We start from the raw sequence: 123,296 nt of genomic DNA on the forward strand, positions 1-123,296 counted from the left end.
CAGGCCTCCACAGAAGCCACTGGGCTTCCTTACGCCCAGCCTGTTGGTGATTACCTCCAGATAAGACCCTGACTTCCTCACCAAACAGGAGTGGCCAGAGTAACAGGACCGTCTGCCCAAGGTCTGGAACTTGTGTGCAGAGAACCGTTGTGACCTCTCTTCTCAGAAGGGAGCTACATGCATGGCCCTTGGACACCTCTGTCATCCATCTTTCCCCTACGCCAGAATCCTTAACTGAGAACACAGGATGAGGCTGGGCTCTTGGAGGGACAGATGGTGGAGTCTGGAGGCTGGTCTGGAGCCCCGGGGTAAGATTGCCATATCTAGCAAATAAAATACAGAGCACCAGTTAAATGTGAATTTCAGATAAACAACAAGCAAATTTTTAGTATAAGTATGTACTATGCAATATTTGAGACATACTTACGCTAAAAAAATTATTCACTGCTTATCTGAAAATCACATGTAACCGAGTGGTTTGCATTTTTGTCTGGCAACCCTACCTGGGAGAGCAGGGACGAGGTCTGTTTTGCCCAGTGTTGAAGATCCACGACCTAGTTCATGCCTGATATGTGGTAGACACTCAGTACATTCTTTTGAAATATTTAATTGCTGAAGAAGGCCTCTCAGAGGTCCCTCCCTCCCCACTAAAAGTAAATATATCCCCGAGGGGCCAGCTTTGAACACATAAATGGACTCATTCAATTTACTAGACTGGAGCACTTAGCTAGTGTGAAGATCTGCGCTAAATAAATTGGAATACAGAGATAAATAACCTATGAATCTTGTCCTCAAGATGGTAATTAACCAGTAGGAGCAATAGATCTGAACAGAGAATTACAATAGCGTATGATAAATGCTAGACAATGTCCCCGGAGGCCAACGCCAGGTAGATTGGGCTCACCGTCTTATCTTCAAAACTTGCAACCTGGCAGGCCCTTGATAAATAGCAGCAGAATGGAAAAATGAAAAGATGGAGATAGGAACAGTGTATTGCGGGGCCACAGAGGTGAGGTGACCGAGGGAGGCTCAAGGGTGAGCGGGTTGGGTTCACTCCAGGGAGGAGGTGACAGCGGATGTGGGTCGTGGGAAGGCAGCAGAGAGGAAGGAGGCTTCCCGAGCCAGGAACAGCATGAACACACAGAGTACTTCAGGGAGTCATTCACAGGGTGAGAGATGAGGCCAGAAAGGTAAGCCTGGAACACATGGCCGAGGGGGTTGGGCTTTATCCTAGGGGTAATCCTAAAATCCAAAAAGTCCTTAAAGACTTTTTTGAGGCGAACCATGGCCTGCATGTCAGAAGATCCCCCCAGCATTAGCATGGAGGGTGGACAGCAGTGGAGACAGACTGGAGGCCAGAGTCCAGTGAGAAACTACCGAAGTAACCTAGTATGCAAACGACAGAGGCCCAAACTTGTGGGTTACTGGGGGTATTGGGAAATACGCCTGCAGGGCTAAACCACGTCCTCAAGGACTCGCTGTGAATGCCCCATCTGTCCCCGCCCTGTTCCTAAGTGCCCTGGGCGGTGGGAGGGGAGGCTGCCGCTGAGAGGGGGAATTGGGGAGGAAGGGGAGGTGGGAGGCGGCCCAAGAGAAACTTCCTTCACTTCACGGGCTTGCCTAAGGAGAGAGAGGGGTGAGAGCGCTTGGAGGATGACCGCCAGCCCCTAGGCTCTTCCCTGCGGCGGCTGCCCGAGGGAGAAGGCCTCCCCTTGGTGACAGAGTGCTGTCTCACTGTGGGCTACAGGGTGGGGTCTTACCCTCACTGGGGCTCCGTGCCCAGCAAGCTGTGCTCCCTGTTGAGGACAGGAGGTTCAGTCTCGGGGTGCAGCAGCCCCCTCCTTCCTGGAGAGGATCCCAAAACATGTCCCGGAGAGATCACCAAAAATTCCAACCTGATATTTACCCAAAGAATACAAAAATACTAATTCAAAGGGACACATGCACCCCGATGTTTACAGCAACATTATCAACAATAGCCAAGTTATGGAAACAGCCCAAGCGTCCCTCCACTGAAGAATGGATAAAGAAGATGTGATGTTTATCTACAATGGAATATTAGCCACCGAAAAGAATGAAATCTTGCCATTTGCAACAACATGGATGGAGCTAGAGGGTATTATGCTACGCGAAATAAGTCAGTCAGAGAAAGACAAATACCATATGATTCTACTCATGTGTGGAATTTAAGAAACAAAACAAGCAAAGGGGGAAAAAAGAGAGAGAGAGGCAAACCAAGAAACAGACTCTTTTTTTTAAAGATGTATTTTATTTGAGAGAGCGAGCTTGCGTGTGAGCAGGGGGAGGGGCCGTGGGAGAGGGAGAAGCAGAGAAGCCAACTCCCTGCTGAGCGCAGAGCGTGACGGGGTGGGGGGCTGAGATCAGGACCTGAGCCGAAATCAAGATGCTTAACCAAATGAGCCACCCACACATTCCCCAAGAAACAAACTCTGTACTATACAGAACACCCTGCTGGTTACCAGAGGGGAGGGGAGTGGGGGGTTGGGGAAAATAGGTGATGGGGATTAAGGAGGGCACTTGTGATGAGCACCAGCTGATGTATGGAGGTGTTGAATCACACCTGACACTTATATTACACTGTATGGTAACTAACTGGAACTTAAATAAAAACTTAAAAGAAAAAAATTCCAACCTGATAGGGGCACAGGAGATCAACTAACTCAGCCCTAGGTCCAGGACCAGCCCCAAGTCCTAGGTGCATCCCCCACTGCCTCTCATGTGCCCCTTTGGGCAACTCACTCACTGCTCCATCTCACCCACTCCTGGAGCCACCAAACCCTGCTTGTGGCAGGCATAGAGTTTGGAGTTCGACTAACCTGGGTTCAAATCCACCCAGATTTGTGATCCTGTGCGAGTCACTTCACCTTTGTGAACATCACTTTCTCTGCTTGATAAATAACACATACCTCACAACCATGATGAATTAAATAAAATATCCCACATGAACAAACTGAGGACAGTGCCCGGCGTGTAGTCAGCCTTCCTGTAACTGCCTCGCTCTTTCATTCCCGAGCTGACAGGAAGTTTTATCTGTAGCCTAGCGGACGGCCTAACCTTTCCTTCGTTCATTCGCCCTACTACCTACTAGCGTATTCTATGCCCCAGCTCCTTTCTAGGTGCTGGGAAAATAATGGCAAGCAAAAACCTAATCCCACCATCATGGAAGTTCCATTCTCCTGGGGTAGGTAGGTATTAATTAAGTGATCACACAAATAAAAATAAAATTATACCAATAATGAGTACCATGAAGGAGAGAAACTCACACCCACTTAGTTATTGCAAGGACTTCCCGAGTTGGAGCCTGGGGCTGGCATACCTTTGGCATGGCCCAAGCCAGGGGAATGCTAGGGGCCTCACTTTCCTCTTAACTGGTTTCCCAGAAGACCCAGTTCCCAAAAACAAATGTATAGAATAGGGAACTTGGGAGGGGAAACCTGGAATGCCCCCAGATCCAATCCTGAACCAGGTTCCCCAGAGCCCTTCCCTACCCCCAAGATAAATAAAGGCCCTGCCAGGCTGCTCCCTCAGCAACGCTAAGCAGCCTCCCCAGGGCAGATAGATCCTGCTACAGCTCCACCATGAAATCCTTCGCCATCTTGCTGCTGGTCAGCTTAGCTTCCACCTCTCTCGCCATCCTTAATGGTGAGTCTGGCTTCTGTCACACTCTTTGTTGTCCTCAGAGGTCATCGAGCTGTCAGCTGGAGAGTCCTCAGCACTAGGATGAGCTCTCCTTAATCCTTGTAATGTGCTGTGTGGAGACGTTTGGAGATGCATAACCAAAAGTGCACGCCTGGGTGGCCCAGTCGGTGGGGCGTCTGCCTTCAGCTCAGGTCATGATCTTAGGGTCCTGGGATCAAGCCCCGATTTGGGCTTCCTTCTCAGTGGAGAATCTGCTTCTTCCTCTTCCTCTGCCCCTCCCCCCTGCATGCTCTCTCTCTTCTCTCTCTCTCAAATAAATAAATAAAATCTTTTAAAAAAAGCGCACACCTGGGAGGACTGAGGTAGGAGGCAGGGGACTAGGACGCATGACCCCAGGAATCCTGTACCCTAGAAAGCCTGGGGTTGGGGCCCAAGGAGCCCCCTGGACCCAAATCAAGGTGGACTATGGGTCAACAGAGATTCAGATTAGATTCCCACCTCTGAGGATGCTGGACGCCTGCCTTCTTTGGGCCTCCCTGCCTCCCTCTGTAACAAGGAGGGCAAGACATACACACGCATTCATTTAGCTGCTATTTATTGAGCACCTACCCTGTCGCAGACACACCGCTCTAGGCACTTGGGCTACACGAACAAAATACAGAGACCTCGGTCATCACTGAGATTTCCTTCCAGGAGAAGGAAACAGATAATTAGCATATTAAATAAACTGCATAGTGCGTTAGAAGTGCTAAGACCTAGAGCAGGATAAGGAAGGTGGACATGCTAGGGTGGGAGGGGTTACATAGAAGCATCTCCCAGGTTAAATGTCTTAAGACCCCTGGAGACTTTAACCTCTTATTTTTCAGAGCAGGAAGATGAAATCCACTTGGAGCCTCAGCCCATACATGCCTGTAAGTCTCATGTTGGCCACCTTCAGAGTAAGTTGGTGGTAGTAAAAGAGTGTCCAGCAAATGATGAATTCTCCAACTGAGGAAGAAGCAGAGCAAAGGCCATCCCTCCTGGTGCTGGACCTTAATCCTTTCCGCTGCACTAGTTGGCCAACACCTGGGGGCCAGGAACAATCTGAACAGCACTTCATGCTGGGTAGTCATTGAAGATGGGCATAGGAACTATATCTCAAACCCAAATGCTAGCAGGTGGGGAGTGTCAGCTCACCCTGAAATGAGGAGGCTGGTGAACTTGCTAGAAGTAGAATTCCTATTCCATGGCATTCAATATCAAGGATGTGCCTTTCAGGTGCTCATAGATTTGGATGCTGGCATGGGACCTCAATTCAGGTCTACACCGACTGGGCAGTGACTCAGCGGTGACCCGCTCTGCATGTTAAGGGATATGGCAGAGCGCCAGCTGGCTGTTTCTTACCGTGAGCTCTTTCCCTACCCCTCATTCCCTCTATGTCCTCAGTCCTAGCTACTCAGCTGATTCCTGAAAAGGACCATGTCTCCATTGAAAACTCTTCTGAGGAAACTCCCATCTCCAGCGAAGAGCTGGGTTTTGAAGAGGAAGATGTGATCAAATCTACCAGGAGACCGAAGAGTCAAAAGCTCGAGCTGCTTCACCCCATCCCCCAGGAGGCCAGTTTCAGAAACGCTACCCCTCAGTCAGAAGAAACTACGGAATTCACTCCGAGGACTGGTAGGAGCCAGGGCCGAGGGGAAGAAGCTGGGAGGGAGGGCAATTAACAGAAAAAGGCAAGGGCCCAACACCCCCATGGGGGGAAATGTTGGGGTTAGAAGGAATAAGGAAGCTGCAGGGGTACAAGAATTAAAGGTAAATGAGCCTCAAAGGACCCAATGACCGCCTGCAACAGCACTGTGGAAGGCCGCGGCTGGAGTGTGGGGGAGGCCTGGGGGGCACTGGCCTCACCTTGACATTTCTTTCCCAATATTTCCCAGCAACCACCCCAGAGGGAACACTGGCCAAGCTCGGCCATAAAATCGGGAAGAGTCTGGACAAAACCGTGAAAGAGACCATGAACTATCTGAAAAGCCTACTCCCTCATGCCTATGAAGTCACGAGGCCCTAGTGACAAGGAGGCCCAATCCCAGGCTGGGCCAAAGCCGGTGTCCACAGCACCCACATTCTGCTCGCCCCGACCGCCAGCTCTCAGCCCCTCACATTCCTTATTAAAGCGTTGCATCCCCAGCTTGGCTCTCTGGTGGCTTTGTTGGGCCAGGAAGCAAGGCTGGAGACCCCGACTCTACTAGGATGCTTCCTGAGTTACCCCGTCGCTCTAATTTTAAACCTCTCCTCAGCTTACAAACCCGTTCAAGTCTCCACATCCCAAAATATCCTCTGCGAGGTCTTGACTCCCCTCAAGCTGTCCCTCGTCCTCCTCATGCCTACTGCCTCCATGCTCCCTCACCCCCCCTGCACTCCTCGTCCCCCTGCCATCTGCCTTTTCACACCCGCCAGCCCCAAATCACCGACAGCAACAAGCCCAGTGGCTATTTCTGGTCCCTACTCTCCTGGCTATCTCTGCAGAACTGGACACAGTTACCCCTTCTAGAAACTTTCTCCTCACTGACCTTCCGATGTGCTATACTCGATTGGTTCTCCGAGCCCCCCATTCCTTTCCTGGCACATTTCCTGATTGTGCACTCTTCGTTCCCAGGGTCCCATCCTGTGCTCTCTTGTCTTCTCTCCGCCTTTCTTCCTCTACATCCCCATCTACCAAGACTGCTGCTTCACCTCAGGGTGGGTGGCTTCCATTGACCCACTCACCAAACATCCACCAAGGGCCTACACACACCATACTCATCTACCTCATGTGTGCCAAACTCCCCCCAACCCTGGCCAGTGTTCACTGTAAAGGCATATGGGACTCAGTGGAGAAAGAAGAGAATGGGAAAATAAGAATCTCTTTCTGTCTTTCAAATGGAAGGAAGACTGCCCATTCAAGAGGAGATAGGATAGCAGAAAGGAAACTGTGAGATAATAGGATATAGATATAATGGTCTCTGCTCCCCCCTTCCTGGCACAAAGCTTCAAAACCCTGTAATTTCCTAAGTGATAAGCACACTAGGAACACCCCTTGTTCTGACATTTGGTCTTTGACGCATCCCTGACACGAGGCTCCTAAGATGCCTTGTAGATTCCTAACTGATGAGAGCAAAAGGAGCATCTTTTGTTCTAATGAGGTGACTCCAGTGGGCTCTTGGATGGCTCCTGGATGGGGGCTGGTCACCAGAAAGACCAAGCCATGATTAGAAGCTTGGAATTTTCAGCCACACCCCTCAATTCACCAGAGAGGGGAGAGGGGCTGGAAACAGTTAATAATTGATCATGCCTACATAATAAAGGCTCCATAAAATCCCAATACTATGAGGTTTGGGGTTTTTTTTTTACTTTAATTCTATGAGGTTCTAAGAGCTTCCAGGTTGGTGAACACAACCAAACACCGAGAAGGTGACTTCCCCCAACTGCACTGGGACAGAAGCACCTGCCCTCAGGATCCTCCCAAACTTTGCCCTAAGTATCTCTTCATCTGGCTGTTCATCTATATCCTTTATCATATCCTTTAATACACTGCGAAACGTAAGCGTTGCCCTGAGTTCTGTAAGCCACTCTGGCAAATTAATTAAACCCAAAGGAAGGGTCTCAGGAAGCTCTGATTTAGAGCCAATCAGTCAGAAGCACAGGTGACAACCTAGACTTGCAATTGGCAACTGAAGGGGGACAGTCTTGTGGGACTGAGCCCTTCCCTGTGGGACCTGACAGGGTCAGAGGGAAGTTGAATCAGGACACCTAGCTGGTGTCACGGAATTGCCTGGTGGGAGAAAACTCACACACACTGGTAACCCGAATTGTCAGAAGTGAAGTGTTCTGAGTGTGAATAAAGAAAGACAGGTGGGTGACTGAGTTTTCCCAGTTCCGGAACCACCTCCAATATCTATTGTCCTACCCCCAGAACATATAAAAAGATGTACTCAGAAGACCAACAGAGTGACTGAGCTACTGCAATGCAGGCCTGGCGCTGCCCCAACCCAGGAAAATCTGGAAGTGTGTTCAGAGCTAGAGGCAAATAAAATAATCTCCTTCCTTCCTTTGCTTTCTCCTGATATAGAAAGTTTCCACCTGCCTATTTTCCCTAGTTTACCCACCCTCCCCTCCAATATACAAAGACACACTCACAGCTCCACCAAAAACATCTCCCAACCTAGATGGAAAGTTCTATGATGGGTCTTTCACAAGCTGTAGCTTGAGACATGTCATAAATTCTTGCAAAAATGACAGAGGAGGGTGTTGAGAGATTATGGAGTTTAGGAAAGAATTGGAGGAGAAGTTCCTTGAGAAGATTAGATTAGGAAAATGAAAGTGTCTTGGAGATTAAAAGCCCCAGACTCATCCTTCTGACCTTCAGTTCAGACAAATGCAAAAAATGACATGAAGGTCATTACATAATGGGGATCAAAGTAAGTATCCACCTTATAATGGCTGGACAGATGTTCTATAAACCCAAAATGCAGGGCTCTCTGTTAAAACTGGATAGGAGGCCCCAGGCCAAAGGGGCCTTCTACTCTGACCCCATCCTCCCACTCCCACCCCACCCCACCTCACCCCACTCCTGATTCACAAACTGAACAAGAGACAGGGCTGGAGAAGCTACTCTGGGGTTCTCACTCATAAGATCATCTACTCTTCCACCAAAGGAGAGTAAGAAACAAATGGGAAAATAGGCGGGGAAGTATGCCCTCCAACTTGCTCCTCTTGTGGGGAAGGGACATCTAAGAGGGAAAGCCCTCAACACAGAGTAGCCTTCTCCTCTCTCAATCCTTCGGGCTTAACAGGTGGGCCTATGATCTGCAACCAACCACATGTATGTCTGGAGGGGTGGGGGCAGGGGGTGGGGGATGGGGTCAGACAAGCTGTGCATCAGAGCAGTCTCCCAATCACAGATATTTGGCCATTTGGGACCTATAAAGTGGCCACATCATATGGCCTACTGATTCTTACAGCCCCTACTGTATGGCAGGAGGAAATAAGAAATAGATTTCCAAACAGGAAATAGAGAAATAAGTTTCTAAGAGCTTTATGCATATTTACTCAATCCTTGCAAAAAACAAAACAAAAAAATGTTATCCCCATTTTCAGATGAAGAAATAAAGTAACAAGTTCTCACCACTATTCTTTGTATATCCTCCTGGAATCGGTGGGGTGGCCAGATTACTTTTGCCCCCCCAAGGCCTCTCAGTGGGGTCCAGATAGGACAGAAATGGACTCCACGACCATTCTGTGCCCTAAAACTCGTTTCCTCTCCCCAGTCGCCTGAGTCCCGCTGCTTAGGACAGCTCGTCTGCAGGTGACTAAACAAGCATGAGCTGGTACCATAAAATACCAAATAATTCAATTCCAGCAACCAAAAACTGCTCTAAGTTTGAACCTACTCCCCTTCCTAATATCAAAAGTAACAAAGAGCAAAATTTAAATACACTTTCTTTTACATTAAAATGCAAGAAAATGAAAAATCCAAAATTCTTCCCTTTCCAATGTCCTATTCTACTCATTCTTAGCTAGGAGGTCTCACTCCAAAGGAACCTAGCTTTGTCCATTTCCCTGGACATCCTTGTTCCTAAGGAATATCCACTGGCCACAAGGTCAGTTCTCCATTCCCCCCAACCGGCTCCCAGGGCTCTGGCTGGGCCTCCCCACCTGAAAAAAACTCTGTGACCTCTTGGGATGGGCTGGAGAGAGTGTCCTCTGTCTTGCTTTGGTGGAATAAGGTCAGGGTGTGAAGGGAAGGGTCGGGACACACACTCTCCCTGTAACTTCAGCTTCCCAAAGTGTGGGCAGGGATGAGGAACCTGCCCCCGCCCCCTCTCCCTGGCCTGGGGGAGCCGCCTCTCCAGACCTCGAAGGGGTGACAGTAGGAGGGACTGTGGGGAGACCTCAGGCCTGGGGAGGATGAGGAGGGTAGAGAGCCCGAGCTTGGGGAGTGTTCCCCCAGAGCCAGGGGCAAGGCTGTTATGCCCGGAGGCAGGGGACTAGCGTGGTCCCCCCGACACGTAAGCAGTTCCTTCGGCACCTGCAAAGTTGACTTAATCCATCCCCAGGTAGTTCACTGGTCCCTCTTTCTCACCGTCAGAGTAACTAGGACACAGAATAATACTATGGCCCCAGCTCCACACCAACAAAACTTAGAAGCTCAAGCATATTCTCAGGCCCGGGGGCAATTATGTGCCCAGAACCTAGTGCACAAAAACCTTGGGGTTTTTCTGGGGGTGAGGGACTTTTAGTGAGGATTCAAGGTTCTAGAGAAAGACACTCTGGAAGGCGGGCCCTTGGCCCAGCAGCCTCTTGAGTCCCATGGAGAGGTTAATTCAGACAGTTTACCACTAGAGGGTGGGGAGCATGACTACTGCCTCTTCTCTCAAAGGGGGGTGTTTAAGACATTTCTGTCATCTTGTGGTATTTAAAAATTTTAAATAATGCTCCCAATCGTCCTAATTTAACTCGGATGTGACGAGATCTACTCCTTTCCTGCATGAACTCGCCTTAGTGTGTGTTTCATCTTTTCAGTCACTTCTTGTGGGGGAGGAGGGTCCTGACCACAGATTCCTGGGCATGTCCCCTCAGGGCATGGGCAATATCGCCCCCAGCCCTCACCCCTGAGTAACTGTGTCCCTTTGAAACTAACCTAGCAATAGTCGCGGGGATCCCCACTCAACTCCCTCCCGCTCAGCCAGCCACCGCCCACGCTGGTTTCCCGGCTCCGCGCTCCCTCTAGCGGCCTCACTCCGCTTTGCATCCTTATTAAATCCCGCCCGCACCCAGTCGTCCTCCCTGATCCAGAAATGAATAAATATTCTGCTCTGTTCTAGTTCCGTCCTTAAAAAGCATTCAGATGGGGAGACTTTTCCTTTTTCTTTTAATATACTTCAGGTATGGCCTCTATGAACTCAACCTCTCTCCCAAGAAAATCTTGTCTTTTTCTCCAGCTCAGTCAAAAGAACATCCTTCTCTTTTCTTTCCCTTTCCTGCTGATTTTTCTATCAGACCAAAACTTGTATCTCATATGCATCCCATGTCTCCTTGATTCCCTAAGTCTGATGTCTAGAGACACAGTGTTCCAGGTACAAGATTTGCTAATTTTTCTCCTATCCTTCCAGTTTGTAATAATTCCATTGATTTTTTCATCCACATTAGTGTTTTCTCCACATAAGGGGTTCTGGTCCTTTTTATCTGAATGTAGTCCACCATACCCATGTGCTTAATCCCACAGTGGGCCTCTGAGGTCAGAGGTCAGGGTCAATGTAACAAATGTACAACCCAGAGCCAACTTGAGACTGTGTAGTAGGAAATAATTCTAGGATCCTGTGGGCAGGCCATAAATAAAATCCCTCCGTGCTTCCCTCCATGGCCCTAAATGTAGTTTAAAACAAAGTAGACAATCAGGATGTGGGATAGCCAACCGAGCACCACTCACCAAAGATGAGCACAAATAATCTGAAGCCACAATTTAACTGTCTTGTGCTCTGTGCCCACATGAAATTGGGGCAATTTCATTCCCGCTTCAGCTGCACCTATAAAGCTGCAGGTCAAAGTTACCCTCAAAGCCTTTGCCTGTTAAAAATCCGCTGTGCTGGAGTTCCCCCAGGCCAGTCCTTGATTTTACTGCCAAGACTCCGGGGATACCCATCAGCATGTCAACCCTTTGCCCCTATGAATGAGGCCAATGGATAAGGGGCGCCAAGAACAGGGGGCAAAAAGGAGAGCAGAGTATCAGTGTTATTAATGGCCAGACAAGGGCCAGACAACCCACAGCACCCTGACCTCTCTGGCAAGCCAAACTAAAGAATGCAATCAGGACAAAAGTCCAAAAGGGGCCCCCTCTATTTCCTCCCTGCCTGAGCCACTAAACAGACAGGGAAAGAGCAGACATGCCCCAGGGGACAGGATCGAAGGGAAGTCTTGTCCAAACATGTGTGTTTGCATCATGGGAGGGCAGCAGAGACAGGCGACACTATTCAGGAACATTCCCGTTGACGTGTGAACTGCACTCCCTGGTGAAACATGTCCAATAAATGTTCTGTCTCCCCGGCTGCCATAGCACCCCACCCTGCAGGAGGGACCAGCTGCCTGGAACAGGAGATCCTTTCAACTTGTCATAATTTTCAAATTTTAATTTCTAAATACAAATTACCACAAATGTACTGGCTAAAAACAACACAGATTTATCATCTTGTAGTTCTAGAGGTCAGAAATCCAAGATGGGTCTCCTGAGGCAAAATCAAGGTGTCCGGAGGGCCATATTCTTTTCTGGAGGCTCAGGGGAGAACCCATTTCTGTGCTCCTTCCAGCTTCTAGAGGCCGCCCACATTCCTTGGCTCTCTGTCCCATTCTCCCATTTTCAGAGCCAGCCACATCCAGCCAACCTCTTCTCACTTTGCCATCCATCTGGTTTTCTCTCCTGAATCCCTCCTCCGCATTTAAGATTCCTTGTGATTACACTAGACCCACCCAGAGAATCCAGGATAAGCTCCCTATTTTAAAGCCAGCTGATTAGCAACCTTAATTCCATCCCAAACCTTATTTCCTCTTTGCCATGAAAGCTAACACATTTACAGATCTTGGGGACCAGGACATGGACATCTTTGGGGCCATTATTTTGCTAACATACATATCCTACTCCCATGGGATCAGCCACCACCCACACCCCCTTCAGCCTTGGTACCACGGGAATCGGTTGCCAGAGGCCCCAAACCATCCAGTTAGGTACTAAGGTCTATCCCCTGTCCCCACTGCTCTCAGGGGAAGGCGGGCAACCGAGTCCCTCCTGCCACACCTGGTCTATTTTCCTCAATCATCGCCAGGGCCAAGCCAAAGCCTCCGGAACCCCGTTATCCAGCCTCCCATCTCCCTAACCCAAACCAATTCTCTGCTCAGCCTCTCTCCCAGTACATTTTAGTGTGCCTTCTAGAATTCCTGGTATGTGATCAGCAAACTCCTTGATATTGCCAATGTCTTGATTTGAGTGTTCTCTCTACTGACTAGTCTTAAATGTTAAGATTTCCTGAGACTCCCACAACCTCTACAAGGCTCTCAAGTAGAAGCTGCTTTCCCTCTCACTGCCAGTTACCTCAGAGCCAGAGCGTGGGAGGGGAGGCTGCTTCTACACACCACTGCTCCTCCTTCCAACTTCAAAACCTCCCCCCCTTGGAAGCTCGGAACACAGGCTGCCCCTCCTCCCAACTCCCCCCGCCCTCCGCCGCAATTCACTGATAACCTCAGCTCCTGCTCTTCCTCCTCCCTGACAACATTCCTGATGATGTTCCCCATTCACACAGATGACCTCTCCAACACTCTGGCTTCTCAGTACTGGACCTTTGTACCTCTGCCTACACTTTACTACCATAACCTCCAAAATCTCCAATTCAAGAATCCCATCTTGTCTACAACCTCCTAACCTTCCATCTCCTTTACTCTAGAAGTCCAGTGGTAACAACTCTTTGACCTTACCCAGACCTCTAATCTGTGCCACCATTTTTCCCATGTAGTTGATGACTACATTTCCCAGGCTTCTTTGCAGCTAGATGTGGCCGTGTGACTAGACTGTGGCCAGTAGGATATGAGCCAATACAATAAGGGCAAATTATGGGTGGTGTCCTTGCCAGAAAAGGAGTACGTCCTCCCCTGCTCTTCTCCCCCTCTTCCCACCAACTAGAATGAGACGAAGAGGTGGGAGCTGGAGCAGCCTTCATAGGCCACTAAACGGAAGCCACATCTTGAAAAGAAAGAGTTACAAGATAGAAAGATCCTGAGTCTTGAATATTGTGAAGCCACCATATCACTGCTGTTTAACTTCCATTTAAGTCATTTAACTTCCATTTAAGACCTTATTACTGGCACCTGAACCACTATCTTAATATACTTGTCCATCTCATCTTCCTATTTCATTAAATATAACCTCATATACTCAATTATTCAGTTCAAAAACCTAAAAGTCAATCTTGATTTCTGCCTTTCCCTCAATCCCCACATCAACAAAGCCTTAGACTCTCTCTCCAAAATATATCATGACTTCATCCCCCTCTCTCCATCTCCACACCACCACCCTAGTTTCACCAGAATGATCTATCGCTTAGACTTCTGCAATGGCCTCCTGCCTAACCTCTCCACCTCCACCCTCACCCCTCCCAACCCATCCTCCATTCAGCATTTAGACAAGTGATCTTTGTAAAGTATATCAAATCATGGCGGTCTATTTGCTGCTGAAAAGGTCACAGGGGATTTTCAGTTGCACTTCAAATAAAATCTAAACTCTTTACCAAGGCCTACAGGCCCGGCTTGGTCTAGTTCCCCACTGTTCCTCCGAGCTCATCTCATTCCACTCCCCTGCTCAATACTTCATGGCCATGCTGGCATCCTCCACAGTCCTGGGACACACCAGCATTTCCCAGCTCAGGGCTTTCATCCTTGCTGTTCCCTCTGCTTAGAACCTGGTTCCTCTTGCTCTTTGCTTAGCTGACTCCCTTCCACCCTTCAGGACTCTACGGAAAAGGCACCTTCTCAGAGAGTGCTTCCCTGGCCACCTGACTCAGCGCCCACCCCCATCTACCCTCCCATCAGTCACTCCTGCCACCTCACCCTGTTTATTCCCTCACTGCACTTACCACGTCCTGAAAGTATCTTATTTATACATTTGTTTACCTGTTTATATACTTTCTGCATCACAAAAATGTGAACTCTATGAAACCTGGGAACGTGTCAATTAGTAGTATTCATCATTTCTCTCTAGTCTCCTGAACAGTAATTACTGGGCAAGCAGAGTTCAATGAATAAATCCAAATTGAAATTGTGAGTGAATTGAAGGAAGGAAGGAGGGAGGGAGGAGGGAGGGAGGAGGGAAGGAAGGAGGGAAGGAAGGAAGGAGGGAAAGAAGGAAGGAAGGAAGGAAGGAAGGAAGGAAGGAAGGAAGGAAGGAAGGAAGGAAGGAAGGGAGGGAGGAAGGAAATTAGCTACTCGTTTCCTAGAAGGAACAAGTTAGGAACAGAGAGATACTCGAAGCATTCACTGTGACATTCATCTCCTTGTGAAGAAGGGAGCAAAGTCCTCTCCTCCAATGGAAAGGGGCACAGGGAAATGATGGCAGTTAAGGGGCTCCAGCCCTCAGCGTGGTTGGGAACAAAAAATCCTGGGCAGCTCTTGCTCAAAGGCCCAGGGCTCCCTTCCCCAGCATCTGCAGGATTAATGCAGAGGCAAAGAGAAGACTACCTTCACAGAGAACACGGTACATATCAGAGGTCTAGACACTGCCGTGAGGAAGCATGAGATTATGTCTCAGGAATGCACAGGAGGGGGACCCCAGAATGGGGACTTTTTTATTGGATGTCAGGGAAGGGTCTTAAAAAAAAATATTCCTCCCACTCCCAAACTTCCAACACAGAAAATGGAGTTCCATCACACGGAGGCAGGATGAGGAACGGGACAACCTCCACAGAGCCTCCCACATGCGCTCCCCTCACCTGAGGAGACAGGATAGCTAAGGCCTTGGGTAATCTGGCCTTCGCCCAGGAGAAGCACTGATTCTCTCCACCGCCAGCCCCATCACCCCTGTCCCAGGGGCCCTTCTCCTTCAGAGTGAATCACAGAATCTTCCATTCGTAGACTCCAATGCACAGTTTCAGAACAACCCAGGATCCCAAAGAATCAAATCAGAAAGAGCCCATAAAGGTCATGCATTGGCCCCAATGGAAGGATACCCCAGACAGCCTCTTGGGTACCTCCAGCAACACACATCTCTTTACACACAGCCCCTCCCAGGCTTGGGTGGCTCATGGTGAGAGCATCCTGCCTCCCAGCCAGCCCAAGTCTGTCTCCCTCTCGCTTGCATGGCTAGTTCAGCCTGCTGGAGCGGCACAAATAAGTTGCTTGTTTCCATGTGACAACTGAAGGTAATTACCACTCCAGTAATAAATGCTACCAATTTAGCCAATGCTTACCGGGCACTGTGCTAAGCATTTCATGTATATTATATCAATCAATACTTGCAGTACCCAGAGCATGCTGGAGTCATTATTCCCATTCCACAGATTAGGATATAAGCTTGAGAAGTAAAGCAATCAGCCCAGGGTCCCTGGGGTATTGGAAGAACCAGGATTCATTCCAACACCCATCTGACTCCCTCCAAAGCCCATGCCCTCACCTCCCCTGTTATGCCAAAATCACCCCACCCCTGAGTCTTCTTTAATCCCAGCTAAACCACATGAATTCCTTCAAGCATTTTTTTTTCCCCTGAGAAGCTCAAGGAGCCCGTCCTCCCCATTTTCTCCAATCCTCCGTGTTCAATAAAATCCTGCCACTATCCAGCCTCAGGCCCGCTTGCTGGACACTGGGGAGTGGGGAAGGAAGGTCTGCTTCTGCCAAGAGCAGAAATGGAGTTTTCCCGAAGGTCCCCATTAGGCCCCAGACAACCCCACCACCTTCTGCTATCCTCCACCTCCCTTGTCACCTGTCAACTCCCTCGTCCCCCAGGATTTGTCAAGCTATCTCCCCCTATTTTCACCTCTTCTTCCCCAAAGTCCTATTCATCCTTAAAAACAACAACAACAACCCAACCCGAATTCCCCTCCTCCGAGAAGACTTCTCCAGGTCCTGCTCCTTCCTCAGTGCTCCCAAAGCCCTTATTTCTTTTCCTCCTGGCTTTATTGAGATAGAATCGGCATATAGCCTTGTGTACGTTCAAGGTGTGTGGTGTGATGATTTGATATAGGTACGTACTGGGAAGTGGTCACCACAGTTAGTGTAGTTAGGACATCCATCACCTCACAGAGTTATAAGAACTTTTGAGATCTACCCTCTTAGCTACTTCCAAATATACAATACAGTATTGTTAACTGTCATCACCATGCTGTACACTACATACCCAGAACTTACTCACCCTTCATAATGGAAAGCTTGTACCTTTGACCACCTTTCCCCACTCCCCCCGCCCTGTCCCTGGCAACCCCCGTGCTGCTCTCCGCGTCTGTGAGTTCAGTACAAAGCCCTCATTTCTGCCTCCACAACAGTTGTTATTTTGCAGCTCTCATGTCTGTTCACAGTTCTCCCTCCCGGCTGGGCTTCTCCCAGGCAGAGCATGGCTCAATCTTCAGGCCCATTACAATGCAGGTGCCTAGTGAATGGCCGTTCCTGCTCAGCCAGACTGACATTTTTGATACTTCAAGCGCAAGAAGAGTGGTTAGACGGCAGAAGGTCAGAAAGCAGGGCCACCTGTGGGGAACCGCTGAGATACCAGGAGAGCTGAGCCCCTCCCTGAACGTGGCTGACCACTGGGTGCTACCTGGCCTCGGGGAACTGAAGGAGAAACTAATTCCAACCAGCGCAATGAAGAGAATGAGTTTGAAGTAGGATCTGCTGCCCTCTGGTGGCCATTCAGCCTCTAGGCCATCTGGTCTGTGCCTTCCCCTTCCTTGACATAGAGAAGCTGCCCCTGTGGATTTAGAACTTGGTACCCCCCCTCTTGCAACAAGATGTTAGAATTTCAAGTAAGCACCAAGATACAATAGATGAAATTTATTTATTTATTTATTTATTTATTTATTTATTTATTTATTTATTTAAGAGAGAGAGCACACGAGCGAGTGGGGGAAGGGGCAGAGGGAGAGAATCTTCAAGCAGACTCAAGCGTGGAGCCTGACCTGGAAAGGGGGTAGGGGGAGGCCTCCATCCTACGACCCATGAGATCACAACCCATGAGATCATGACCTGAGCCGAAACCAAGAACCAGGCGCTTAACCAACTGAAATGCCAAATCATCATATGATGAATTTCAAAGGAAATTTTTTAAGAATTAGTTTCTGACCGCCTCAGCCAGATCAAGGATATTAAAAAAAAAATCATAGTATGGAGAGAAGGGAGGATTTTTGGAGGAGGCAATGTATGGATAAAGCTGTGCTGTGAGCCCCTTCTCCCCTCTCCCAAGGAAGGGGAAAGGGGCCTACCCACCTTAGAGCAAACCTAATGGATGCTAAATGGGTTACCACAAGAGCTGAGTATGTGGCCCCTAGAGTTAAGGGCAGAGTGTCCTGGAGACTGGGTGCCACGCAGAAGTTTAGAAGGAGAGTGAAGGCCCGAGGAACTGCCATGTGGGCAGGCTGACAGGGCTCTGGGATGCCCTGGTTCGTTTGCCTGGCAAAGAAAGAATCGGCTCTGGATCCTGGGAGAGAAACAAGCATATCCCCATGCATCTCTCTTGGGTGCTGTCCAATTGGGCTACCTCAAGGGACAAAAGGACCCCAACAGCTGAGGAAGGAGGCTCAAGTTCCTGGAATAAGGGAACACAGGTAAATGGGGCTGACAGCAAAGCTCTGAGGGGCCAGGAAAGGGCCCAGGAGAGAACAGTCACCAGAGAAGATCAGAGAGAAAGGGGCCAGGACAGCACCAGCTGATGGAAGAGCAGGCTGAGCATCACCAATGGGAAACTCACCTACCCCTTCTGGTCCGCTCCACACCCCTCACGTCCTCCCCAGGACACCTCACTCTCACTCCGAAATGGCATCTGGTGAGAGCAGGTGAAGGGCAGACCTGGGGGGCAGAGAAGGAGGGAGAACATGACAGAGAGACAGGCCGAAGCCAGCCCCTCGCCCCTTTCCCCGGCTCCAGCTAAAGCAGGGCCCAACAGGCTGCGCAGCACTGACAGTAAATAGTTTCGAGTTTTGATTCGTATACTGGCCCGGCTGTTCTAGTTTCTGATCAATGCTCAATGCCTGTCTCTTACTTGAAAGCAAGCAAAACCGTTAAGAGTCTTTCCTGGGTTTTTACCCAAGAACAAGGGAAAAAATTACCCCTGCCCAGCGGCCCGATAAAATATAAAGGATTGTGTCATGAATCAAACTCACCATGAAATCAAACTGCAACTTTATTTTTTTATCACATGACACGTGGTTGTCAAATAATATAGAATATAACATAGAATATACAATATATATAATATGTATAATAGATAACATGTAATATGTGCCATATATAATATAATGTGGGTTACACTCTCCCCTCTAATAGTACTAAATTATAGAGACCCAGGATTTTCCCTTCAAAGTCCCCCCAGTCTTCTTTTCTCCAATCTAGAACACCCCTGCTTCCATCCCTTCACCTCTTTCCACTAATAGCCCCCCTTTCTAGGCCTCTTGAGACAGCTCCCAGAGTTCCTGAGCACTTGCTCTACTTGGGGAGAGGGAGAGGCGGGTGCCGGCTCCAGCACAGGGCATGGGGGAAGCACTCTCACTATCTGCCGTGGGGCGAATCGCATCTCCTAAAAATTCACGTCCACCCACAACCTCAGATGTGACCTTATTTGGAAACAACATCTTTGCAGATGTAATTAATTAACGAGCTTGAGATGAAATTATCCTGGATTTAGGGTGGAGCCTCAATCCAAGGACTGAAGTCTTTGTAAGAAGAGGAAGGGACACAGAGAGGTGCTGCGGGAAGAAGGCCACGTGAAGACAGTGGCAGACATTGGGGTGACGCTGCCACAAACCAAGGAACACCAGGGGCCATCAGAAGCTGAGAAAGGCAAGGAAGGATTCTTCCTTAGAGCCCTCAGAGGGAGCCTGGCCCTGCCGACACCTTGATCTCACAGTCCTAGCCTCCAGAACTGTGACAGAATAAGTTCCTGCTGCTTGAAGCCACCGGGTTAGTGGCACTTTGTCACGGCAGCCCTGGGACACTAATCCACCATCTCGCGTCCGTCCTTGCTCTAGCTGCAATCTACCAACCCCTGGCAAGAGGAATGCCAAGGCTTGGGCTGGGTCCCAGTGCGCTCTGCCAAGCCTGGGAGGAATGGGGGAGGAGGGCTGGCTATAACTTTCAAACGACCCCCTCCATGCATACTCCCCTGCTGGGCAGCCCCGAGAAAAAATCCAGGCATCTGGCCCCACCCCCACCCCACCCCCAGCCACCAACCCTCAACAACACATCCAGAGCTCAGGGGGCCCTTCCTTCCTACTCCTGGTAACCTACCCTCATCCTGTCCTGTGGCTGGGGAATTTTCCATCACATCCCCAAGTCAAAGTCATTAGATTTAATCATTAACAGGGTTGGTGTTAATTAGCAGGGCAGGGTGATCACCCATGCTGATGAGGATACAGCTGGACATCAAGAACAGCTGATCAGACAAAGGCAGGGAGGAGCAGGATCTGGCTGAAAAGGGGCAAGGGATGTCCCACAGATACCCACCCCCTAATTCTGAAAGCTTTGAAATCCCCATTTCTTCTTCCCTGCTTTGTCCAGAGTCAATGGAGAAAACATTCGCGAAGATGAACTCCTAGCTACTCTTGTCCATTTCTCAAGTGCCTGGTGGGCGCCAGGCCCCGCGCTAGGCTCTCTATGGACATTACCTCATCCCAGCCCTCTCCGTAACGATAGGAATCCCTGTGATGTACAGGCGGGAAAACTGAGCCTCAGAGAGGTTATACAACTTGCCCAAAGTCACAGAGCTCTCAAGTGGCAGAACTTGAACCCAGGCAGGTTGCTCCAGAAGCTGGGAGTTTAACCACCATGCTGGAGGGAGCTCATATGCGCCTGTGAGGGTTCTGAGCAGTCAGAGGTTATGCTGACCTTGTTCCTTTCTTGATACAGCTCATTCTTGTACTTCCCCCTTTGTCATAGTCATCACTTCTAATTCCTGGGTCAGCCCACCACCGCCCTGACCCCTGCTAGGCTCTAAGATGCCCATGGACAGAGACTATCCATTTTGTTCTCCACTGTATCCCCGGCACTTAGCATAATACCTGGCACCCAATAAATATTGGTTGGAAGAATGAATCCAACTCAACTGTTAGAGTTGGGGTAGAAGGGGCTAGCTAAGGATTGGCTCTTCTGGACGGATGATGATCATAGGGTTAAAATGCATCTCAAGAGGTCATCTGGTCCATGCCCCTGTTTCAGGCTCAGCCACTGCCCTGCCAAAGCCACCAAATCTGGCTTCTCGGGAAAAGTGTTGGCATGGGTTCTAGTCCTCGGAAGAGCTGCTTCCTCTCCCTTGGCCTCAGTTTCTCCTCTCTAATTTGAGGGGGATGGATTGATCTTCAAGTTTCTTCCACCTCTACCAGTGTGTGCTTCCAGAAGACACAAAGCACTTTGGAAGTGAGCAGCCCCTGTGTTTGAATCACCAGCATTGGCTCCATTCCCGAGAGTGCCAGCTGCCGGGGGGGTGTGTCCCCAAGCCTGGCAGAGTTGCAATGATGGGCTTTTTCACGGGCAAACCAGGACATACACAGTGAAGGGAGGCGGGGTCTTTCAAGTCATCGCCTGAGAGGCCACATATCTGCTCCAATGGTGCTGCTCGGGCCCACAAGAAGCTCTGGAAACTTCTCTTGCGGAGAGGTCTTCTGGATGGGCGTCGGAGCCGCAGGGGGCACACGACCTCACTACAGGGTACCCGCACCTCAGTTCCAGGTCAAGTTCTGCTCCCCAGCTGGCTTCCCTCCTTCTTCACAAGGTGTGACCCCCTAAAGACTCCCAGTCGTTTCCAGAAGAGCAAAGCCAGTCCGAAGGGCAAAGATTTACTCCACAGTGAGGATTTTCAGAGCATATGCCACAAGCTCTGAGATGTTCCAAAAGAGTTTCCAGAAATGTTTGAGAAACCGCAGCAAATTGGTGTGAACATATGGCTTCCCAGGGGGACCACTTGGATGGGGTCGTTGCTCCTTTGGGTGTGTAAATCAGCCTCAAGCCTCACCTCGTCAGAGCGAAGTGTGTGAAAAAGTATGCATGCATCATGTATCCAACAAGCAGGAGCTGACCCCTGCCACAATGGCCAGGTGGGGAGAAATGCAAAGATAGAGGTACGGTCCCTGCCTCTGGGTCTGAGACTTCCCAGTATGTGGCTGGAGCACCCTTAACTCAGGATGACGACATTTCAGAATGGGAAGAAACCCACGCCGTCACCCAGTCCCCCTCATTTTACAGATGAGAAAACAGAGACCAGTGTGCATTCAGGGGCAGGGAGGTAGTGACGGCCCCACCACACTGGCCCAGAGAGTCGGCCGCAGAGGGAGGAACTGACCTCTAGCCTCCCAAATGCCAACCCAAGCAGCCCATCCCAGCATCAGCTCGCTCCATGACCCCACCGGTGAGAAGTAAAGTAAAGATCCTAATACGTGCCTCCCTCCTGGTGGGTTGCGAGGATTAGTGAATTAATGCATGAGAAGGTTAGTGGGGGTAAGGAGGACAGCTAAATAAAAGCAGAACGTGCTGAGAACGAAAAGAGCAGCCCCATTAACCCAGAGTCCAGCGGGGGGGGGGGGGGCGCACTAAGGCTAAGTGACTGCGTCACCGAGTCACATCCCTGTAGCCTTAAATATTTCATGGAGCCAGAAGTGCACTGCGCGGACCAGCTACTTCTCCAGCCCCGGCTGCGGCTGCGGCAGGGACGGCAACGCCTGCCTGCACACGCGAGCACACCTCCCGCAGACACCTGCAAGCGCTCCACCTCCAACCAGGGGCCCCCAAGAGCAGGTGGCGGGCCCTCCACGCCTCCCCAGCCCAGTGTGTGAGCAACCCCTGCCTTCTTCCCCCCACAAGCTCAACACACACTCACAGCCACTCAGCCAGCTCTGGGCATGAATAAAGGTCAAAACGCGACACACAGACAGCCCCGTTCTAGCCCACGCTGAGACCCCAGCCCCAGAGGCTGCAGCCGGCCACACTCCACCTCCGCGCTACCCGCAAACGCTTCGCCCACCTACACCCAGCCTCCTGCTCTTGAAGCAAGCCCGAACCCGTACCCAGAGCTCTCTCCTCCCTCTCCCTGCTCTCTCTTCCTCTGCCTCCACCCCAGCACTGGCTGCTCCGGGACCCTTCTTCCCACACAGCCCCCCATCAGCCATCTCTCCAAAGCCTGAGCAACCTGGGCCCCTCTCCTTACCTGTAGCTTTCAGGGCAAGGGGTTCGGAGAATCTGGAGCTTGAGGAAGCAACATGAAGGGTGGGTGTAGGACTTGGGAGGAATCTCCATGGCCAGACCAAAGTCTGAGGGGAAAGGGGGAATATGAAAGAGGCCCAGGCAAACTGGATGACCGGGGTGGGGTGAAGGTTCTCCTGATGAGAGCCTGGAGAGACGACTCCCCTCACTGCTGCCCTGCTAGGAGATGACAAGACAGTAACATCGGCAGCCACGGATTAATCGAGGGTGTTCTATGTGCCAGGCACTTACCTCATATGATACTCAACCCTATCAGGCAGGGACTCTTCTCCCATTTTACAAATGAGGAAACTGAGCCTCAGTAGGAGATTTTGAAGCCCTAGAGATCCAGGGGTATGATAATCCTGGCTTCAAGTTCCAGGGTCCTCGTGGAATGGGGTAAGGGATGTGCAAGTCACCTATTTAGAGGATACTTTGGACCCTGTTTTGTGTATGTGTGGTTAGGAGGTGGGCGAGTGGGAAGGAAACGTGGATGGACCTTGAAAGCATTATGCTAAGTGAAATAAATCAGACAAAGACAAATACTGTATGATCTCACTTCTATGTGGAATCTAAAACAAAAGTCAAACTCCTAGAAAAGGAGATCAGATTTGCAGTTATCAGAGGCAGAGGGGAGGGGGACCGGGAAATGGAGGAAGGTGGTCAAAAGGTACAAACTCCAGATTTAAGATGAATAAGTGCTGGGGGTGTAATGTACCACATGATGACCAGAGCTAACACCGCTCTATGAGACACCAGGAAAGTTGTTAACAGAGTAACTCCTGAGTTCTCATCACAAAGAGAATTTTTTCCTTTTTCTCTTCTTTCTTTCTTTTTCTTTTTTATTGTATCTTATGAGAAGATGAATGTTAGCTGAACCTACTGTGGTCATCATGTCACAATATATGTAAGTCAAACCATGGTGCTGTATGTATGCCTTAAATTTATACACTGATGTATGTCGCTTATTTTTCAATAAAACTGGAGGAAAAAAGTTTTTAAAAAGAATGCCAAGGGACCCTATGAGTGCAGACTGAGTGTAGGGGGTCATTCCTAGAGTCCAGGTGACAGCAAAATGGGGTCAGTTAACATGCAAATGGAGGTCTGGCTGGCCCACTGGGTCCCTATAACCCCAGGCTTGCCCTGGGAAAACCGAGCTGGGCCTGGCACATGTAAAGAGATATGGCAAGGGGGGAGGACAGGGGAGGTTATTTTGGGAGGTAAAAGGGGAAGGGGCCGTGAAATCCAGGTCAGGGAAGGGCTGCCCAAGAGAGGAGGCAACTAAGAGCTGAGGCTGAGCCCTTAGAGGAGAGGGTGATCATAGGGACCCCAGAGAACCAGGCATTAATCTGTATGGAACTTGCCAGGTGCCGGTCTTCAAGCTAAAGAAACAGATCTCTTGCCCTGGCCCTGGCCCAGCCCCTCCCCCAGAACTCCCTGTCCCTTCTCCTCCCTACCTCCAGTCCTTCTCCTCCCCCAGTGATGCATCCAGCCCTGACCCACCCCAGGGCCACAGCACCTCTTCTCCCTCCATCCAATGACCCCCAGGCCCTGGCAGGGTGCCACCAGCTCCTAAGAATATCCTATCTGCCTCACTCACTGGTATTGATTGACATCTGGTCCTACACCAACACGGTAAGTTCTTCACTGAGTCTAACCTCCATCCCTTCAGTTACAGCAGATCATTTTCATGATCCTGCCAGTAGTGGAACTGGAAACCAACCCCACCTGTAAACAAGCCACCCCACCAGGAGTTTCCCTCTCCATCCCCCAGCATTCTCCCCTCGAAGGCCTTTCACCTGCTTTCCCAGACCCATAGTTTAGCAAGCAGAAAGAGAAATCTATTTCACAAGCATTATCGGCTCCCCACCCCCAACACTCCGTCTGCTGATACCCAGATGGTCCTCTCTCCCGGAGCCCTCCACCCACTCCCATCCGCACTTCAAGAGAGAGGCTCTGGCCTCTGGAGACCCTTTAAGATCTTCAATTCGCCCTCCCTGTCGGCCAAGGGAACTGTCGGCGCCGGGACCGCACCCCTCTCCTCCAAGTTTTCACCTTTGCCCTAGTGTTTTCCTCTCCAGGACAAGTCCCTCTCCGTGTCTAGCCTTCACCCCTCCTGCTGCATGCCTAAATCCCCTTTCCTTCTTTGCTCTATGAGACAACCCGTTTTCAGATCATAAATGAAATCTTCCTCTCACGTTTGCCGCCTCCTCTTGGCAGCGCCCCTCCACCTTCCCACTCCTAAAACCCGTCCCAGCCTAGAGAAGTTCTCCGTCCCGCTCCCCACCCCCCACTCCCTGCCCGGAACTCTGAGGACGCCTGGATGCGGGCCGGGGCCGCCGACCACCGCCCGGACCCGGCCACACCCGGCTCGCCCGCCGGCGGGGTCTCCCGCAGCCCGCGGCGCAGCCACGACGGGGTTAAAGTTCCGGGCTGGGGGAGGGGGAGGGGGCCGGGAGGGGCGGGTGCGGAGCCAATCGGCGGCCGCAGAGTCCCCGGGGCCGGGAGCCGGGAGCGCGGGGCCGGGAGCCGGGAGCGGAGCGCGCCGGGCTGGGGCCGGGGCCCGAGCGGAGCGGAGAGGGAGCGCGCCCGCCCCAGCCCCGAGTCCCGCCGCCCGCCCTCCCGCCGCAGCGCCGGCCCAGCGGCCGCCGCCCCAGCCATGGAGCAAGACAACAGCCCGCGGAAGATCCAGTTCACGGTCCCGCTGCTGGAGCCGCACCTTGACCCCGAGGCGGCGGAGCAGGTGCGGAGCAGGGCGGGGTGGCAGGGGACTCGCCCAGCAACGGACGACGGACCCCTGGGCTGTGGGATCTGAGAAACCCGCTTCGTCCGCCCTTCGCAGGGCGCCCCTGTGAGGGCGACCGCGCTCGGTTTGGGGGTCTTCTCTCCCCTCCCCCACCTCTGGAGCCACATCCCCGTCTGTGCGAGGGCGAGCGCCTCCACTCGAAGCCTGTCCCCCGCGGAGGGTCGCTCTCTGCCTCCCAGGCCTGGGGGAGGGGGCCTGCCTGAGGACACGACCCCTACCCCCCTTCGCCAGGTTTGCATCCCCCACCCACTCAACCCCCCCCCCCGCAGAGTTTCTGAGCTCGATGGGGGCGCCGAAGGGTACGGCAGCCTTGCGGGAGGGGCTCGGGGCGGGGGTGGGGTTGGGGGCGAGAAGGTAGGTAATGGAGGGAGCCTGGTGCTGTCGAAAGGAGTTGAAAGAAGAGAAATCGCCTCCCTGGTCCTCCCCTAACTGAAGGCTACCTTGTCTGACCCCAGAGAGTGAGAAGAAGAAGGAGCTGGGGAAAACTGAAAGGGCTGGGGCTTTGGGGAGAGGGGTGGTCGGGTCCAGAGGCCGAGGTTCCCCTCTTCTGCAAGTCTGGACACGTGGGTCCCTAGTCCCAACTCCTGCCCTTTGGAGCAGGGAGTGGGGTGGCATGGAGAGAATGGTACCGGGAAGCCAGAGGCAGGGGCTTTCTGGGGGCTGGGTGCAAGGGACCCCCTGTGAAAGGGAGCAGCACTGTGCTGGCCTTGGCTCAGTGGGTGGGAGTCCAAGGCCCTGGCCCAGCCCAGGGCCTGATCTATTTTTAGCTCGGAGCCGCCTGGCAGAGGTGGCAGTGGATGACAGTGTGTGAGCAAGTGTGCGTCTCAGGGAGAGTGAGCATGTGTGTGGAGAGGGTGACCGCCCGTGGTCACTACTACCACCCATTTACCAAATATTTGCTCATTTGCTCATTGCTCCATCTCTTTCTGTGTTCTCTGTCCATTTCCCTGGACATCCCTGTTCCTAAGGAATATCCACTGGCCACAAGGTCAGTTCTCCATTCCCCCCAACCGGCTCCCAGGGCTCTGGCTGGGCCTCCCCACCTGAAAAAAACTCTGTGACCTCTTGGGATGGGCTGGAGAGAGTGTCCTCTGTCTTGCTTTGGTGGAATAAGGTCAGGGTGTGAAGGGAAGGGTCGGGACACACACTCTCCCTGTAACTTCAGCTTCCCAAAGTGTGGGCAGGGGTGAGGAACCTGCCCCCACCCCCTCTCCCTGGCCTGGGGGAGCCGCCTCTCCAGACCTCGAAGGGGTGACAGTAGGAGGGACTGTGGGGAGACCTCAGGCCTGGGGAGGATGAGGAGGGTAGAGAGCCCGAGCTTGGGGAGTATTCCCTCAGAGTCAGGGGCAAGGCTGTTATGCCCGGAGGCAGGGGACTGGCTAAGATAACCTCAGACTCAGAAAAAAGACCCCATGAGTAGGGGTTGGGGGGGTTAGGGGTGAAGTGACAAGAAGGACTGCCTCCCACCGGCATACACAGGTCTCACTGCCTGACACCTGCATCTGTTTGGTGTTCGAGAAGGCAGGTGTTGGTGTGTGTGTCCAGAGGAGGAGGGGGTAGGCCAGCTGGTTCAGGGGTCAGGAAACAGAGGAGGAGGAGAAGACAGTGGTAAGGAGCCAGAGTGAAAAAAGAGCTGGGACTTCTGCCTGCTTTTCTCTAATATTCCAAAATTGGTGTCCACTAGACCTGAAATTCTACCTGCAGTCTAACCTCGGCCCCTCTTGCTGTGTTGCCCAAGTGTGTTACCCAATCAAAAAGCTCCAGGTGTGGCAGGAGCTCCTAATATAGACGGACATGGAAGAGCAAAGGGGGTTAGAAATCATGAGTTATGGATCACAGAATGGCAGGGGAGGGAGGGGTGCCCACAACTACCAGGTCTTCGGCATGACTGGTTTGGCAGCAAATCAGAGGCAAAGGCACCAGGTGCCCTTGAGCAGTAGAATTTGAGATAGGTGCAAGAGAAAGAAGAGAGATGATCTATTCATTTCCCAGTAGTTCAGGTGCCTGGGAGGTGCTTTAGGAAGGCTGACCTGACTCCCTGCTGCTATAGGATATCAAAATTCTCAAAGACTCTGAGTGCCTAGAAATCTTGTCCAAGGCAAGGAAATGGGCTAAGGGACCTGTCCAACATCACAGAGCCCTGCTGCGCTCTCAAAGGCCCTTTCTGACGTGCTTGTGGTCCCTTCTCAGGATCCCAACTTCCACTAACACCCCCACCCTCTCCCTGTCTCTCTGACTCCTCCACAGCCAGCATGCCCCCTCCACCCACAGCAGGAAAGAAAGAAAAGGGAGTCCTCCCCTAGGGAAGGGATGGCCCTCACCCCGCAGATGGGAAGCCGACGTGCCCGCCTGCTGGTGCCCAGCACCTCCGCATCAGGAACGGCCAGACCGACTCACAACTAATGTCTGTGTAGTGCCGATGTGTATGCGCGCGTGTGCACACACACACACAGGACTGCTACTGCCAGGGACCTTGAAATGTCACCCCAAACAGATGTCGCTGGAATCTCCAGAGAAAACAATGACCTACCCCAACCTACGCCCCGTTGTACGCATCCCATTTCTTTAGGGAGAGTCCCCCTCTCAGACTAACACTGTGCCTCTTGCTAGGGCTGATACCCACTTTCTGGGCATAGAGAAGGGCAGGAGTCTTACCCCACCCCCAAGAGTAGTGATACTAAATAATGGGACACAGAAAAGAGAGGAATTTGATCCTTCAGGGTCCTCACCCTACTACTCTCAGCCCTGGATAATTTTAGCCCCTTTCCCAGCCCGTTTAGCCTTCCCTCCTCTCTTCTGCCCTGGAGGGAGCTGCAGGGACTCCAGCCCCACGGGTCCCCTCACTTCCAAGCCTCTAAACCCTCCAGAGAAAGGGGAAAAAAACCACATGTCCCAGGAGTCCTTGGACTGACTTCAACAGCAATCAACTTTATTGGCAGCGTGGACAAAAGAATAGCAACCGCCCCGCGGACGGTCTGCTTTTATATGTTAATTTCTTAGACTGGGACCCTGGAGCCCAGGGTAAGATTTTTCAGTGACTTTAGGCCCTGACTAGACTCCTGCTAGTATTTTATTTACCATGATGAGGATTTCCCCAGACCGCATTTCCTGACAAATTAGAAAGGCAGTGTGTCCCAGGATAGGGAGGACTTTGGGGAATGAGCCAGCTCGCGGGCCAGAGAAATGCACCTTCAGCACTACCTTCCCTGAGCCGTCCACCCAGGCTGGGTGAGGACTGAGGGGTGCTCTCCACCGATGCCGGCACACCAAAGGTTAATGTCTCTTTTGGGGGGGGGGGCTGGACCACTGAGGGAAAAGCCTTGGCCCTCTCGGATTATTTCTGACCATTGGTCAGGATGGACGGAAGGACAGCAAGCCAGAGATCCATGCATGAGAGCAGATAGAGCTGCTGAGACGGAGCGCTGGGGAGATGTAGAAACAGAAAGGGGGGTGGGGGGTCTTTTGGGTCCCCAAGGGGGAGGGGTGGGCCCGGGAATGTCCATCTTGGGATGGTAGGTTCCGTGTAATGGGGCATTTTTTGAGGGATAGTAAGCGGGGAGCCTGGATTATGTTGCTGAGTGGGATTGGGTGGGGCTTCGATGCTTCCACGTGCACTTGACCTCTTCCCTCAGATCCGGAGGCGCCGCCCCACGCCTGCCACCCTCGTGCTGACCAGCGACCAGTCCTCCCCAGGTAACCCCAGGGATGGGTCGCTGAAGGGCGTGGGGGCTGCTGAGGACAGCCGGGTCCAGTGAGAGAAGGCAGGCGCCGGCTGGAAGGGCCGATCAGAGGAGTCAGAGAGAGCTAGCTCTTCAGCCCCCGGGGTCGGGAAAGCGGTGGCTGCAGTCGCAGGAGGATTTCCTTTGCTTTGGCAAGATGGAGCAGTGCTGGGGCAGGGGAGGGAGAGCACCTGGCTCCTAAGCCCCCCAGGAATTGGGGTGGTCAACTGAGTGCCGTTGCTATGGCAACAGCCTTCCAGGTTTCTCCAGCAACTGAGATGCTGCGGCCCCCACCCCCAGAGGCAGTGACAGCTGTGAGGGGGAGGGACCGCCTCCATCAGCCCTCTTCCCAGCCCCCAGAGGGGAAGGCGAAGGTCAGATGCTGCTCAGGGAGCAGCTGGTATTCCTATCACCCGCGTGCCCAACGAGGCCTGGGGAGAGAACCAGGTCTCCGAGAGTGTGGGGGAGCTTGCCAGGACAGGGGCAGAGAGGTGGTCATGCTCATAAGCCAGCCTGGAGTTCAGGATGCCCGAGCCTCCAGCCTGCACCCAACTACCAAAAAGGATTGTACGTCCCTGCACGGGATAAACTTGCTGTTCTTTATCCGGGATTCCCTCCCATGCAGGGTTCAGTTCTGGACCTGGGGCGGGGGCAGTGGTTGGGAGGAGAGGGAGGAAAAGAGCCAAAGGACCACAGATCCTTCTTCAGGAACCTCCAGGTCTGAGGCAAAGATATAGACAGAGATTGACCACAGAGTCAAGGACAGGACTCCGTGCGGGGAAGAAAGCAGAGCAGGAGGGAGCCTGAAGGGAGCGGGCCTGGGGCAGCCATCAGGGCCATCTTCCTAGGGGCAGATCAGAAAAGAGGTGATCGCCGAGGCTCCTCCCCTTGGGAAGTCAGCTCTGTAGGGACCCCTGAGTTTTCAGTCCTCTTCACTTTCTCCTTTCCCTGTTCCCCTCAGAGATAGATGAAGACCGGATCCCCAACCCGCTTCTCAAGGTGAGCTGGTCCCTCTCACTCAGCAAAGCCCAGAGAACCCAGTGACTCCTCAGGGGATTCTTCCTCAGCCCCCCACCCAATCTGAAGGGCCTTTTGACTCCCGCTCCTCTGCATCCCCTCAAAGGAGCACAAGCGGACACACACACACACACACACACACACCGTATCCCCCAAGCCCAGTCTCCTTGCTCACCATTGTGTGGGGGAGGGGAGCGGCTGGGAAGCAGGAAATTTCGCCCCCCACTTTCTGAAGCCCACAACTGACCCCAGTCTCCAATCCAAAAGCATGGCAAGGCTCAGAAGGCGGGGGAGAAGGGCTGGCCCCCCACCTGTGCTCTGTGTCCTTCACAGTCCACGTTGGCCATGTCTCCACGGCAACGGAAGAAGGTGACGAGGACCACACCCACGATGAAAGGTTAGGAAGACCCCCCCTTCCCGTCCCTTCCTTCCCCTCTGTGCCTGAGGCGGAGCAGTGGAGCTAATGACCCCTTTGGAGGGAATCCTTGGGAAGTCCTTAAAGCTGCCTTTATTATAGTCGGATTGTTGCTAGACAGTCTGGGCTGCCTCTGACTAGCTGGGAGGCCTGGGGGAACCTGCCTCACCTACTGAGCCCTGAGTACCCCCTCACTATGGCAGCTAACTAGAATATGGAGTGCTCACCACACAGAAGGTACTCGAGTATTTCTTGAATCTAAATGGAGTCTTTCCTCTTGCCCCCATGGGAGATGGAGTATCCCAGCGAGTCAGGAAGATCTTTGGTTCCTGAAGGCCCTGCCCCTCCCCTCCCTTACTTTTGAAGGAAATAGGTTTTATTGTGTAGCTTTAGGACCTCCCTGTTGCCCAGCAGATACACACACACACACACACACACACACACACACACACCCCGCCCAGTTCAGATCTCAGAGGATGGAAAAGTCAGGCCGGCAACGTCCGACGGCCCTTCAGTGGGGCTGTGGAATTGGAGAGTCCACAGAGGAGACTCTGAACAGTCATGTCCCTCTCTTTCTCTGTGCCCCCAGAGCTCCAGATGATGGTTGAACATCACCTGGGGCAACAGCAGCAGGGAGAGGAACCTGAGGGAGCCGCTGAGAGCACAGGGGCCCAGGAGCCCTGCCCACCTGGGATCACAGACACAGAAGCGGAGTTAAGGCTGGGCACATCTGGGAAAGCACAAAGTACGTTCAGGCTGGGGAGGGACTGGCCCAGGAGGAGGCAGACCTTACCCATCATGGGGAGGGGTCTAATCGTAGCCAGAAACTGTCTTAAGAATATGGACGTATTTATATGTACTGCACGTATTTGCCTGTGTGCCCCTTTCCTTGCTGAATGACCACAGCCCCTCCCAGCTCGAGCCGCAGAGCTCCCTGCTGGAAGGTGCGAGCCCACTGTAATGGGAACAGCACTCACAGGCTAGAATCCTGGCTCTGTCACTTTAGCAGCCCACAGGCCTCCAGCAACTTCCTTAACCTCAGTCTGTAAAATGATAACAATGATGCCTCTGGCCTCGGGTTGTTTGTGAAAATAAAATGAGACCAGTTCTTAGCCCAGCAGCTGACACATACAAAGCAGGCAATAAATGGGAAGTGCTGTTAACACCTGCCCGCAGTCCCTGATCCCACGTGGATTCCAGAATCCAGAGTTCTTCCAACTATATGAAGGTGACATGGTACACGCACTGCATATTACATAACACCCCAGCAGAGCGCCCTGTAATCAAACACGTTAATATTTCTGCAGTGAACTGAATGGTCCCACTAAATGGGATAAATAAAGACTACAGATAGTCCCATACGAGGTCAGGTTTAGCCAAATTGTACCCAAACTTTTTTCACTCTCCTTTGAAGGTTTTTTTTTTTCTAATTTCTGATTGCCAATTAAAAAAATAATAATAATAATGACCCTGTAGTCATAGTTGTGATTAGAGAAGACACCACTGGGCTTGTCCGATTGCCCCCAGCCTGGTCTTGGGCTGTCTCTGGGGTCACTGGAGCATCAGATGGGGTAAGAAGAGCAGCAACCTCTGCCAGCCTTCATGAATACTGCCTTTCCCTCCCACCGCCCACTTTCCCTACTTAGAGCCTGCAGAACCTGTCCCTAAGGCTCAGGAGAGAGGCAGTGAGAAACCCAGCACAGAGGAGCCCACAACCCATATACCACCACTGGATTCCCAGGGAGCCAACTCGGTAAGAGCCCAGGGCTGGGTGGCCCGGTCTCCAGGAGAGCAGGCCGTGTGGATACGGGCAAGGACTAAGATCTGGAATCAGGGAAAGGGGGAACAAAGGACCAGCTTCAGTCACTGAAAAGCTGTCGTCTCAGGCAAGAAGATTTGGGGGGTATTACGTATCCACGGACAAAGAGAAATGGGATGAAGCCGCAGGACGAAGGACTGGGGTTGGGCTCAGTACTAGGGTTTCTGGCTCCTGGAATGGGTGATGGCAGTCCGCCATCGGCTTTCTGAGAAAAGGTGTTTGGAACCCAAAGGGAGATCCTCATGTCCTGCCTGGAGCGGAGGCATTGATGAGATAGCCTCGCGGGCTTTGGTCTTACAGTTCCCCCTCCCTGCGTGGGTGGGACACATGGGGGGACTGGTGTGGGACATCAGAGGTTAGACACTTGACGACGGGCAGAGCAGCAAGGGTGGGGACAGGGGGCCCTCTGGTCTCTCACTCGCCCTCTCTTTCTGCCCCTCCCCCACAACAGGTCTGAGAGTGAAGGAGGTATCCTGGAATGGAGACTGCAGTTGGGAATGCATGGACACTGGATCTGTTTCTTATTCTTCACTTTTAGGGAAAATCTCTTGTTTTTAAAAAGTGATAAATTTGGTGTTAGGTCCTTGGTATTTTCCTTCTTTCCCGGCTTGGAGAATCCTTTCTCCCTCCCTTCTTGTCCTGCCCTCTCAGCAGCCCCCTGTCCTTCTGCCCAGCCGGTCTGGAAAGGAGGAAATTGGGAAGCTGGGCTGGAGCTTTAAGAAGGGGGTTGGGGGTGGGGAGAGTTCTCTCCCCCAACCCTGCCCCTACCTGCTGTGGCAAGAAAGATAGGGGTCAGACAGGTGTAAGGACTAACTTCCAGGGCACCAAGAAGGAAGGAAAGGCCTGGGTTCTCTTCTCTTAATTGAGGAAAAGATACCAGCACACGGCAGGCCTGCCCTGCAGCCGGGTGAGACTTGGGAGTTCAAAGGCCGGTCCAGCTGTGCCTGTCCTGTGGCCGCCGCCTGCTGGACAAGGTGGGGGGGAACTGCACCCTGGCCCTTGGCCCAAGGGGAAGAGGGGGTGCTGTGTGGATGCCTCCTTGTCCTCCGAGCCTCAGTGAGTCCCAGGCTTCAGGATATGGTCCCTCCTCCAGCTATGAGACCACCGCCCCTATTCCAACCCAGTAGCAAAGATAGGTTGAGAACACGGTGGCTATTAACAAAGAGGCCCTGGCTGGGAGCCAGAAAGATCAGCTCTCTCCCTGGTCCGAGACTTGGAGGGGCCAGGGCAAAAGACAAAAACCCAGCACAGGTGAAGAAGCTTCCATGGCCAGCCAGGCCTCTCCTGCCCGCTGCTTTTGATTTTTCCAGGTGGTGGAGTGGGGAGGGGAGGAGGGAAGGCAAGACTCGCCCTTCCTTACTGAAGAAGCACTTTGGTAGAGAGAAAGAGCCTCAGGAGTCCCACTCCTGCCATCCCTACTGTGTGCCCTCAGTCAAGACCTCCCCTCTCTGGGCCCAGCCTCCCCACCCACATACATAGTAGGGAGAACACCACATCAGGATTTTTTCGAGCTTGAAAGAACGGTGTATATGAAGATGCTCGGTGGACTTCCATCCAGCGAACACGAAACACAGCCAGGCCTGGTCTCCCTTCTTTATTGATCTCTGGCTATAGCAGGGTTCTGGGAGACCAAGGGCAGGGGTGAGTCACATGCGTCTCCGCCCCACTTGGGGTGGGGTAGGAGGGACAAGTGTCAAGGTGGCAGGTCTAAGAGACCATGGATATGGACTTCACACGAACGGGGCCCACTGTATAAATGCATGGTTGGTATTTACAGGATAGGAGGAGGGCAGTCGCCTGGACTTGGGCCTTTGCTGGGACAAGGCTGCTCAAGGAGCCTGAGGAGAAGGGGCACAGGGCCTGGCGGGCTCTCTTCAGGAACACAACTGCTGCAGCCCTGAGTCCCTGCCATCTGCCTCCACCCGCCACTCCCCACTTGTCCCAGGGGAGGGGCCTCTTGGTGCCTGCAGGTGCGCAGGCGCTGGAAGGGGGAGGAGGGGAGGAACCCCTCTGATAGCAATGCAGGATTACTGGATTATACCTCACCCTCACGTGCACCCTTGGCCCCAACCCCGCTGGTCTCTCCTGCCTGTGCTCATAAGATGCATCCTGAAGGTGCTTTGCTGGGGAGACCTCAAAGCACTTTACAGACATTGGTCGGATGGGAGCCTCCCAGCCCCAGGGGAGAGGAAGGAGGCAAAGGGCTCAGGACAGCCAGGGTAGGTGACAAACCCCAGGGGCCTAGACCAATCCCAAGTTCTTGCGGACCCCAGGAAAGGCCCCCTCTCTTCCCCTAGTCGACATTTCAGAATAGGAGGGAAGGAAGATTGGGGTGGGGCGGGGAGGCTGGGGATGGCGCTGAAGCAGTGTAGGTCTGGGGTAAAGAGAACACCCCCGCATTCCCAGGCCCTAGAAAGGTCCCATGCCCTGAAGAAGCCCACTGGCCTCTCCACACACAGGGCTCTGAAAACCCCCAGCTTTCTATCCTATTCCAGCCCCTCCCAGGGGAAGAAAAGGGGGACCCAGACCTGCCAGCTAAGATCTGGGGGGGGCTGAGGGAACCCCCCAAAATGTATTGCTTAGAAACTTGGAGGCAAAAAGGATGGGGGAGGGCCCAGGGGCTGGCATCTCTGACCCTCCCCCCTGGGCCCTGGGAGGCCTCCAAGAAGCTCCCCACTCCCAGCCAGCCATCTGGCCTCAGGATGGGGGCGGGGGGGGGGGCAGTCCAGAGGCAGGGGGATGGGCACAGTGACCACTGGGAGCCTGAAGTTCCCCAGACTTCCTGCTGGGAGATTAAAGTGCGCCCCAATGGGTGTCGGGTGGGAAGGGGCCCTTCCCCCAACCCCACAATCTCTGGCATTTGGCCTTCAGGTGGGTTGTCTGTTCCTCAACCTCCATGCTCCCTTGGAGCAGATGGGGGAGCCGGTCCCGATGGATGGTGCTGATGACATCAAACACTTTGGACTCATTGAGGACCTGGGAAAGAGGGAGAGGTCTCAGTGCTCTGATCTTTGCCTTATCTCCAGCCTGACTTACCTTCTCCAAGTCCCGCCAGACCCCCCACTTGGTCCCACATACAGTTGTGCAAAAAATGCCTGCAGAGGGTGCGTAGCCAAGGGGGGCAGGGGGGCTGCTATCGAAGTCATGCGCAACTGACCTCACAGAGTCCTGCGTCCTGGCTGGGCCTGTTCCCCAGGCCTCACAAAGGTGCCTCAGAGGCTGGCTACAGCCTTGCTCAGGCCCTCCCTGTTCTGAGGAGCTACCTCCTTCCTTCCTGCTGGGACTGGATGGAAGGGGTGGAAAAATTTCCCTGCTTCTCACTCACGCCCTGGCTCAATTATATGTTCATTTCCTCCATTTTCCTCCCTTGGAAGAGGGAGGGAGAACCTCATATCCACTGAACCCCAGCGATGACCCTTCAAAGTTGCCACGTCGGACACCCAGCTCTTTCTACTCCCTACAGAATCTCAAGACCCTTCCCCCTCCACCACACAGGCTCACCTGGGCCAGCCCCAGGCTAGTCCAGATTCCCATTCTGGTTGTGTTCATCTTCGGCAGGGGAGGGCAGGGCCTCTTCCTCACAAGGGGACAGTTCGTCAATGGACATCTGGTTGGTGACGCCTGCAAAGGGGCATTTAGGAAGTTGGGACCAGACCAAGAAATATTTTTCCCCAGAACACCAGGAACATGCAGAGAAAGGTAAAGCATTCTCATGCATCCTCCTGCCTTCAAGATGAGCTACATTCAACCCATGCCAACTTAGGGAGAGCCTCTCCAGCCTTCCTCCCCAGCCTTGCTAAAATTCACAACCTTCAACTCACTCATAATGGAAGAGACTTCCCAGCCAAGGCCACCAAGTTACCCAAATCTACTGGGGCACCATTTACAGACCAATTTACAGACCAATATGCACAATACAGACCCTTGGGCTGTGGAATATGGCTGTTCCTATCTCCTCTCCTGTCCCTGTTCTAGAACAGTCCGGGCCAGCTAGACAGTCTTTCCTCTGATCTTACTTTAGTCTGATCAGTTCCATTCTCAACTCTTGATCAAGAGTCAAACAAAGGGTTGCTCCAGGGGTTTAAGGAAAATGGACCTGCTACTGCTCCATCAGCCACCCTCCCCACAAGGCCTCATCCCCCACCCCTACCCTCCTGGGTCCAACGGCACCCACCACTTGCTGCCCGTTCCTTCCATTTCTGCTTGTTCTCCTGAATGTATTTGGTCCAGGTAGAGCGGAAGCTGACCACATCAGGGTTGGGGTCTCCCACTTCCACATCCAGAGAAGGCTGGCGCCACTGGAAACTAAAGCAGGCCCCCCCAACTCCAGAGGTGAGACCCAGCCCACTCCAGAACTGCCTTCACAGCCCTCAGAGTGGCGTGGGGATGGAAGACCAGGAGGAGGCTTAGGGAGACTTATCCTTCCCCTTTCCCTCTGCTGGGTACCCCCAAGTCCATGCCCCTTTTCCCTCAATTTCACCCCTTCCATTCCACACCTTCCCTCCTACTAGAAGGAAAATAAAAACGAGATTAGCAGAAAGGCAATAAAGATAGAGCTAACGAAAAATGGGTGGAGGGGACCACAGGGGCAGGTCACACCCTTCTGGTCCCATCCTTCCACCCCTGTGTGTGACACGCAGCAGAGACTCCCGAGTTTTGGGTAGCCTGCTTCTCCACCACCCCGAGAGAGTGATCAGTGCTCTCTGTGAGTCCCTCTTCCCTCCCCCAAAACCAGGGGACCTGGCTATCCCAGCCACCCTCACCTGGGCTGGTTCTTAGACTTGGAGTCCTCATCCACCAGGGGCTGGACACTCTTCTCGGCCACATCAGTCAGCACAGAGAAGGTGGGCTCCACGATGAAGTCAATGAACCCTGCGGTGAAGGGGGAACACGATGGAGAGGTCCCACCCAGAGGGCTGGGCAGAGGGCCCTGCATGGCTGGAACCCCCAGCTGCAGGTAAGACAGGGTGACCCAGGCTGAAAAGTTCCCGGTGGGGACAGCCTTTGCAACGATGTCTTTGTGACCCCACCTTTGCAGCCCCCGGCCTTCCACCCAGGACCCCATGCCCCAGCACAGGCTCACTCCACAGGCAGACTGGTTTTGAGGGATGGAGACTCAGAGAGCCCTGGCCCCTTCCCAGGACTCTCCGCCCAACAGGAAAGGCCACTGACCGATCTGCGACTGTGCCACCAGAGTGGAAGTCCGATCACACAGGGGAGAAAAGGGCAGGCCCAGCTCTGCCTCCTTGTCGCCCTGGAGGGGAAGAGAGGGCGGGAAAGCTGGAGGGGGTGTCTCCAGACTACCGGGGGCCGGAGTGCAGCTGGGGGCGGTCCGGGGTTGTTGTGGGAGAAGAGGAATTTCGGTGCCCTTGACCTGGAAATGGTCATGGTATGCAAATGGAATGCAACCACAGTTAAGCTTTTAGGAAAATGACCTCTGATCCCAGGGCTTCAGGATCAGGGCAGAAGCCGCAGGGAGCTGAATGAAGATCTGGAAGCGGAGTGGGCACCTGGAGAACAAAGGGGAAGGAGGGCAGGGGTGGGTTACCTGGCGGAAGAACTCCTCCATGAGGGCCTTGGTCCAGCGGCTGTGAACCGACCAGTGCTTGGTTGGGTGGCTGATGTCGGCAGCATGGAGCAGTAGAGACAGGGCCTTGGACTTGTCAATCCTGGTCAGAGCGGGTGGAAAGGGAAGGGAGACTGATCCTTCAGGAGAAGGAAACCTGGACCATTCCTAACTTCCCATCACAAGCCCTCAGCGCCTTGCAGGGAACTTCCACCAGCCCCTGAGGCAACGCGCACGCGCACACGCACATGGGGGCGCACACACGCCTGTAAGTGTGGAAGCAGCCCAAGCTCTTAGAATCAGAGGCCACGGGTTCAAATCCCCTCTGGACCTATCACACACTAGCTGTGTGACACACAGCAAGTTACTTAAAATTTCCATATCCCACTTTCCTCAACCCTAACAGGAAATACTAACAGAATCTGCCACATGGGGTTGTTCTGAAAATTAAATGACACACAACATTCAAGTATTTAGTCGAGTGTCTGGCACACAGTAAGTGTGAGGAGATGTTATCTATAATCATCATCATCATCATCATCATTATTATAAGTATTATCGTTATTCCCCAACAAGGCCACATTGCACGCTGTCCCCCACAGAGACACCGTACATGAACACACACCTTCAGGACCCCCGCACACAGTCTCTTCTCTCTCACACACATTCATATCCTCCCACCTACTTTTAAGCAACAGTCAATGTAATCGTGGCATTTGTTCTGTGTTTTTTTTCTTTAACCTCACATGACTCTCTCACTAGCCCTGTTCGCGTAGGACCCGGTGGCAAGCTGTGGCAGGGAGGCCTGTCATTCTCACATGGCACAGACAAGGAAACGAGTCCAGAAAGGCTGCATGATTTTCCCAACATTCCAGGGTTGGGCTGTCCGGCGGCAGCAGTGAGAACACCCGTTTCAGACTCCCGGCCCGGTGTGCCCTCCAGCAGACCCGCAGCCCGGGCCGGATGCAAACCCAGGCCCGTGTGCACACGTCACACACACACACACACACACACACACACACACCCCTCCGTGGAGATGGACTCAGACACCCGGAGCCAGGAGAGTTTCTACATCCGGGCACACCAGCTACCCATGCATGTGCCCCCGATTCACACAGCCCTCACTCTGGCCTCGCCCTGGCCACACCCCACCAGGTGCCACCTCTCCAGCTGCTGCAAGGCTGTCTTCATGCACTTCACTTGCTGGAAATGGCAGGACATGTCCGTGGCCAACACCATCTCGATGACCAGGGCCCGTAGCTCTCTGGATGGACAGAACCAGAAAAGCGATCAGCCCTCACAGCACCCATGGGCCGCAGGTCCAGGGAGTGGGAAGAGAGGGTCAGGGTGAAGGGGGGTCTCTTCGGGATGCCCACTCCTGCCTTCAGCTCACACAAACTCATCCTTGGTGAGGTTGATGAAAATGTTCATCTCGTCATCCTGCATTATTCGGAAGACAGAGCTGATGTGGTGATTCTCCAGCACTGAGCGATCATTGTACAAGATGGCACATTCGGACCTGCAAAGCCGAGGGTCATTGCGTCCAGCCCCCTGTAAGTGGGGACTCTGGCAACCTCCCCTACTCCCGCTGGGCCCCTCCTGCCCCGGCCACATTGGCACCCCTCACTTGGTCTGGATGTGGAAGCTGTTCGTAGTGCCTGTGTGCTCATAGTCGTGGATGGCTGCAGCGAAGATGATGGCTAAGACCTCGATCTCCGACAGGCAATGCTGGGAGAGAGAGACAGGATGACAGGGGGCTCACCCTGCCCATCACTGCCCAAAGACCTCCACCCCAGGCTACACCCCTCAGCCCAGCCCTTCCGTTCTTCAAGGCCAGCTCCTGGGCTAAGATGGCCAGGTTTCTCAGCTCCCAGAATGGTGAAATACACCCCGTATCCCAACCTGAAACATTCCTGCTGTATCCCAGCACACATTCCCAGTGCTGCCCATGACGTTATGGTCCACCCAGGAATTCTCTGGAGTGAGTAAAATTTGACTCTGTAAAGACTTTGGGATACCAATGGAGAGGAACCAAAAGAGACAAACGGAAATGGGAGTATAATCTAGACTTCCCAGTTCTGCAGCCATAAGACCCTAAATCACAGAAGAATGATCTCCCAACACCTACCACCATCCCTGTGCGGAGCAAGAAGCAATGGACTGTCTGGGTAACATCAGCTGCGTGGATCTGGTTGTGGTAAGGGTTCTTGTACTTCCCATAGCCTGTCTCCAGTGCATCCAGGAAAGTCATCAAAAACACAGTGGGAATCTGCAGTGGGAGGGAGAAAATCGAGCTACAGGGAGGATCTGCATGAATGGCAGGCAGCCGAGGACAGATCAGCAACGCCATCTTTCTTTAGAAGGCAGCATGGCGCAGGGAGAAAAGCACCGGCTCTGCAGTCAGGTGGACCTGGACTCACATCCTGGCTCTGCCACCTGCTGGCTGTGTGACCCTGGGTAAGTCACGTGCCTCTGATACTTAATGGCAGAATGAAGATAATACCACCTCCTTGAATGTAATGAGATAAGTACAAGCCACTTAGTCAGTGCTCTCTACAGAGTGGCTATAATTATTATTATTTCCCTGGAGCTTTTTAAGAAAAGAAAACTTCCCTCCTATCTTCCAACCACCCCATCCCATCCCCAGTCCAATCTCAAGGGGTTCAGAAGCAGAGGAAAGAGTAAGATGACCTAGAGAGGACCCTTGCAGGCAGACATGGGTCACCCCCTCTAAGAAGGCTTTCTCCGTACCCACCACAACACACACACACACACACACACACACACACGTACACACACACAAGCACCACTACTGTCCGTTGTCTCTGTATGTGCCCTTGCAGTCTGTCTGCCTCCTTCAAAGGCTCAGGCTCCCAGAGGGCAGGGCTGGTGTCTGTGAGGAGAGCGAGGTTCAGGACCTGGGGAAGCTTCTGTAGAGATGAGCAATAGTGATGAGACACAGAAGATGTGCCACTAGTCAGTCAGACCCTAACATCTCCCACCCCCACCCCGGAGGGCTGTGCCCCAAATTCAGGGAATTTTAGAGGACCGTTTCCATGACAACTGCCCTTGCTTCTGCGTTGCCATGGTGTCCCTGGAGGGAAGGGAAGGGACGCAGGGGAGGAGCTGGGTGCTCAAGAAGGGAATGTGGAGCTTGAGAAGGGCGGCTCCAACTGGAATCTCTGCCGTAAGTAAAGACTAAAGCAATAAGTGCCCCCCTCTCTCTAACTGCCTTGGAGCAAGGCGAACTGGGGCTGGGCCAAGCCCAACCTGATGCAGTTATTCTTGGGGTCCTCCAAAACCAGTCCTTCCAGGTAAGGAAGCAGAGTTTAGGAGAAGCTGGTGTCTGGAGAATGTCTGAGAACCAGTTTGGAGAAACATGAGCTGGGAAAAGTCTTAGGAAAAGGAGGACCCTGCTGTTCTCTGTCCTGGAGAGCGCAGGACTGGAAGGAAGAAAATGAAGCTGCAGAAGGAGAGGCCTCAGGAAGGCACTGAGGAAAAATCTCAACTGAGCATCTCAGGAAAGTTCTGGAAACCTTCTCGGGAGTTGGTGTAAAATGAGGAGTTTTGTTGAGGAAAGGCTCACATGTACCAATAGCCTATTATGGTAAAGTAGGGGCTGAGGATGGCTGGGTGATCTTCCAAAGCCCTCTGAGAAAGGGCCAAGTGGACCCCTTTGACCTCTCCCATGGCCCACTCAGAACATACATGTTTTCCTCTGCTCTAACATCTATGTCCACCCCCACCTAAGTGCTGACCAAACAGTCCCATTGCGACTCTTCAACCCCTTCACCCTCCACTTCCAAGTGTGGTTTTTCCACATGGAAGTGGTTTTTTCCAGCCCCTATTCCCAAAAGACACTCCCTCCTGGCCCAGAATCTGGAGAGACTTTAATTCCATATTCTTCATGGCCAGCCAAGCTGAAGAGCAAACGGAGTTCACACACCCTCCCTCCCCTCATACAGCCCTACCCAGCCTTGCCAAAGAGTTGATCCTTTCCATAAAACTCCTCCGACAGAGACCCTGAGCTGAGAGGGAAGGGAAGGAGTGACCAATTTTATCCCTTCCTCCCTGCTCCTACACTCCCCCTCCAGGAAACAAATCGAGAGATTCTAGTCCCAAGGGCACAGGCTGACAGCATCTGGACTCTAGGCCTCGCGTGTCCACAGGCAAGAGGCAGGACAGCTGAAACAGGGAGGTGAACTTCGAGCCAGCCTGGAAAGGACAAGTTACGGGAAAGAAGCAAAGCAGGACAGAATAGAATCCTAGGCTGGATGGTTGCAGACCTAGAATCTTCTGGAAAGCAATAAATGAAGTCAGAAGCTCGGGATGGAGCAAGTGACAGAAAGGCTGGGCAGGTGGGCACAGGGAAACTTCCCTGACAGTGAGACTGAGTGAGGGAGTCTGTGCTTGTTGGCAATTGCTTGTTGGCAATCTTTTAGAACAGGAGTGATGGGAGTGGAGAGCCCTGCCCAGGAACAGGGGAAGGATAATGCCCAACCTTAAAGCGGCTGATGAGGTTATGCCGAGTCAGTAACTCAAAAACAATGGTCCTCAGGGCGTGGTCATCTGCTGCCCGGTTCAAGGAAAAGACATCAAAGCACCAGAGGTCCAGGTTCTGTGGAGAAACAACAGACTAGACAGGGAGACTCCCAAGGGGAGCTTCCCAGCGCAGCAAGTGTTGTAGTTAGACTTCAAGGAGGACTTCCCAATGTTTACAGAGACCTGGGAAGCAGGAAAACAAAGACATGGTGACGTGGGCCTTTTTCTTCCCAGGTATTTCTCAGTGCAGGGGAGACAAAAAGACAGGAGTTTGCCTCTGGAGTGGGCAAAATGTTGTTTTGAGGAACATGGGGATGACAGTTAAAAGGGAAGGCAAAAATCACCCCACACAGAGTCTGAAAGTCCCAAAGACCATTCCTTCCCCCAACCTTCTCCTCTCTGCCGAAAACCCAGGGCTCACCTTCAGACAGTTGAGGACCACAGTGGAATAGGTGGGGCCCACAGAGGTATACGTTCTCCGGAACATCCTAAGGGCAAACAATGAAAAGAAGCCCACCTATGAAGGTCTGGGAAGTGGGGTCTGATCAGGTGGGGCTGTGGGGATGAGCTCTGGGCGGGGGGGTGGGGGGGCACACCACTGGGGGTCTGGTGGGGTCCCGGAAGCCCAGGGTATCCGGGAAACAGGGACAAAACTAGAGGCAGAGGGAGGCTAAGCAGGGGCAAGCCTCACCGTTCCACAAAGATCCCAGCCTGCACCGCGTGCACGATGCTCCGGAACTTGGGCTTCTCCTCTGCGCGGCGGCCTTTGGCCCGGGCCTGCTGGGTGAAGGTGGAGGCCAGCCAGTCTCGTACCTCCGAAGGCACGGCATCTGACCGCAGCTCCTGCAGCTCGTCCTCCGTGTCCAAGATTTGCCTGAGGCCCCAGAAGGGGAGTCACAGAAGAAAGACAGCAGGTGCTTCCACAACCTAGGGACGCTGAGCCCAGCCACACCCCACAGCTCAGAAACACTCATGCCAGGTGTCTCCCTTCTCTGACCCTCCCCTTCCTTTCTCTCACTACGTTTTTGGTGGTGGTGGTTTTTTTTTTTTCTGTCTCTCTGAGGCCTCCACTAATGAAACAGGCCACTATGTGAGGTAGTGAGCGTCCCAAGTCTGGAAACGCTCAAGCAGAAAATGGAATAGATACCACATGTCAGGGAAGCTGAGACCAGCAGCACTGTCCAATGGAAATAAAATGCTAGCCACGTAGAAGTAATTTTAAATTGGTTAGTAGCCACATTAAAAAAGTAAAAAGAAACGGGTGAAATTCATTTTAATGAGAAGTTTTCTTTAACCAGATACACCTAAAATAGTATCATTTCAATGTGAAGTCAATACAAAATATAGAGAGATATTTTACATTCCTTTTTCTGTCTTTGAAACCAGCATGCATGTCGCATGTACATCCATGTCTCAGTTCATACTCGGGCTCAATGGCCACACGTGACCAGCGGCTCCCATGCTGAGCCGGACAGGTCTCAAGGGATTCCCCACTGGTGAGAGGGTTAGGACGACATGAGGTTTCTGGTCCCTTCCAGCTCTGAAACAGTTTTCTCTCCTTGATGCCTGTGTTTGTCTCTATCTCTGCAAACCCCTATCTGTTCCTCCGCCCCTTTATCTCTGTGATATTTCCACCTACAGCTCTTCCTCCCTGCTCTGGCCCTGTTGCAGGTCTCTATCTCCAGCCTTCCGTCTCACTCCCGCCCCTGATCACTGTGGCTGCCCGGTGTCTTCCTGCATGCACGGGTCTCTCACCGTGTCTCGTCTATGTAGACAGCCTCCAGCAGAGAAGCTGTGTACTCCAGGTTTTTCTTCAGCTCCTCAATGTTTACCTCCCCGTCCTCCAGCTGCTTCACCATGTAGCGCAACCTGTGGGGGGTGGGCACAGATGGCTTGCTTAGGGGCTGCCACCTCGTCAGGAGAGCAGGACCCCCTCTGATAAGGTGCCTCCGTCTTCCACAAATCGGTACTCTCTCCGACAGGGAGAAGAATCGCAGCTAGTGTGTTTCATCCCAGACTCTTGCCACCGCCTGTATTAAGTTTATCTGCCCCCAAAGTTTAATCCCAGGCTTTTTTCTGACCCCGCCATCCTCACCTACCTCTGACCTCCCCACACCTCTCTTCAGTCAGTGTTTCCTGAAAACTCTTGTTCAGACTGCCCAGGCCCAGCAGAATGAGGCAGGTACAAGCCCCCGGGTTGATGTTCTGGGAATGATCTGTTTCATAGCCTGAATAACCAAGAGCTGAGACTGCCAATTTCCCCCAGCAGAGAGAGCTGTGGCATCAAGAGCGATCAAAAGATGCTTCCATTACATCCGTTGGTCATGGCAGGGAAGGGGGGGGTACATGTCCACAGCCTCTCTGTCCCTGGCAGGGATGGCGAAAACACAGAACAAAGAGCAATGTGAATGCTCTCGCCTGGCCTCACTCCATTCAGGCAGAGCTAATGGATTATGATTCCAGAATCCATCAACCAGGACAGAGCAGGATTAACCCCTGCCTCCCCGACGCTGTGCCCGAGAGAACCTCTGGCAATGTGTGTCTGTACCCACCCCCTACCTCTGCCCCGCAGCAGCTTCCCCCAGAGACAAAGCAGTGGGGGGTGGGGCCAGGGGTCTCACTTACTCGATGCCCTGCCTGAGGGGACAGTCCCTCATCTTTTGCACTCATGAACGCTGGGGGTCAGTGATGAAGTGGGAGACTTCTTAGAAGTCTGGCGAGTCCAGCCCAGGCAGCCACAAAGCACACAAAACTCTCTTGACTTTGGTGATTCTAAAGAAAGCAATTAAACATTCCCCTCTCACTCTTTCCCCCAGCCCTGCCCTGCCCCACCTAACCCCCAGGTCGGGGTGAACTGCTGGACCGGACAATTCCCCACTGAGAGGGGCTTCAGTTAACCCAAGGTCACCCTATGAGTCAGGGAGGAAAAAAGAATGAGTCAGGGACCAGAGGCTGAAATTAGCATCAATTCCCAGGGATGCCGGGGAGGGAGAACATGGTACTCCTGAACAGAAGCAGCTCCAGAATCCTGGGGTCTCAGCAGCTTTGGAATGGGGTGCCGGAAAGAGTCAGCCCCCGGAAGCATCGCGGGCCAACTCTCCCCTCAGGGGCCAGCAGTCCTGCCGGAACAGTCTGAATGCAACGGGGCAGAAGGGCAAGGGGGGAAAGGGGAGGAAAGCAGTTGCGGGGGACACTGCAGCCTCCTCAATGGGTGATCTTCAAACCTCACTTCTGGCCTTCCTGCTGCACCGGCTGCATGTGCAAACGGTGGTTGTTCAACAAGAAAGAAGCCGGCTTCAGTAAAGCTCTGCCCCAGCTAGGGCTTCATTAGGGATGTGGGCTAGAGGCTAAACAACATAATAGGCTTTCCAGCCAATGAGCTGGAAAAGGGGACTGCACCAGCATCTCCCAGAGTGCTGACCCAGAGGTCTTAGAATAAAGAGGTTTGCTCCACCTTTGGGGCCCAGGCACAAACCAGGGCTTCCCTCTCCGGGTCAGTCCCCGTGGCCAGGGAGCCTCGGATCTAGGGGTCACACAACCCAAGAAGAAAGAAAAGCCTCTGGTCCCATCTCTCTCCCAGATTCCTACCCCAGCCCTCCTCATCTTCCACACTGGTCAGCCCTTAAGAAAACCCAAACCTAAACTCACCAAAGTTCTTCTGCACTCTCTCCCGACCCACATCTTGAAACACACATCCCAGCACAGGCTCCCAAAGTGAACAGCCAAACCCACGGATGCTCATTTGCATGTATTCGCATAATCATTAACAATGCTGCCAGCTCTACATTTTAAAAAGCGATTTATCTCAGATCATCCTCACAATGGGCCTAGAGGGAGGGAGGGAGTTGGGAAGAAATGGCCACCCCTATTTCCAATGCAGAAACCAAGGCTCCGGGCCACAGTTCTGGGAGGCAGGAATCCTGGATTCAAAGATACCACTTCCTGGCCCTGAGCCCTTGGGCAAGTCACTAATCCTCAATCAGTATCTCTCAAAAGGTGACCTGTAGACCACTGGCATCAGAATTACCTGGGATACTTGTGAAAAATTGAAGTTCTAGGCCTGGGTGCACACCTACTGAACCAGAATTTCTGAGGGTATGATCCAAGGATCTGCAAACACGTTTAACAAACACCCAGGATATTCTCATGCTCATGGAACTTTGAGAACCTTTCTTTTAGAGCCTCTGTTCCTTCCTCTGTAAAACAGTGAAGATGATGATAAACCACCTGTGAAGGGCTGTTAATAAGAATTATTATTTATTTTATAATTTCTTTTATAAATGAAATAATGTATGCAAAAGGCCTGACGTACAGAGTGGGGCTCTATAAACGTGATGTGAATTGGAATGAACTGACCAGCATCATGCTGGCCCCACCCAACTCACACCTCATGGCCTTCAAACCAACAAGCGCCTGCCTTCTCCATCCCAAGTCCAGGTGGAGAAGAGTGAGTCTAGTTTGCATGGAGGCTCATGACCGGGAAGCCCCCTAACAGAGAAAATGAGATAATGAAAATGGCCATGATCTCTCCTTCATAATGACAAACCTCATTTGGGCCACACAACCACCTGAGGGGGGAGGTTAAGTGACTGGCCCAGGGTCACACAACTTGTCCATCTCAGTCAGGTGGGCAAGCCTACAACTCACACTGCTGGGGCCTAACTGTGCCCCGCACACCAAAGGTATTGGGCAGATGGGGCTCAATCATGTAACTTGCTTGGAGGGAGGCTGGAGCTCATTGCATCACAGCTCCTCAGTCTGTTGTCTCCCCCAGGAAGTGCTGGTGTCTGTCAGCTCATAGTAGACTGTGAGCATCTTGATGGGACTGACAATGACTTGTTTATCCTGCTGCTGTACTCAGAGCACACAGTATGTGCTCAGCAAATGTCCATGAAATAAAAGGGAGGGGCACCTGGGTGGCTCAGTTGGTTAAGCATCTGACTTCAGCTCAGGTCATGATCCCAGGGTTCTGGGATCGAGTTGGGCTCCCTGGCTCAGCGGGGAACCTGCTTATCCCTCTGCCCCTCCCCCTGCTCGTGCTCTCTCTCTCTTTCTCTCTCTCTCACATGCTCTCTCAAATAAACAAAATCTAAATAAATAAATGGGAGTAGGGGCAGATTAATCAGGTGGGGGGCTATCTGCCAGAGCTCACAATGGAGATCTCTGAGGCAGGGTTTCTGGAACTCTAACGGAGAGCCTGCGGAGAAGAAGGAGGCTGTGGCTTGCCTTTCACACAACCTTCCCTCCAAATTCCTCCTGCCTCCACTTCTAGCCCCTGCTCTTTTATAGCTGCTTTTGAAATCTGAAGCGAACATGATCCAGACACCAGAAGGAGTGGGGAGGGAGGGAAAGATTAAAGAATAAATTTGACAAATGGGGAGTCCAAGAAGGGGACCTGGACTCAGGCAGCTGGAAGGTTCCAGGTGCTGAACGTCACCCTCCTGAAGTCCTCTAACTCCCCCACAGCCCCTCCAGCCTGGCGGTGGCCTCTCTGGTTCTAAAGTCCTTCAGAGTTAGGATCTCCCCAGACCCACCCACAGTCCTCCCCTCAGCATTCTTCTGCAAGAAGTCCTACTTCCCCTGCCCATGGACAGGTCCCCATCCAGGCCTAAGGAAAACTGGAAGCTTCTGCAACAATCCTTCCACCTCCACCCCTAGCCCTGTTTCACTACACCCACTTCTTTCTCCTTTACCCTTGGCCACTGCACCCTGGGAAAATCCTCAGACCTGACCCCTGGAAAGCACCAGTCTCTCCCAGCTCTAGGCAGCCCGCTGAAAGAGAAGGCTCAGGGTAGTAATAATCCCAACACCCCAGAAGAGTTCAGTTTCCCACCAGTTCATTTCTTTGGGCCATCATGGCTGATGATCTGGCAGTTTCCAAAGCCCCCTGTACTACTTCCAGCACCCACACTCCTAAAAGATCACTGTAAGTAAGGGGCTTAGGACAGAGCAGCCTCAAGCCAAAGGGCTCGGAGTTGGGAGAAGAATCCAATTTCCCTTTGGGGTTTTAAGATCAGATGAGGAGATTTCAGAGGAATGTGAGGTCCTAAGGATGCTGGGGTGAGGAAGGAGAGAAAGGGGGCTAATCAGGGCTAAGTCATCTGCCACAGGCAAAAGGGAGCAATACAAAGGAAAGGGAGATGGGAATGGGAGGAGAATAAGGGGAAGGGCAAGACAGACGCGGGGGGGAGGGCGGGGGAGGAGGTGGAGAAGTGGACACAACATACAGGGACTGTCCAGTCTTGATCCCTCCGCTCCACCAAACTACTAATGTGGACCCACAGCCACCTGTCCTCCTCCTCCCCCCTCCCCTCCTCGCCCTGGTGCCTACCTGAGGATGGGGCCCTGAAGGTGGCTCCTCTGCACAGGAACAGGGTTTGCCATGGGAATCAAAGTGTCCTACTTCAGAGAATCAAAATGCCGCCCCAGGGGTCCCCAGGGCCCCCTGGGGGAATGACTCCCTCTTGGGCCCAACTTCCTCCTCCAGGTCCCAGCAGAACTGAGCTACTGACCAAAGAGAACTCTGGGGAGGGGCACAGGAGGGGCCTGGCTGGAGGAAGAAGGGAGTGATGAGACAGAGAGGCAGCACACAGCAACTGGGTGAGAGGCCACGGGAAAAGTTTCACATCTGAATCAGACCGAAAACAAGAATCTGTTCTCAGAAGAATCCCAGAAAGGACAGAAATAGCACAGTCCAGCCCCTTGCTCTGAGGAGGTGGGGCTCCTCTTTGGGGAGAAGGGGTTAGCAGAAGACTTAAGGGTGCAGGGACAGGGGTGCACCCTGAATCTGATGTGGAGAGGCTGTCGGCCCTGGGAGGGGAAGGGGCCCTGCAAGAGGGGCTGGGCAGATTCAGCTTCCTCCCACAGTCATCTTCCGGGCCCATTTTTCAAAATGAGCTTTAGCGCACCTGAAAGGACAGAAGCCAGACAGAAAAAGAACCAGAAACCACAGGGGAGGGGCTCACTGAAGCTGGGGTTCAGGGGATCCTCACTCAGAGACTGGCTCAACGGAGAGGGAAAGCCCTGCCCAAGCAGTGAATGAAAGTCGGGAGGACTCGCTCAGAGAAACCAAGAGGTTGGACAAGTTACTTTCCCACTCCCAGCCCCCGTTTCTCATCTGGAAAACGAGCACTGGGGGATAACTGGGTATTAACTGGGGAGAGGCCAATCCAGCCCAGAGGAAGCGGAGAATTGATGGAACGGCCTAGGGCGGGCCTGGGGACTAGGACCCCCTCTTCCGCCTCCAGGCTTTGCCCTCGCTCAGGTTGGGGGACAGCTGCTGGCCTCTGCGGCGCGGGGTGGACGTGCGCGTACAGCCCCAGCCCGCCTCCGGATTGGCTGTGAAATGACGTCACCAATACAAGCGCATTGGGGCCGCGATTGGTCATCTGAGGGGCTGGGCGGGGCTGAGGAGGAGAGCCCCGGGTGAAGGCGAACGCATCCAGTGGAGGGTTCCGCGCCACTGCATTCTCCTTAATCTAGGGTCTAGGGCTGGGGATAATGTGGAAATGAGGAAAGGGGACTCGTGGGGATGAGTTTGACAGGAGAGAGGGAAAAGAGAAGAAACAGACCAAGCACCAGAATTTTATGACGGGAAGTCTTCCTCCCCACCTCTATCCCCCAAAAGCAGAGAGAAATTAAAAAAAGCTTGTCACTGTGCCAAAGCCTTGAAGGATTATAAACAAATGAAGTTTGGGAGCCTTCTGTTTCTCAACTTCACTGAGTGCTGGGACAAGTGGAAGTGGGCTTAACAGCAAGGAGAGGAATGAAGTTAAACATCTACAAGTTGTTTTCTAGTCCTCGTAGCCATGAAGCCGGGCTGCTGCAGATTTTGGAAGAAAGGAAACCCTCCCTCTCTGTGTCCATCTCATTCTCTCTGCGCTCCCAACACACACACACACACACACACACACACACACACACACACACACGCTGGTTGGTGTTTTTAGAGAAAAGGCATTACAGCCCGAATCTGAGACCCAGAACTGACACCCAGGGGATGAGGGACAAGTCATTGCCTGTTTTGTGGCCATGCCTGCTTGAAGGGACAAGGATAGGGTAGGAGTGGAGGAAGGTGGTAGCCGGCTGCATACAGTCTGAAACACCAACAAACACCAAGCCAGGGCAGCTCCCCTCCCTCCCCTGACTCCAGGCCCTCACTCCAGGGCCTGCCACCTCAAGCAGGCACTTACCTCAACCCTCCTACCAAAAGGTGGAGATTTCTTAGACTAGAAAAGCTTTGGAGAGGATATTTTGTCTATCCCTCTGCCCTCTTGCCCAATAGAACCAAAAGCTGGTTGGACAAATGACGGCTTACCACCTCACCACACATACATACCTGCTGCATTGTCCCAGCATGCATTCCATACATGCTCATCCCAGTCTATTATTATTATTAACTGTTCCTAATAAGAAAGGATATTGGCCAACCACCAGCCCTTCCTGGGGAAAACAATTTCACACATATCCCCTCACCCATGCATATACACACACACCACATCTCTATCCAAGCTAGGGAGACTTCCCTGGGTGGGAGGCAGGACATAGCTATGATGACCCCAGCAGAGTCCAGCATGGATTTTCCTTTAGTCTTTAAATTTAGTTTAAAAATAGCAACGAGCACAACCATAATCCTCCCTCCCAGGCCCATTCCCAGCATTCCCCACCTGCCCTGAAGAATAGGAGTTGGGATAGGGGATGAACAAAGGATAGAAAACCCTGCCTCTGGTCAGAGAAGAGAGGGGGTGGGGACGGTGGAGTAGGTGGGATGGGGGTTGGAGGTGTGGGGTGTTGGGGAAGGGATTAGCCAGCTGATCTCAAGGCTCCAAAATCTCAGAAATTGAAAGAACCAAAGAAGTCACCTAAATCCAATGGAAAGAGGACATGAATTAAAATCAGGAGACTTTTGCCTAGACTTTATCACTATATGTGACCTTGGGCAGGACACTCTGAGGTCATTTCCTTGTCTATAAAATGGGTAAGCAATATGTGCTTCACAGAATTCACACAAGGATCAAATGAGATCACATGGGAGCACCTTGGGGACTATAAAGTGATGCATGAATGCAACAGATTATTCCTTCGCCCAACCCTTTATTTAGTTTGTTCAGCAAATGTTTGTTAAGAGTCCTCCATGAACAAAGTCTCCTATGCCCACCCTTGGACCCAGGCCCTCTGGTGCGGAAAAGCCCTAGCCACCCTGCCGCCGCCACTCCAGATGTCCAGGGCTTCACCCCGGCTCCTTATTCCACAGGGGCCATGAGGCCATGGAAGAAGAAACTGGGGAATGTGCACAGCATGGAGCTCCAGAAACCAAGAACAACCAGCTCTCCACCTTACCCAAGCCCTGTGCTCCCCTCACTCCCCTGGCTTCCCATTGCTACACAAGCAGCCTCGGTTCTGGCAGCTGGCTGGGCTCGGTGGCGGGGGTGGCTCTGGAGATAAAAATAGCCCCCCTGGTGGCAGAGCTGGGGTGCCATCCTGGGAGGCGGCAGGCCTCGGGTTGACATGGCAGCAGTTGTAAGAGATCTCTAGGCACTGGACCGAGGAGCTGGGTGGAGGGAGGGTGGTGGAGGATGGGGGTAGTGTGGGAAGAACAGAAACCAAGAGAGCAGCGGGAGGGGAGGGGGCAGGAGGTATTCGGGGGTAGGGAGGGAGAGAAGAGAGATTTGAACGATGCTGAAGGCTGAAGAAGGTCTGGGAAGCACAGCAGCAGGGGGGGAGGACTTGGCTCCCACCCATGCTGTGTCTGAAAGCAGCTCCCCCTCTGCCTCCTGTCCAGAAGCTGTTTCTAACAGGTGTTCCTAGCAACCGCCCAGCACAGCTCACATCGGATGAGGCAGAGGGTAACCTAAACAGCTTGAGCCTTAGCCCAGACTAAAAAGACCCCAGATATCCCGGTTCCTAGCCCAGCATGCAACTGAGTCACCTCTCCCTCAGCCTCGGACTTCAGCCCTGAAGAGAAGGAGGAACTGGGAGGGGTGGGCAAGAAAGTCCAAGGAAGGCTAAGGAGAGAGGAGGCTCCCAGGACCCAAGCCAGAATTCTCTCTCTGGTTCGCTTGCCCACCCCTCTTCTCCCTCCACCCCCACACTGTTTAATTCTGCTCATTAACCACCTCCACATGGACCACCCCACCAGCCCTGCAAACCACATCCCAGCAGATGTTCCAGCAGATGCCCTGTGTCCAGGGGGCCTAGCAGATGTCGAAGGCGGCCTGGGATGAGAAAGGGAGTTGGAAGCTTGGCAAGGGACTGACTGCAGGTGTGATGAGTGTGGACCAGCGCGACTGGGGTCTGGTCCCAGCCCTGCCCCCAAACCTTACCAACTACCTCTGGGCATCACTCTCCTCCTCTGTTACATTTTATGGTTCTCAGATTCAGTGCCTGGGTTGGAGGCACTAGGGAAATAGGATGCCTGGGTCTCAATTCCCTGGTTCAAGTTCATCCTTTCTGACTAGCTCACTGCTTCCCCAACTCATCCCTAACCTGATGCTAAAAGGAGGAGGGTGGCTTTCTTCTTTATCACAGGAAGGTCACATTCTAACCTCCAGGAACTTTCCAGGAAGTTCTCCCACATACCTATCTTTATTCCACCTGCTGCAAACAAGACAACAGCAAATTTTCTTGGCATTTCAAAAAGAACAGAAAGGAGGAGAACAAGCAGGACAAAGAAGTCTTTCGGGTGAATCTGGTGCGATCTGATTTATGGTCTTTCGTTAAGACTGGAATTTCTAAAGCCACTGCCTAGTAGAGATACAGTCGGGGGTTTAGGGAGCTTGGCAACACTGTTGGCATGTGTGCTCATTCAGCCCAGGCCCCAAGAAGTTTCCAAACATGGTGGGCATCAAGAACAGTGCCACATTAGATATGCAAGAGCTGACAAACAGGGGAGCGGGGAAGCCAAGGAATAGCAAGGGAAGGAGAAGCTTCTCTAGCCCCCAGGTCTTGCCTGCCAAAAAAATCACAAAGCCCCCTGGAAGCCACGCTCCCTTCCCAAAACTAAATGGTGCCAACACCAGCTGGCAGCCTAATCATGCCACTGCAGCCACAGTAATTATTTGCAAATCTGACTTCTCTTTGCAGCTGCGGAATCCACTGACCCAGGAACCTGGTGGTATCCCACAGCACCGCCTGAAGCACCCCGCTTCTAGCTCTTCTCCCAGCCCCACACCCCCAGGCCTCTCCCTGGGTCTCCCCTGCCCTTTCCCCACCAAGCCTGCTTCTCTACCACAACCCCATCACAGCTCCCTCAGTGGACTCCTGCCAGGTCTGGAGGCTGAAGTAGAATCCTAACCTGATGTTTGCTTCCCCCGACCCACATGGATGCAGCAGGAGCTGAGGGGAGAGGAGCAGCTGCAGGATGGGGGGGAGGGAGGGGCAAGGGCATTAGGGACCTCCCCGCACTGAATGGGCAACTCGCTTTCCTCCTTTTCCCTTCTCAGGAGCCCTCCTTCCCCCTCAGTTCCCAACTTTGCCCCACTCAATAGCCCCAGGATGCTTTCCCAATTCCCGAGGACCATTAAGTCTTCCTCCCTTAGGGCACAATCTCATTATCTAACAACTTCCAGACTCTAGGGGCGGGGGGCCTCACCTGCACCCCACTTGCTGCCCTGGTTTTGTCCCTTTTTCTCTGCTGTTGTCCTGAAGAGAGTTGGAAAATAGCCACTCAATTTCCGTACCTGAGAAAATCAGCCCCCTGAGAGCCAAAGGCAATTACCTGGCTTCCTCCCCAGGGGAGCTGGGAGGATGAGGTCACTGAGAAGGCAAAAGAAAGGCCTTGCAGAATACAGCAGTTGAGGCTGGACTCCTCAGGCTGTCCGGAAGGGTGCCTGCAGCCGACTCACCCTGCACCACCAACCCCCCCCCCCAACACCAGGGGACGGAGGAGGGAGGCCCCAGGGATTTCCTGGCTCCCAGCCAAGGTGAGAAAGGGGTAGGGGCATTGAAGGCCAGAGAAGCCCAGCGGAAAGGAATAGGGAGAGGAAGTGGGACAAGAGAGAAGAGCAAAATGCAGCCCAGCAGAGAGAGATGGGAACAAAGGAGGAAAGGGACAGAAGGAAAGGATGTGAGAGGAATCAAAGAAGAGGAAAGCAGAGGGAGCAGAGAAGTTGGAAACAAACCCTCGATGACTTCTTTAAAGACTCCAAAGAGAGGGAAAGATGTATTTCAAGGTTCCCTGCTCCTCCACCCCAGTCAGATGAGGGTGGCCAAAAAAAGAGGGGAAGATAGGGAACAACCACTCATTTCTTTGCCTTCAAGAGCTCCCTAGACAGCGGGCAGGTGGAAAGGGATCCGGACAAGTCCAGGCCCCTCCCCTCCTGGGTCTCTCACCTGGCCTTCCAGGACCAGTGCGTCCCCAACCTACCTCACCCTCTTCCTGGCAAAAGTAACAAACACAACCTTCCACTGCAGAATTTCCTCTCTCGGTCTTTCTAACTGGCCTCCTGGGGCTTCTGGGCAAGCAAAGTGATATTTGGGTTCTAAGGGACGTTAGAGATTCTCTAAAATAAGATGTGGCATACCTGATCACATCATCCCCAAGGCCCAGAAATGTAGGATAAACGCCAGAGGAGAGTTTCTCCAATGCTCACAGAACTCACCAACGGCAGTCCCTGGGGCTCGCCACACCCACAGCGTCTTAGAACTACAATTGCTCTATCCACTGGGAAAAGAGATGATAGGAGTAAGTCCTTCTCTTTTCTTTTGACCTCAGTGGCCCACATCCTTTGTAAGACAGCCCCACTCAGCCTGCTAGTCTCTAAGCTCAGACACCTGTCTCACCCCCTCCAGGCAACCATTCATCAACAAGACTATTCTGAATCACGTCCCAGACGGTCCCAGACGCCAGGACTTAAACCTATTAAGTAATTCACATTCCTGCCTCTTAAATCTTTATTGTTCTCCCCATCCAAGCCAATGGTCCCCCATTCATTCCCATTCCCCCCACCTCTTCACACAGCAAGCTCTCCAATGCTGAAAGAACTCCAGACTGTATCATTTCAAAACCACTTTCAGATGCATGATATCCAATGAGGAACTGAGATTCAGGGAGACTACATGACTGTCAAGATCACGCAGCTGGTAATTGGCAGCATGGGAACGTGACCTCAAACTCGAGTCTCCCACCATCCCCTCTGCTCTTCCCCTCTCACCACCCTGCCACTCTCATCCCCTCCAGCCACCTCTTCTGACCAGAGGCCTGTGAAATTCTTCCTTTGGTCTAAATTGATGTCCCCTCTCTCTGCAGCTCCTTTTTTTACCCTCTATCATCCAGAGATGCCCCATTCAAGGCACAGCTGATGAAAGAAATGTAAAGACAGAAGGGAATGATGGGAGAGGGGGATATAAAACCCAGGGAGGAGACATTCCCTTTGCCACGGTTGGAAATGAAAGAGGAAGGGCTGCTCCGTGGAGGGAGGCACAAAAAGTCATCCTTGCCAAGCAAGGCCTGGGAGAAATGGTGCTCCTTTTTCTCCAGAGATCCAGGGAACCACAGTTTATCTTGCCATCTTCACAGCAGCTCCACAAACATATGCAGGAAAAGGGGGAACCGCTGCACAGCTTTCAAAACCAGTGAGAGCCACAGAAGATCACTCCGTGGGGCATATACAAAATGAGGACAAAAGGTGGGATAAATCAGCCAGTGAGGCACCCAGTCCAGGCCCTCAGCTTCTTCCTCCTGCCCATTTGATCTCCCCAGGATTATAAAAAAACGTTGGTGTGTCACAAACACATAGACAAGATCACATATTATCCCATTACCTAGACACACACACACACACTCACTCACATACATCATCTCATTCATTCACAGAGCAATCTCAGGTATTCGGGTAAGTGCAAACCTTCCCAACATATTTATTATCATACATGCCATTTATAAACCTGAAAACAAAGAGACATCATCACGGAGCTCTGACTCCACGAGCGGTCCCCCACCCGCACGCCAACCTTTACCCAGACACATATGTATACATGTCAGGCATTCACGATTTCATCCGGATACGTCTCATTCACACGTCCAAATAACGTTTCCATATCCTCTCTGTAACTCCTTCAGTTCTGGGCTCTGTCCTGAGGTCTTCAAATCCCGCACCTTTTAAACATCTCCCTCTCAAAAAACAACACCACCTCCTTTTCTTCCACCTCCATTTCCTGCTACCCACCCCCCCCCGCCCCCGCCCACGTACAGGAGCACACACACCACAGAATCAGAGACAGAACTGGGCTCCGTGACATATACGCGGATACTCATTAATTCATTTGTTCCTTCCTTTATTTAACAGCATTTCTTGAGTGCCTATTAACTTTCAGGTACCACACTAGACTCCGATGAAACAAAGATGAGCAAAAAGAACGCCCAGCAGGGTCCTTGCTCCAGCTCAGCTGTAATGACCTTGAACCGCAGCTTAGGACATAGAGCCTAGACCTTGGGAGTCCTGAGTCCCATGTGAAGAAAGGAGAAGAGAAAGGGATTGTGTTTATACCATCCCAAAGGAAAAGGGAGGTCCTGTCTGTAAAGTTCCAGGAGAAACTGGGGCAGAGGGAAGAAAGTGATGTTTGTACTATCCTGGGAGAAAGAGAAAGAATTCGTATCTATGCTTTTCTTGGGTGTGTAGGCCCCCCCACGAAAGGAAAAGATTAGGCAGAAACCAAAGTGGTACAGTTTTACCACTTGGATGGGTGTAGCGAAATGAGGAACAGGATGCCTCACCCACTCTCTACTCCACTTGATGGATTTCAACCAGATTATCAAATCCAGAGGAGCAGGGACTGTGTCTACTTTGTCCACCACCATACCCCAGCCTCCAGCACATCACCTGACCCTCAGGAGGCACTCAGTTAATAGTTGTTGAATGAACGAATGAGCTAAGGATGGCAAACCAATCTCCGTTCACAGATTTTCTTGACTCACAAAAGACACAGAACACCCCTTGCTCCTGAGCCTCCCCTACACTCCTCAAGGCCCTCTGGTCTCAGAGAAGGGTAGACAATCCAGTCAAATCTTTCATCTTAGGGTCAGAAATGCTCATCCTGCTCAACCCATCATCTCCAGATTCCCTATTCCAGCCTCTCTCATGCCTCCACTTCTGAGTCTGCTTAGTTAGGAAAATTTTCCTGCTAGGTAGAGGTGAAATCCCATAGCCAGAGACTCTTCAGCTTATATGCTCCAGATTCTGAATTAATCTTTGGCAGAGTCCTACTGTGGGAAACAGGATTCCTGGATGCCCTTCCCAAGAAGAAATTGCCCTGCAAAATTATATTAGTATGGGCTTTTTAACCGGAAGCAAAAACACCAGACCCCGGCTCCCTGAAGACAATCTAGATGTCCTAGATTAGTAATTAAAAGGATAGTTGGGGGGTGGGGGGGATAGAATATGTTGTGTGGGGGAATCAAGGCCTTTATATATATGTCTTCATTTTTATTCAGTACACAGCCATGAGATAATTGTGCCCATCCCCCTATTCCCATACTAGAGCCTCCCCAATATTCAAACAGGGCCAAATCCAGTAAGTCATCCACTGGGGATCTACCTTTATATCAACATCTTTCTCTGCTTTGAGAAAGTGAGGTTGAGAATCTATTCCTGGTGATTAATAATATGGAAATGGGCCTTTTCTGGTTAAGTTATTACATGCAGCTAGCACTCTTAAGGACCAGACTGCTGAAGTAAGTGAAGACTGGAATAATTTAATCAATAAGATTAGTGATCCTTGTCCACCCTGATCTCCTGTAAGGACATCTCAGCTAATGCACTATGTAGGGTCAGCTGCCTCTACTCCCTTCTTTCCCTGGGTTTCAGTGCCTCCTCTGGGGGTCCTCTTCTCTCACCACTGAGCACTTCTCATACTAAAGGAAGAAATAGCAATTTGCTTCCAGGAAAGACTTTTGGTTAGAAAGGTATGGGAGACAGTGAAACAGGTACCTGGAATGGAGGCAAGGAAGGTATATGATGGGGAGAAGCCATCCTGGGACACCTTGAATTCTCTTATTTATAAGCCCTGAGCCCCCTTCTTTGCCTTTCCACCACTTCCTTACCTGCCACCCGCCCTCAGCTTAGTTACCATTAACAGAGCATCGTTTTCTATCAAGAATCACTCAGTGCTCCTCCCAACAAAAATCAATTCAATCCGGTTTTCCATTTCTTCATCCCAGAACTCATTCCAAGGCTGCGCTTCAGAGAGCCCGGCAAATTGCAATGGCTAGAGGCAGCAAAGGACAGGAACTGAGAAGCACATTTGGATGCCAAGCCTGGTTGCCCACTGGGCCTCAGTTCTCCCTAAGGCCTCGCTAAGCAGCTAGAGTATAAATCAGACCCACCCACCCAATATCAAGGCATCATCTTACTACCACAGGTGAAGTATTTTAAAAACAAAACAATCATTAGCATCTATCCATCTCCTACCACCATCTCTCCCTCCACCAGAACCCAGAAATGGAAAGCTTCAGCGCTCACTATTGAAGATAATGGGGAGGAACTGGGTTTTGGGTTTATGGTTCCTGCATTGCCTCACTGAACATCTACAGTCTCTTTTCCTGGGACCACTGGGAGTCATAGCAGGGAGAGGGGCACCTTCCCTCATTCTCTGATTAAGAGTCAACAGACTGCAGAGGTTACCGGATGGCAGCTGACTGGGAGAAAAACGTGCTGCATGGTTTGTCTTTGACCCACTCCTCTCCTTCTCTGAGGAACAGAAAGAAAAGTTGCTTCCCTCCCCTGGGACTGGAGTATAGGACACCTGAGTCCCTCGTTTCCCTATTTATCCAGCACCGCCGCCCCCCCCCATGCCCTTCTCCTACAACAAGAAAAGATGCCTCAATGTACTTGGAGATCCTTGGGAGGCCCTAGAGCAACAAAAAGGTTTTGACAGTTGCCTTGCCCCTGTCAATCAATCTTTCTTCACCACCACCACCACCACCCCAGCTCCCAGGGAGGGGCTCCACCCCAACTCTTCCAGATCCCAGCCAGGACCCCCAACATTACTGTGCACAGTGGGTTTCCTGGCCCCAAGAGTGATGAGCAGCTCAGGTATGGGGCGCCCCCCATCCCTACCCCCTGAAAGATGCAGGAGGCAGAAACCACCAATCCCAACAGAGATACATATGACCCACAGGTTGGCACAAGTATCCGCATGCACTAGATCTGCAGCTGTGTGCAATCACTCTACATACATCTGTGTGTCCCACGGACACTCATGCACACACATGTGATGTGTGTCTCACATCTGCACAACCCTGCACACGGATACGTGTGAGTCAGCCTGGCACCTCCTAAATGCTGCCCGTCTGCAGCCCTGCCACACCGCACATAATGTGCCGCCTCTCCGCGCTGCGTGTGTCACCCGGGGGGTCCACAGGCACAGGCACATCGTTAGCTTTGCAACTCCTAAACCCGCTCCAAGCAGCCGGCTTGCTCCGCACATGCCTTGCACATGTGGCCTGGCCCTGCGTGTCAGGGCAGCTTATTTCCTCGCACCTGCCAACAGGAGTGCGGGAGAGAATCCACGAGCCCGGCTCCGACTACCCGCGCCCCCCCCCCCGAGACTCCCTGAGATCCCTTCCCCCCACTCCCGGCCGGGGACTCACAGAGACCGAAGCTTAATCCACATCTTCTTGCTGGGGGCTGACTTCAGCTCCAGCGGTGACGGGCAATCCGACTCCAGCATCTCGGGAGGGCTGCGGGGGGACAGCTCCATGCTCAGCCTCTGTCTGTGGAACGGAGGGAGGAGACGGCACCGCGGCTCAGCCTCAGCCCGGAGCCGGGAGCCCCTCCCCGCCCACCCCAGCCCCTTCCCACCTGCGGCTGGCGCGGACCAGCCAGGCCGGGGTCTCCGGGCTCGGCCCAAGCTGGCAGAGCTGCAGTTCCTGCGGCTCCTGCTCTCGCGCTGTCCAGCCGAGCTCTGGCTCCCAGTCCGAGCTCTCCGCGCCGCCGCCGCCGCCGCCGCCGCCGCGCTGCCGGGGCCGCCTCCTCTGCTCTCTCCTCCTCCCCCGGCCGGCCCCCCTCCCTGCGCTCCCTCCTTTCTCGGCCTGCCGGCGCGTCTCTCACTCCTCGCGGCCCCTCCTGCCCCTCCCAGCCGAGCGCCGGGGAGCCGGGCGCACACGCAGACAGCGGCGCCGAGGGCGAGCGCACGCACCCGGGCGCCCGGGCCGAGCTGCGGCGTGTGCCCCGCGCGGGGGCTGCGAGTGCGCGTTTCCAGACTGCCTGCCGCGCAGGCGGCCGGGTGCGTCCCCTGCTCTGTGTTTCGAGTTTCTGTGTATGTGCGTGTGGCTTCGTGTATCCCCGAGTGCCTGGCCGCCTGTGCGGGAGGGGTAGGGGATGAGTCCCCCTCTCCGCCTGGGGGACCTGGGCACTGGCTGAGGGAAGCCATCGGCCGTCGGAACCCCGCCCCAGACCGGACCCTCCCACCTTGCGCCCCTGCCTTTGGGGGGAAAAGTTCAAGGTCTGCTCTGAGTTGCCGTGGGATCCCATTCCTCTCCTCAGTTCCCTTAACTTGATGGTCCTGATATGTCTCCATCGCTGTGGCCTTCCCCCGGTGCCTCTATCCATCCCTCTGGCCAGTGGGAGTTTCTTCCAAGCTTAAAGCTTTCCAGACGGAATCCACTAGAGCCGGCGGGACCGCATCATCTCCGTACAGAACTCCGTAAGAACCAGGAAACCAGCCCCTCCTGTAGCGGGCCCTTTTTATTTCCTCTTATTCTGTCTTCAGTAAAAGAAATCGAATGGCTAAGGGCCCAGCACAATACAGCCTAGCTGCTTAAAACATTTGTAGAATGAGGGGCGCCTGGGTGGCTCAGTCGGTTGGGCACCTGCCTTCGGCTCAGGTCATGGTCCCACGGTCCTGGGATGGAGCCCGCAGTCCTGGGATCCAGCCCAGCCTTGGCAGGCTCCCTGCTGGGCAGGGAGTCTGCTTCTCCCTCTCCCCCTCCCCTTGCTTGTGTTTTCTCTCTCTCAAATAAATAAAATCTTTAAAAAAAAAAAATTTTTTTTTGTAGAATTAATGAACTGAAATTTGAATTCAAGACTTTGTAACAGGGCAAGTCTCTCCCATCTGGCTGAATCCTACCTAGGATTCTGGCAGGAACCACCTTAGGATCCCTTAGAATTGTTCTCCTCCTTAATAACCACCTACCTTAGAGTTGTGGGGAAATCCCATGTAAACAGAAAGTGGAGAGGTATTCACTAACTGCTGGATCCCAAAGAGGCCACTAATCCAGAATCCCAAAATGTGAGTTTTCATTTCAAGAACTCTGGAGGTTGGAAGGAGGGATGGTCAGGAGAAGGTATTTTACTCCATTCTAAATATCTGGGTGAGGCTACTCCCCTTCCCAGGCAATGGAGGAGAAAAGAGCAGAAGTGAAGCGGCAGGGCGAAGACTTCCAGCATAAAAGAATTGCCCTTTAGGTAATTAGGTTAGGTCAGGCCTTCAGACCTGGCAGGGCAGAGAGGTATCAGCAGAACCAGCTCCCAGCAAGTACCCGGGCAGAAGGAGATGGCAGAGTCAGAGATGGAGAAAAAGCGGAAAGAGTGTGGGACTTCCCTGTCCCTGTCCATCTAGCTTCTGCGTCCATCCCCCTTTCCCCTCCGTGCCTGAGGAAGAGCCCCAGCCAAGACAAAGCTGCAGCTGAGACCCCAGTCAGACTCCTACACAATCCACTTCTCAAACTTGAGAGCAATCACCTTCCCTAACAACTGAAAAAGAATGGGCTGGAAACGACAAAAGAATTGCAAATTAGGATCAGAGCTAAGGAGCTGCCCAAATTAGGCAGGTATTTAAACAAAAAGAGGTGGAAAAGAGGCGGGAGATGTACTTCCAGAGGGATCTCGACAGGTCTCACCAACACAGTGGCATATCCCACCCTGATCTCCCAGGCCCCCAACTCCTAACCCATTTTAAGAAAGGAAAATTCACCGAAACAAAAGAAAACAAAAAGTTATTCACCAAAGATACTTTCGAGTCCATCTAGTCTGACCCCCTCCATTTAACGAGTGGGAAAACTAAGCCCAGAAAAATGACGTGGTCCCCACAGAGAGTAAGCAACAAAGCCAGAGCCGAGCCTCCTAACCTTTTTCTTGTGCTTTTCCATCCTGTGGCTCTCTTTCTCCTTCTTTAGTCACCAGTCCTGGTGTTTAACCTCAACCTCATCCTTCTTGCGGCAATTTAATCCCATGTCTGCCTTACCCTACCTCTACACGGATAAAAACCAGATATGTCTGCTCCATCCATAGGCTCAAAAGACCACGATTTTTCTCTCCCTGTCCCCTTGCCCTAACCCCCCTCTTTTCCAGGCTGCTTCTGCCAGCCTCATTCCTCTCGTTTTTGCCTTCCAAACTGCCCCTGCCCCTTGGAGACCCTGCCTCCTCACTCCCCTAACCCCGCAATTCCTCCCAACAAGCTTTGAGTTTGATAGAGACCACAAATGATGCTTTGGCAGCAGTGACGGGTGGATGTGATGTGCCTCCTACGGGAATGCTATTTAAAGGGGCGGCCTCACAATCCTCGCCTTCCAAAGTGACAAGAGAAAAAGCCTGCTCCTCAATCTCTCCAGAGCTGCAAACCCAGCTCAAGTTAACTTCTGACTTCCTCAACCTGCAACCTGGCCTGCGCTCCTATTCAGGTGGGAGGGAGAGCACTTGACAACTCACTGAGGTGTGGGGGCTGAGGGGGGATTCATCTTTGTCTCTTTTGATGACAGGTACTTAGGAGGAGCAGGAGGTCCTGTGGGGGGGAGAGCTGGAAGAACACTCTTCCCCCAACCTCGTGAGTGCATTTCAGCCACGTGCCAGCTTCTTCTCAGAGTCAAACTTTCTTGGAGAAGAACTGAGAGAGGCACAAGGACCTACGGTAGGGAAATCTTAGCCCTAGCTGGTATCTCCTTCCCTCCTGGGCCTCGCGCTCAGATCGAAGCCGTTCTAGGCCTCCCAGGCAAAAGGGCCGCCAGGTAAGATCCCCTTGGCCAGGCCCCAGCCCCGCCTGCCCACCGAACTGAACACCACTGTAGGGAAGCAGTGTTCAGACAGCCGGAAGGAAAGGGAGCTCCTCTGCAAGCATCTCACCCCAGGCCTGGTGGGAGGGATAATTCCATGTCATTGCGCAAACAAGTTAACGGAGATTTTAATGAAAACACTGCACTAATGAAAAAGCTGAGGCTGGAACCTACTCTCTGCCTGCGAGACAAAACAGTTGGAGTCAGAATTTCTCCCTGATAGTCATTCCTCACTTCCTTTTAAGGCCTGAATAAAACAAGCTGGGGATCAGCGGTTGTGTCCCCAGCTGTCAGGGGTCAGAGATCCTCCTGGTCAAGGAAGCATACTGCTGAAAATGTTGATGGGTCCCGTCACCGCATCTGTCCTTTCTCCTCTAGACATTCTCCTTTTGTTTCAGGTGGTAATGAAGTGGGAGAACGAGGTTCTTGTCACACAGAGTTGAAGAATGAATCTTGCCCTGACCAAGGACAGTGAGTAAAGTGATAGAGTTTTATTGAGTGAGGATACAGAGAGAGCTCTCAGGAGTGAGAGGGGTCCCGACAGGGTTGCCACTGAGGGCTTTTAGGGTTGGTCTTTCATTGAAGGCTAACCAGGGGACTTAAATCCTTTGAACATTTCTACTGATAGCACCATTGAGTAAGGACTAGTGACAACACCTTCAATGGCTTGCTTCCTTCTTAGGGTCTGGTAATTCTTTGTTGGTCATAAGTAGCTGTTATAACAAGACCCCCACCTCTAACACCTAGGACGGGATGGTCTGGTTTTGTTCCTTTATCTCTGGTTTCCTTACACCTCCACATTTTTGGGATTTTTGTAAGCCTGATCCCATAGCCCCCTACCTATCTCTCCCTACCTAGCCCCACCTGTCCCTCACTCAGTAAGGCCACCATGTCCTCACCTTCTCCTATTTACTCATTCTAGAGTCTCTGGATTCTAACGAACAAGTCTTCCCAGATGAAGAGGCAGTCTGGTCAGGTAGAAAATGTCTAGGATTGATATCAGACTTGGGTCCCAGTTCTAGATGTACTGCTAAACATGTGACCTTCATTAAATCATTGAGCATCTCTGAATCTGTTTACTGGCCTAAAATACGGAAGTCTTCCCTGGCTACCTTGCAGAATTGTCATAAGGAATGCGAGAGCACTTTGAAAAAGTATACATAATAGAGAAATGTGTGATTACATGTTTGTAAAAAGATATTATGTCCAATGACAACATTTTAGAAAAGAACAGATTTCTATTGCCAAGGGCGAGGGAAGGGGAAGGGGATGTGGTTGTAAAAAAGCAACATGAGGGATCCTTGTGGATCTTGACCATGGTGGTGGCGGATGTACAAACCTACACGTGAAAAAGCTGTAGAGGGGCGCCGGTGTGGCTCAGTTGGTTAAGCGTCTGCCTTCGGCTCAGTTTATGATCTCAGGGTCCTGGGATGGAGTCCCATGATCAAGCCCCGCACTCAGCAGGGAGTCTCTTCTCCCTCTTCCTCTCCCCCTCTGCCCACTCGTGCTCTCTCTCTCACTCATTTTCTCTCAAATAAATAAAATCTTAAAAAAAAAGAAAAAAGAAAAAGCTGTATAGAACTAAATACATACACACAGAGGAATGAGTGTAAGTAAAACTGAGAAAATCTGGATTAGATCATGAATTGTATCAAAGTCAGTATCCTGGTTATGATAGTATACTATAGTTATGCAAGATGTTACCTATGGGAGAAACTGGTAAAAGTACTTAAGATCTCTCTGTGTGTTTGTTTGTTTGTTTTTAGTTGAAGTATGGTTGACACACAATGTCTCTATGTTATTTCTTACAAGTGCATGTGGGTTAACCATCTCAATAAAAAAAAAAAGATTTTAAGTAAGCTTTCTACCCAATGTGGGGCTTGAACTCACAACCTTGAGATCAAGAGTCACATGCTCTACTGACTGAGCAAGGCAGGCGCCCCTCTCTTGATAAAAATTTTAATTAAAAAAAAAAAAAGTATCATGTCTACCCCCTATTCCCCTGCAGCAACTTATCTTACCATCCTCTGGGGGGCTCCTCTCAAGTAGGTCTACATGTGCATGGAACAGAGGTCTCCATCTCCTCAAGAACAAGGTCCCAGCAGAGAGATGAGGGTCTAGGAGTAGTTGTTCAGATGCCTCTGAGCCTTCCCTTCCTCATCAACTTTGCCCTCAGTCTCAAAAGGCCTGACCCTGAATCACTCCTTTAGAACATAATCTTTTCCATAGCAAGGAAGGACAACCAGCTGATGCATGAAGCTTGATGCTCTGTTGCTTCTATCCTAAAGAGCAGACAATTGTTGCTAAGAAAAACTTGTGTAACGATTATGAGTACCAAGTTTAAAAAGTATTGACTGAGCCTGGGTCTTGAGAAATAAAGATCAAACATGCATACAAAGTCCCAAAACAGCTATCAAATAGCTTTAATGAACCCCGGATGGTTTTGTTGAAAACCAACAATTGCTTCCTTTTTATCATGGAAATATGGACATGACCCTAATTAATCAACTAGTTAATTATATTTGCCCACTTCCACCCTTCTCGACCTGTGACACAGGATCTGTTGCTCCAGTCCTCCCTGGCCATGGGTGTGGTGCACAGAAATGATGGATGGGGCCACTGTTTCCTGCCATGGAGTTATCTAAATCTAGTTCAGTGCTATCTTGAACGCCTCAGGCATTGTGACACTTGAAATTCTAATTAGTGCAGAAAAGGGCTAAGTTGAAACAGCTTGTACTCCCTCAAGTGTACCCACTCTCAGGGCCCTATAATCTAATGAGGTCTATGAAATTTAAGATCTAGGAGAGAAATCCCTGCCTGGAGCAACAGCTGTACCCAGGATGACAAGGGGATTTGGGTTAAATTAGTAGCTCCAGATAGGAGGGAGAGTACCCCCAAATGATCTGGGAGGGAGACCCACATGACTCTGATCCAATTAGTTGTCACATGACCTAGAATTAGCTAGACTGACCCTCTGCTCTGGGTTGTAGTGATGTCAAAGAAAAAGCAGGAGGGGTTACAGCTAAACAGATGGAAGAACTTATTGGTTCCCGACAAGGTGTGGTAGAGCAGGTGAGGGGGGCTGGGGCCAGTGAAAATCTCTCAAGAGCACTCCCTCATTGCCCATGCAGGCAGGAGAGCTGGGGGCAGAGGAAGAGACCCATGACTCTTGAGAGAGCCCCCACAAAGGAAAAAGGGAGTTCTTTTGCTACTACTTTGCAGTAGGAGCAAGCCGAATGTTTGCTGAACACATTTGGAAAAGGAAGAGAGGAGATAATCGTCCTAATGAATGTGCAGGAGACAATAGCAGCTCCAGTGGGAGGATTATAAGCTCATTATGGTTTAATATGATGATTGATCATCTCTGCCCGCCAGCATTATCCTAGAATAGTGATGAAGGTCGAGAGACCCATGCCAGTCAGAGCTCAAGCGCTAGTCACAAGAGAGAAAAAGTACTTGTATGTCACTCGTGTTTTTCATTGTAAAAATTCACACGCGTGGCCCCAATTCCCTCACTTTTCCCAAAAACTGTCCCCCACCCCCACCCCCAGCCAGCCTGCCCCATTTCTGTATGATTTCTCAGCCCCAGACTGTTCCTCCGTATGTCTGTTCATCAGCTCTGGCTCCTGAGCACATCCCTTGAGAAAACGGCTATAGCTTCATGGGCTTAGGTAGGTCCAAAGGGCCCTTCAGTGGGTACTGGCTGCCACTCGGTTCAGGTGGAAGGCCCGGGATACCTCCCGGTAGGCATTTCGAAGCAGGACATAAGGGAAACAGGACTCCAACATGTCCAGGGTCAGGAAGGAGGACTCCTCCACCACCTGGAAGAGAATAGGTCAAGAGATGAGAACCTCAGGCAGGGTGTAACTCTGTGATACCCTGCTCCTTCATTCAGTTCCCTGGGCCCTCTGAGGCCCTTAGGGTTATGAGTGAACAACGTTCCAGATCATAACCCCACTCCTTCCCACACTTGGTCTAGCTTTAGGAAAGCAAAGTGACCTCTTCGGCTTCATTATAATGGCCCCTGGGCTCCTTATCAGGGTTATATGAAGGACTCAGAAGCAGAAGGCAGGAAAGAATCACTTCTCTGGTGGCAGAAAGACTCCCATTCTCCCCCATTCTGGATGCCAAACCAAATGTGGGTGGGCAGCACAGAAGGAGGTAAGGTTGGATAAAAGTGCTAATGACAAAGCTTTATGGAGAAGGAAACAATCACCACAGCAGGCCAAGAAAGAAAGGCCTGGAATCCACATGGGTCCTCTTGTGCTGGGTCTCAGTATCCTCCCTCCCTCAGTACAGTGCTTGGGGAGCAGTAAGGATGTTGCATAAAGGAGCAGGCATGATTAATTAGTTTAATTAGAAGCCTGTGTGCTGTGGTAATCCCAGCAGCCCCCACAAGCCAAGTAGAAAGATAGCTCAAGATGCCTGGATAAGACTGAGGGTAGCGGTGGAGGGCAAGAGATGGAGCGGGGGGCATATTAGCGAAGAGCCCCATAACCTAGTGTTGGGCTGGAGGGTCCCCATCCCTAAGGAAGGAACAGGGTGTGTTTCCTTCAGTGCCCTCCTCATCCATGCAGTTGTGGGACTAAAAAACACACCCTGGAGAGAAGTGTCCCATATCCTCTGGCAATTCACACAGATGGGCCCTCCCCAATATGTCTGGTGTTTCAAATCCTGAAAATTCACTCAGGAAAGAGAATTCACCATATCAACTCTAACATGGTTCTCTCTCTGAAGTCCTTTCAAGTTTTAAAATGTGGAAGATCCTACTATTCTCAAATACGGGCACACACAACACACACACCAGCCTCAGAGGAACAGACACTGCAGGCTGAAGGAAAAGAAGTCTCCCAGTTACGGTAGCTCGGATCTTAGGCTGGATAACAGAAGGAATTTCTTGCCAGGCAAGACTTTCAAACCTTAAGCCAGGAGAGAGATAAGGTCCCTTTTCTAGGATATGACCCTCAGGTACAGGGAAATGAGTGATGGCTTCAAGAAGGATCCACTGGCCCAAGACTTCCTGTTGTTTGCTCCACGAAGCACGGAAGACCACAAGGCTCCTAACTGGAGGAAATTCATGGCCGCGGAAACAGCCCTACAGCGAAGGCCGAGAAACTTGGGTTCTCATCCCAAATCCGCCCATATATTTTGGGGGAGACCTTGAATGTCATCTTTCCTTCCCTCTTCTTAGTTCCTTCACCTATCAATTGTAAGGACCGGACTAACGGCCAGGATCTGGTCTGATCCGGACATCTAGGATTCCATGATTCTCTGAGAGTCATCTCCCCCCCCCGCCCGAAACCCATGCCAGGATGCAGCTGGCAGTCCTGGGCGTGGGCACTGCCCAGGCTTGACAGCCAAGACAGAAAGACCCCAGGGAGAGAAGTGCCTGGCCAGGAGCTGGGGCTACATATAGAATACAGTTCCTTCCCCTGTATTTCTGTGTGGAAACATTTGCATTTAAATTGCTTTGCAGCCGCTAGTCCCTAGGTCTCTCCCTCTAACAAAAAGCGCCTGCCTGGTCCTAGCTGTGTCCCAGCTACTCTGCAGCCTCACTGTGATGCCACCAGGGGCAGACACCCTCCCACACTTGAGGGGGGAGGAGAGCGGCAAAGCAGAAGGAGGCAGGCCTGAGGGGCAACACAGAATCTCCTCTACCAACCTTACAGGGGCGAAAACCGCCCAAGGAAATGAAGGAGCACGACTAAATCATCCAGAAACTAAGATGAGCAGCAGAGAGAAGGACTAACATTTGTTGAGCATCTATTAGGTACTAGGAACTTTCACATATATTTTCTTATGAATCCTAACCACTCTGTCACAAGGATTACTGCCCACTTTTATGGATAAAGAATCAGAGTCTCAGAAGGTTAATTAACTTGCCCAAGGTCATGCTGCTCCAAAGACTGTGCCGCATCTAGCATACTCCTGGCGTTTGCCCTCATCTGCCTCCTCTGCCCTCTCACCCCACACCACATACCCCCACCCACGCACACCCTCACATCCATTCTCCTCTTGTCGCCGTCATAATCCTTAATCAGCCCAATCGAGGCCTTTCTCTCGCTGTGTCTGGCTGAGACACAGATCCCACTCCGCGTCTGTGTATCTACGGGAGACCCAGAGGGAGTCCCAGGCATGCCTGCACCTAGCATCTGTGGGCCTGGCTGAGAGTGCAAATGGAAGCCTACATAGCATGTGACTAGATAAATCAAACAAACTGGCTGGTTCTGTCTTCTTGACCTTCACAATCTCCCTTTATAATCTCATGAAAGGCCAGGTTTGAATTCAGAATTCTTAGACTCCTCAGACTTCTGCATCAGAACAGGCTGGAGCGGACCAGCCCAGTTTGCGGGATTTTGCAGACACCCATGGAATTCCCATCTGCACATCTAAACTCCAGCCAGCGATCCCTTGGCACTAGAGCTATACGCACTAGCAGCACAGTCTGCCTCAGTAGGACGGACCTGGGGAAGCAGCTCAGCACAAGCTCTGCGTAAGCGCTACAGCGGAGAATTCTGAGGTCCCAGAAGTCCTTAGTGTGGACTCCCGGGTGGAGCACCGGCTCCAGATGGGCGTATCCTCTCCCCGCAGGCCAGAGGAAGGCCTCTATGCGACCATATCTCAGTGCGGCATTAACCCGGATAATCAGATTTTTAGAGCGAAAGAGTGAGTAAGCGTGTTGAAGAAGAAAACAGGGTCATGAGGAAAAGATCTTTTTAAGTTAACTGAGTCAGAGTTCCCAGAACTTTCTGCCAAAATAGCGAAAAGCCCACAGCTTGGGAAGAAAGAGATAGCAGGAGCTGCCTGATTCATGGCCCACCTGGCTCTCTGTCTTACAGCTCTTCATTGAAAATTCCTTCCCTCCTCTGAGCCCCCATCTCCCCTCCCCCAGTTCAGCTCTGTGTTATTCAGCACCCTCTCCACAGTACTTCTTAAGGACAAGACATGCAGCAGTAGGAAGTGGTCGAGTAAAATCAAACATGAACTGGACAGGCAGTCATGGATGAGGGACACAGCTGCCCCACCAGGTCAGACCTGAGAATATTACAGGTAAAAGGGCCCAGTCAGCCAGGGGCCAGAAAGGCCCTGTACTGCAGAGAAGGCATTGAAGACTCTACCTTGGGATTACAGGACAAGTCTGGAATGTTAACTAGAATGTGAGGCCTAGACCCAGAGGGTCAGGCAGAATTCAGTTTTGAGTTCATGCTTTTGAGTGATGAAAATGGCAGGGACGCAGAAGCCTTCAAGAAGGGTCCCTCTGGCCTTTGCTCTCTCTGTTCCCAGACCAACTTAAACCAGATACATACCAAGCGCATGAGCAGAGAAATGGATTCCCGATTTCTGGTTTTAAGCTTGTCAGTCTCCTGGCCCAGCTGCAAGAGGCTGACAGAGGCCACCTGTAGGGGAAGAGTTTGTAAGAAAGCAGATTTTTATGGAGGTCAGAGTAGGACAGCCTCAGGCTACAGGAAGTTAAGAAAAGATCAAGGAGGAGAGTTAAGAAGTGCTGGGGGGGCGCCTGGGTGGCTCAGTTGGTTAAGCGACTGCCTTCGGCTCGGGTCATGATCCTGGAGTCCCGGGATCGAGTCCCGCATCGGGCTCCCTGCTCGGCGGGGAGTCTGCTTCTCCCTCTGACCCTCCTCCCTCTCATGCTCCCTGTCTCTCATTCTCTCTCTCTCAAATAAATAAATAAAATTTAAAAAAAAAAAAAAAAGTGCTGGGATGTTCCTGGGGACTCCGGTGGAAAAGTAGCAAATCCCCTAGGCTTCAGAGCCGCACCCTGCCTGTAAAGCAGGCAGTGCAGGTAACGGTAGGTTGCCAGGGGTGCTGGGGGAGAGATTCCAGGGGCTGAGGACAGAACCTAGAACAAAGGCAGGAGATTAATCTCTTTTCCTAGGCAGCCTTCGGACAGCACTGTCACCAGGCTGTTTACAGCTGACTCCCTACCGGAATAGAGACAGGGCTGAGCCTCTGATTCAGATGCAGTGCTCTTCGTATTCTCCTCCTGTCAACTCCCAAGTGGCTGTCCTCTCTATTCACCTCCAGGCCCCCAACAGATCAAAGAGGGAGGAAGAGACATGATTAACTGTATCGCAGGCCCAGGTTACTCTCATTTTGCAAACAAACAGGGCAAATGGGAAAAGGGGGAGGGGGCCCCTTTTCACCCCATCTTAGAGATCTGCTGTGAATATTCTTTATATCTAAGATGCTCAGAACCCATTCAGATTGGCTGGCTGGGCCCGTTTAAACGGAGACCCTCTAACTAAGCTTCCAGGACAATGGTATGATTCCCGAGAGAATATGATCGACTGTGTTTGCTCCTAAAAGGAGACAAATGAGGCCCTAGTTCTTAAGTCAGGCCCATGCGTTGCAAAGGAATAAGCTCCCCATTGCTGAGAATGCTCCAGCCGGCAGTGGGTAATGGACCATGTATCAAAAGCGTATGGACGGAATTCCTCCACGGAGGACTAGAATGGAAAACTCCAGGGCGGGCGCCTGGGTGGCTCAGTCGTTAAGCATCTGCCTTCGGCTCAGGTCATGATCTCAGGGTCCTGGGATCGAGCCCCACATCGGGCTCCCTGCTCCGCGGGAAGCCTGCTTCTCCCTCTCCCCTCCCCCTGCTTGTGTCTCTCTCTGTCAAATAAATAAATAAAATCTTTAAATAAAAAAAAAGAAAGAAAGAAAACTCCAGGGCCTCTTTCAACAATGGAAAGAGATTACTTATTCTGCGTTTTTCCAGAAGCAAAACTAAGATCAATGGCGATAGCTACAGGGAGTCAAACTTTGGCTAAAAATGTTTTTTTTAAATAATTTTTTCTCAAATACATTGGATGTAACCTACTGTATTATCGGCTGCCTGGTTAAAAGCTCCAGTCCTAGAGGGGCTCCGGGGTGGCTCAGTTGGTTGGGCGGCTGCCTTCAGCTCAGGTCATGATCCTGGAGTCCCAGGATCGAGTTCCGCATCGGGCTCCCTGCTCAGCAGGGAGTCTGCTTCTCCTTCTGACCCTCACCCCTCTCATTCTCTCTGTCATTCTCTCTTTCTCAAAAATAAATAAAATTTAAAAAAAAAAAAAAAAAGCTCCAGTCCTAGAAATGGAGACAGTGGTTCTCAAAGTGAGATCCCAGGATGAACAGCATCAACATCATCTGGGAACTTGGAAATGCACATTTTCCAGCCCCACCTCAAATCTACTGAATCAGAAATTCTCCAGGTGATTCTGATTTATGCTAAAGTTTGAGAATGTGAAAAAAGTTTGATTTTTTTTGGTCAAGATGAGAGTTGGAAAGGGCCTTATAGGTTCTAAAACTTGGCGTCTCCAACTTGACTGCGCAGCAGATATCCTGGAGACCTTGTTAAAAACAGAGGCCTGGGGCACCTGGGCGGCTCAGTCGGTTAAGCGTCTGACTCTTGATCAGCTGCTCAGGTCTCGATGTCGGGGTCATGAGTTCGGGTCATGAGTTTATTAATAAAAATAAACACTAATTTATTTAAAAATTAATTAATTAATTTTTTAAAAAACAGAGGCCCGGACTCACCCTGGGCTATTCTAATTCAGTATGTCTGGCATAAGGATCAGGAATCTGTATTTCAACAAGCTCCCTCGGATATTCTAAGGCATCCCAATCAAGGTAGTGAATCATAGATTCAGTTTAACCTCCCTACTTAACAAATGGGCAAAATGAGGCCCCAAAAGTTTGGCTCTTCAGAGGTCACACAACTTCTTAGTGGCAGATCCAGAACTAGAACTCAGATTCTCTGACTCAGTCCAGTGCTCTTTGCAAGTAGTCCGGCAGAGGCTGAAACACCAGCTCTTATGGAATTTAGAAGAAACTCCCGCCTTTCACAGAGTGCCACTCACTCACTGAAGAATTAGGTGGGAGGTTAGACTCCAAGACCCGCTAAATAACAGCTGTCTATGGATTTAAGCCACACCAATTCCCACCAGACTTTGCAATCTTCCATTCCATCCCAAAAGACTTTGGAATCTTCCATTCCTTATGGCCTAGGGCCACTCACCACCAGAAATTCCTTAAGGTGAGTTTCAATGTTCTTGTTGTAGAGTGTGAAGAGGGCAGCAGACACCTGGATGATGGCTTTGGTCAAGCAATGAATATTGTTGTTGTAACCTAGGTTACGATTGACAGAAGGGGAGAGAAACAAAAGGGAATACAGTGAGCCACTCCAGGCTGACCCCAGCTGGTGGTCTCTCAGTTTTTCAGGCGAGACCACCCCTGTTTGACACCAAAAGGACTAGGAGGCATGTGGGGAATGATATTCCTAAAAAATATGAGGAGATATTTAGGATATTAAGAGAAGGCTATTCTTAAAAATTCCCACTGGAATTGCATTTTACGGATAGTTCATTCACAAGTGTTTTTTGAAACTGAACTTTACACCTGAGTCAGAAGTCTGGATTCTCCAGGTAAATGTCTCCGTCTCATCTCCCTACCCCAGGGGACTGACCCCTCAAACTACTCAAAGTAGTCCTTACTTACCATCCTTCTCAATACTATAGCAGGAAGAGGGGTCAGTGGCAAGGAGTGGGAGGGAAACCGCAAGAAAGATCAAGAGCAGGCAGGCCACCTTATATTCTTCCTCAGGGGATGAAGTATCTGGTAAGACAGAAAAAAGAAAAGAGGAGAAGTAAGTTCAGCAAACAGGAGTTATCTTCTACAGAGGCCCTACTTCACAGAATTACTGTCAGGATCACATAAGAAAACATCTATGAAAACACTTTTCTAAAGCACTATAGGCAAGTCATTACTGCTGAAGGGGACAGGACTAGCCCCCACTTATCATGAGGGGCCCGATCCTGGAGGCCTCCTCTGGTGACTGAAGCAAAGCTCTCAGCGAAGGGTTCTGCCGACATGCGGTCCGAGGACACTGTCAGCTGTCTGATGGGGCGGACAGGCAGGAAGGAGAGCAAAGAGTCTCACCAAACCAAGAGAGAAGAAGGGCCGGTCTGGCAGTTTTGAAAGGGCTTAATACCAGCTCCTTGTTTCATCCCATTCTGAGCGTGTGTAAGAAATGGGAAATGTCAGAGACAATGGGAGGCCAGGGGAAGAAGTGAATAGTGTCAAGGTGATTCTGTGGGAGGGGAGAGCACCAGATCACTCTGGGGAACTTAGATGCCATACCACATAACTCAGCATGAAATCTTATGTGACGGCGGATGGCTCTCTCATTGTTTCATTTGCATTAACCTGATTTCCCCTACTAGATTGTAAGTTCCTCTCAGTCCTTGCTGAGCATCAAAGAGACCCTCATTTAATATTTTTTAGCAGACTGACAGGTCAACTGGTTGAACCTGGCTAGGAGTCTAAATTGCCTCTCTAAGTATTTTCTGGGGGCTAGGGACTACACTTTAAGTCTTTCTTTCTTTTTTTTTTTTTAAAGACTTTATTTATTTATTTATTTGACAGAGAGAGACACAGTGAGAGAGGGAACACAAGCAGGGAGAGTGGGAGAGGGAGAAGCAGGTTTCCCGCCGAACAGGGAGCCTGATGTGGGGCTCGATCCCAGCACCCTGGGACCATGACCTGAGCTGAAGGCAGATGCTTAATGACTGAGCCACCCAGGCGCCCCAACACTTTAAGTCTTTCAAGTCTTTCTTTAGCTCCCAGCTTATATCCTCAGAATTCACAATTCCAAATAAAGGCTTCTTTGACATTGACATTTGCCCACCTAAAAATAGGGCCCGAGCCCTCCCTTGCCCACTTTCCCCAATTTTACCAGCTTTCAGATTGGCAATGGCAGCCACCAGGGCTGGGTCAATGTCACAGCCCACTCCTGCAGCAGAGGCCAGCTCAAAGACACTCAGGGTCACCTAGTAAAGAAGAAAACAACATCCTGGACAGGATTCCCAGGAGAGAAGTGTTGGACAGAAGCTACAGAGAGTTGGGATTCCTGGATCACAGATCTTAGATTTTCAGTATACTATCATCTTGTCTAGGCATTCCTTTCACGGCTCTCCCTAACCTACAGGGGAAAAGCACAAATGCTTTTGTTCGGCATGCAGATACTCCATTGTATGCGTTGACTTTCTCAATCTTCTTCCCAAGGTGCTTCCTACAGTCGAGGGGGCCAGGGTCATTGATGCACTATCTCCAAACTACACCTCGCTTCCTGACTTCCATACTTTGGTTCATGTGCTTCCCTCTTCTACAGTGTCCTTTCCTGCTCTCTACTTATAGCTAAGTGACACCCACCCCTTGAGGCTTAGCTCAAATCTCATAGTGTCTGTGAAGCCCTCCTTGAATACTTCAACCCAAACCCATCTCTCCCTCCTTAAAGTGGCACCACTGACTTAGCATGGATCACACACCTGCCTGGTATGAGCAGTTATCTTTTAAGACAGGAGGTGAGACCTATGGCTTGTCTCACCATCTAGAAAGCAATCCTTTAAAACCTCATGGCCTCTGAGGAGAGAAAAAGGCCTTAGAGTGAGAAGATCTGGGTTCAAATCCCAGGACCACCACTTTCTAAATGTGTGACCTCAGCTAAAAGTTACTACACCTCTTTGAGCCTCAGTTTTCTCATCTGTAAAACTGGGATAATAATACCTCACAGAGTTGTTGTGGAGATTAAATTAGACCACATGTATAAAACATCTACCCTACATACTCAGAGTCACTAATAGACCAATAAACCTTATTCCTTTCCTCCTCTTCCTTTATCTCAAAGCCAGGAAATTTACACTTCTTTTTCTCCTCTTTAGTTTTGGTTTTGGTTTTTTTTTTTTAAGATTTTATTTATGTATTTGAGAGAGAGATAACAGGAGAGAGCATGAGCCAGAGGGGCAGAGGGAGAGGGAGAAGTAGACTCCCTGCTGAGCCCAGGACCCTGGGATCATGACCTGAGCTGAAGGCAGACACTTAACCAACTGAGCCACCCAGGCACCCCACTCCTCTTTAGTTTAACACAATGCAAAGCAGATAGAAGGTATTCAATTAATATTTTATTGATTGATACTTGAATCCCTTGTTGTACTTAAAATTGGGTTCCCAGGAAATAGCCCCACACCCCCACTCCCATGCCAAGTATTTAGACCTTGTTTGAGATTTTTAAAATTACTCTAAAATGTTCTGAGAGACGGGGCACCTGGGTGGTGCAGTCAGTTGAGTGTCTGACTCTTTGTTTTGGCTCAGGTTGTGATCTCAGGGTCATGAGATTGAGCCCTGCGTGGGGCTAAGAGCTCAACGCAGAGTCTGCTTGGCCCCAAGTTTTCAGAACTAGTTTTCTCTCCCTCTGTCCCTCCCCCACTCTAAAATAAATAAATAAATCTTTTTTTAAAAAGTGTTCTTAGAGAACAAGAATAATTGTTTCAACGACGTGGATGGAACTGGAGGGTATTATGCTGAGCGAAATAAGTCAAACAGAGAAAGACATGTATCATATGACCTCATTGATATGAGGAATTCTTAATCTCAGGAAACAAACTGAGGGTTGCTGGAGTGGGGGGTGGGGTGGGAGGGATGGGGTGACTGGGTGATGGACACTGGGGAGGGTATGTGCTCTGGGAAGCGCTGTGAATTGTGCAAGACTGTTGAATCTCAGATCTGTACCTCTGAAACAAATAATGCACTATATATTAAGAAAGAAAAAAAGAAGAAGAAGAATGTAGCAGGAGGGGAAGAATGAAGGGGGGGAAATCGGAGGGGGAGAAGAACCATGAGAGACGATGGACTCTGAAAAACAAACTGAGGGTTCTGGAGGGGAGGGGGGTGGGAGGATGGGTTAGCCTGGTGATGGGTATTGAGGAGGGCACGTTCTGCATGGAGCACTGGGTGTTATGCACAAACAATGAATCATGGAACACTATATCTAAAACTAATGATGTAATGTATGGGGATTAACATAACAATAAAAAAATTTTAAAAAAAAAGAATAATTGTTTCAAGAGTAGACAACGGAGTGGGGTATCTTATGCAAAGAACCCTATAGACATACCAATCTACTTAGAGAAGGCAAACTTTTCCCACGTTCTGCTCTGCCCTTTATTTAAATTCCCTATAGCTAAATGACTGTGCTCATGGCAACCATGGCTGTGGAGATCAGGGACCTGGTCCACAACCTGTAGTGTTCTGGAGAAGGAAAGGGATGACTGAGGCATAACATAATCTCTGATGGACAGGCCACCATCCCCCCTTCTCTGCTCCAGCCTGCTTATTTTCACAAGCAGGCAGAGCCTAAAACTCAGTGCTGCCCGGGCGATACAGGTAGACAAGTTCTTGACAATCTAGAGCATTCATCCCCAACATCAGCAACTGCCAGAAACCCAGGGTCACCACAAAAGAATGGTCAGAAGCCGGCAGCCATCCCCATGCAACACCAAACCCACACAGCTCCCATGACTGCTTCACCCTTAAGTTCGGGCAGAGAGAGCAGGAGATTTCACCACTCTTTTGATCTCAAGGTAAGGAAGTTTTTCTCAATATCTAATTTTAATTCTTCCTGCTAACCAGTTCCCTCTTAATCACAGACCTCTCTCCGTGAAAGGAATCGGTTGTAAGAGAAGCGGCCTGCTCTGTGCATTTGAACGCCCTTGTTTCCAGCCTTTGGCTATATATCCTATGTAATAGACTTGTTTGTTTCAGCTTATTCAAAAGACAAAAGATGCTGCAGAGGTGTGGGAGGCACAGAGAAATGGTTGTTTTACTCGGGGTACCTGCAGTACCTTACATCTCTGTAGTAAATGGGGACCTGAGCCAGGTGACACAGACACAGAGGAACCAAAAGTTTTCAGAACTAGGAGAAAGGAAAGGCCAGAAAAAGGCAACTCTGAGGGCAGGCAGGGTGGGTGGGGATGGAAGCCATAAATCTTTTTACAAAGAAGTACCTAAGCTCCTGACTGAAGAGGGGACTTGTTTGCACGTGGGTCAGTATCTAATTTGCACACTTTAGGTGGATACTTTCCTAGATCTTAGCTTTTTTTTTTTTTTTTAGATTTTATTTATTTATTTGACAGAGAGAGAGACAGCGAGAGAGGGAACACAAGCAGGGAGAGTGTGAGAGGCAGAAGCAGGCTTCCCGCCGAGCAGGGGCTCAATCCCAGGGCCCTGGGATCATGACCCGAGCGGAAGGCAGAGACGCCCAACGGCTGAGCCACCCAGGCGCCCCGACCTTAGCTTTTTCCAGTAACGTTTCCCCAACTTTCATAGGTCGGCCAGGCTTCCATGTCTCTCCATCCCCTCGTGTCTCCCCAGCTCTGCCCTCTCTCTCCAAGAATACTGTCTGACCAGTGCTCCTCTCTCCACAAAATCTCCCCCAGTGCTTTCCTATTCAAATGCTGGCTCGTCTCCCTACAGTATTCCTCAGAGCACCCCCTCCCTTATAAGATCCTGGCTACATCCTTTTCAACAAGAAAAATCTCCCAAGTGGATCCTACTTCGCACTGTTCTATACCTTGATGTCTGTGTCTGGAGTGACAAACTCCTTCAGGCACTCAATGGGACCCATAAGAAATGGGCAGTGAGAGGAGAACACCTGGAAGAGAGAGAAGAGAAGTGAGTCCCCAGGACAGCGCCAGTACCTTCAGAGATAGATGGAAACAAACAAAAAAAGGCCTCAACTTAGATAAGGACCCAGCCAGCCTCCCACACTATCCCTCTCATCGTGCCCCTCGGTGTCCTCCACTCGTCTATCCCCAGAGATTTTCCAGGACCTCTCCCAAATTAAGTTCCTCCTTTCTCCTCAATGCTCACCACACGTTTCCACGACTTCTCATACAAACCCCACCTTCAGAGGAGTCTGTGATTCTGGGGCAGCCCCTTCCCCCCAACTCACCTCCCGAAGTCCCTCTTGGGCCATGGCCCTAAAAGTGAGGATAACTCCAATGATGGTCATGCGCTTCAGCACATTATCAGCCCCTGAGGAGAACGAAGACCGTTACGGAAGTAGAACTTAGGAGAATACTGATGGTTTTGCTTCCGCAGACCCAGCCTATCCCCCAGATCTCCCCCCAAACCCCTGTCATCCGCAAGGCCGTTCCCACAGTTCCTTCTCCCATTAGGGAGGTGCTCACCTATCAGCTGGGGCAGCAGAGAAGCCATCAAATCTGCCTTGCTAAAGTTGGATCTGATCTGAACAAGTACATCCATATTCTCCACCACCAGCTTCTGCAGCCAGGACACAGAGACATTAAGCAGGAAAAGACAAAACTGTGGTAGCTCTTCCCCCCCGGGGGGTCTCCTACTTCTACCCCTTCCCCAGGCCTGGCTTCCACCCCAGGCCTGGCTTCCACAGTACCTTCAGCTCCACAATCTGAGAGGTCACGTGCCACATCAGGTTCTCACTCAGGAACTTCATGCCATAAGGGCCCAAGAGTTCAGCCAAGGCCCGCATCTCTGCAAGAGAGTTACAGAGGTCCCAGGGGGCTTAGGGGCCACTGGGGCATTTCCACCACAGGTAGAGAGTACTTTGAACATTTACAATGTCTTTCATCCAGGAAAGGAAGTGGGAAGTTGGGGAGCAAAAGTGGCCTGAAGTCCTACATTCAGGTGACAGGTCTGGCCTGCCTATGAGACAAATCACCGTCTCCCCTCTGGTACGCACGCAAAGATTTCCCACAAATGATATTTACTTTACGTTCTTCTAGGAATCTATACTTTTCCAAGTCCCTTCATGTGGTACCTGGGTTGCTCTTGCTGGGCTAGCTGTACTAACTTTATCAGATGTAAGACCTTAAACAAGTCACTGATTCTTTCTGAGCCTCGATTTACTTCTCTGTAAAATGAAGAAATTAGTATCTGCACTGAATACTTCACAGAGTTGATATGAGAGTAAATAAGATACCATTATAAAAACCTTAGAAACTTATAAAGATATTTATGATTAAAGGATTACTGTTATGATAATTATTGACAGCCCTCTGAAGTATATGGCACATCATTCTGGTTTAACAGACATGGGAGAATTAAGTGCTTGTCCAAGGTCATTTAACCAAGTCAAGGGCTGGTACCTGAAACCTAGCACGATGTCCTACTGCCCCTTACTGTAGGTACCACAACTGGTTCCTTGTCTAAGGTTTGGGGTTTTCTATGCTCCCCCTTCCACTTCCCTCACTGTCCAAATTTTCCTCTCCTTGAGCTACGTTTTCTTTTTCATAATCAACACACAACCCCAGAATCCCAGCTGTTTTTTCCTCTGAATCCTTCTTCCTCTGGCCTGCCCAGATGCCTTATGGGTCCCTACCCATCCTGCTTCTGGCCCTTTGTGAAGTAAATGAAACCTGCCTGGGGAAATCCCCTGTTAGAAACACTAGAGACAAATCCAAAAAGGAAGGAGCTCCAGCGATGATCTTTGGCCATGGGCCATCCCAGCAGAGAAAACCATAAATGACCAAAAGTAACCACAAGAGACCAGTAGCAGAAAAGTGAGTTTAACATAGTCAATAAGAGGTCAGAGGGGAAAGAAATCGAGAAGCACCCTCTCGTCCTTGAAGGCAGGACCAGTTGATCTAGGGCTCCACCAAGGACAGAGGAAGTGGAACTGGTCAGAGCCCTGTTTGGATGAAATACGACACATTTTTGGTCTCTCCTATTTACAGTAGGAAGAACTGAGCTGAGAATTAGAAAAAAGACTTCCCACCTGGTCGACTCGCTAATGCTAAAATCGCTGACAGGAAGAAGAGCGGAACTGCCTGCCCTAGAGAGAAGACACACTGATCCACCAGTTTGGATCCGCCAATCCTCCTTACTCTAGTCTTCTCAACTCCAGGCTAGTAACCCTGGGGCATCCTCCTCTTTCCATCTATCTATTTTTACAGTAGCATTGCCCCATCACCATGGTAACTCAGGGAAATTGGGGTGGGGGTGGTAGAAGGGGGAACCAGCCTTACCTCCTGCTGCTCATCAGTTGTCAGCAAGACCTAAAGCTGATTTTAGATGCTGCCTACAGTTTGTGGGTGGAGTTGATGAGAGGCTGAAGCCTCCAACAGGCAAAGAGTAGGGTCAGCTTACTGATGGAGTCCGAATGAGGGTAAGAAGAAGATGGAGCTGGACAACAGAACTGTGTATTCTTTCATAACACCTCCCCCCACACCAAGGAAAGGGAAGAATGGAGAAGGCAGGGTCATGGAAACATCCCCCACCTGCCCCAGACACCATGCAGGATCCATGATTTATATGGAGGTGAGAGGAAGGAGGAAGCAATACGATAGTTCATCAATCAGTCAGTAACACAAATCCATTAAAAAGGATCTGTATGGCTGCCAGCCCTCTTTAAAAAAGAGAATGACTCCCAGCTCATTTACTCCACAATTCTTACCTGCTGGCCTTGAGACACCAAAGCACTTCTACAAAATGGGAAGCAGCACTACATATGATTAAGCACCCAGGTTCTAGAATTTGACTGCCTTGAGTTAAAATCCCAGTTCTAGCATTTATGAATGGGTAACCTTAGGCAAGCTCCTTAACCTCTCTGTGTCTCTGCGTCCTCATCTGTAAAATGGGGGTAATGAGAGTACCTATCTCAAAGCCATTGTGAGGATTAAAGGAATTAATACACGTGAACCATTCAGAACTTAGCCCACAATGAATGTCATCTATTATTTTATCATCATTGTTATATATTAGCAATCCAAGCTCTGGCTAAGTAAGGCCCTAAAATTTATCCCTAAGAAAGAAGATGCTATGACATCAGACCACTATTTAATAATTCCAAATATCAGAATGTCCTCCTTACATTTATCTTTTACCCTTCATTATATGTCCCACTCTTTATTCTGCATGGAAATGGAAAATATTCACCACCCTTCCAAGAATAAACCCTTTCAGTGACTTGAGTGCCCTTGCCTAGCTCCTACCTCCCTTCATTTTCCCTCTCCACCTGCCACCCCCAGGCCACTCCTCAATTCTGGGCCTCGCTTAGGATCCTTTTATTGTTCCTAACATGTAATCTCACAGAGATGCTGAGGAGCATACAGAATGAGCCTCTGGGAAGGTAGGAGAATTTAGATGAGTTCTATAGTACTGAGGGGAAAGGCTCAGCTCCTTGACAAGGAGACCAGGCCCTGGACTCACCAGAGATGTCAGAGAACTCCTCTGCACTGAAGTTCTGCTCCCCCTCTCTGGGAAGGCTGATGAAGGCCTGCATGGCTGGGGAGAGGATGATGGTCCCACTGCTCGCCTGTCTAAGCAGACTTTCTAGGTACCTACAGGATTGGCCAAGAAAACACACAAGATTAGCATTCAATACTTTCTCCATAGCTCCCTACCACTACCACTGGGCTAGGGAAGAGAAACTCTGCCAAAGGCTGGGGTGGGGAGAAGAGACTCAAAGAAGACAGTAAAACACTCTAATTAACACCCCAAGCTATTGGCTCAAAAACAACTGGCAGTAATGTAATTCCACTTCTCCTCCAATCTACAGGTTATTTCACTGGGCTGTCAAATGTAACAGTGTGCACTCCCCTCCCTCAGCCCCTGCTCTTTTTCCAACTATTCTCTCCCCCCCTCACCCTTGGCCTTTCTCTGTCAGGTAAGACAAGCCCAAACTGATGAGAAAAAAAATTCCTACTAATTGGGGTCCTTTGAAACATACTTAGCCTCAACCTCCCCAGTGAGAATGTTGGACTGAGAACCTAGGATTCTGGAAGCGGATCCTAAGTCAAACCTCCTGGACAGACAGAAGCCTTGTGAACACTGGTCATCTGGTCTCCAGATATTACCCCCTGACGTCCGGGGAAGCTTTGGTCTCTAACCACTGTCAGCAAAGGAGGGCTTGGCCAACCCGTGCCACTCACCCAGCCACTAGCTCTGGGCCTAGGTCCTACAGAAGTCACGAGCTAACCACAGGTGGGCCAAACCCAGCCATCAAAGGTAAGTTTATTTTTTTCTTTTAATTTGAATTTGTTGTCAAAATTTTGAAACTGGGAGATTTTACATTAAAAATAAGGTTCTAGTGGGGCAGTGATCAGGTGGAGGTCAGAGGTGGCTGCCCCCATCAGAGGAGCATGCCCTCTTTAACGGCTCAGTCTTCACCTAACCCACAACATCCATTTACCTTTTCTGACAGGCCCTGTTGGCATTTTTACTTGCAAACTTTGTCTCGGTCTTTCCCCAACTCGGGGTTCTTTGCAGCCTGGCGCCTGCTGAGCTGATATTGGAATAAGAGCGCCACCCAGTGGCTTGGGGAGGTAGGAATCCAGCTCCTTTCCATCCTCAAAATCTCTAAGGAAACATTGCTAATTCCTACTTCCTCTGGTTTTGGAGAGGAGGCCTCCTTCCTATTAAAAACAATCTGCTAGACTTGACATGGTCATGTCAGAGGTGAGGTGATAGTATTCTGGAGATATGGTGTTAGACAGAATAGTCTTCAGGGAGAGAAGCTGGACAAAAAAGAGACATAAAAGAACTTCAGAAAGAGGAAGAGAGAGCATTTGAAATTAAAACAGTGAGAATCCAGAAAAGGAAGATTAGGAACTGGAGATTAAGAGGAAAAAGGTCAGGGGCACCTGGGTGGCTCAGTTGGTTAAGCGTCCAACTCTTGATTTCGGCTCAGGTCATGATCTCAGGGTCATGATCTCAGGTCGCGGGATTAAACACTGTATTGGGCTCCGCGCTCAGTGGGGAGTCTGTTTGGGACTCCCCCTCTCCCTCTGCCCCTCCCCCCACTTGCACGAAAGCACACCCGCAGGCTCTCTCTCTCTTTCTCTCTCTCTGAAATAAATAAATAAATCTTAAAAAAAAAGGAGGAAAAAGGTTGCTAAAGAGTAGATGAATGGATGTTACATGGAAGGTCCCCCGTGGACAGAAGGGGATCTGGGTTTGCCCCCACTTACTGCTCTAGTCCTCAAGCAGAAACAAGCCTCTGGGGGCCTATGACCCTGGGAACTAAAATGCCTGGACCCGAGTTCTGACCAGGTAAAGGAAAAAGGGCTAACAAAGAGGTAAGGCGGTGGAAGAGGATAAGCAACACTGACCAATTTGTGTAGAGAGTGGTGATCGTCTGTTCTCCACACGAATCCAGTGGCTGTGTCTGCTGGAGGAGGGCATTGCGGATGACTCTAGAAACATCTGCACCCACAAACTGGGCCAGTGACTGTATGAAACTGATATACGCTTTGACTCCTGCCAACAGCTCAGAAGGCCTTGCAATCTCCTGGGTCGTGGCGTTGTAGCCAGCCAGCCACACAATGGCTCTGGGGGACAAAAATCATAATCACAGTCATAATATTAAACACGGTAACAGCACACTTATACTGTGTTCCAGGCGCTGTGCTATGATTTAACTACATGCAATATCTCCTTTAAATCTCATAGCAACCCAATAAGGTAGGTACATTTATCGTTCCTGCCCTGCTCAAACCCTGCCAAGGCCCCCCATCTCACTCAGAATAAAAGTCAAAGTGCTTACGATGACACAGAAACACCTACACGGTCTGCCACTCCCCCAAGCTCTCTAATCTCACATACGACCCATCTGCCCCTGGCTCCTGCTCCAGCCCTACTGGCCTCCCCTTTATCCCCTAAACATTCCAGGCAGGCTCCCACCTCAGAGCCTTTGCACTGGCTAGTTCCTCTACCTAGAATGCTTTCCCCAGATAGTCACACACTTGGCTTCCTCAATTCCTTCAGGAGTTTACTCAAATGTCACTTTCTCAAGCAGGCCTTCCCTGGCAACTTGAGTGAATATACTACATATTCCAAAACAAAACACAGAAGACTAGGGGATTATTCAAAATAATTCTTCCCCTCATTTCCCCTAATTGCTGACTGTAGTGGTCAATTCCAATATCAGGAATGTTCCTCCTACTTCAGGGGGCAATGGAAAGAGAGGCACAGTGGAAGGAAGGGAATCTATTTTATCGAAACCTATTTATGGCAGGAACTTAGAACTCACTGTTTATTACCTTTCCTTCTGTACCAATTCTCAATTACGAGTAATTCTCATTATAAGGTAAATATCATTATCCTTATTTACAGGGTCAGAAACTAAGGCTCAAACAAGTCAGAACCCCTGCTCCAGGGTCTTAGCCGAGGGCCAGGATGTCAACACAGGTCTGCTGACTGCAAAAGTCCCGCTCACTCTACTAAGCCAGTGGTGATCAATTCTGGTTGTTTCCCAAAACCACCTATAGAAGTGTCAGACCCTTCTTGTCAGTGGATTTTAATAAAGATACTTGAGACCTATGCCAGATCGACTGTATCAGAATGACCACCAAGATGAATCAGGTGAATCTAACAGAACCCAACTTTCAGAACGATCATACTAGCCCAACGCAGAAGACAATGAAAGAGTGGTACCTGTTGAGTCGGGCCTCCAGATGGCTGCTGAGATACTCAGAAGGGAAGATGGTGTGTTCAAACACAGAGAAGCTGTGTACGTGATTCATTGTCAGTGCCAATTCTGTCAAGTTTAAGTGTAGCTTGTCCATGCTGGGAAGTTGAGAAAGTAAAATGAGCCTTGATTACGGGTCTGGCACTACGTGCTAGTATCTGGGAAGGATTTGTCAGGCCCGTGACCCTTAGACCCTTTCATCTTCTAGGACTCCTAGACCGGTACCTACGGATGCTGCCTTCAAAGGCAAAGGAGGAAATTCACACGTAAGTGCTTCTCCCTCTCTGTCATTCCCCACCACCACCTCCACGTCCTCTTGCTGTATCACCTTCCCTCTTCCCTGTTCTCCCTTCTTTGAGGAGTGCCCACCTGGCCCTCAAGGGCCCAGGTCCTCACTTGGTGACAATGCTGCGGTTCTTCCGGTGACTCTCAGCTCCTGGCTTGTCCCTCTCGGGCTCTCCCTTTCTGGGGGTCTGCTTCTGCTTCATGGTTTTCTTATTCTTGGCCTTGCTGATGGTAGTGGCACAGTGCTTAGGTAGAAGCTGTAGGACAAACACAAGCAAGTAGAGAAATGAGATTCCTTCCTAGACAGAACTGACAAGAATCCCATCTAACAGGCCCTCCATTAATGTCTCTTCTTTCATTTGTCTACCTTTCTCTCTCTTTCCTTCCAGCATCTCTTTCTCTAATGGGGGCCCATTTGAACTGCACCCACTTCTTTCAGTTTTCACTAAATATCCCTCAAGGTTAGGGCTCAAAGTCTCAAAATGGCAGTGTCTTTTATGGATCAGATCATCAAGTCCCCACCCACATCCTGAGAGAGAGTCTGTCCTGATGGAAAAATTCAAGTAAAAGGATAGGATCTAAGAGCTCCACTCAACTGCACTTTCTTGGATCTTCCAACCTGAGGAGACAGTTGGTTTTTGCTTGTATGGAAAAACCATCTACAATTCATCATGTTCTGTCCCATGGAATCAGCTACCCATACTAGCACAGCCCGCCAGAGACTCAGAGCTCACAACATGACCAGCACTGTCTTTCCACTTTTTTTTTTTTTTTACAAGATAGTATATTTCTTGCTAGTTAGTTTAAACACCAATTCTGCATCCCTTCTCTTCACCGAGATACCCAGTCATCTGCACAGAAAATGTAAGATAGAATTATATATTCTGGTATCTCCTTCAAGGTAATCATCTTAGAATTCTCTCCATTTAACCCAATGCTGCTGAGCATGTGCAAAGCATGTGTGGAAACTCTCCATTCAGAATTACTCTCAGAACAGCGTAAGAGCCGTGAGAAAACTGGTTTTGTTACTTCACAGTCACACTAAAAGATGTGACACTAAAGATATGTCAGCCCTGAAATGGTGCCAAAATGTCTGTGGTTGATTCTGAAAGTAGTAAAAGACGTAACTCCATTAGTAATGGCAACATCACCAATTATTTTTTGGAAATGATAACTTTGGAGGGGGCGATACTCACTTGGTTGCAAAAGTTCTGGTGTGTGTGAAAACAATTACTCATATCATGTTTTCGTCATCCTTGATAGAGCACTGAGCAAATCTCTTTAACTGTGTCCCTTGCATGTAGTAGGAATTCAAATTGAGTGATGAGTATACTCATAATCGTACTTGTTTGCCTATATTCTTTGCATTCATTTTTTAAATTTCTTTCTAACATGTATTTGTATTCCTTTTTCCCTTAAATCAGGACATTCCCCAAGGGCAGGGATTGTGTAAATTCCTTCTGGGGCCCATCCCAAAACCCAGCACAGAGCTTCGTGCCCAGTAAGTACCAAATAATATAGCAACTAACATCTGTTGAGAGTCGTGTACTAAATATTTAACATACTCAACTTCATTTCATCTCTATGATACCTCTACAAAGGAACAATTTTTATCCACATTTTACATATGAGAAGATGGAAGGTTATGTAAGTAATAATATTAACTGTCCATATGTATACACAACACACACACACACATCCTGGCTCATCCTTCTCCCAAAGTTGCTACAAAGCCTGACTCAAACCCAGGAAGGGTGGGTAGTCTAGGAAACCTAAAAGACTCCAGGGCAACAGCAGAAGCAGCTCCTAATTTTCAAATTTTCTGAGATTTAGATTGAGCTCGTCGTGACCAGGTGCTGTGAGTCAGTCAAGGGAAGGGAGAGAGGGGAAAACAAGCAGATAAGGACAAGAAAGCAGCCCTGAGGATAAACACAGAGGAGAGGTCTGGAAATGGTTACGGAGCCCCAGATCAGGGTGCAGATGGACAGAAAGGTGAGACAAGACGGGTGATGTTGGGGGGCCACCGTCCTAACTATATGTACACAGGGCAGAGAGAGGAGGGGAAAGAAATCAGAAAGTTAACTCATCTCTCAGAACTCTTCAAATGACAGCACTGATTTTGCTGGTGTACAGCTGTTCAAATAAGAGTATTTTTAGATACATCCATCTAGTCCCGAGGGAGCAAAGACTGAAGGGTTACACCAAGAAAAGAAACCTGCCATAAACTCAAGTACACAAAAGCCCTAGCCCTACTTGGGAGAAAAGGTTAGAGAACTTGGCGTTTGAGAGAAAGACAAGGTAAACAGAGGGAAACTGAATCAGAGACAGAAGTCTGAGCCTACCTGCTCGCTCAGGTTTCGTTGTTCAGCACAGATCTCCAGGACACAATTGCTGGTCTGCTTGGCCAACTCTTCCAGGAAGGAGTTGCAGTGATGAAGGCTGTGGTTCTTCAGGTGGGGGTACTTTGGGAAAGAGGAAGCAAGGAAGAAATTGTCATCACCAAGACAGCCACTTCTTCCTCATAATCTGCTCTGATCCCCTGGCCTGAGCCACCACTCCTTCTACAGAAGAAGAAACTCAGACCCAGAGAGAGGACACATTCTACATCAAGCTGAGACATTTAGGGACACGTGTCACATACCTATGTACCCTTTTTACGACCAAAACCAGCGCTTGGAATTGTGTTTTGGGGAATAAGGATGAGATGTGATTAGAGGGATGGCAGGGCTTGGCATCCAGGGTACGCACCTCCTCTGGGCACATCTCATGAGTGCAGTGGACAAAATGAGCACAAATCAGGGGGAAAGCGATGGCATAGCGCAACATGGAAGGTTCCTCCAGGGTCATAGCAAACATCTTCTCGAAGGTGCGGAGATGGAAGCTGCAGAAAAAGGGGAAGGAGACTTAGAACCAAGGTTCTAAGATTGAGGTGCTGCTCCCTTTGAGGTGGAAAGAATATCCATTCTTTCAACAAATATTCATTGATTTTCACCCCTCCCTCCTTCATTTCCATACACTTGTTTGTTTGTTTGTTTTTTGAGTAAGCTCTACGCCCCACATGGGACTTGAACTCATAAACCCAAGATCAAGAGTCATATGCTCTATCAACTGAGCCAGCCAGGTGCACCACATTTCCCTACTCTTAAGGTAGACAGGAAACCAAGAAACTTAACCCTTTTAGACTTTTATACTGGACCCCATGGCAGTTTAGTGCTAATCTTCTTCCCTTCCCTTGTACAAAATCTGCTATTCTTCCCTCAGAACCTCTATGTGATTTGGGCCATTCTTCCTAATTTAGAAGTCCTTGAGTAATACTAATCCACATGCCTCCCAAATTTTCCCCACTCAGGCTCCAGAAAACTTTCTCAGGTTAATTCCATGTTGCTAATCTTTCCTCAACCCTATAGCCTCTCAACATCATGCACTCTTTATACACTTTCTTATGTTTGCAATTAATATGTTGATGTCCTTTTCACATGTGAGTGTTGTATCTCCCCACCAGTACTGAATGCAGAGAGCAGAGTCAACATCTTGTGTTGTTTGTTTGATCTACCAAAGGATAGAGTTATGTACAACAGTGGTCACTTGATAAATGCTGAATGATACCTAAGGAAGACAAACTAAGTTTCATTCTCCAAAGGCCCTAGTCTCCAGCTCTCTCAATTATTTTCAGCTCTCTCTACTAAAATTCCACATTTCTCATGTCTCTTTTAAATCACAATGTCCCAAGAATAAAAAGAAGCTAAAGAAGGTTCCAAAGAGAACAGTGTGGGAAAAGCCATAGTGGTGAATTATCCCAGATAATTATCCTAAAGAAAGCCAAAACAAAAGGAAACCATCCTCAAATTCCTATCAGTTGGTAGAAGCTGGAATGAGTGGGTTCGAGCACCTGCGTCTAAGGAGGTCTCAAAGAAAAAAGGTTTTCCCATCTGTAGGAAGGAATTGCTGTTCTCCACAGAGGCCAGGAAAGAGATCAGGTCAAATGATAAAGTGCTCTGAATGAGGACATACCAGAAAGTAGACAAGTCAGAAGTTTCCACCAGTATATTCTCTACTGAGTCCAGCATTCGGGAGTGAAAGACAATGAGATTCATCACCTTGGCTAAGTCAGCGTTCTCGTGCAGGTGCAAGGGAGCCTTAGCCACACTGGTATATGCCTATGGTTGGAGTCAGAAAAATGGTGGAGAAGAACAAGATAAATGAGAAGTACTGCCTGCTTTGGAGCTACAGTTCGGCTAGGGTTTGTCCTGCTAATCAGCAATTTTCTTTTCTTTTTTTTTAAGATTTTATTTATTTATTTGAGATAGAGAGAGGGAGAGAGAGGGAGTGAGAGCATAAGCAAGGGGAGCGGCAGGCAGAGGGAGAGGGAGAAGCAGGCTCCCCACTGAGCAGAGAGCCCGACCTGAGCCAAAGGCAGATGCTTAACCCACTGAGCCACCCAGGTGCCCCTCAATCAGCAGCTTTCAATGTTGAATCACTCTATACAGGAGAGATTAGGAAATAAAAGGAGAAGGAATTGTTGCAGAGGAAGAACCCTCAGAATGGGAAACCATTAACAGGAACAGACCTACCTGTAGACGGAACCAGTCCAGCCTCAAACCAGAGAATTCAAATTTCTCTCCACTCTCAACTGTAAGAAAAACAGAAGTTTAAAAGAAAAATAAGAAAACAGCACCCTATATCCAACTCCACAGAAGGGTAGATCCTTTTCAAAGTCATCTTGTCCTATTCCCTGGCTCGAGATCAGTATTTCTAGAACAAAAGATGTTCACCCTTATATAGACCTTTCCTCCTCCATGTCCCTCCAATTACCTTGTTTGAGATTCAAGGAGGAGAGAGTACTGACGAATGAGGACATTATAATGGACTCCTCCTCAGGACACACAGACAGGTTCTAAAAGAGAAGTTGGAGTTGCCATCAAGTGGGTAGAGGTTCCACCAGGATAGAAACAAGGACCACAAGGCTCACTCAGTACATGAAGGTACAAGAACTGCTAAGCGCCAAAAACAGAAGGAGCTAAGCAAGAGATGGAGGGAACTCCCTGGCTTCCCTGCCATGCTAACACCCAATTTCTCTTTATTTTTCTCTTCTATTTTTATGTAGCTTCATGTAGGAGGAAAAGAAAAAGACTACGGAGATTATTAGTCTTTTTTTTCCCCCTTTTAACAAATGTAGAGAGGAAAATCGGGCTTTTTGACATATAATCTACGGAGCATGAAATTCAGCCACGGTGGTCCCCAAGGGGAAATGACTGGGGATTGCCCTGACATTTCCAAAGTAGAGGCAATTGAACTTACTTGAATGATGTCACTGAGTACAAGAGCATCAAATCTAGCCAGGTATTGGAGGTGGTATTGCTGTATCACTTTGATGTGTCTTCGGACCAGAGCCCTAATCTCCTCCAACAAGAAAAGCAGTTCTGCAATGCTCCTGCAAAGTCGAGCATGAGAACAGGGAGATTGTGAGACTCGAAATATCAACTGAGACAAAGGCAGTGCAGACACTGAGACCTCCTGAGATCACTGGATGTCTCCCTGTCCCTTCCCCCAGTCCATCAAAGGTCAAGATTCTTAACCATGTCGAGTACTAACGAGTCAGCATAGTCCTCAGGGGTCTTTGTCTTGGTGACGTTTTCTGTGTGGCGAACCAGCCAGGTGACCTCATCACGAATGAAGGACAGGGCCATGAAAACATAAAGGGCCTAAGGAGAGGACAGGGACTATGAGAATTTTCAACCGGAAAAACAGATTTCAAAGCACAGAGAACTATCATGATAGTACGCATATGGATACAATTGTGTAGCCCCATCAGCAATAGTGTCCAAAAATAAACCCAGAGACCCACAAAAAACCATATGAAACAGAATCAGACATGTACATATGTTGACATTAGCTCATAGCCGATACTTTTTCAGCCCTATTGAATCTTAGAAATATTTACTAGGCATTTCTGTGGTTTGGGAAAAAAAAAAAAAAGCAAGCTCTGTCTTCAATTAGTTCACACTCAAATAGAGGATAAGACAAGTACACAAATAGCTATGATATACTAGCCCCTGATGGTGCTCAAAAAAGAGAACCAAAAAGTTTCAGGGTACTCCGAGAAGATTCAAGGGAATCAGCATATACATATACAAAGAGATCACGGAAGACTCAGAAATGCAAAAACCCATGAATGCCAAGTCACTCCCCCCCCCCCAATAGAGCCTTTTATCATTGGTCATCATGCCCCTGCCAACATTTCTTCTTTCCTCTTGCCTTGGGACCCAGTAGTCCTGGCTCGTCAGTTAACACGCTCTCCAGCTCCTTCACTGCCATCCGCAGAAATTGGCGCCGCTGACAGTGAAACTGGCCACTAAGGAAAGAAAGTGGAAACTAGAGAATAATGCCTCTCCCATCCTTAAAAGTCCTCCTAAGGCATTTAGGAAGGGGTGTCAGGTAGGAAGAACGTTCAATGCTACAGTTAGACTCGGTAAGAAAACATACGAAACTGTGGGGCAGCTGCAAGCTCTTGGGTTGAAGCAATAAAGCTGTACAGAGACCCGGGGTGGCTTAGGTGAGAACAAAGGAGGGATTCCTATTCCAACCCCCCTTTGGAGAGCCCATTCCCCACCTTTACCTGTTCGCAATTACATATTCCTTGCTTTCCTTTATGTCTGCCACTCTCTTGCCATACCTGGGGATTGACACGAGCACAGCAGCGTTGGCCACCCCGCCGATTAGAGGCCTTGTCCCACCTTCCCAGTCCTGAGAGACTCCAAACTACAGCCTATGTACGGGAAGCATGGGCAGCCCTCACTAGCAGGATCTTTGCAAACCCGACTTTCCCCCCTGGCCTATTAATCAGAGGCTCACAGAACTTAGAGATTATCCAGTTCTCATCACTGTTTTGCAGATGAAGAAAATAATCTCTAGGGAAGAGAAATGACTAGCCAGGGGTTACATAGGGTTTTAGTGGCAAAGCTGGGACTGGACTTCTCGTCCTGTCCCAAGGCTGTTGCCTTGACACCATGAGGCCGAAGTACTCTTCCAGGTTGGAGGGAAATAAAAGAGGCAGAGCATCACTCCAGCCTACCTTGGATCCCACCTATCTCCTCTTAGAATTTGCCTTTATCAGTTATCTCTTTGTCACTTTAATCTCTCCCTCTCGGCTGGTCTTCCAACACGTGAGTTCAAAGCCTCCCTTATCCCCGAAAGACCTTCACTTGGCCCTGACATTCTACTAAACTTTCCCATTCTCCCACACTACCAAACTCCTCCAAAGAGACACCTAAACGCTTTTTACTTCCTCACCTTTCACTGACCCCTGAATCCCACAAGGTCTTTGACACTAAAATACTACTCTTTCTAAAGTCAATGTGAACGGCTGAATCACCAGATGGCCTTTTCATTGCTCTGTTTGTCTATAATATTTGACTCTCCTGACCATATCTCTTTTTTTTCTACTAGTGATCCATGCTCAAAACTCCCACATTACCTTAGGCTCTGTGTGCTCCCTGTGTTCCTTATATCTGTCTCCTCTTGTCCAGCATCACTCTTGCCACTGCATTAGTCAAACTTCATAACCTGTCTTTTGCCTCCTCCAAACCACTCCCTTATTGAACTTGGCACAGAATCAAAGAAATTTAGGGTTGGAAAGTATCCTAATTAAATCAGGATTCAACTTCACGGCATTCCTGGGAGATAATTATTTCAACCTCTACATCATATGATGGAAAGTGACAGGATTAAGAGTCAAAAAATCTGGAATTATTTCCTAATTCCATATTAACTGAGTGACATTGAGATTGAGCTCCATCTTCTCATCTGTAACAAAATATATTAATACTTATACCTGAGTATAAGTAACATAAAGATCAAATTAGATCATTTATGCCAAACAACTCCCTACACTATAAATTTTACATGTTAGTTGTTGTTCTTAGTGATAGGGAACTGAACCTCTTCAAACATGCCTTCCATTCCTTAAAAGCAATAATCATTAGAAAGTTTTATAGGTATGTAGAAATGGATATAGATATAGACCCAAATCCACCCCTGTAACTTGTAATTATTAATCTTAGATTTACTCTCTCTTAACTCTGACAATGATTTTTTTTTATGATAATACCCAGTTGTTGAGAGTATGAGGAATAAGTATTCTCATAGACTGTAGATAGTAATACATCTGTTTGGAAGGCAATTTGGTAGGAGCTATTAGAATTTGAAATATGCGGGGGCGCCTGGGTGGCTAAGTCGGTTAAGCGTCTGCCTTCAGCTCAGGTCATGATCTCAGGGTCCTGGGATGGAGCCCTGTGTTGGGCTCCCTGCTCAGCGGGAAGTCTGCTTGTCCCTTTGTCCCTCCCCCCACTTGTGCCCTTGTTCTCTCTCTCTCAAATAAATAAATGGAATCTTTTAAAAAAATTAAAATGAAATAAAATAAAATTTGAAATATGCATACCCTTTACCCCAGCAATTCTAATTCTGAGAATCTACCTTATAGAAATGTTCACAAAGATATATGTCTAAGAATGTTCATTATAGCATTGTTTGTAATGATTTTTTTTAATGTTTTTATTGTTATGTTAATCCCCATACATTACATCATTAGTTTTAGATATAGTGTTCCACGATTCATTGTTTGTGCATAACACCCAGTGCTCCATGCAGAACGTGCCCTCCTCAATACCCATCACCAGGCTAACCCATCCTCCCACCCCCCTGTAATGATATTTTTTAAAAAGGAAACAGTCTCAACTATGCCTCAAATAAAAAACAAAGAAAGAAAAGTGGAAACAGTTCAAATGTCCATCATAGGGGATTAGGTAAATAAATTACGTTTCAACCACATAACAGAATACTATTCAACTGTTAAAAAGAATAAGTCTCTATAGACTGATATGCACAGATATCCAAAATAGAGTAAGTGAAAAAAAGCAAACTGCAGAACATAATGTAGAGTGTGGATCCACTGCTCTTTAAAAATTGCTTATATAAGGTTGAAAATACATGCACATCTTTACATGTTTATATATACACATAGGCATCTGGAGGATATACACCAAACTATTCTGGGAGATGAGACTGTAGTCAACTTCCACTTTGTATTTTGTACATGTTTGGATTTTAGTTTACAACTATAAAAAATAATGAAGGTATTTGACCCCTTCCTCAATCCAACACCTCCTTCTCTTTATAGTTCTCAATCCTTCCCGTCAAAAACGTCTTAAAAGAGTTACTTATTAAATTTGTTATCTCCCATTTGCTTCTAAACCCACCACAACCCAGCTTTCAACCTCAGCACTCAAATGAAGTTGTCCACAGGAAGGACCCTGAGACCATCTTTATAGCCAAATCCAATGAACATTTTTCAGTCCTCGCTTTCTTTGACCTGTCAATGTCATCTAACGTAGATAACTGATCCTTTCTCCTAAGAATACTTTCTTCCCTGGATTTCTGTCTTCCCTCTCCTCAAGACCCCTAAGAAACTCTCACGATAAGATCAGCTGGCTCTTGTGTCTCACCCTTTCCAGCTGCTCAGTAAGTCCTCGGTGACCTTGTGCACCTGGAGCACGTCCTCCCGGATGAGGGTGATGTACAGGGAGCCCTGCAGACACAGCTTCCACAGCTTCTGGCACTGGCTGTTGGAGTTGAGGCAGCCGTTACAAAGAAGAAACCCAACTGCAGGTGGGTGAAACAGTGCAGAGGAAGACTTTTAGAATTTTCTATCCATGTACACTGCTGCTTCATCGATTCCCACCTCATCCCACAAAACTTACTGATAATCCAGCGCTCCATCACTTCCACAGACAGGTACTCACAGGCCATCTGTGAGAAGGGAGGCAGAGATGGTCAAGCTGTTATTGAACTTGGTCTCCCCCTAAAGACTAAGGCCATCAAGACAAGGGCAGTCAAGCTAGAATTTAAGTGCCAAAACCAACTTTTATTTTGCCAGACTGGATCAGGGCACTGTGATAAGCCAGTAGCTGGGGAACCTGCCAATAATAGAGGTGAGGCAACCAGAAGTGGGCTGAGGAAAAACAAATGCAGTTGAGAAAAGGAAGAGGAAGTTGGGCTGGAAGTCAGGACAAATAAAAGGTTTAATATAACTTCTCTTCAACAGTTCAGAAAAGCTCAAAATACTCAAAACATTCTCATGATTTCTCCCTCCTTTGGATTCTTTTACCACTTAAAGTGGAAATCACTCATTTGGCATTTCTCATTCATCTTGTACCATCCCTTATATTTTTATGACTATATGGCATATATTCCCTTACAAGACTCTAAGTTCTTTAAGCATGGATGTTGGGCCCATAGTAATTGAACAAAAATATGTGTTAATTGACACCTATGTTCAAGTTCCTGCTAGGCTGAATAGTGTCTAATGCCTCACTTTCATCTACCCATTCATTCTATGATTAGTTATTACATTCTTTCTATGGGCAAGCACACACTAATCCTGGTCCAAACAAAAGCTCCAACCCAACCATGATTTTTAGCTACAAGAGGTGATCAACTTAGATGCACATCCTAGAAGAGGCTTAAAGCACTCTTAGAGATGCTATTTCCTGAAAGCACCCTCTACAGAGATGGCCTTGGCAAAGAGAATGCCATCACTGACAAGAGGAGAAGGGAACGTACTGTGTCTGAATTAGCAGGGTTGATCATGGCTGGGGGGCTGCTGATGAGACTCAGCAGCTGGGCACTGCGCCACTGCTCAGCCCCCTGGTTCCTCCTGACGAAAAGGAAATGCAAAGAGAGGAGGGCTTCACTCACAGCCTGTGGGGAGAAACAAATGAATCCTTAGTGTCAATGATGAGGATGATATACTTCCGCTGGAGGAATTCCCCACTCGCTCAAGGAACTTGCCTTTGTGTGAGGCCCAAACTCCTCTGTCAGCTTCTTCAGAGGGTGGTCATACTCTAAGACCATCTGCCCCAGACGGGCAAAACTGGGGTCACTGGAAGAAAGCATAGGCAAGAATAGTTACAGGTCTCCCTTAACCATGATGTAAACTCTTGTGTTTGCATGTAGGATAAAGACATGTGCATAGGCTGGCATTCCCCTCCACCTCCAAAGATATCTATACTGAACTGTGAATTACATATATGGATAACCCATTCCAGGCCCAAGTGCATTAAGCTATTAGATAGAACTACATAATTTGGGGCAGGTCCATGAAAGTTTCTTCCTTGTAAGCACCCAAAATGGTGTTGAACACATGATAGGTACTCTATGAATTCATGTTGATTAGTCATAATTCGAGTGATATGCCTAGACCCAAATTTGTATACAACCCAAAAAGATATATATACATTTAAAGCTAATGGGTAAGGCATGTGCCTAGGTATTCATGTAGACACATGGGAATACACATCATACATAGAACAATGTGTCACAGCCTCCTCTGATCCCTCTGGTCTTCATTTTTTCAGCCCTTAAATACTTTTATTATTTGCACTAATGGAGGGGCACAGAATTTCAGATAATCCAAAATCCATTTATATTTGGCTTCAAATGTATTATCGTACATTACTTACCTCTAATGGCTTTACCTTGCTAATATTATTCTTACCAATACTTAAAAAAAAAAAAAAAAAACTTTCATTTCCTTTTACAATAACCTGAAAAGCACCATGGAAGCCAGCCCAGGATTAAAAACTGATCAGACACAATGCAAATTGGATAATCCACTAGCAGATATTCAAGAGTTAACTATATGTAAAAGTGCAGTATACTTGTTGATGTGTATGCCATTATAAGTATTTAAAGTGTTTTTATTTTGCCTGGGTCATCATGTAGATTACAGGTTCTCAAGTGAGAAAACATGGCTTCTATTTCCTTTGCATCCACCTTGTACCTCATACCACCATGTATGAGATTCTTCATTTCCTATATCCCCTTCACTCACCCATGCCCATGCAGCATCTCATGGGCACAGTTGTACATGCCGATGAGGATTCGGCGGTCCTCAATCCGTGACAGAAGTAAAATAACTGAGGTGTAAGTCACAATCAAGTCCAGGTAACTCCGAGTGAAGTCAAAGTTGAGATTCTACAAGGAAAATACATAGGAACCCAAGAATAGTAAGGTCATTTAATCCCCATTTCACCAACCATTACAGATAGTGCCAAATAGACTTTGAAAGGGTCTCTTTAGAAGGAAGACTGGCAGGATGGAAAATTCAGAAGGAGAACATTGGAACAACAGTCAGGGGTTAAAAGTGAGCTCAAGATACAAAAAGGCCAGGAGATATGGTAGCATCTGGAGGTTAGAAGAGGTGCAATAAGAACATTTTTGTGTAATTTTTATATTAAATCATACTTCTGATTTACTTAACACATATATACTTTAACTTTAGCACTTGATATAAAAGAATTACAGTCCTAGAATGAATAATACAGTATATTATATTATATTATATTATATTATATTTTATATTATAATCCTGAAGGAATAGCCATTCTTCCAGTCCCTTCCCAACCCACACTGTCCCAACCAAGACCTTTTCTATGGCTCTGAGGATAGAAGAGAATTACAAAGAATCTTACAATATCAAAATGGCACTGGCAGGCATCAATGGTGTTGAGAAGTTCATATACATGATCCTGGGGGTAGAATTGGAAATGAGAATGAATAAAGGATAAAGAGAAGATGACATGTACTACCAGAATTTTAAGGGAAAGGTTCTCTCCCTTATAGGTCCTAGACAGCCACCAAATAACATAAGGGAAACATTGCTGAATAGAGGGAGTTCCTTCTCAGAAAGCCAGCAGTGGACCCCTATCAAGCTTACCCTACCATATGCTCATGTTTCCAAAGGCACAAGTCACTACTATATTATGCACACTCTCTGATTTTATCATCCCAGTTCCCCTTCCTCCACAAAAAAAGATTATAAAATGAAGATCATCTGATAGGCTCTTTCTTTTTTTTATTTTATTTAAATTCAATAATTAACATATAATGCATTATTAGTTTCAGAAGTAGAGTTCAGTGATTCATCAGTTGTATATAACATCCCATGCTCATTACATCACATGCCTTCCTTGAAGCTCATCACCCAGTTACCCCATCCCCCTACCCCCCTCCCCTCCAGCAACCCTCAGTTTGTTTCCTATGGTTAAGAGTCTCTTATGGTTTGTCTCCCTCTCTGATTTCATCTTGTTTTATTTTTCCCTCCCTTCCTCTATGCTCCTCTGTTTTGTTTCTTAAATTCCACATATGAGTGAAATCCTATGATAATTGTCTTTCTCTGATTGACTTATTTCGCTTAGCATAATACCTTCTAGTTCCATCTACAACATTGCAAATGGCAAGATTTCTTTTTTTTTTTTTTTGATTGCTGAGTAATAGTCCACTGTGTTTTATCCCACATCTTCTTTCTCCATTCATCTGTTGATGGACATCTGGGCTCTTTCCATAGTTTGGCTATTGTGGACATTGTTGCTATAAACATTGGGGTGTAGGTGCCCCTTCGGATCACTACATTTGTATCTTTGGGGTAAATACGCAATAGTACAATTGCTGGGTCACAGGGTAGCTCTATTTTTAACTTTTTGTGGAACCTCCATACTGTTTTCCAGAGTGGCTGTACCAGCTTGCATTCCCACCAGCAGTGTAAGAGGGTTCCCCTTTCTCCGCATCCTCTTATAGGCTCTTTCTAAGATACCAGAAATCAGGCCCATTTTTATTGATGAATCCCAAAGTTTGTTCTTGGATTCCATCTCCTGCTCTCAGAAATTAATCATTAACAAGTGGGAATACTACCCAATTTTCTATGTGTTTCTATTTACTGACCACCTACTATGTGCTAAATACTTACAGGTCATTTGTATATACTTCCTTTAACCCTCATTCCAGTGTGATAGGGATTTTTTTCTTTTCATACATAATTTTACCTAAATAAATATGCGGTTTTATTGTGGATACCTCCCTCCCCCTGACATTAGCACCCACCCTCCATCCTGTGCCAACCCCCAGGTAAACCAGTTTAACAACCCAGTATGGCCTTTCTTAATTTTCTCCCTATTTATACAATCCTATTCAGATAGAGAGGGGAAAAAAGAAAGAGCTAGAGAGACAGGTTTTTGATCATCACTTGTGTTAGAAAACTGAGATAATATTGTACTCTTCTTGCCATATTGCTTTTCTCATTCAACCTTACCTGCTGAAAGTCCTCCAAGTCATCTGGTAGAACACTAAAGCACTTCTTTTTAATGGCCACATAATAGCCCATGATATGGCCAATTCATTCAGCCTTTTTCTCACTAATGGACATTTGCTTTGTTCCCAATTCCTGGCCTATCCTTTGTTCCCTATTCCTGCCATATTGGTACTTTCATTTTTACAAAAGCAGAACTGCTAGATCAAAAAGTATATATATTTTTATTTTAAAAATACGTTGCCAAAGACTTGAGCAGATCTTTACAATAACAAATATACAAATGGCCAATAAGCAAATGAAAAGATGTTCAACAAGATTAGTCGTCAGGGAAATGCAAATTAAAACAACAAGATACCATCATATACCCATGAGAATGGCTAAAAGTTAAGTCTGATAATAGTAAGTGCTGATAAAAATGGGGAACAACTGGAATACTAATATATTGCTGACAAGAAGAGAAAATGGAACAATGACTTTGGGAAAAAGTTTGGCAGTTTCCTATAAAATTAAACACACACATACCATTTGATTTAGCAATTCAACTTCTAAATTATTTACCCAAGTGAAATGAAAAATACGTTCCCACAATGATTTGTACTCAAATGTATATAGCATCTTGTGCATAATGGCCAAAAATATGCATAATGGACACAACCCAAATGTCCATCAACAGGTAAATGGATAAATTGTATCCATACAATGGAATAGTACTCAACAAAAATAGCAAATGAGGGTGCCTGGGTGGCTCAGTTGGTTAAGCGACTGCCTTTGGCTCGGGTCACGATCCCTGAGTCCCAGGATCGAGTCCCCCATCAGGCTCCCTGCTCAGCAGGGAGTCTGCTTCTCCCTCTGACCCTACCCCTCTTGTGGTCTCTCTCTCTCTCTCTCTCTCAAAGAAATAAATAAAATCTTCTTAAAAACATAGGAATTGAATTGTAGTTACATGAAACAGCAAAGATAAATCTCAAAAACATTATACTGAGTGAAAGAAACCAGACATAAAGGAATGCATACTGTATAAATTCTAATTATATGAACCTCTAGAAAAGAGAAGAAAATTCTAATTTAGAAAGCACATTAATGGTTGCCTACAGGAAGCGGGAAGACTGCTTCTCCCTCTCCCACTCCCCCTGCTTGTGTTCCCTCTCTCACTGTGTCTCTCTCTGTCAAATAAATAAATAAAATCTTTAAAAAAAAAAAAAATGGTTGCCTAGGACCAGAGGTTGGGGAGGCAGGGATTGACTGAGGAAAAAAAGGCTCAGAGAACATTTGGAGGTGATGGAAATTTTCTTTCTTTTTTTTTTTTAAGATTTTATTTATTTATTCATGAGAGACAGAGAGAGAGAGGCAGAGGGAGAAGCAGGCTCCCTGCTCAGCAGGGAGCCCGATGTGGGGCTCCATACCAGGACCCCAGGATCATGACCTGAGCTGAAGGCAGACGCTTAACTGCCTGAGCCACCCAGGCACCCAAAGGTAATTTTCTATACTGTCACTGTGGTGGTTGTTACATAGGTGTATATATTTGTCAAATTTTTTAAAATAGGGAAAAAGTGTTTCCATATTATCTTCCCCAAAAGGCCTTATCTAAATTAACTCATGGAGAAACCAAAGCTAGGAGCAATTAAGATACTTGCACATGATCAAAAACTAGTAAGGGATAGTACCAGAATGAGAACATGGAGCCCATGATTTTCCCCTCTGTACTACATGACTTCTGAACCTGTCTAGCTCTATGTGACTTCAGTTACTGGGAGGGCCTTTCTACAACTCCTTCTTGCAACCCAGTTCCCACAGGTTTTAGCTCAGGTTTGCTTTCAGCCACTCACACAATGTCACTACATAAGTCTTATCCTCTTAAAGGTAAGAATCAGAAGAGAATGGAATTAACATTTGTTGGCCTCTAAGCTTACTATATGCTCAACATTAAGCTAGATGTTTTCCATGCATTACCTCATTTAATTCTCACAAATACCTCACATAGGAAATCTTATTTCCCCATTTTATGGATAAAGAAACTGGGATTCTTGTCTAAAGTCATACATCTGGTAAGTGTTAAAGCTGAGATTTGAAACCAGGTCTGTCTGATTCAGAGCCTATCTACCTTACAATGCACAACACCTCAGTGTCTCTATTATCCCTCTTGCCCTAAATGAGCCATACCATACACCCTGGGCTCCGAACTTTACCAATGCGGCAACCAGCAGTGTCTTAAAATCCCCTTTGGACTCCAACCTTTCCTAGTGAGAGGCTTCTTTATATGCATCCAGCATTCTTTTAACCACCCCCACCAGTGCCTACCTTCTTCCTAACCACTACTCTCAATTCCAAGATTAATAACTTCTGACCTGACCCTCTTTCAGATTTTACAGTTTTCCATGGCCCCACTTCTCTCTTCATTGTGTGTTGAGTGGCTTCGATTAGCCCCCTTGGGTAGACACAGGGTGCCCAAAGCAGGGTTTCATATTCTTGCATCACTGAAGAAATACTGATACCATCACAAACTCGGATTGCTCAAATGGCTAACATTTGTGTTATTTCTTAAATTCATAAATAATACATGCTAATTGCAGAAAAATTAGAAAATACAAACAGGCATAATTTTAATTAATTTTTAAAACCTCTCAAAATCCCACCCATCAGAAGTTCAAATTTTATTTATATGCATGTTTATCCAAGTAAATATATGCTATATTAGGGACATCTTATGTCTTACTGTATTATAATTTGCTTTTACATTAAAGAACATATGAAGACCATTTTTCCTTTTTTTTTTTTTTTTTAAAGATTTTATTTATTCATTTGACAGAGAGAGAGACAGCTAGAGAGGGAACACGAGCAGGGGGAGCGGGAGAGGGAGAAGCAGGTTCCAGGCCGAGCAGGGAGCCCGATGCGGGGCTCAATCCCAGGACCCTGGGATCATGACCTGAGCCAAAGGCAGAGGCTTAATGACTGAGCCACCCAGGCGCCCCTGAAGAACATTTTTCTATGCCGATTAACATAAATATATATTAACATCTTTCACAGCTATATATCCATTTATAGGCATATACTCTGAACTTTTAACCAAATCTTTATATATTGGATACATCAATTATCAACTTGTCGCTATTTTTTTTAAGATTTATTTATTTATTCAAGAGAGAGAGAATGTGTGTGGGCGCGCGTGCCTCTCTCTGCACGGGTGGGGGGAGGGGCAGAGGGAGCGAATCCCCAAGCCAACTCCCTGCTGAGGATGGAACCAAAGCCGGGCTCAATCCCAGGACCCATGAAATCATGACCTGAGCCAAAATCAAGAGTCGGACGCCCAACCGACGACGCCACTCAGGTACCCCTCAACTTGTCATTATCTTAATGCAACAGAATACATTCTTTTCTTTTAAGAGTACATTCTCTTTTTTTTTTTTTTTAAGATTTTATTCATTTATTTGACAGAGAGCTAGAGAGAGCACAAGTACGCAGAGAGGCAGGCAGAGGGAGAAGGAGAAGCAGGCTCCCCACTAAGCAGGGAGCCCGACAAGGGGCTCGATCCCAGGACCCCAGGATCATGAACTGAGCTGAAGGCAGACGCTTAACCCACTGAGTCACCCAGGCACCCCAAGGGTACATTCTTTTACATATCTTTGCACTTCTGATTATTTCCTTAAGAATAATTTCTACGGGGGTGCCTGGGTGGCTCAGTCGTTAAGCGTCTGCCTTCGGCTCAGGTCATGATCCCGGGGTCCTGGGATCGAGCCCCGCATCGGGCTCCCTGCTCCGTGGGAAGCCTGCTACTCCCTCTCCCACTCCCTCTGCTTGTGTTCCCTCTCTCGCTGTGTCTCTCTCTGTCAAATAAATAAATAAAATCTTTAAAAAAAAAAAAAGAATAATTTCTAGGGAAAAAAGAATAATTTCTAGAAGTAAAATTGATACATTAAAAAGCATATGTTTTTAAGACTTTTGAAACACATTATCAATTTGCCCTTCAAAAACATTAGACCAAATAATTCTTACAGTTGGTTTACAATTACAAAAATAGTTCCTGCTCATTATTTAAAACTCAAATAAAGGGGCGCCTGAGTGTCTCAGTCGTTAAGCGTCTGCCATCGGTTCAGTTCATGATCCTAGGGTCCTGGGATCGAGCCCCACGTCGGGCTCCCTGCTCTGCGGGAAGCCTGCTTCTCCCTCTCCCACTCCCTCTGCTTGTGTTCCCTCTTTCACTGTGTCTCTCTCTGTCAAATAGATAAATAAAATCTTTAAAAAAAAAAAAACTCAAATAAAAATACCATCTATATAGTATTGCTACCAAATATTACAACCAGACAATTAACAAATCAGACAAAACCAAATTGAAGAATATTCTGAAAAATAACTAGTTTGGACTCTTCAAAAAGGTCAGTGTCATGGAAGACCAAAAAAAAAAAAAAAAAAAGGCTGGGAACTATTCTAAAGACTACAGAGACATGACAATGTATTCAATGTATTATCCATGAGAATGTGAACATGGGCTATACATTAAAACTAATAATATTGTAACAATGTTACATTTTCTGAGTGAGATAATTGCTTTAGGGTTATGTAAGAAAATATTCTTGTTCTTAGATATATGCTAAAGTATTTAGGAAGGGAAATGTCATAATATCTGCAACTAACTCGAATGGTTCAGAAAAAAAATAAAGATAAGCAAACATGGCAAAATACTAATGATTAGGAACTCCAGGAGAAGAGTAGAAGAATATTCATTGTAATACTCCTGAAATTTTTCAGTAGATTTGTAATAAAATATTGGGGAATCATACTTAAAATACGTGAATACTTAATAATATTTAAAATGTATAGTTTAGGGGCGCCTGGCTGGCTCAGTCGTTGAGCGTCTGCCTTTGGCTCAGGTCGTGATCCCAGGGTCCTGGGATAGAGCCCCACATCAGGTTCCCTGCTCCGTGGGAAGCCTGCTCTTCCTCTCCCACTCCCCCTGCTTGTGTTCCCTCTCTTGTTGTCTCTCTCTCTCTCTGTCAAATAAATAAATAAAAATCTTTTAAAAAAAAATTATAGTTTAATAAATTAAAGCTGATCATAATTCACCCCAAAGGTAGTTATTTCTAACAGTTTCATGTATAATGTTCCAAATCTTTCCTATGTACATACTATGTGTATAAGCCTACGTATCCTTTTAAATGAAATATAATTATATCAGACACTATTGTGTAACTTGCAACATAAATGAACATCTACTAGGAGCATCTGGGTGGCTCAGTTGGTTAAGCATCCGACTCTTGATTTCAGCTCAAGTCATAATCTCAGGGTCGTGAGATGGAAGTCCCACATTGGGCTCCTGCTTGAGATTCTCTCTCTCCCTCTTCCTCTGCCCCTCCCCCCACTCGTGTGCTAAATACATAAATAGAATCTTTTTTAAAAAATGAACATCTACTAAAGAAGGAATAACCTCTGAAGGATAATGCCTACATTGGGGACCTGGGCTGGGAGAGCTCACCCGAAATTCCATGACATCCACAAATGACTGGTAGTAGTTGGTGAGAAATCTAATTATCTCAGATTTTTCCCGATGTACTGGTCCTAAATGTTGCTGAGAGAAACACAAAACAAAAATTTTAAAACACAAAATAAGAAGACAATTGATCAAAGTAACCCAAGAAGAATAGGAGTTACACCTAAAACATTCTCTTTTTTTTTTAAGATTTTATTTATTTATTTGACAGAGAGAGAGCACAAGCAGGGGAAATGGCAGAGGGAGAGGGAGAAGCAGGCTCCCCGCTGAGCAGGGAGCCTGATGCGGGGCTCAATCCCAGGACCTGGGATCAAGACCTGAGCTTTTTGAAAAGCAGACACTCAACCGACTGAGCCACCCAAGCACCCCAACCTAAAACGTCTTGAAGAGGCTTGAAATACACTGGCAAAGTTGGAAAATATCCAATACTTTGAAGGTCTTAAACAGAGGAGATTCTCTAGAAAGAATGATGCATGTGATCCTGACTAGATACAGAATGCTAAATGAGAGGAAATTTCAAGGTCCCTTTCAATCAAGGAAGCTTACCATTTATATTAAAGTCAAAAGAGGCAGAGTGAGAAGATGCTACAGGTACAATGGTAAGAAATCTAGGGCTAACATTTAATAGGGGAGAAGTAAGGGATAGTTCATGAGATGCATAACTAAGATAATTAGCAAGGAAACATTAAGTTGGAAATAGGAACAGCAGAAAATATATTCACCCTGCTGGGTTGATCAAACTTGTCTTCCTCTACAAGGACGAGGTGTTCTCATGAATCTTGCAATGGAGAAAGGGGCAATGCTTTATTCTAACCTACCCTGAGAGAATCCCATCTTATCTCAGAATTCTCAAGACTACAAGAACCTGAAGCTCTGTGATTGAGCCCAGGAAAACTAAAAGAAGGCTACTCCATCCCTTGCCAACTTCAAAGAAAGGCAGTCAAAAGAGGAGAGTTTAAGCCACCCAAGTGTAAAGTTATTTCAGAGAAAGGGGCAGAGGGGACCATGTTCTCACCGTGCTGTTTCGGACATCTATGTTGGGAAATTTCTTGTTGATGTACTTGAGAGAAGATTCCATGGACTTTTCCAGTAAGAAAGGTGGTTTGGATTTGGGGTCTGAACAAGTCTGCACCAATAAAACACACTATATTTTAACCCTTTCTCCCATCCCTCCAAACATACTTCTTCCTGCTGCATTCATTTACACACGGTCTCTCTTATGGAAAGAGAATCTGGGAATTAATTACAAAAGCATAACAGTAGATGAGAAACAAGCTTCAGGGCATGAAGCCAACTATCAGTAGAGCTGAACAACCTGGGTATCTTGTCTTACCAAGAGGAGTTCAGTGTCTGCTCAGCCCCAGTACAAAGAGGAAGCTCTCTCCCCACCCCTCAGCTGAAGCCGGAAGGAGTGAGAAAAGAAGCTGCTTGGGGGTTAGACTTCATGGGTGAGTGTGTCACAATGTCCATATGTAAGTATCTCATCCCAAAGGGTGTTTGTGGGGGACATGGGGTCAGAGAAACCATGTTTTAAATACATTTTGTTTTATTACAAAATGCGCAAAAGTTCCCTCTCCCTATTTTCTCTTTCAGAAACTCCCCACACTTGCTCATCTTTATCTCTTCACTTCCCTAGGCCCAGCCCCTCACCCCAGCCTGATCTTGTCCCCAGCATCTCTCAATTCCATAGTTCCTATCCTAAGCACACACACACAACTGCAGCATGAACTCTCAGACACTGAGTACCTCAGAAGGCATCTACCCATATTTTATTGAAATGTCATATCTACTTTTTCCTTGGAGGGAAGTACTTCCATGGAAAAGTTTTTGCCATAGACCCCACTTTGGATATATTCAGAGTATGGGGGAGCAGCAATAAACAATGAGACCCAGAATTCTAGACCCCAGACCTTTATTCAAGTGACTCAGAACAAAATTATTTTCTACCCTCATATACCCAGCAGAAAGCAGACACTGTCACTGGAGCAAGATTCATACCTAGAAAAAGCCTCCCCTTCTGCCTCCCGGCACTGGCTGGCCTATGTAATCCGAGTGACTGAAGGCCAGTTAAAACCAGCGGGGAAAGAAGAGGGAGTCTAACCCCTGGAACTGCCGGCCTCAGGGTCCCCTGTCCTACTCTTGCTGGAATAAGTGGTACAAGTCCAGTTGCTCATGCTTACCTTCTTGATGTTATACATGCGGATGAGAACCCCCTGACCTCGATCATTCAGGATAGTGAGCTTCTCGGCTAATTTATGCTGGTAGGCAGAGGTCAAAGACATGATGGCCACCGAGAGAGAGGAGTATCCGGACAGCAATGTCTAATCTCCCCAAACACTTTCAGCTTGGGTGGTGACACCCCCTGGGCGGAGGGACCCAGCCTGGTTGGTGCGCTGGTCTTCCTGTTGCCTCTACAATTGGCTCATGGGTGAAAGCAGTCATTACGGCTCACAGACCTTCAGAATTTTCTTGTGCTTCCTCTTGCACACTCAGCAGGAGACATTTCCTCTTTTTAGCGGTGCAGCACTTTTGGTAAGATTGCAAAGCGGGTGGAGGCAAGGGAGAGGGACAGGCTCTCAAGGCTCTTCCACAGTCTAAGATAACACTTCCATAACTAAGAAGTGTTAAGTGGGAATACAAGAAGGGGGAGTGGGAGAGGGAGAAGCAGGCTTCCCGCTGAGCAGGGAGCCCAATGTGGGGCTCAACCCCAGGACCCCGGGACCACGACTTGAGCCTAAGGCAGACACTTAACTGTATCCACAGTCTGGTACCAACCTTTTTGGCCTTAACCCTTCACTAGTGTCCTATAAAAAGCTCAACACTAGACAAAAAAGGATCGACCCTCCCCACTCCCATACACCTTTATACTACTTCCGCTTTTATATAACCCCATCAAGAATGCCTGTTATTCTCAGCTGAACCTTAGGTCTATCCATCTTTTAGGGCCCAGATTAAATCCCAACTCTTCCTCATTACCCCATCTAGTGTCAAATATTATACAGAACACCATATTCTTCACTATATTTTTAGGTATATACCTTATTTCCCCCTACTACATCATAAGCCCCTAATGACAGGAATTGTATCTAATATTTTTTTATATCTTTCATAATACTCTAGTACAGTGATTCTTAAAGTGTAGTCATATCAGCATCACCTTGAAACTTGTTAGACATGCAAATTCTCAGGACCCACCCCAGACCGACTAACTCCAAAACTCTGAGGTAGGGTCCAGTACTCTGTTTCAAAAAGCCTTCCAGGTAATTCCAGTGCATTCTCAAGTTTGAGAACCACAGCTCTAGTACAATAGTTCTTTTTTTTTTAAGATTTTTTTTTTTTTTTTTTGAGAGAGAGAGCATGAACAGGAGGGAGGGGGGCAGAGGGAGAGGGAGAAGCAGACTCCCCGCTGAGCAGGGAGCCGGATGTGGGGCTCAATCCCAGGACCCTGAGATCATGACCTGAGCCTGAGCTGAAGGCAGACACTTAACTGACTGAACCACCCAGGCACCCCTCTAGTCCACCTTCTTAAAGGTGCTTAAGAAATTGAGATCAATCCCATCCCCTGAGATTCAGGATTAGGAAGTCTGCAGTGGGGCCTAGAAATATGCATTTGTAAGTACCCTGGAAGGTTTTGAGACAAATGTTCCGTCAGATACATGTTGAGAAACACTAATCTCTTGGACCCAGTAACCACTCAGTAAATATGCTGATTTATTTGTTGAATTATTAAGACTAACTTGGGAAGGGGCACCTGGGTGGCTCAGCCATTAAGCGTCTGCCTTAGGCTCAGGTCATGATCCCAGGGTCCTGGGATCGAGCCCCGCATCAGGCTCCCTGCTCGGCAGGGGGCCTGCTTCTCCTTCTCCCACTCCCCCTGCTTGTCTTCCCTCTCCGCTATATCTCTCTCTGTCAAATAAATAAATAAAATCTTAAAAAAAAAAAAAAGACTAACTTGGGAAATAGGCCCCATGAAGAACCAAATTAACTGAGATTAACAAGAGGAAATTAATAGTAGACTTTATTCTTTTAAAGATTTTATTTATTTATTTGACAGAGAGAGAGACAGCGAAAGAGGGAATACAAGAAGGGGGAGTGGGAGAGGGAGAAGCAGGCTTCCCGCTGAGCAGGGAGCCCAATGTGGGGCTCAACCCCAGGACCCCGGGACCACGACTTGAGCCTAAGGCAGACACTTAACGACTGAGCCACCCAGGCACCCTAATAGTAGACTTTAAATCTTGGAAGACTGAATGAATTTGAGCACTAAAATATTCTTGCCATTCTAACCGGGCCTTAGCTCCCTAACTCAAGAAAACAGACTCACTTTCAAGTTTCTTTCAAGGCAAGAAGCAGAAGGTCCTCAGAAAAATTCTACATTGATTTGTCTTCATATCTACTTCCTATCCAATACCTTTTCTCCGCTTTTCAATCATTCTCATTTTCCATATCCAGGGCTCTTACATTATCCCAGTAAACCCTGGGGTGGAGGGATGAAGGGAGCTGATTAGCATTATTATATACAGAAACTTAATTAAGCTTAAATACATAAACTTAATATGTTTGTTCCCAAGAGAATATATTTTTTAAAGAAGCAAGAAGAGGGCGCCTGGGTGGCTCAGATGGTTAAGCGTCTGCCTTCGGCTCAGGTCATGATCCCAGGGTCCTGGGATCGAGTCCCGCATCGGGCTCCCTGCTAGGCGGGGAGCCTGCTTCTCCCTCTGCCTCTGCCTCTCTTTCTCTCTCTCTCTCTCTCTCTCTGACTCTCATGAATAAATAAATAAAACATTTAATAAAAAAAAAATAAAAAATAATAAATAAAGAAAGAAAGAAAGAAGCAAGAAGACAGCAGTGCTTAACACCTGAAATTTCAAACATCTCTAATGGAAACTTTACACTTTCGGAAAATAGAATCTGCCTTTCAGTTTATTTACTGGATAGAGTCCCTAGAAGGTTAGAGGTCTGGCATAAGGTACTATTGGCCCCAAAGATTTGAATCATCTGCTGTTATCAAAGAAACCCAGGTTCTACTACAGGCATTTGCGGGATTTCTACTGGTCTTTCACATTGATGGGGGAGATTAAGAGCAGGCAGTGAGGCACCAGCTCGTAGGAAGCTGAGCCCTAGTACAGCCACAGCCCTCTTAACAGGTTAGTATAGTTCTACTGGATATTTTTCACTCACATTTCTTATCCTCCTGAAAATTTTGTTGAAGACTCTCCCTACAACGCTGATCTAGTTTGTTCCTGTTCCCTAATATGTACTCCCCAACCTAGCAGGGACAAACCTAGTAGTCTACTGCGCATGTGCCATGTTCATTTCTGCCTTTCTCACTTAAGTATGTATGCTTTCCCTCTTGCTGACCCAAATCCTAGTCAATCTTCTGGATCTGGCTCAAAGAGTCCTAAGTCGAGCTCTTGCTGAACTCCAACAGTATTTGGTCTCTACCACGTATTTCACATCTAAATTAGGTCCCACCTTGATATGCCTATTTCACATTATCCTGCCACCTCAGCTGAACTGTGAGATTGCTGGAGCCTGGAAACACTCGTTTCCTTGTACTTGGTATATGAGAAAAGCCTACATTTTGGCATCAGACAGAATTTGGGGCTTGAATATTGTTGAGTCCAGTGGACTAAGCCTTATGACTTAGAGGCAAAGAGCCCAGGTCTGGAGCCAGAAAGCTTGAGTCCACATCCCAACTCTATCATTTAGCAGCTCTGATCCAGTTTCCCTGCCTGCAAAGTGGAGAGGATATTGAGAATCTTTCCTATCGCATGCAGATATTGCGTGTATTAACTAAGTTACGACATGTGACGTGATGACCTAGTTACTTACTATGTACCACGTACTTTAAGGGCTTTACATATATTACCTCAAATAATATTAATCATGTCACCCAAACATGTACTAGCTTTGTAACTTTAGGGTATCTATCACCACTGAATTGGTTTCCTAATCTATAAAACAGTGGTAATCTCTCATATACATGTAGAAGTGGTTAGATGATACAGTGTTTGTAAACATTTGGCTCAAGGCCCGGTATGCTGGATTAAGAATGCCAAAAAGAAAGTAAAATTTTGGGTTTTTTAGTATGTAGTGAGCTTATGTCACTTTTGTGAAATTCTACTTGGCACCCCATAAAGAAAAAGGCCAGGTTTAAAGATGGGACTAATCATTCCAACTAGTAGTCTTTAGAGAAACTCCACTGGAAAGATCATGCAGCAGTTCCTCCTGGAAAGGGAAAGAACCCTCCTGAGGATGGCTTAATTACCTCAGAGCAGGGTCTCGTAACCCTGGCTACAAATCAGAATCCCCTGGGGAACTCCTTTAAAGCCACAGTTAGCCAGACCCCATTTGTGAAGATTCTGATCCAATAGTTCTGGAAGATCTGTCACTTTAAAACTACTCAGTGATTCTCCTGCACAACCAAGATTGAAATCCACCTCTTTGAGACTTAACTATGACATCAAAAACTTCCAAACCTCTGAGAAACCATAGACCATATGGTGGGAGAAGAGGAATTGAGTAGCTTGAACAGAAAGTTGATTCACATCACTTGACAAAGGTACTTCGCTTTCCCTCTCCCCAAACTTCAGCTATTTGCCTTGTTTTGACCTACAGAAGGATTGTTTGCCTCTTCAGATTCAGACATTTCCCTTCAGATTCTTAAGAGACACTGCTTCAAGAATAAGGTAGGTTTCAAGAGCCTTTAGACTCGGTTTAACTGTCAAGGTAGCATCGAGGCTGGAATCCTCTTGCCAAGTCTAACATGTATTAAACCAAATGGCCTCCATTATAATATTGGCCTCCCAACATGGGATATTCAGCTAGCAATAATTAGGCATCAGTATTAAAGCTCTTCTTCTATTATCTTTAAGAATCTAAAGATAACCACACAATATTGGATTATACCGCAACCTTTATTTTCCAGAAAGCCAATTCACTTTATAATAAGTGTTTGTGGCTCTAATATTATCATTAATATGCAGTGTAAGCTTTAAAGAGCCACCCTGTCTTGTGTTCCTGAAAGGTACCTGAGTCTAAATCCCTGGACTTAATCATCTAAATGCCCTCAGGAAAATCTGACATTTAACAGTCTAGCTCTGTGCCCTTTGTCTATGCCCTAGGCATGATGCAAAGCAGAATTGAAATGGGCTATTCTAGGCACTTTTCTATCCTTACTGCTTATGCCAGTCTGCCTTGATCTTTTTCCCCCCTATCAGACTATGCTGTCCCTGCTTTGCAGAAATCTCAATTGTAGCTGTTGCCTGGAAACTTGGGAATCCTTGAAGTGAATATCTGCTAGGATAGCTAAAGACAGCTAGCCATAAGGGAAAGTAGGCCTCCTATTGGCAGTAAAATGTGGCAGATTTGAGATGGTATATTCTTAGTTCACTTCTAGGAGTCTTCATATGTTAATACCTACAACTTTAGAGATTTCAGACTGGCATTCTCACATAATTATAAAGTAGCCTGAACTTGAACATGGTACTGTTCATTCTTCTGATCCCCTCTCCCCAAAAGTGGCTGTGCTGATCTGACAAGTAGCATCCTTCTCTAACAAAGAGCTTAATTTAGATAGATTTGGCAAAGAGATGGGAGGGAGCAATGCTGAACAGTAAAGGAACCAGCTGCCCTAGCCTTGCTTTCTCAACACTCAAGCTGATGGTGTTAAACTTCATCATACCCCAGTACTGTGAGCTTTCCAAGGAGCCCTGCCTGTTTAATACTCTATTTGAGGGCAAAGAATTCTATTCAAAACAACCTATACGACTAAAATATATGTACAAATGTTAATTTTTGGTTTTCCAAGGCATATAAGCAGTGAAGTTCTATTACCTAACTGACTAGGCTATTGCTTTAGTCATCACAAACTTTCATAGGAAGATACCCATATCTCTCACTATTCTTTTGAGAACAGAAAGTAGGCCTATGTCAAAACTACCTGATCTTAAATGTCAATATTTTCTTTGCCAACCCATGGTTCCTACTATTTAGGCCTCATGGAGCCAGAAGCCTTAGAAATATGTCCTTATGACCCAAACCACAGGATGCCAGCCAGCAGGTTACAGTACCATCTGGCATCATGTAGAAAGGTAAGTTTTCCTGATTAAAAAAAAAAGTTAAGTCACTGGAGGGAGAAAAATAAACTCAGAATATAAAAAGTTAAAGGTTTTTGTTGTTGTTGTTGTTTTGTTTTGTTTTTTTAAGAACAAGCTTCTGACCATACATAGCACTTAGCAGTTCTTAATGTTGGAAATGGTTTGTCTTAAGCATTTCCAGAAAGGAATGGAGGGTGGAATACAGGCATTGTATAATGGCCATTTAACGAGAGCTTTTTCTCTTTTAGAAAAATCCGAAGATAGCTAAAAAGATGGCTAACTGCAAATATAATGCTTGCCATGTGGTCCCAGTCAAAAGGCTCAAGGAACACGAGGCTAACTGTGTCAATAGAACTGCTACCGATGATGGTAAGTTTTGTTTAATTTGGGGGGGCAGGTAAGTGACATCAAGGGCTATTGCCCCCTACCCTCCATATTTCATAACTATGGAAGTCTTAGCCAAATGAGAGGAATGAAAAACAAAAGGAAGTTTCTACTCTGCTTCTATAACTTCTGGTCTGCTTTATTTCAGAGCCATTTAACCTTCCAAAGTTTCTCTCTCCAAGTTTGGAACCAAATGAAAAACTTTCTAATACTGCCAATCAGATCCTTGACCCTGATGTCTGGAACACAGGTGAGCAAGGGTGAATCAGTGAACAGTCATAAATGAAGGCTTGGACCCCAAGTCCTTCGTAGCTAATTAAGTACTGTAGTCCTGGGTAAATTAAGTCTTAATACTCCTCCCACAAAATCCTTCAAAACAGTCAAACAAATCTGAGAATTTCATCTGTCTCTGAAGAGGCAACCCAGCAAAAAGGAGTCTAATTAAAACCTAAAATCACTTATAACAGTTTAAAGAATCTTATCTTACCAATATCTGGTCACTTTCCACGGAACAAAAGTATTTGGTATAAACTGAAACTTGTATTCTGAAAGGTTTGGGTTTATCCTATCTTAAGTGATATCCTTTCTCTAAAATGTAGCACGTTAGGGCACCTGGGTGGCTCAGTTGGTTAAGTGACTGCCTTTGGCTCAGGTCATGACCCCGGGGTCCTGGGATCGAGCCCCACATCAGACTCCCTGCTCAGTAGGGAGCCTGCTTCTCCCTCTCCCTCTGCCCCTCCCCCTGCTTGTGTTCTCTCTCTCTCTCTCTCTCTCTCTCTCTGTCTCTGTCAAATACATAAAAATCTTAAAAAAAATAATGTTTGTTTTAAAAAAATAAAATAAAATGTAGCACGTTATAAAAGAGAATATAATAGAGTAATGCAAGTTCCTTTAACAGATAAAGTTCAAATTGTATTGATATCATGGTTTAATACAACAGATGTTTCCTTGTATAAAAGCCCAGTGCAAGTATTCAGTGGGAATCGTGCCTTGAGAACACAGGCTCTTTTCATCTTGTGACTGTCACCTTCCACACTTGGCTTCCCAAACTGCCACAAAAAGAGAATGGAGGTACAGGTGCCCCTTAAGCATCTTGGCCCCGAAGAAAATACTTCCAGTCACATTCCATTGGCAAAAACTAGTCATATGACCATACCTAACATCAAGTTGGTAAGAATGCAGTCCCTGGCAAAGCAGCCAATTCCCAGCAACAACTATGGAAGGGAGATTCAAATCTCTGCCGCCAATGGCTTTCTCTGCAACAATATAAAAATGCTCAGGCCTTGTATCACGTCTCCATCCTCTCTTTCTTTCTAGATAACACCCATCATTCTCCTTCATTTGTTCTTAAGACATTTGCTCCAAAAATGCTGGTCTGTGAAAGGTAAGATAAATCATCTTATAGAAGTTATTGGAATAGAGAGCAAAATACCTTTAAGTTTGACTTTTTTTTTTTTTTTTTAGATTGTATTTATTTATTTGACAGAGAGAGAGACAGCGAGAGAGGGAACACAAGCAGGGGGAGTGGGAGAGGGAGAAGCAGGCTTCCCGCCGAGCAGGGAGCCCAATGTGGGGCTCGATCCCAGGACCCTGGGATCATGACCTGAGCTGAAGGCAGACGCTTAACGAACTGAGCCACCCAGGTGCCCCTTAAGTTTGACTTTTAAAGTGAGCTGGCCACTAGGTCATAGGCATGGCAAATGCCTAAACTTCAATTATGAATTTTGAAAGATCTGTACTCATGGGCTCTGAGTACTTCCATTCCCTCCCTAAGTCTCACTTAGGACTTCAATCCATTAAGGACTTGATTACACAAGGTTCTCAATTCTATGTAAGATTTTCAAGGAATAAAAAACCAATTCCTAAAATTTGGAAGGGAAAATAATTAGTACACTACACATGAAATACACTAACAAGGATCCTCAACCTAACAAACTTGAAGGGCACATCTAAGGGTTAGAGAAGCCATCAATGGAGTTACCACCATATACACAGGGGGACAGGAAGTACAAAGGAACTATATAATACAGAAGCTTGCACAAAATCAATAATTCCTACTCTGACCTTTAATAATATCAACCTTTTTTGATAAAGTAATTTAAATCTCCTAGAGCTGGTTATCTAGACCAAATCTCTAGTTCTGTTCTTCAACTAACTTTCCCTTTTTGATCGTCATCTACAGTGACTCAAGAGACATAAAAAAAGAGACTATGGATGACAAACATCCTAACAACTATAAGTCCTGGAGAAAAGGTAGAGTAACTTTTTTAAACATAGTTTTTTAACATAGTTTTAATAATACCACCAATGTATTCTAAATCTTCAAAGATTCTTAGACAAACTTTTATTCTTTAAAAAAATAAACCTATTGGGGCGCCTGCATGGCTCAGTCGGTTAAGCGTCTGCCTTCGGCTCAGGTCATGATCCCAGGATCCTGGGATCGAGCCCCGCATCGGGCTCCCTGCTCAGCGGAGAACCTGCTTCTCCCTCTCCCACTCTCTCTACTTGTGTTCCTTCTCTCGCTGTGTCTCTCTCTGTCAAATAAATAAATAATCTTTAAAAAAATATAAGTAAATAAAAAATTAAACCTATTTTCTATTCTAAGTCCTTCTTCCCCCACAATAGAAAGCAGGGAAAGTCCCAGTGGCTTTAAGTCAGACTGTGGAGAAAAAGCTATCTAGAACTCTATTTGAAATGCAACTAATGCACATCAAGCTTAGGTCTTCCATAAAAACACTTTCAAAATGACATTACCTTAATGTTCTTTTTCTACCCATAGAGGTCAGAAAAACTGATGGAGAAGCTGTGGATTAAAGAGCCAGCAGAAAGAAAATTTATTGTCTCTTTTTAAACTTCGGGGAAATCTTAACTGTTTTAGGTAACAACTCCAGTCATTGTTGGCATCTTAACATGTTTTTATTTATTTAAATAAAGAATATTTTTCCTATGACAAGCTTCACTGGATATTTTTATTCTTCCTTGTTTTCATATCCTCATTTGTCAACCGAAAGGCCAGAGGGCTTATGTGCCTATTTCCCTTATTAGTAGAGGAAATACAGCTACCATGTGTGCTACGCTAATTCCTTAATCAGGTTCTTTATCCTCCAATTATTTTTCTCCTCCTCCAAGTCATGTACTATATGACAATCAGATCAACCTTCTTCAATCAGTTTTGTACACATCTTCCATGCTTAAAAGATACAGTTTTGGGGGCACCTGGCTGGCACAGTCAGTAGAGCATGTGACTCTTGATCTCGGGGTCGTGAGTTCAAGCCCCACGCTGGGTGTGGAGCTTACTTTAAAAAACGGAACAGAACAAAAGCTACAGTTTTTATGACAAGCTGAGTTTGGAGCATGTCTCCAAATCTCCCCTCTTAACTCTTAGAAGTCCGTTTACTCCCATCTTAAATACACCTTATTCTTTTTACTCTGTTCATTTTAAAATGTCATCCCTTGCCCTTAAACCATTGAAAGCCCTTTCTAGTTTTGTTTTGGTTTTTCTTTTTAAGTCTAATTCTTAATCCTCACCACATTTAAACCTTCCAGGCGTCCAGCCTCAATCATACCACAAACCTTCCCAAGAGAAGTCAGAATCGCATGCTACTTTATATTTGCTATACCATATACCACTAGCCTGGTGCTATGCACGTAGTAGATATTCACATACTTGGTACTTAAACTGAACCGAGACCCAATGTATAACAGGCCAAAATTTGTTCCTCTTAAGCTGTAATTTTTTTTTCAGCTAGTTAATTTTAAAATAATAACCTTGGTTTGTTGCTAGTTTACCAACTGGTTCAGGTATATTTAGACTTAAAATTAAGGGTAGAAGTTATAATCAAATGGATATCTTTTGCCCTTAGAAGTCTTATCCCGGGGCGCCTGGGTGGCTCAGTCGTTAAGTGTCTGCCTTGGGCTCAGGTCATGATCCCAGGGTCCTGGGATCAAGCCCCGCATCGGGCTCCCTTCTCAGCAGGAGGCCTGCTTCTCCCTCTCCCACTTCCCCTGCTTGTGTTCCTGCTCTCGTGATCTCTCTGTCAAATAAATAAATAAAATCTTAAAAAAAAAAAAAGAAGTCTTATCCCTACCTAAGTATTTTCTAGATCCTTTTCAAATGATCTTTTTTTTCCCCCTTCAATTAAAGCAGAAAACAGAAGGGAGAAAAACCAGATACTTTTAGTATCTAACACATTCTAGTATACTTTGTACAAAGGAGGGCTACTGACTTGCTCCCTTAGATTTACATAATATAGACAAGATTTTTATCTCTTGACTAAGGCCTTACACATATTTTGAATTTTTTAAATTACACTTCGGTATATTAATACCAAAGTATATGAAAATTAAAAGGTTAGGAAAAACGGCCCAAAGATAAAAATGTCTTCTTCTCTCATATTTTCAGTATATGGAATCTTCCCCTAAAAAGCCATGTAGTCTTAACTGGGGTGACTACAGGGGCGCCTGGGTGGCTCAGTTGGTTAGGCGACTGCCTTCAGCTCAGGTCATGATCCTAGGGTCCTGGGATCGAGCCCCGCACCGGGCTCCCTGCTCCGCGGGAAGCCTGCTTCTCCCTCTCCCACTCCCCCTGCTTGTGTTCCCTCTCTCGCTGTCTCTCTCTCTCTCTCTCTGTCAATTAAATAAATAAACAAAATCTTTAAAGAAAAAAAAAATTGGGGTGACTACATAATTTTTTCTTCAAACCAGGATACTCTTTTTTTTTTTTTTTAAAGATTTTATTTATTTATTTGAGAGAGAGAGAGAGCACAAGAGGGGGGAGCGGGAGAGGGAGAGGGAGAAGCAGACTCCCCGCTGAGCAGGGAGCCCGATGCGGGACTCGATCCCAGGACTCCAGGATCATGACCTAAGCCGAAGGCAGTTGCTTAACCAACTGAGCCACCCAGGCGCCCAAACCAGGATACTCTTGAGCATGAAAGGGGGAATGTTAATTATCCTGAGATAAACAAAAAACCAGGTTGGCCATTCTAGTCTTAGGGATAAAACATCAATAATTAGGCAGTAGTCATTCAAAATATGGATGCCAGATCTACTCATAGTTCACTTTAAGAAGTTTTGAGGGGTACCTGGGTGGTGCAGCCACTTAAACGTCCAACTCTTGATTTCGACTCAGGTCGTGGTCTCAGGGTGGTGAGATCAAGCCCAGAGTTGGGCTCCACACTCAGTGCTTAAGACTCTCCCTCCCCTCCTCTCTCTTGCTCTCAAAATAATATTTAAAAAAAAAAAAGTTCTGAGCCCCTAAAAGAAGGCACAACAGTAACTAAAATATCACTTTTTTTTTGGCCTTTGACATAACATTTGGTCAAAGCTTCAAAAAAAAAAAACTTACAGAAAATACTTAGTTTTTTTTAAAAAATAAAGTTTCAAAGTTATTGCCTCAAAGCCTGCCTAGATTCCCAAAGTCTTACCTATTCCTTCCACACTCCCATAACAGGTGGTTTATGTCTCCATTTAACATCCCTTCATTCTGATTTACTATTAATAAACTATAAGATGCTTTAGGAGAGGCATGATCTTGACTATGTAATAGTCCTGTGCCCACCCACACACACAAAAAAAATCAAAGTTGCTGAATGTGAAGAATCTATATAGACATGGGGTAAAAAGAGAATCAGTACCCTGGCCTAAATATTTATACTGAATAAATCAACCTTTCAAAAACCTTGGTAACCAAATGCACTCATCTTCACCAAAAAGTCCTACCAAGGCAATTTAAATTATATTTTTCTGAAACAGTAATAACACATTCTAGCTACAAAGTTTCTTCACTATGATCAAGTTTAAGATTTCCACTTTTACATTCACAGAATGAACCATGGGAGAAAAATTGCTAGGGCCCATTACTCATATCATAGATAACGTACCAAAATATAACTCATTGGTTCCCCAGCTTTATCCTATTGTTGGTCCATATCACATGGCCTTTTTGTACGGGCTTCCCAAGCAGCTGTGGTATAAAATGAGGAAAGAAAAAAACCTCCAATATTTTAGTCTCTTTAAGAATTATAGTGGCCAGGGCGCCTGGGTGGCTCAGTTGGTTAAGCGACTGCCTTCGGCTCAGGTCATGATCCTGGAGTCCCGGGATCGAGTCCCGCATCGGGCTCCCTGCTCGGCAGGGAGTCTGCTTCTCCCTCTGACCCTCCCCCCTCTCATGTGCTGTCTCTCTCATTCTCTCTCTCTCAAATAAATAAATAAAATCTTTAAAAAAAAAAAAAAAAAAAAAGAATTATAGTGGCCAAAAAAAAAAGAATTATAGTGGCCATGGTCCATTATAAAGGAGCAATGTTGACAACTATAGTATAAGGCAACGACTCTCAAACTTTAGTGGGTATTAAAATCACTTGAAGGCTGGGACGCCTAGGTGGTTTAGTCCGTTAAGTGTCTGCCTTCGGCTCAGGTCATGATCCCAGGATCCTGGGATCAAGTCACATCAGGCTCCTTGCTCAGCGGGGAGCCTGCTGCTTCTCCCTCTGCCTGCCGCTCCCTCTGCTCGTGCTCTCTCTCCGACAAATAAATAAATAAAATCTTTAAAAAAATTAAAATAAAATCACTTGAAGGCCTTGTTAAAACAGATGATGGGACATTTCACCCCTGAGTTTCTGATTCAGTAGGACTGTAGTAAAGTCTAAGAATTGGCATTTTCTCAAGTTCCCAAGTGATATTCATGCTGTGGTCTGGGACCACACTTTGAGAACCACTGGCCTGAACACAGTTTTAAGTGCTAGGAGGGAAGGAGGGTGGAAGGAGGTTCAAGAAAACATAAGAACTTAATCTCAGAGGTTAAAAAACTTTACAGAAAAAAACGACCCTTGGGTTTAAACATTTGACATTTTTTTCTTTGTTTTTGTTTTGTTGTTGTTTTTGTTGTTGTTTTCTCTTTTTTAAGTAGGCTCCATGCCCAGTGTGGAGCCCAAAGCGGGCTTGAATTCATGACCCTGAGATCAAGACCTGAGCTGAGATCAAGAATCAGAGGCCTGGGGCGCCTGGGTGGCTCAGTTGGTTAAGCGACTGCCTTGGACTCAGGTCATGACCCCAGGGTCCTGGGATTGGGCCCTGCATCGGGCTCCGTGCTCAGCCGGGGGCCTGTTTCTCCCTCTCCCTCTGCCGCTCTCCTGCTCTCTCTCTGCCAAATAAATATTTATTTGGCAGAGAGACACACGGCAAGAGAGGGAACACAAGCAGGGGGAGTGGGAGAGGGAGAGGCAGGCTTCCTGCCGAGCAGCACCCGATGCAAGGCTCGATCCCAGGACCCTGGGATCATGACCTGAGCCGAACGACTGAGCCACCCAGGTGCCCTAATAAATAAAATCTTAAAAAAAAAAAAAAAAAGTCAGAGGCCTAACCAACTGAGCCACACAGGCACCCCTTGACATTTTTTAAGAATGGCAGTTTTATAATTTTAGAAGTGTTCTCTGCAAGACTAGTCCTTTGCATAATTTTTAGTAGGTATAATTTCTTTAGTATAATTCTGCCATTGTACCATCTTCTCAACAACCTTCTTTCAAGAAGTTCCATTTCCTCACCTATTTGTTCAAAAAGCCTTGCCAACCTGATACTAACAATGATTTGAAAACTTTGACTTAACAATTTACATTTTAGATACCAGCACCAGAAAGAGAGTGAGGGGCTATTTGTTGCTGACTCCTGGAAAAAGGAACTAGCTAGAAGTTAAGGAAAAACACAGAGAACAGATTTCTCAAGCCCACTGGTAACTGTAACAGGTGACTTGGATTACACAGGTACATAACATGTACATATTAAGAGACAGAAATAATTTTAAGTATAAATTTTTAATCTTTTTTAAAGTATAAATTTTTAAAAATCACTATTAGTTTTTTCATTCATCCTGTATTATCTTGTGTTTCTAGAGCTAAATGTTGGCTATTCATTCCAAACTCCCAATAGGGACTCTTTTTTAAACATAAATTTATTTTCTTTGGCTCCCTGATGGCAGCACCTCTCCCTGCTGCTTTGCCTGAAAAATTGTAACCAGTATCAACTTTTCACCCTCCTCTAAAGCAATACTTCCCAATCTATCTTCATCAGTAACGCTACCCATTATGATCCCCTAGATCTTTCATTTTGAAATATTTTACAACTGTTTATTGAATAATTTTCCTTTTTTTCTTTAGATTTTATTTATTTGACAGAGAGAGACACAGCAAGAGAGGGAACACAAGCAGGGGGAGTGGGAGAGGGAGAAGCAGGCTTCCCGCTGAGCAGGGAGCCCGATGTGGGGCTCAAACCCAGGACCCTGGGATCATCACCTGAACCGACGGCAGACGCTTAACGACTGAGCCACCCAGGTGCCCCCAATTTTCCTATTTTTAATTATGCACTTAACTACCGATCAGAATTTATAATTAGATGAGAGAATCAGAACTTTGTTGATAACATTCAAGCCAGAAATAAAGAAATTTAATTTTAGTCTTCTGGTGAGCTAAGCTTAAGTTTTATTGGCTATCTAAAACACTGAAAATCCCGGGGCGCCTGGGTGGCTCAGTTGGTTGAGCGACTGCCTTCAGCTCAGGTCATGATCCTAGAGTCCAGGGATCGAGTCCCATATCGGGCTACCTGCTCGGCGGGGAGTCTGCTTCTCCCTCTCCCGCTCCTCCCTCTTGTGCTCTCTCTCTCTCTCACTCTCTCTCTCAAATAAATAAATAAAATCTTAAAAAAATAATAAAAAATAAAAAAATAAAAAACACTGAAAATCCCTAAGGAATCTCAAGGACTACTGGAATTCCTTCTATCCTAAAAGCTGGGAAAACTCATTTTCTAACAAAGATCTGGGGCCGGGGGCGGGGAGGCAGGGGACACCTGGGGGCTCAGTTGGTTAAGTACCAGACTCTTGGTTTTGGCTCAGGTCATGATTTCATGGGTCAGCAGGGACTCTGCTTGAAGATTCTCTCCCTCTGCCCCTCCCCACACTCACTCTCTCTCTCAAAGAAATCTTTTTTTTTTTAATCCCTTGGGCACTGGTCTTTTTACTCATTAGTCCAGAGTCTCTGTTTTTAACTTACAATTATTAATTCAAAAATATAATCTATAATTTAGGGATAAATGCTAGCACATCTTCAGATAGAACCAGCAAGGATCAGATTCACTTTAGGGTATTAATCCTGGCTAGCTCCTAGACTGACTCTTTATAAATG

At 48.2% G+C, this 123,296-nt stretch overlaps 4 protein-coding genes across 9 annotated transcripts; 2 read left to right on the forward strand and 2 right to left on the reverse strand.

The window, feature by feature from the left end:
• Window positions 1-25,160: 25,160 nt before the first annotated feature.
• Window positions 25,161-32,946, forward strand: PPP1R1A (protein phosphatase 1 regulatory inhibitor subunit 1A). 3 transcript variants are annotated; one of them, XM_032420702.1, is made up of 7 exons: window positions 25,161-25,330; window positions 29,026-29,086; window positions 30,074-30,111; window positions 30,397-30,526; window positions 31,134-31,289; window positions 32,191-32,297; window positions 32,815-32,946. In XM_032420702.1, the coding sequence occupies exons 1-7, from the start codon at window positions 25,247-25,249 to the stop codon at window positions 32,818-32,820; spliced, it is 582 nt and encodes a 193-aa protein (XP_032276593.1). In that variant the 5' UTR covers window positions 25,161-25,246; the 3' UTR covers window positions 32,821-32,946. The 3 variants fall into 3 exon arrangements, with proteins under 3 accessions (XP_032276593.1, XP_032276595.1, XP_032276594.1); XM_032420703.1 differs by having other exon boundaries at window positions 25,162-25,330; window positions 30,463-30,526; XM_032420704.1 differs by lacking the exon at window positions 31,134-31,289.
• A 297-nt stretch (window positions 32,947-33,243) lies between these two features.
• Window positions 33,244-60,603, reverse strand: PDE1B (phosphodiesterase 1B). Of its 3 annotated transcripts, XM_032420699.1 has the most exons (16): window positions 60,270-60,603; window positions 60,059-60,181; window positions 44,227-44,340; window positions 43,163-43,345; window positions 42,893-42,959; window positions 42,431-42,547; window positions 40,058-40,198; window positions 39,557-39,657; window positions 39,323-39,448; window positions 39,092-39,193; window positions 37,912-38,032; window positions 37,536-37,617; window positions 37,127-37,235; window positions 36,538-36,668; window positions 35,865-35,984; window positions 33,244-35,339 (listed from the first exon to the last, which is right to left on the reverse strand). In XM_032420699.1, the coding sequence occupies exons 2-15, from the start codon at window positions 60,166-60,168 to the stop codon at window positions 35,881-35,883; spliced, it is 1,608 nt and encodes a 535-aa protein (XP_032276590.1). In that variant the 5' UTR covers window positions 60,169-60,181; window positions 60,270-60,603; the 3' UTR covers window positions 33,244-35,339; window positions 35,865-35,880. The 3 variants fall into 3 exon arrangements, with proteins under 3 accessions (XP_032276590.1, XP_032276591.1, XP_032276592.1); XM_032420700.1 differs by lacking the exons at window positions 60,059-60,181; window positions 60,270-60,603 and adding an exon at window positions 48,803-48,937; XM_032420701.1 differs by lacking the exons at window positions 42,431-42,547; window positions 42,893-42,959; window positions 43,163-43,345; ... (1 more) ...; window positions 60,059-60,181; window positions 60,270-60,603 and adding an exon at window positions 40,723-40,938.
• Window positions 60,604-66,989: 6,386 nt separating this feature from the next.
• Window positions 66,990-107,987, reverse strand: NCKAP1L (NCK associated protein 1 like). Of its 2 annotated transcripts, XM_032420946.1 has the most exons (31): window positions 107,827-107,987; window positions 106,662-106,772; window positions 105,632-105,724; window positions 98,549-98,605; window positions 97,909-98,051; window positions 96,867-96,957; window positions 96,639-96,776; window positions 95,777-95,825; window positions 95,522-95,678; window positions 92,638-92,694; window positions 92,277-92,373; window positions 91,614-91,723; window positions 91,320-91,452; window positions 90,834-90,915; window positions 90,593-90,651; window positions 90,033-90,178; window positions 88,770-88,902; window positions 88,364-88,483; window positions 86,133-86,278; window positions 85,703-85,834; window positions 84,379-84,597; window positions 82,478-82,608; window positions 79,704-79,801; window positions 79,480-79,573; window positions 79,242-79,324; window positions 78,861-78,941; window positions 75,189-75,282; window positions 73,952-74,068; window positions 73,473-73,582; window positions 70,765-70,854; window positions 66,990-67,278 (listed from the first exon to the last, which is right to left on the reverse strand). In XM_032420946.1, exons 1-31 carry the CDS (start codon window positions 107,926-107,928, stop codon window positions 67,147-67,149), a joined length of 3,405 nt encoding a protein of 1,134 aa, XP_032276837.1. In that variant the 5' UTR covers window positions 107,929-107,987; the 3' UTR covers window positions 66,990-67,146. The 2 variants fall into 2 exon arrangements, with proteins under 2 accessions (XP_032276837.1, XP_032276838.1); XM_032420947.1 differs by lacking the exons at window positions 73,473-73,582; window positions 73,952-74,068 and having other exon boundaries at window positions 67,193-67,278.
• Window positions 107,988-113,646: 5,659 nt separating this feature from the next.
• On the forward strand, window positions 113,647-114,393 carry LOC116642605 (gametocyte-specific factor 1-like). Its single transcript, XM_032421085.1, has 3 exons — window positions 113,647-113,739; window positions 113,994-114,114; window positions 114,380-114,393. Exons 1-3 carry the CDS (start codon window positions 113,647-113,649, stop codon window positions 114,391-114,393), a joined length of 228 nt encoding a protein of 75 aa, XP_032276976.1.
• The last annotated feature ends 8,903 nt before the right edge of the window (window positions 114,394-123,296 follow it).

The sequence above is a fragment of the Phoca vitulina genome, unplaced genomic scaffold (assembly GCF_004348235.1).
Source record: "Phoca vitulina isolate PV1807 unplaced genomic scaffold, GSC_HSeal_1.0 scaffold23, whole genome shotgun sequence".
Lineage (NCBI taxonomy): Eukaryota > Metazoa > Chordata > Mammalia > Carnivora > Phocidae > Phoca > Phoca vitulina.

Excerpts from the sequence above, each read along its gene's own strand:
- PPP1R1A (XM_032420702.1), top strand. The coding sequence starts at position 25,247 with ATGGAGCAAGACAACAGCCCGCGGAAGATCCAGTTCACGGTCCCGCTG. Across the intron at positions 25,331-29,025 it reads ACCCCGAGGCGGCGGAGCAG|ATCCGGAGGCGCCGCCCCAC; the intron begins GTGCGGAGCAGG and ends CTCTTCCCTCAG. Across the intron at positions 31,290-32,190 it reads CACATCTGGGAAAGCACAAA|AGCCTGCAGAACCTGTCCCT; the intron begins GTACGTTCAGGC and ends TTCCCTACTTAG.
- LOC116642605 (XM_032421085.1), top strand. The coding sequence starts at position 113,647 with ATGGAGCCAGAAGCCTTAGAAATATGTCCTTATGACCCAAACCACAGG. Across the intron at positions 113,740-113,993 it reads ATCTGGCATCATGTAGAAAG|AAAAATCCGAAGATAGCTAA; the intron begins GTAAGTTTTCCT and ends TTTCTCTTTTAG.
- NCKAP1L (XM_032420946.1), bottom strand. The coding sequence starts at position 107,928 with ATGTCTTTGACCTCTGCCTACCAGCATAAATTAGCCGAGAAGCTCACT. Across the intron at positions 90,179-90,592 it reads TGGACTGGTTCCGTCTACAG|GCATATACCAGTGTGGCTAA; the intron begins GTAGGTCTGTTC and ends CTCCAACCATAG. Across the intron at positions 79,802-82,477 it reads GGAGTTCTCTGACATCTCTG|AGATGCGGGCCTTGGCTGAA; the intron begins GTGAGTCCAGGG and ends ACTCTCTTGCAG.
- PDE1B (XM_032420699.1), bottom strand. The coding sequence starts at position 60,168 with ATGGAGCTGTCCCCCCGCAGCCCTCCCGAGATGCTGGAGTCGGATTGC. Across the intron at positions 44,341-60,058 it reads TGGATTAAGCTTCGGTCTCT|GTTGCGCTACATGGTGAAGC; the intron begins GTGAGTCCCCGG and ends CACCCCCCACAG. Across the intron at positions 43,346-44,226 it reads GTCTACATAGACGAGACACG|GCAAATCTTGGACACGGAGG; the intron begins GTGAGAGACCCG and ends CTGGGGCCTCAG.